We start from the raw sequence: 144,179 nt of genomic DNA, 5'->3' as shown, positions 1-144,179 counted from the left end.
AAGACGGCTGCTCCGGGTACGGGTACTGGGGCTCCTCAGATGGATCAACGTCTACTCACGAACACATGGCCAAAACAATGCACCAAAAATAAGCATACAAGCAAACACTAACAAAAACTAAAGAACAGTACATCAATACATAAAAACAGCGCACAAAACTACTCTAGAACTATTCTACGCGTCACAACGATCGCGTGGATATAAAGAACGCTAAAAACGGAGCTAAAACGCATAAACTAGGCCTAAAACAAGTCCTAGGGGCTTACACGCAAAAGGACTAAGCCTGGACGGCGGGTGCTAATTCTAGGAAGATCAGGGGTGTTCTTGCAAAGTTTTGGGCCGATCCGTAATTACTTTTCAAAAGAAAAGGACCGCGGGTTGATATCTAAGAAAGGGAGGGGCTCTTTAACAAAAACACTGACCGACCCGGTACGCACGCACCACGGCCGTCAGATCTGGATCTAAGGGCTCAGGGTGGCTCAGTCCTAGATCTAATCTAGGATGTCCATTCAAGATCAGGCGGCTGGAAGGGTTTGGGCGTGTGGGGGCGGCGGCGGGTCACCGCCGGCGACCCTGCTCGTGGCGGCGGGGCGCTAGGCTCGCCGGACTTGGCCAAACCTGGCTATCCGGGGGTCAAATCGACCCGAGCTTGGGTCGGTTGGCATCCACGTGGCATGCGCAATCCACTGGAGGCGAAAGCATGGCTCGGCCGGGCTTGGGAGGGGCTCGCCACGGCGAGGGCGGAAGGCGCGGCGGCTCATCGCCGGCGTGCGGCGTCCTAGGCGCTAAAGCGGTCTACGGCCAAGCTATCTAGCGAAAGCAACAAGGGAGGCTCTGGGGGCTCACCGAGGGCGCTGGGAGGTCGAATTACGTAGCGCAGATGACCGGCGGCGAGGATTGGCGGCGGAGCTGAGCGGAGCTCGCGGACGAGGTTGACGCGAGGGCGCTCCGGGTTCCTGGGCGGTGCGGATCGACACGTAGGGCTCCTGTGAGGGGTACATGGGGGTCAGGATGGCCGGGGGTTGCACGGCGGTGAGCAATTGCTCAAATCAGAGAGCTCACCGGCGTGGCGGTCTTCGGCGAAGATCCGGCGGTGCAGGGGTCTCGGCCGGGGTAGGAGGGCTCGGGGGGCCTCCTGGGCTCAGTTGGCTCTAGCGCGCGGCTCCGGTGGCGCTGGAGCGTGGTGGAGCGCCGTAGCCGCGGCGGCGCAGAGCGGATGCGCGGAGGAGCAAAGGGAGGCGGCGGCTAGGGTTTGTGCTGCGGAATGGGAGGGACGCAGGGGCTCCGCGGGGTCAATTTAAGGGCCGGGCGGGGATCTTGGGGAGGCGCGCCCAGGGAAAGGCCGGCGAGCATCGCGGCGGGGATCGCGGCGTGCGGTTGCGAGAGGAGGGAGAAGGCTCTGACGTGCGGGCCCGGGCGGTCAGTGGGGCGCGGCCGACGCGGAACCGAGAGCGGAGCGGGAGTGCGGGGCAGGCCGGGCCGCGTGACGCGGAGCAGGCCGGGGAGCGGGCTGGGCCGGGGGTGGCACTGCTGGCTGGGCCGTCTCGGGTTGGGCTGCGGGGAAAGGAGAGGGAGGAGTGGGCCGGTGCTGGGTTGACTTGGGCCGGGTTTGGGAAAGAGGCTTGGGCTGGGTCTTGGGTTTGGTTTTGGGTTTTGTTTCCTTTTCTAAATCTAATTCAAACATAGTTTGAATTCAAATTTGAATTTGAATTCAAACCACACTCAATTAAAATTATGCACCAGCATGAATGCAACAAAAATTTAAACCTATGATAAATTTTAATTAATTAAGGAACAATAATTAGATTAAATGCCAACTAAACACAATAAACCTTAGAAAATTTACTAAAGCCAATTAAATTTATTAATAAATACTGAAATTAAAAGTTAGGGTGTTACATGTACTCAACATTAACCATGACATTGTGCCTCAAGCAATAGGCAATACTCTAACAGGGGTAAGTACAGATAAAGAATAAGCAAGGGTAATGCGACACAGCACACATCCACACTCCAAGAGGATGGAATAAAGGAGAGAAACTATAAAACAAAGAAGTACTCTATCCTATGTCAAGTCAGCAGGAGCTTAGGCTAGGTTAGGTGTCCTAGTGCTTCTATCCAAAGCTGGAGTCATGTTAGATCATGGTTAGGACTGCAGGTGCCAGGAAAATGGGATAGTGGGGAGAAGGTCCCGCACCGGAGTACATCCAGTCCCGTTACCTCTTTGCATGAACTCCTACACCGAACCCAAACGTCGGGGAGTACGCTAAACGCAACACCGCTATTACACCGGACGGATAGGGCTGTCACCACCTACCATCTACCCCAGTCACACCATGGAGCACTGTCATATCCGAAGGATCCCGCATACCCGAGCACCACACTCATGTATGAAGTCACTACTCTAGTGCCCCCAGGTCTCCCACCCTTCGGATGGACGAGTAAAACACTAGAGCAAGCCCGAAAGCACAACGAACCTCTATCCGTACCCAGATTATTTGGCCTAACCAAGACCGGAGCATAACTTATGAACGATCTAAGCATGGATTGATAAACTATCAAGATAGTTTAGCAACCATGGCAAAACTCTATATTTTGAATAGAAGTCTGACAAGTCGAATACAAAGCCATACCAGGAGCCGAGGATTGCTCAACGACCTCGAGGACAACTTGCTTGCTAAAGAGAACTAGCATAGCTCCACTACCTACCTAAGAGAGAAAGAGAGAGGAGAGCCTTCTTGGAGAGAATGGAATGAAGTGTGTGTGTGTGAGAGAGAGAGAGAGAGGGGTGAGAGGGGGCCCTATTTATACTATTGGAGGTCGGTTCCCGCCAAATGCACGTATGGAAGGTAATCAGGAGACTTGGAGCCGAATCCTCCTCGAAATGCACCTGGACGGGAGGCCGGCCAGGTTCGGCCAACCCAGGGGGTCGGCCGGCCCCACCTGGCCGCCTCTCATCCTTATCCTTCTCTAGCAGGCTGACATGTGGGCCCTGATATCTTTCCTTGTATGCATTATGCGTGGTGCGCACGTTTTCTCTGCCAAATGGGCCCTCCTTGTAAGTGGGTGACGCCAGACGCGATATTCTGCATAGTTGTATGGCGTCTTCTGCATGTTTTCGTCTTATTCTGCTCCTGCTCATCTGAAATGTACAAAACTCGAAAACAACTGTGGAGTAAGGTTAGTGATACAAATATGTGAGTAAAGCATGCAATTTTCCTTTATTATTGAGTATAGTTGACGGGTGAAAATGGCACTTAAGCACCGTCAACACCGGCCCGCCTCGACTCCCTGGGCTATCGCCTCCGGGTACTGCACGGCGATCTCCTCCGTCGTCCGAGGCCCTCCGGTCGGGGGCTGCACCGCCGTATGAGTCGTGGCGCTCGCTCTCAACTTGAGAGCATTGGTAGGCGCCAGTGGGGGAGCGGCCGCGGCTGAACCTGGAGGGGATCGAAATCAGTAGGGATGAGGGTGCAAATCAAAGGCAGTGAGCAGATGAAGATGTACTTGCCTCGAGGCGGCGTTAATCTTGCACTTCCTCAAGTTCCTTGGGGCTCGTGTCGCCCCACCGACTGGCCGACGGACAGTGTCCTCGAGCCAACTTGACCCCTTGGCGGTGTTGTCCGTCCGAGAGTCGCCTCACCTAGTGCGACGGGCGTCCTCCCGCCTACCGCCAATGCTGATGCGGCGGGCGTCCTCTCGCCCGCCGTCAATGCTGGGGCCTCGGCACCAGCCCGTGGCTGGCCCGACTGTTGGTCCCTGGCCACCCCCGCGTTGAGATCCTTGAACATCGAGTAATCGATGTAGTCTGACGAGGAGGCATCGTCTGGTTCCGGCGTGGTCTTGGGCGAGGGAGCGGCAAGAGGCCATCCCTCACCTACTCCCTGATCAACTTCTCAATCTTCTCCTTCTCCATCCTCTTCCTATCGCGGCGCTGCTTCTCCACGTCCTTCCGCCCCTTCTGCGCCTCCGCGCATTGGCTGTTCGCGGCTCGGGTCTCGGGGAGCGGAGGGTCCGAGACGTACCCATGGCGGCTCAGCTCCTGTGAATGTGACAAGGATCAGAAAGGGAAGGACAACACAAAACGGCCAATGTTCGAAAGCAATTCTTACCAGCTGGATGTACCCTACTTCGGGGCGCATCTTGATTGCCCAGAGATCTCCAGGACCGGTCGGGGGGGGGGGGGGGGTTGCCACCATACGCCCAGTCCTCTGGGCGGCAACTTCGCGAGAGAGCAGCTCCCCCATCATCCGCGAGCCCTCGGATGAGGCCCCCGGCGTCAGCTTGTAGATGGGGAGCCTCCTCTCCATGAGGGGGAGCACCTTCTCCGCCAAGCGCCACAGCGCATCGTTGTACACGTTGAGCTTGGTCAGGCGGGTCATGGGCGACACCCCGTGCGCCCAAGATTCCGGCCTCTCTATCAGAATCTTGCCGATGTACGTCGGCAGCCGCCTGTCGTCGATGCGGAGGTAGAACCATGCCCTCTCCCAATCATGATTGTTTGACGTCATCGTGCAGGGATGTGTAGGTCCTTCCTCATCTCTCGCACCTAGTGCATGAAGCCACCGGCGCGAACAGACCGCCTCACCCCTTGATAGATGGAGTAGATGTGGAGCCCTCCCCGGAACAGGTGCCTCCACAGGTCCCAGTGCGCGTTCACCCCCAGGTATCCCTCGCAGACGGCGACGAAGACCGCTGCCTGTGAGATGGCATTGGGGGCAAAGTTGTGCAGATCCACCCCATAGTAGTGGCAGAGCGCATGGAAGAACCGGCCGGCGGGGATGCGAAAGCCCCGCTCGTGCAGCCGCGCCAGGCTGATGACGTAGCCAGTTGGGGGCTTCGAGTCCGTCTCCGTCACCCCCGGAGCGATCCACTCCGGCCGCGCCGGATTGGTGATCGGCGGAGGATCTCTGTGGCAACCAGCGACTCCAGGAACGCCTGGTCGGTGACGGACTTGCCCCATGGCACGGGGTCGACCAGCTGAACCATGGCGACGATGAAAAGGGAGGGGGGCTCGAACAAAGGCAAAGGAGGCGGGTGGCGATAGGAAAGGAGGCAATAACAAAAGCAAGGGTAAGCCAAACAGGCTCCCTCACGCCTCTCTTTATAGCCGCGGCAACAGGCGGATTCACCGCGGCTATCCAAAATCAACCGCATTAAATGCGGTAGATTTGGCGGTCAACGCCAGCTGGGCCCTATGGCCGTGGAAGCCAACACGATTGCGCAGTAACTATAGCGGTGCAGTTACCGAAGCGGTACATGCGCATTGTAGAAGCCGTCCCATCATTCGACGGCCGCCCGCACCGTTCTGTCTGCCCGATGATGCCGCCTCAAAAGGCGTGCCTGCACCGCATGCGCCGGCCACGTCACACACGACCCCCGCGCACGACTCCGTGCCCCGCGCGGACAGTGACAGAATATTCCCCCGAGGGGTTCCTTACTAATGAAGGAACAATATTCCAAGCCCTACCAATCAGAGGTTTGAGGGCTGGCCTGCTGAGGGTTCGACAGCCGCCCCAGATCAACAGAGTCAGGGACAGCATGGACGTGCTCATACAAAGTCTAGCCTCGAATGCGAGTTCGAGACATCCTACATTGTGTTCGAGGTCAGACAAAGGCGGCCAGCACGAGGGATCCCATCGAGGGAGAGCATCGAGCCCTCAGGACCCTAGCTAATGGGTCTGAGATCTGCCTAGCGAACCTTTGCGAGTGCTTTATAGGACGTGTCACCAGACCGCGAGCCGACCCTTATTGAACGGGGCACGGACGTCCACTCGAACCACCCGCTAACAGCTCACCGAAGCATCCATGGTTCGCCACCCGAGCGAGGGTAGCATGGCTCACTTCACCCCTCCTCCTTGCAAAAGGGAAGACTGAGGGTCGAAACATTAAGTCGAGGGTACTCCCTGATCGCCCTCACAAGGGCTAGGGCTCGGGGGCTCCTCGCACATCACGGCTAAGGCCATGCCCTCGAATGAAATCGGTTACAGCCCGATTGTGAAATCCCACATGTTAAACAAGTCTCCTTGCACGCTCGATGAGTCACTTGAATCGGTCCAAAGAGGGCAAGGGTCGCCTTACCAGCTGAAAGGAATGCTAAAATTAGCTGAAACAAATGCTGAATGGCTGCGTCACCCGATCGACCATACAAACGCGACACTCATAGCCCTTGGACGAGTGTTCACACTCCTCCAAGGCCTCGGGGGCTACAACCGCGGGTGTGCCGACTCGCCCCCACGGAGGATTCTTCACTAATTCAAAGGATTAAACCCCAAAGAGTCAGCACCCGAGCCACTATCTCGAGGGTTCAAGCCTCTGTAGGACTGATACACACTCCTACAGAGGCTCGGGGGCTACTGTCGAGCACCATAATATGGGGCACCCCAACTTAGGGATTAAAACGCCTTCAAAAATGCAAAACACAATTAAGCAACCAGGCCAAAGGCCCCCGGGTGTAGTGCCATCATCTATGCTTGGACGCCCAAATCCTCTTCGGGTGCAAAAGGCCCCACCCCTGCGCTAGCCATCATCTATGCTTGGATGCCCAAATCCTCTCCAAGTGCCAGAAGGCCCAAGGACACGCTTGGCCCATGGCCCAACACCGAAGTACGGCTTGTCCGAGGCCTCACAGGCCGCAGAACAATCTCCGCCTCACTCGAGGCCTCCCCACCGAGGCCCCTGACAGCGCATCACATCTCTGCCTCATCCGAGGGTAAGAGGCTTACCCTCGGAGAACAGGAGAACTCCGCCTCGTTCAAGGACCCCTCGGCCGAGCCCTCCGCAGGGCCTCGGTACGAGGGGAAACTCTGCCTCATTTGAGTCCCCCCCTCGGCAGACTGGGACCATGACCCTCCCACTCGACGGGACTAGCGCATTTATTACGGAACCACCCCGCGGCATGGTGCGGGTGTCAGTAGCCACGCCGCATAGCGGACACGATCGGAGTCCCGTCCGCCAACTCCGGTCACTGTGCCACCATTCCCGGCGCTGTGCAGACTTGCCAGGCGCTGTGCAGACATGTCCAACACTGCACCCACTACATTGCTACCAAATCTTTGTACTCCCCCCTTTGCTGGACCCTTGACGGGCATGGGCAACAACCCTCGGACACGGCCATTGACCAGAACAAAGACCGCCGTCAGTAGCTATGGCAGAACCACCTGAATTATCCCAGCTCAAGTGTGCTGGACATCACCATAAAGGCAACACCGACTCAAACGCACTTCAAACGGAACAATTCTTGGTCTGTCGAGTAACGTCCCAATACAACCACCAGATCTCGGATCAAACAAGCATACCCCGCACGAAGGAGAGTCCAGAGATATCACAACCATATTTTTTTTAAAACACAGGCATAGTAGTTATTACAACAAGTTCAAAGTATTATTACAAATACAAACTCTGTAAAACAATAAACAAAACATAATTTTAAAGTTCAGAGTTTAAGCAGCGGAAAGAAAACACGACGGCTACAACACGTCGCAAAAAGGATATCAAGCTAGCCCAAGCAAGATATCACTCGTCGGGGTCATTGCCGGCCGGAGACGGATCCCACTCAATAGACCAGCCAGGGGGCAAAGAGCAGGGCCAAGTCAGACTAGCGATCTGGTCTTCAAAACCCATACCTGAAACAGGATTCAACAGCAAGGCTGAGTATACTAATACTCAGCAAGACTTAACCGTCAACGGACATACTTAGTCCACTTAGCTAGACTATGCAGGGTTCTGTAGGCTCTGGTTTTCTTTTTGCTGAAAAGCAATAAAGAGTGGGTCCTTAATTTCATATTTTAGCTTTCAATATTCTAGTTGATTAACCATTCTATGCAAGCAACTAATTCTAATCAACCATGGTAGAATTATAGTCAAACATTAAGTTTGATCAAGATAACATTACTCTTGTTACTCTGTGTGGAAAAGGGATCAAGCAGTGTCAATATCCGCAAGAGATGGACGATTCGAATCGGATTTCCAACCATGCAAGGTAAACCTAACACATGTTTGGAACACCGTCGGGTCGTTCCCAAACAACCGTTAACCTTTCATTCCGGTTTGTGGATAGGGTCACTCTCCCCGACTACAGGGCACCAACTTCCTCCCTATACCCATGGTGTTGCGCAACATAAACATAAATAAAAACCTATCTCTAAGAGAGAGTGAAAGGTATATCCACTCACCGGTCCGATCAGCTACTAGACTTACCGCGTACCATATTTACGGCATGTGGCTAGTACGTTCAAACACTTAACCACCGCTACCACACACCGCTACCATAGTCTCACCCAAGGTCATGATATCGAACATGACCCCGTCCGACGTCCTTATAGTGATTGCAGAAAGTAAACAAGCAACTCCTATTAAGCTCGCGAGTGACAGGAAATCACTCGACTTTTACCGGTCCTATAAGCATAGCAATTACTCGAACTCAAATCTAGTGTTCAATACATAGGTTCCTAGGATCATGCATCTAGGGTTTCAATTCAAATCCTAAGGACTGTAAATGCACAAGTAAGTAGTATATAAAGTGCATAATTTGAAATACTGGGTTTATGTCCGGGGCTTGCCTTCGCGGTAGTCGCTAGCTAAATCAGCCTTGGGCTCTTCTGCACTTTGGTCCGGATCTTCAGTCAGTATAGTGGCATTCATCTGGGCTTCTTGATCACCTTCTTCGGAATCCGGAATCAGCTCGTACGTCCCGTCCGATAAAACAGTCGTATCTATATGTGATGCAAGAAACGATATTACAAACACATACATTTCACAATAAAGTTGTAGTCTAACAAATAGCAATCATACTTAGCATATGGGCAATTGTTTATAGAGTAGTTACTTAACAAGTCTTACTACACCAAACAACATGATTAACCTCACAAAGTAAGTTTTTAGTTAACTCATATAGCATGTAAATCATGGTTTGCTAAGAAATAAATAACTCAGCACAGACGCAGCATTTAAATTCAGAAAAATTGCTGCAAACAGGAGGTACAGAGAGCAATCTATCCTGTAAATTTTATACCATATTATGTAGCCAATTATTCAGAATAAAACATTTATTCAGACAGCATCTAGAACAAGATTAAATTCTACAGAACAAACTACAACACTTATGAAGTTCAAAATTTCTCAGAACATGCTTCATATGCTTATGAACGTCCTATAAATTTTTCAAAATTTATCTAGGCATAAAAAAGAAGTAATAATTTTGGGAACATTAAACCACATATGGTAAAACTAATTAGCATAGACAGTTCTATAGTGTTTATGGATCTAAAATTATACAAACTTGAATATATGACCAAAATAGAGTTCCAAAAATGTTATCAGATTTTTCTAAGCAAGGAATCTATTTATCACAATTAAAGCCTTCTTATCAAGCATTAAATCAAAGATATAGTTAAACAGGTCAAAAATTTTGCAAACTTTTGCAACAGCAAGATTTTAGTGACATGTACGTATGGAAAAAGTTTCACACTCAGAAATTAAATATTTTTACCAACACAAATACTTTAGTAACACTAGGAGATTTAGGAATCTTGAAACTTTGACCTAGTTAAACATGTCAAAAAGGTTTCAAATTTTTACCAGGCTCTAGTAACACTGCAAGACACATTCGAGCCAAAAACCACATGAAGTTACTGAGTACAACTCCTAAAACAATTAAAGCCTATTTAATATATTTTTTTCTTGGATTAAAAAGCATACAAAAACTGAAGATGTGTATGTAACAAAAGTTGTAAAACCTGTAACATGGATTCCAAAACATTTGGATTTGTATTTTTCTGATTTTTCTACGAATTTCTCAGCATTTTACAAGTTCACTGTTTTTGAAAACAAAAAGGAACTACATACTTGCGCCTAGGCCCCTGGAATTCTGAAAGTATTTGCAGGGAGGCCCCTGGCCGGAGGTTGAAGAATAGGGGCAGCTCGGCCAGCCAAAATTCGGCAAGGGGGCTCACCGGGGTTGGGGAAAAGTGGTGGGGAAGCACCACAACGTCGAGAGGAACCCGTGGGTGGCTTTGGTTGGAGCTGGGACGGCCGGTGGTGGCTCGTCGACGGCGAGCAGTGGCGGTTCGGAGCACGGGATCGGCGGCGAGGATGCTCCGGTGGTCGATAGGCGACAAGGAGCGGTTGGTGAGCTGCGCGAGAGCAAGGCGAAGCTATTGGCGGGGTCTGCGTGGGCGGAGCGGGTCTGGAGAGGCAGGTAGACGGTGAGCTTGAGCTTGCCGGTGTTCGGGTGGACAACGGCGGTGTTTTGGGGTGTTTTGGTGGGGAGCTGGAGAGGATGTGAGGGAAACGTGTTGCCGGAATGCTCCTGGTGCTGAGGCACCCGAGAGATGGGGAAGTCGGGCTCTATCCCAAGGTGGCGGCGAGGTGGCGGCCGCGGAGCTCGACGGGGTAGCGTGGCGAGGGGAGGAGAGGTCCAGCGCGGTTGGGAGTGGGACCAGAGGGTCGCGGGAGTGCCGCGTGGGGCGGTGGAGCAGCAGGAGGTGGCCTGCGGCCCTCCACGGCAGCGGGTGGCCCCGCTCTGCGCGGCGGCAGAGGAAGCAGGGAGGGAGGGAGGTGGAAGACGACTGTTGGACTTCTTTGTAATTTCTAAAAAAACCAGGGGTCCCACTGTAAAACAATAATATCTCCTAAACAAGGGCTCAAATGAAAAAGTGCCCAACATGAAAGTTGTTCAACTTTTCAAGATCTACAACTTTGGTGTTGTGCAAAAATTGATTTGACCAAAGGTTAAAGAGTTATTTTGAAAACATAGGAAGGATTTTGAATTTACGGGACTTTTGTCTTTTCCAAGGCAAATTCACCTCAAATTTAGACTGAAATGTAAAATTTTCTGCCATATAATGATTACACTGAATTTTGCAAATAAACCCTCCACAAAAGCAACATTTACCCCTCTTATTCAAATTAAATTATAGAAAGGACCTTGCATCAATTCATATTTACACAAATAACCTTATATTTTTTTAATTAGACCCTTTTGCAAGCAATTTAAGCACATGATGCACAAAATAAATACAGTTCTACTGTGCAGACACCTAGGGTGTCACAGCCTTCCCCCCTAAAAGGAATCTCGCCCCGAGATTACAGGAAGAAATAAGGACGGAAAGATTTGGGTATCTGGATTGGTTCTAAGAAAGTCCGGAAAATTTCTTTGGAGATAAGTTTCAGTCTCCCAAGTGGCTTCTTCCTCAGTATGATGATTCCACCGGATTTTGTACATTTTAACTTTCTCCGTTCTGGTACTTCTTTCTTTGGTGTCAAGAACTCTAATTGGATATTCAGCATAAGATAGATCGGGTTCAATTTCGATATCTTGTGGTTTAATAATCTCAGTGGGCACTTTGATGCACTTCTTGAGTTGAGAGATATGGAAAACATCATGAATGGCGGCCAACTGAGAAGGAAGATGGATTCGGTAAGCAACTGAACCACAAGTTTCAATGATTTCAAATGGTCCGATGTATTGGGGTGCTAATTTCCCTTTTATGCCGAAGCGTTGAACACCTCTAGTAGGAGATACTCGCAGATATACAAAATTACCTACCTTGAACTGTAAAGGCTCTCTTCTTTTGTCTGCATAACTTTTCTGTCTTGATTGGGCTACTTTAAGATTATTCTGGATAACTTTGACTTTCTCTTCTGCCTCAATGATTAGATCTAGCCCAAAGACTTTGCGTTCTCCGGCTTGTGACCAACTCAAAGGAGTTCGATACCTTCGACCGTATAACTCTTCAAATGGTGCCATTTGTAAGCTGGATTGATAACTGTTATTATATGAGAACTCTGCCAATGCTAGGCACTTATCCCAGTTCTTGCCATATTGAATAGCACATGCCCTTAACATATCTTCAAGGATTTGATTGATTCGTTCGGTTTGCCCATCTATTTGTGGATGATAGGCTGAACTATGAATCAATTTGGTTCCAAGGGATTCTTGCAATTGCTCCTAGAAATGTGCAATGAACTGCGCCCCACGATCAGAAATAATCATCTTTGGAACTCCATGCAGACGGATGATCTGGTCGAGATAGATCTCTGCATACTTCTTGGCAGAATAAGTTGTATTTACAGGAATAAAATGAGCGGTCTTGGTGAGTCTATCAACAATTACCCAAATAGAATCATGCTTCTGAGAAGCGTTGGGTAAGCCAACAATAAAATCCATACTGATGTCCTCCCATTTCCAGGATGGAATGGGTAAAGGTTGGAGAGTACCAGCTACTTTCAAGTGACTAGCTTTGACTCTTTGACAGACATCACACTCAGAAACATATTTTTGTTTAAGATCCTGATACATCTTGGTACTACCGGGATGAATAGAAAACTTCGATAGATGTGCCTCATCAAGGATTTGTTTTCTAAGTTGGTGATTCTTGGGTACCACAAGATGAAATTCAAACCACAAAACTCCTTTATGATCCACACGGAAACATTTGTACTTTGATTCTCCCTGGGATAGCTTTTCCTTGATGATTTTGATACCTTCATCATGTAATTGTGCCATGATGATGCTATCATGAAGTGTTGGCTCAACAGCTATATGGTTCAGACTTCCTTGAGGTACCATTTCTAGGTTTAATTTCATCATTTCCTGACATAGAGTTTCGTTGAATGGCTCTACAGATAGACAATGGCATTGTGACTTGCGGCTGAGTGCATCCGCAACTACATTAGCCTTTCCTAGATGATAATGCACTTCTAGATCATAATCCTTTATCAATTCTAGCCAACGTCTCTGTCTCATGTTGAGATCAGCTTGGGTGAAGATATACTTGAGGCTCTTATGGTCAGTGTAAATGTTACAATGAGATGCATAAGCGATCACCCGGTTGTCTTCCATAAGTACACAACCAAGTCCCGTACCAGAAGCATCACAATAGACATCAAAAGGTTTGGTACTGTCAGGTGTAGCCAGCACTGGAGCAGTAGTCAGTCGTGCTTTGAGAGTTTGAAAGGCTTCTTTACATTTATCATCCCAAACAAATTTCACTCCTTTCTTTAACAACTCCGTCATAGGTTTGGCTATCCTAGAGAAATCAGGAATGAATCGACGATAGTATCTAGTGTAACACCCTAATTTAAATTTCCAGTATTTATTAATAAATTTAATTGGCTTTATTTAAATTTCTAAGGTTTATTGTGTTAGACTTGCATTTAATCTAAATTTTGTTCTATAAGTAATTAAAATTTTACCATAAGGTTTAAATTTTGTGTTGCATTCATGCTGGTGCATAGCTTTTAATTGATTGAGTGTGGTTTGAATTCAAATTGGTATTTGAATTAAACCTTTGTTTGAATTAGGAATAGAAAAGAATAGGAAATAGAAACAAAACCCAAAAGAAGAAAAAAAAAACTTCAACCCAACCCAACCCGGCCGGCCCACCCCGGCCCAGCTAACTCTCCCTCTCTCTCCCTCAGCCCGGCCCACTCCGCTCACTCACGCGCGGCCCACGCTCGCGCTAGCGTTTCTGCCCCGCGCCACGCGGCCCGCTCCCCCGCACGCGACCGGGCCGCTCCACCCCGGCCTGCTTTGCGCAACAGCAGCTCACCCCGCTCGCCTCAGCCGCGCACTCTCCCTGCCTCATGGGCCCAAGGCGTCGGCGCCCGCGTGTGCTCGCCAGCCGCTGACAGCCCGGGCCCCTCTGTCGGATCCGTCTCCCTCGCTTGCGCAACGCCCGGCCGAAATCCCCGGCCGCAAATCTCGGCGAGGTTCCAAACCCGGGCGCGCACGCCTAGGTTGGCCGCCGTCCTATAAGAAGGGTCCCCGGCCCTCCTCCCATCCGCAGCCACCGCAAACCCTAGCCGCCGCCCTTGCTCTGCTCCGCCGCGCCAGGGGGGATCTCGGCGCCGCTGCAGGTAACCTCCGCCGCCCTAATTCCTCTCCGCCGGCGACCCAGAGCCCCCCCTTACCCCCGTGAGGCCTCCGCAGCACCATCCCGCGGCGACCCGTGGAGATCCGGAGCCCGGAGGACCACCCCAGCGACCGGTCCACGAGCTCCGCCACGCCATCGCCGACGGACTTCTCTGCCGACCCCGCTGCGTCGCGCCTCCGGCCACCACGACCCCCCGGTGAGCACCGCCTCATTGCCCGCTATCTTTTGCGCTAGGTTAATTAGGCCGTGTGCCGCCCTAGCTGCTGGCACGACGTGCTCCGGCGCTCCGCCGCCGCGCATGCCATGGCTCCGCCGTGGCGAGCCCCAGCCGAGCCTCCCCGAGCTCCGTTTAGGGCCCAGGTGGACTGCACGTGCCCTGTAGGTCACCCCAGACCCAAGAACGGGTCGATTTGACCCCCGGACGGCCATATTTGGCCAAGTCCGGCGAGCCCCGTGTCGCGCCGCCGCGGAGCAGAGGACTCCGGTGACCTGCGCCGCCGTCCCGTGCGCCCACCCAGCCCTGACCGCTCGATCCCGGATGGACGCCCCAGATTAGATCGGCGTACCCCTTCGTCCTGAACCCTCAGATCTCGATCCAACGGCTGAAATCCACCCGTACCCCTTCGCCCTGGCCATTTTGTTAAAGAGCCCCTCAACTTTTCCATATTCAACCCGCGATCCACCTCTGTTTAGAAACAATTGCAGTCAGGCCCAGAATTTTGCACGAAGCCCCCTGAGCTTCTTTAAAATAGGACCCGCCGTCCGGGTACGTTCTTTTTACGAGTTAGACCCTGAAGCTTTAGTTTAATTACGTTTTAGCCCTCGGTTTTAGCAAAAAAGTCCCTGGAACTCTGTTTTTCTTACAAATAAGCCCCTGAACCTTGTTTTAGGCCTAGTTTATGCGTTTTAGCTCCGTTTTTAGCGTTCTTTATATCCACGCGATCGCTGTAATGCGTAGAATAGTTTTAGATTAGTTTAGTGTGCTGTTCTTATTTATTGATGTACTATTTCCTAGTTTTTGTTAGTGTTTGCTTGTATGCTTATTATCGTGCATTGTTTTGGCCATGTGTTCGTGAGTAGACGTTGATCCATCTGAGGAGCCCCAGTACCAGTACCCGGAGCAGCCGTCTTCCGAGCACTTTGAGCAGCAGCAGGAGCAGTACGAGGAAGGCAAGTATAACATGAACTACCCATCACTTTTAAATACATTTTCATACTGCATTTTAATACTGTATGCCTTTAAGGATTTCCTAGCCAGTTTATATCCTTTAAATATACCTTTGGGGTTGCATTTTGGTTAGTTGTGCTAGGTTGCTACGCTATAATACACTTTGGTCCTTTTTAATTAAATTGATTAATGGTTTACTTGAACTTAATTCCGAGAGTGGCACTCTATGTGGCTTGAGTGGCTCACGTCTCGTTAAAAGATGGTTTTTGTAGAAACATGGTTTAGGGGGCCAGCACGGTGCTTACTGCTGGGTTGGCCACTCTCCATAAGGACCGGTTCATAGAGCGACAACCTGGGACAACAGCGCTACCACAAGGCTAGAATGTGATAGACTTGGCTTATTAATTAGGTCTTTTTGGTTTGGAGTAACTTACCTGCGGGGCAAGAGTAGTAAGCTTCAATGGTCCCTGCTCCTCCGGCTTGGTCTGTGCTTGGATTGCGCTCCTGTGCTTGTACCCCCGGAGGTGGGCCCCATCGTCGCTGACCTATCTCTCGCGGTTACGCCTTACCAACGAGATTCTTTGTAATGGCCTCGTAGTGAGTCGCTAGTCATCTCACCTAAGGAAGTGTGATGAACCTCTGGCGTAGCTCACGACTTGTGGGTAAAGATGTGCAACCTCTGCAGAGTGTAAAACTGGTATACTAGCCGTGCTCACGGTTATGAGCGGCCCAGATCCTCCTTTTGATTAGTGAAGTTATCTCCTTCCGACGAGGGAGGTGCTTCTCGGGTTTACCTTGGTGGCTTGGTTTCGGTTTGGTTCTCAGTAGTTTCTTAATTAATTCTGATTAATTACTATGTAACTGGGTAAATGGTAATTCATCAAACTCATAGTAAATAGCTTTAATAAAATTTTGCCAAGACTTAAAAGCTAATGCAGTCAGTCAGCCAGCTTAGAGCCTCATAGTTTGTGTTATATTTGTTGAGTACAAGTTGTGTACTCACTCTTGCCTCTTCTCTACTTTTTCCTCTTGGCCACGCTACTGCTGCTCAGTTCCTGCCGACACGAGGGAGTTCGTCCAGCGTTACCAGGACTACGAGGACTTCTAGGTGTTCGTCTCCCGGTCGACGTCCCTGTGGCGCCCTGCTTCAGCTTCGGAGAGCTTTTATCGTATTTTGTACTTCGCTTCCGCTGTATCAGACATTTTGTCATTAATAAATATGATTGCTCGGTTTATGTTCTTTTATAAACCGGGTGTTACAGAGTGGTATCAGAGCCGTATCGACTGTAGGACGAAGCCTAGATAGAACTGGTCGAGTTTTAGGACTTCTTCTCACCAATCCTTGCCTGCTGAAATCATTTTACTATTATACCCCTTGACTTCTTTGACTTTTACCCTTCTTGCCTTGATTTCTCTCTCTGAAGAATAGTTTCGTAGATTTTGGCCTGAATCAGTCATCTGACCACCATGAGTATTAGCTAGGTGACCCTTTTATAATAATACGATAGCACGCTCTGTGACGCGTTGTGTTAGTCGAGTCTTTTTGCTAAACTCGGCTAAGTTGTGGAAATTGTCTGTTTGTTATTATGCTACATGTTTGATTTGGATTTTTCAATGATTGCATAGCTTAGTAGTTTAAATTTGTTTAAAGAAAATCACTCTGATGTTAAAGTTAACTAATTAATAAAATGAGTTAGAACGTTGGGGGTAAAACAGTCCACTCTATCCTGTCTACTTTATCATGGCTGAGTCTTTTTCCGCAAAAAGTTATCATATCCATCTGAATTTATTCCTGCAATATCCTTACTCGTGAAATCTTTTGTTCAAATCAGATGGTGAACACCAGGAGCACCGGTTCCGGTTCTGGCCAGCAGCAGGGTCAGAACAACCAGGGTACCGGGATCCCGATGCCGCCGCCTTTGACTCCGGAGCAGTACTTCCAGCTCCAGATGCAGATGATGGCCACCCGGAACAACACTGTTCAGGCTCTTCAGCAGGCTCACACTCAGCCTCCGCCTCCTCCACCGCCGCAGCCTCGCGACAGGCATGCTGAGTTCCTGAGGGGTCACCCGCCGACGTTCTCTCACACGTCCGACCCTCTTCAGGCCGACGACTAGCTCCGTGCAGTGGAGCGTCAGCTGGACATCGCCCAGTGCGATGATTGTGAGCGCGTCTTGTACGCAGCAGGACAGCTGCGAGGGGCAGCTTTGGACTGGTGGGAGTCCCACCCAGTCCATGACCGCGAGTCTCTCACTTGGCTCCAGTTCAGGGAGCGTTTCCGCAGCCACAACGTCCCCGCGGGCGTTATGAAGATGAAGCAGAAGGAGTTCCTTGCACTGAAGCAGGTAATCTTAAGTATAATCATTCAGCGTTTTCTTTTGAGCTAATGCCCCCTTGTTCTATCCTTATGAATCTTGAGTTAATCTTCCGATATCTATCTGTCTTTGTGAATTCAGGGGACTATGTCGGTCACGGAGTATCGTGATCGCTTTCTTCAGCTGGCTCGCTACGCCCCTGCCGAGGTTGCGGATGACCGCAAGAAGCAGGAGCACTTCATGGAGGGTCTTGAGGACTACCTCCAGTACGCGCTGCTCAACCTCCGCTTCGACGACTTCAACCATCTGGTTGACAGCGCGCTCAACACTGAGCGTAAGCACCCTGGAGATGGAGGACAAGAAGAGGAAGGTTGTCCCCGTTGCTTCCGGCAGCAACACTCGTCCTCGCCTCCAGCAGCCCCAACAGTACCAGCAGCAGTACCGGCCTCCTCAGCAGTACCAGCAGAGGCCACCGCAGCAGTACCTGCCTCGACTGCAGCAGTAGGCGGGGCAGGGCCAGAGGTTACCGGCACCTCCGGCTCGTGCTGCTCCACCGGCACCGCAGGCTCCACGTCTGGCAGCTCCTACCGGACAGCAGGCTCAGGGACCTCCTCGCACCTGCTTTCACTGCGGCCAGCCGGGGCACTACGCCAACGCTTGCCCCCGGAAGGCGCAGGCGGGACAGCAGGGGCGCCCAGCTCAGCCCAGGGCGCCAGCACAGGGCAGGGTGAACCACGTGACGGCCGAGTCAGCGGCCGAGGCTCCCAACGTGGTTATTGGTACGTTCATGGTTAATTCATATCCAGCTACAGTGCTTTTTGATACTGGTGCTACGCATTCCTTCATTACTCAGTCTTTTGTCGAGCATCATGGTATTCATACTAGCACATTAAAGAGGTGCCTGTTAGTATCTTCACCGGGAGGACAGTTGAGGTCTCACACTTACTGCCCGAGAGTCAGTGTTTCTTTGAGGGGAGTAGAGTTATGTACTGATCTGATGGTGCTAGACACCAAGGGCATTGATGTCATTCTGGGAATGGAGACTCTGGCCAAATGGGGAGTTCGGATAGATTGTGCTCAGAGGACAGTCTTGCTATCAGCTTCCAGTGGCCAAGAGGTTGTTATCAGTGCAGTAGAGCCTTCTGGATTTCTTCATCAGATGGAGGCTAGACCCACGGACGGTATTCGCGTGGTGTCTGAATTCCCGGATGTCTTTCCGGATGATCTGCCAGGTATGCCGCCTGAACGCGCCATTGAGTTTTGTATTGATCTCTTGCCTGGCACAGCTCCTATTGCAAAGCGGCCCTACCGTATGGCACCTATAGAGCATGAAGAAGTCAAGAAGACTATTGATGAGTTGCTAGCCAAGGGCTATATCCGTCGCAGCTTCTCTCCTTGGGCTTTTCCATTATTGCTAGTAGATAAGAAGGATGGCTCGAAGAGGATGTGTGTGGATTATCGGCAGCTGAATGCAGTTACTATCAAGAACAAGCATCCACTGCCCCGTATTGAGGATCTCTTTGATTTGGTTCGAGGTGCTCGTATATTCTCGAAGATTGATCTTCGTTCGGGCTATTTTCAGCTGAGGATCCGTCCTGGGGATATTCCGAAGACGGCATTCACCTGCAAGTACGGGCTATATGAGTATACAGTCATGTCCTTCGGCTTGACTAATGCCCCGGCTTTCTTCATGCATCTGATGAACATGGTCTTCATGGATTATCTGGATGTCTTTGTGGTGATTTTCATTGATGATATTCTGATCTTTTCCAAGACAGAAGAAGAGCATGAGGAGCATCTAAGACTCGTATTGCAGAGATTGAGAGAGCATCAGTTGTATGCCAAGTTCAGCAAGTGCGAGTTCTGGATTGACGAGGTTCCATTCCTCGGTCATGTTATCTCTCAGGGAGGCATTGCTGTTGATCCGAGCAAGGTGAAGGATGTGCTAGAGTGGGAGACACCGCAGACAGTAAAGGAAGTCAGGTCTTTCTTGGTCTTAGCTGGATATTATCGGAGGTTCATTGAGAATTTCTCCAAGATCGCGAAGCCTTTGACTTCTTTGCTGGAGAAGAATGTGGCTTTTGTATGGACTGATGAGCGTCAGAGGGCCTTTGATGAGCTGAAAAAGAGGTTGACTACGGCGCCAGTCCTGACTCTGCCAGACCAGACGAAGAGGTTCACGGTGTATTGTGATGCTTCGAAGGATGGTCTTGGGTGTGTTCTGATGTAGGAGGGCAGAGTGATAGCTTATGCTTCACGGCAGTTACGTCGGCATGAGCTGAACTATCCTACTCATGATCTTGAGTTAGCCGCAGTTGTGCATGCTCTGAAGATTTGGAGGCATTACTTGTATGGGCAGCGGTGTGATATCTACACTGATCACAAGAGCCTCAAGTACATTTTCACGCAGAATGAGCTGAACATGCGGCAGAGAAGATGGCTAGAGTTAGTCAAGGACTATGACCTGGAGATTCACTATCATCCGGGCAAGGCCAATGTTGTAGCAGATGCTCTGAGCAGAAGAAGTTATGTCAACATGGCCGTGGCTTTCCAGATGCCTCCAGAGTTATGCGAGGAGTTCGAGCAGTTGAGTCTGGGCTTCTTGCATCATACCTCTAGTGCAGCTTTTGAGGCAGCACCGACTCTAGAGGCAGAGATCAGGCAGCATCAGAAAGATGATGAGAAGCTGCAGGAGATTCGTGAGTTGCTCAAGAAGGGCAAGGCTCCTCATTTCAGAGAGGATGATCATGGTACCTTGTGGTACAAGAACCGGATCTATGTGCCAGATGTGAAGGATCTCCGGAAGTTGATTCTGAGTGAGGCCCATGATACAGCATACTCTATCCATCCGGGCAGCACGAAGATGTACTATGATCTGAAGGAACGTTTCTGGTGGTATGGGATGAAGCGTTCAGTGTCAGAGTACGTGGCTATTTGTGACACTTGTCAGCGTGTCAAGGCTGAGCATCAGAGGCCAGCAGGTCTATTGCAGCCTTTGAAGATTCCAGAGTGGAAATGGGAGGAAATCACTATGGACTTCATTGTTGGATTGCCTCGTACTCAGAAAGGGTACAACTCCATTTGGGTAGTAGTGGATCGATTGACGAAGGTTGCTCACTTCATTCCAGTGAACACTACTTACTCCGGTGCTAGACTTGCAGAGTTGTACATCTCTCGGATTGTCTGCTTGCATGGTGTGCCCAAGAAGATTATATCTGACAGAGGGTCTCAGTTCACTTCTCGGTTCTGGGAGCAGCTCCATGATTCGTTGGATACGAAGCTGCATTTCAGTACGGCTTATCACCCTCAGACAGATGGGCAGACAGAGAGAACCAACCAAGTGTTGGAGGATATGCTGAGAGCTTGTGCCATTCAGTACGGTACTAGTTGGGATAAGTGCCTGTCTTATGCTGAGTTCTCATACAACAACAGCTACCAGGCCAGTTTGAAGAAGTCTCCCTTTGAGGCATTGTATGGCAGAAAGTGCAGGACTCCTCTCTATTGGGATCAGATTGGTGAGAAGCAGCTCTTTGGCCCTGAGATCATAGATGATGCAGAGCAGATGGTTCAGGCCGTGCGAGAAAATATGAGGATTGCACAGAGCAGACAGAAGAGCTATGCTGATGGCAAACGGAGAGACCTGACTTTCAGTGTCGGAGATTATTTGTATCTGAAGGTGTCTCCGATGAGAGGAATCCGCAGATTCAATGTCAAAGGGAAGTTAGCACCTCGTTATGTGGGGTCATTCAAGGTGCTAGAGCGGAAAGGCAAAGTTGCTTATCGCCTGGAGTTGCCCCTCAGCCTCTCAGGAGTTCATGATGTCTTCCATATATCTCAGCTGAAGAGATGTTTGCGAGTACCCGATGAGCAGGCACCCCTGGAGGGAGTGGATGTCCAGGAGGATCTGACTTATACTGAGCATCCGGTGAAGATTCTGGAGACATCAGAGAGGGTTACTCGGAACAAACGCATCAGGATGTGCAGAGTTCAGTGGAGTCATCACAGTGAAGCTGAGGCTACATGGGAGCGAGAAGATGAGCTGATGAAGACATATCCAGATCTCTTTGCTAGCCAGCCCAGCTAAATCTCGGGGACGAGATTTCTTTAAGGGGGTAGGGTCTGTAACACCCTAATTTAAATTTCCAGTATTTATTAATAAATTTAATTGGCTTTAATCTAAATTTTGTTCTATAAGTAATTAAAATTTTACCATAAGGTTTAAATTTTGTGTTGCATTCATGCTGGTGCATAGCTTTTAATTGATTGAGTGTGGTTTGAATTCAAATTGGTATTTGAATTAAACCTTTGTTTGAATTAGGAATAGAAAAGAATAGGAAATAGAAACAAAACCCAAAAGAAGAAAAAAAAAACTTCAACCCAACCCAACCCGGCCGGCCCACCCCGGCCCAGCTAACTCTCCCTCTCTCTCCCTCAGCCCGGCCCACTCCGCTCACTCACGCGCGGCCCACGCTCGCGCTAGCGTTTCTGCCCCGCGCCACGCGGCCCACTCCCCTGCACGCGACCGGGCCGCTCCACCCCGGCCTGCTTTGCGCAACAGCAGCTCACCCCGCTCACCTCAGCCGCGCACTCTCCCTGCCTCATGGGCCCAAGGCATCGGCGCCCGCGCGTGCTCGCCAGCCGCTGACAGCCCGGGCCCCTCTGTCGGATCCGTCTCCCTCGCTTGCGCAACGCCTGGCCGAAATCCCCGGCCGCAAATCTCGGCGAGGTTCCAAACCCGGGCGCGCACGCCTAGGTTGGCCGCCGTCCTATAAGAATGGTCCCCGGCCCTCCTCCCATCCGCAGCCACCGCAAACCCTAGCCACCGCCCTTGCTCTGCTCCGCCGCGCCAGGGGGGATCTCGGCGCCGCTGCAGGTAACCTCCGCCGCCCTAATTCCTCTCCGCCGGCGACCCAGAGCCCCCCCTTACCCCCGTGAGGCCTCCGCAGCACCATCCCGCGGCGACCCGTGGAGATCCGGAGCCCGGAGGACCACCCCAGCGACCGGTCCACGAGCTCCGCCATGCCATCGCCGACGGACTTCTCCGCCGACCCCGCTGCGTCGCGCTTCCGGCCACCACGACCCCCCGGTGAGCACCGCCTCGTTGCCCGCTATCTTTTGCGCTAGGTTAATTAGGCCGTGTGCCGCCCTAGCTGCTGGCACGACGTGCTCCGGCGCTCCGCCGCCGCGCACGCCATGGCTCCGCCGTGGCGAGCCCCAGCCGAGCCTCCCCGAGCTCCGTTTAGGGCCCAGGTGGACTGCACGTGCCCTGTAGGTCACCCCAGACCCAAGAACGGGTCGATTTGACCCCCGGACGGCCAGATTTGGCCAAGTCCGGCGAGCCCCGTGTCGCGCCGCCGCGGAGCAGAGGACTCCGGTGACCTGCGCCGCCGTCCCGCGCGCCCACCCAGCCCTGACCGCTCGATCCCGGATGGACGCCCCAGATTAGATCGGCGTACCCCTTCGTCCTGAACCCTCAGATCTCGATCCAACGGCTGAAATCCACCCGTACCCCTTCGCCCTGGCCATTTTGTTAAAGAGCCCCTCAACTTTTCCATATTCAACCCGCGATCCACCTCTGTTTAGAAACAGTTGCAGTCAGGCCCAGAATTTTGCACGAAGCCCCCTGAGCTTCTTTAAAATAGGACCCGTCGTCCGAGTTTGTTCTTTTTACGAGTTAGACCCTGAAGCTTTAGTTTAATTACGTTTTAGCCCTCAGTTTTAGCAGAAAAGTCCCTGGAACTCTGTTTTTCTTACAAATAAGCCCCTGAACCTTGTTTAGGCCTAGTTTATGCGTTTTAGCTCCGTTTTTAGCGTTCTTTATATCCACGCGATCGTTGTAATGCGTAGAATAGTTTTAGATTAGTTTAGTGTGCTGTTCTTATTTATTGATGTACTGTTTCCTAGTTTTTGTTAGTGTTTGCTTGTATGCTTATTATCGTGCATTGTTTTGGCCATGTGTTCGTGAGTAGACGTTGATCCATTTGAGGAGCCCCAGTACCAGTACCCGGAGCAGCCGTCTTCCGAGCACTTTGAGCAGCAGCAGGAGCCGTACGAGGAAGGCAAGTATAACATGAACAACCCATCACTTTTAAATACATTTTCATACTGCATTTTAATACTGTATGCCTTTAAGGATTTCCTAGCTAGTTTATATCCTTTAAATATACCTTTGGGGTTGCATTTTGGTTAGTTGTGCTAGGTTGCTGCGCTATAACACACTTTGGTCCTTTTTAATTAAATTGATTAATGGTTTACTTGAACTTAATTCTGAGAGTGGCACTCTGTGTGGCTTGAGTGGCCCACGTCTCGTTAAAAGATGGTTTTTGTAGAAACATGGTTTAGGGGGCCAGCACGGTGCTTACTGCTGGGTTGGCCACTCTCCATAAGGACCGGTTCATAGAGCGACAACCTGGGACAACAGCGCTACCACAAGGCTAGAATGGGATAGACTTGGCTTATTAATTAGGTCTTTTTGGTTTGGAGTAACTTACCTGCGGGGCAAGAGTAGTAAGCTTCAATGGTCCCTGCTCCTCCGGCTTGGTCTGTGCTTGGATTGCGCTCCTGTGCTTGTACCCCCGGAGGTGGGCCCCATCGTCGCTGACCTATCTCTCGCGGTTACGCCTTACCAACGAGATTCTTTGTAACGGCCTCGTAGTGAGTCGCTAGTCATCTCACCTAAGGAAGTGTGATGAACCTCTGGCGTAGCTCACGACTTGTGGGTAAAGATGTGCAACCTCTGCAGAGTGTAAAACTGGTATACTAGCCGTGCTCACAGTTATGAGCGGCCCAGATCCTCCTTTTGATTAGTGAAGTTATCTCCTTCCGACGAGGGAGGTGCTTCTCGGGGTTTACCTTGGTGGCTTGGTTTCGGTTTGGTTCTCAGTAGTTTCTTAATTAATTCTGATTAATTACTATGTAACTGGGTAAATGGTAATTCATCAAACTCGTAGTAAATAGCTTTAATAAAATTTTGCCAAGACTTAAAAGCTAATGCAGTCAGTCAGCCAGCTTAGAGCCTCATAGTTTGTGTTATACTTGTTGAGTACAAGTTGTGTACTCACTCTTGCCTCTTCTCTACTTTTTCCTCTTGACCACGCTACTGCTGCTCAGTTCCTGCCGACACGAGGGAGTTCGTCCAGCGTTACCAGGACTACGAGGACTTCTAGGTGTTCGTCTCCCAGTCGACGTCCCTGTGGTGCCCTGCTTCAGCTTCGGAGAGCTTTTATCGTATTTTGTACTTCGCTTCCGCTGTATCAGACATTTTGTCATTAATAAATATCATTCGTATTTCGTTTTATTATGTCTTATTCGTGATATGTGCTGTGATATACTATTCATTCTGTTGTATATACGTGTGACTTGATCCTGGCACGTATATGATTGCTCGGTTTATGTTCTTTTATAAACCGGGTGTTACATCTAGCTAAACCGAGAAAACTACGAATCTGATGGACTGAAGTAGGAGATTCCCAATCCATCACTTCTTGCACTTTAGCTGGATCAACAGATATACCTTCACTGGAGATATTATGGCCTAAAAATTTCACACTATCCAGCCAAAATTCACACTTGGAGAATTTGGCGTAAAGGTGATGATCTCATAATCGCTGAAGAACGATGTGTAAATGCTGAGCATGATCTTCTTCATTCTTGGAGTAGATCAAAATGTCGTCGATGAACACCACGACGAATTTATCAAGTTCCGGTATGAAGACTGAATTCATCAGGTACATAAAGTATGCCGGGGCATTGGTAAGACCAAAAGACATAACCAGATACTCATAAAGTCCATATCTGGTCGAGAAAGTTGTTTTCGGAATGTCACAGGGCTTGATCTTTATTTGATGATAGCCAGAATGAAGATCGATCTTAGAGAAAATCTTGGCTCCAGCTAACTGATCAAACATGATATCAATGCGGGGAAGAGGATACTTATTTTTAATAGTGACCGCATTGAGTGGTCGATAGTCATCACATAGCCTCAAACTGTTGTCCTTCTTCTTCACAAACAGGGTTGGACATCCCCATGGTGAAGCACTTGGACGAATAAAACCCTTGTCAAGAAGGTCTTGAAGTTGGATTTTCAATTCTGCCAACTCATTTGGTGGCATACGGTACGACCTCTTAGAAATAGGGGCGGTACCGGGTTGAAGCTCGATAACGAATTCGATATCTCTATCAGGGGCATTCTAGGCAAATCATCTGGAAATACATCCGCATACTCACACACAATAGGAATATCTTCAAATTTAACTTCTTTTATGGCATAGGCACAAGAGTTGAGGCACTCTTGTTGTGGCAGATAGAGTATGGTGTCTCCTTGATAAGGTGAATCTATCTCAATAGCTCGGGAAGAGATATCTAATAGTACTTTATGTCTAGTCATCCAATCCATACCCAAAATAACATCCATGCCTTCTAAGTTCAACAAGATCAAATCTGTCTTTATCAATTTGCTACCCAACTTAATTGGCACATGTCTAATGATTTGATTGGAAGCTCTCTTCCCACCAGGGGTTGCTATCATGCAAGACCTCTTGGTATGACAAAAATCCAATCCTAACCTTGCTCCAAATTTGGCACTTATAAAGCTATGAGTTGCACCAGAATCAAATAATATGACTGCGGGTTTATTGTGGATAGAGAAAATACCCGACATGACTGGTGCTCCTTCGGGAAGCTCTGCAAGAGTAGTGAAATTAATTCGCCCCTGTCGGACTTGCACCATTTGCTTCTTGCCCTTGCCCTTGCCCTTGTTGTTCTGGTTGGAGTTCTGCCCTGGGTAAAACTTCTTGGGTTGCGGGCAATTCTTGGTGAAATGGGAAGTACTGCCGCAATTGAAATATCGATTGTTGTTGTTCCCGCGATTGGACTGTGGGGTATTTGGCCTTGGGCCAAACTGCTGCGGCTGCTGAAAGATTGGAGGTCTGAATCCTCCCTGTTGCTGAGGCGGCCTAAAAACAAACCTGCCCATTGGGGCTTTCTCTGTGGATCTCTTGGTGGAGTATTCTGCACCAGACGATACCTTGGTGGCTGAGCATTCGAGGGTCCTGTTGGTTCCTTTCGCTTCTTCTCGGCACGGTGCATGACAATACAATCTTCTTGAGTAATGGCCATGTTGACCAGCTCATTATAAGTATTTGGCTGAACAAGGTTCAGGCGTTCCTTGAGCTTGGTGTTGAGGCCACGACAAAAACGGTCGCGCTTCTTGGCGTCAGTATCCGTATGATGGCCCGCGTACTAGCACAGGTCATTGAAGACATGTGCATACTGAAGAACAGTGCGGGTCCCTTGATTCAAAGCCAAGAATTCATTCAACTTCCTCTCAATCAGTCCCTCGGGAATATGATGTGTCCTAAAGGCATTCCGGAATTCCTCCCAAGAGATAACATGTCCAGCAGGCTGCATAGCACAATAGTGATCCCACCAAATGCGAGCAGTGCCACGAAGCTGCTGGGCGGCGAACTGGGCCTTGTTCGCATCAACACAAGGTACTGCCAGCAAGGCGAACTTGGACTCAATAGTATGGAGCCAAGCATCGGCGTCCAATGGTTCATCAGTCCGGCTGAACAGTGGAGGTTGGGTACCAAAGAATTCCTGGTAACCCGCTGGTTCTTCATCACGTCCTCCACGCTGCTGTTGGAGTGACGGATTCTGCTACCCTTGCACCAGCTGACGAAGCAATTCGGTTTGCATGGCCATTAGCTCGGCCAGATTCAGCGGTGGTGGCGGTGGCTGCTGAGATCCACTGCCAGTTTCACGGCCGAAGCCTTCGGGTGTTCCACGGGTATGACCAACCATCTGTAATTATGGAAGACATCCATTAGATACATTATCTTTGCTCCCAAAATCAATGGTATGTGCAATGATCATACATTGGACAACAAAACAAAATCAGCAGAATTTAACAAATTATGGTGTAACACAATATGCAAAACACACATTTGCTCAACAATCATAGGTCAAAATTGTCAGTGGTTAGATAACTTCATTCGGATGGGGCTCACAGAAGGTGGTAATAGCTTTGAGAGCTGCTGTCTCAAAAGCGTCCACAAGACGATATCCAACTACCTCAATCTCAATAGGCGGCCAAGTAAAAGTAGGGTGCTGAGGAATTGTAACACCCGGTTTATAAAAGAACATAAACCGAGCAATCATATACGTGCCAGGATCAAGTCACACGTATATACAACAGAATGAACAGTATATCACAGCACATATCACGAATAAGACATAATAAAACGAATACGAATGTTATTTATTACAATAATGACAAAATGTCTGATACAGCGGAAGCGAAGTACAAAATACGATAAAGCTCTCCGAAGCTGAAGCAGGGCGCCACAGGGACGTCGACTGGGAGACGAACACCTAGAAGTCCTCGTAGTCCTGGTAGCGCTGGACGAACTCCCTCGTGTCGGCAGGAACTGAGCAGCAGTAGCGTAGCCAAGAGGAAAAAGTAGAGAAGAGGCAAGGGTGAGTACACAACTTGTACTCAACAAGTATAACACAAACTATGAGGCTCTAGGCTGGCTGACTCAACTGCATTAGCTTTTAAGTGTTGGCAAAATTTTATTAAAACTATTTACTACGAGTGGATGAGTTACCATTAACCCAGTTACATAGTAATTAATCAGATTTAATCATACTACTACTGAGAACTATACCAAAAACCAAGCCACCAAGGTAACCCCGAGAAGCACCTCCCTCGTCGGAAGGAGATAACTTCACTAATCAAAAGGAGGATCTGGGCCGCTCATAACCGTGAGCACGGCTAGTATACCAGTTTTACACTCTGCAGAGGTTGCACATCTTTACCCACAAGTCGTGAGCTACGCCAGTTGTTCATCACACTTCCTTAGGTGAGATGGCCAGCGACTCACTACGAGGCCTTTAAAAAGAATCTCGTTGGTAAGGCGTAACCGCGAGAGTTAGGTCGGCGACGATGGGGCCCACCTCCGGGGGTACAAGCACAGGAGCGCAATCCAAGCACAGACCAAGCCGGAGGAGCAGGGACCATTGAAGCTTACTACTCTTGCCCCGCAGGTAAGTTACTCCAAACCAAAAAGATCTAATTATTACGCCAAGTCTATCCCATTCTAGCCTTGTGGTAGTGCTGTTGTCCCAGGTTGTCGCTCTATGAACCGGTCCTTATGGAGAGTAGCCAACCAAGCACTAAGCACCGTGCTGGCCCCCTAAACCATGTTTCTACAAAAACAACTTTTAACGAGACGTGAGCCACTCAAGCCACACAGAGTGCCACTCTCAGAATTAAGTTCAAGTAAACCATTAATCAATTTAATTAAAAAGGACCAGAGTGTGTTATAGCGCAGCAACCTAGCACAACTAACCAAAATGCAACCCAAGGATATATATAAAGGATATAAAGTGGCTAGGAAAGTCCTTATAGGCATACAATATTAAAATGCAGTATGAAAATGTATTTAAAGATGATAGGTTGTTCATGTTACACTTGCCTTCCTCGTACTGCTCCTGCTGCTGCTCAAAGTGCTCCGAAGATGGCTGCTCCGGGTACTGGTACTGGGGCTCCTCAGATGGATCAACGTCTACTCACGAACACATGGCCAAAACAATGCACAAAAATAAGCATACAAGCAAACACTGACAAAAACTAAGAAACAGTACAACAATACATGAAAACAGCGCACAAAACTACTCTAGAACTATTCTACGCGTTACAACGATCGCGTGGACATAAAGAACGCTAAAAACGGAGCTAAAACGCGTAATCTAGGCTAAAAACAAGGTTCAGGGGCTTATTTGTAAGAAAACTGAAGTTTCAGGGGCTTTTCTGCTAAAACCGAGGGCTAAAACATAATTAAAGCATAGCTATAGGGGCTAACGTGCAAAAACACAAGGACAGGGACGGCGGGCACTATTTCCGGAAAGGGCAGGGGCCTAAACATTAAAAACAGGACCTGTACGTAAATATTTTTCTATACCGATGGATCGCGGGTTGATTTCAAAGAAAGGCGAGGGCTCTTTAGCAAAAGTGACAGGCCGAAGGGGTACGGTTGGATCTCAGCCGTTGGATTCGGATCTGAGGGTCCAGATCTGATCGTTTTGGGATCTAATCTGGCGCGTTGATTCGGGATCGGGCGGCCACGGGCGGTTGGGGGTGCGGCCGGCGGCGAGTTCTCGCCGGAACAGAGTTCCGCGGCGGCGATCTCACCGGAGAAGGCCAAAAAGGCGCCCCTGTGCATGGTTTGGCCTGGGATTTAGCCCAAACGCTCGAGAACGGCATGCGTGATGCACTGGAACACTCAGAGAGGCGGTGCGGGACAGGGAGAGGGGTTTTTTCGGGGTTCGCCAGGGCGCCGGGCGGCGCTAGCTCGCCGGCGAGCGGCGTTCTAAGTCCCGGGGTGTCCTATGTGCCACAATTTCTAGCGCCAACAGAGAGAGGAAGACGGGCTGGTGCTCACCGGGCAAGGAACCGGGATGCGCGGGCGTGCAGGGTCCGTTGGCGTCGACGGCGGCCGGCGGCGCGAGAACGAGCACGGTGACGAGGTCGGCGCAGGGGCTCTCTGGGCACGGCTTGACTCCAAAGCGACCCTGCGGAAAGGATACGGGGGTCAGGGAGGGCTCTGGGTCGCCGGCGACGGAGAAATGCGGTGGCGGAGGCGCTTACCGGCGGCGCGGGGCTCTGCTCCGCTCGGAGCTCGGAGGGGCGATGCGTTAGGGTTGCGGGCGGCGAAGGGAGTGGATGGGGTGTGAGGGGGGGTGCCTTGGGCCTTCTTATAAGGCGGCGGCCAACCTAGGCGTGAGCGCCTGGGTGGGAAGGCCGGCAAAAACTGCGGCGAGGATCACGGCAGCGCGGCGGGGAAGAAGGGGGCTGGCGTGTGGGGCCACGGCGTCAGCGGCAGCGAGCGCTTGCGGGCGTTGCGGAGTTAGGTGCCGACAGGTGGGCCCGGGGGCGCGGTGAGGGAGAGGGTGACGCGCTGGGGCGAGCGGGGCGGCGCGGGCTGCGGGGGCTAGCGCGAGGCAGGCCGGGGAGCGGGCTGAACGGAGGAAGGGGAGCTGCTAGCGGGCCGCGCAAGGGGGGTGTGCGGGAGTTTGGGCCCGCGACTGGGCTGCGGGAAAGAAAGGAGGAGTGGCGAAGCGGGCCGGGCGCAAGTGGGAGTGGGCCGGGGTGAGGCTGGGTTGGGTTTTGGTTTCGGGTTGGGCTGGGTTTTCTATTTCTATTCCAAAACAAACAAAGTTTGAATTCAAACAAATTTGAATTCAAACTCCCTAGCACTCAACCAAAATAAACAACATATGCACCAGCATGAATGCAACAAAAATTTAAACCTATGGTAAATTTTAATTAATTAAGGAACAAAAATTAGATTAAATGCCAACTAAACACAATAAACCTTAGAAAAATTAACTAAAGCCAATTAAATTTATTAATAAATACTGAAATTTAAATTAGGGTGTTACATACCCTACCCCCTTAAAGAAATCTCGTCCCGAGATTTAGCTGGGCTGGCTAGTAAAGAGATCTGGATATGTCTTCTTCAACTCATCTTCTCGCTCCCAAGTAGCCTCAGCTTCACTGTGATGACTCCACTGAACTCTGCACATCTTGATACGCTTGTTCCGAGTAACCCTCTCTGATGTTTCCAGAATCTTCACCGGATGCTCAGTATAAGTCAGATCCTCCCGGACATCGACTCCATCCAGGGGTGCCTGCTCCTCGGGTACTCGCAGACACCTCTTCAGCTGAGATATATGGAAAACATCATGAACTCCTGAGAGGCTGAGAGGTAACTCCAGGCGATAAGCAACTTCGCCTTTCCGCTCTAGCACCTTGAATGGCCCCACATAACGAGGTGCTAACTTCCCTTTGACATTAAATCTGCGGATTCCTCTCATCAGAGACACCTTCAGATACACATAATCACCGACACTGAAAGTCAGGTCTCTCCGTTTGCCATCAGCATAGCTCTTCTGCCTGCTCTGTGCAATCCTCAGATTTTCTCGCACAGCCTGAACCATCTGCTCTGCATCATCTATGATCTCAGGACCGAACAGCTGCTTTTCACCAATCTGATCCCAATAGAGAGGAGTCCTGCACTTTCTGCCATACAATGCCTCAAAGGGAGACTTCTTCAGACTGGCCTGATAGCTGTTGTTATATGAGAACTCAGCAAATGACAGGCACTTATCCCAACTAGTGCCATACTGAATGGCACAAGCTCTCAGCATATCTTCCAACACTTGGTTGGTTCTCTCTGTCTGCCCATCTGTCTGAGGGTGATAAGCCGTACTGAAACGCAGCTTCGTATCCAACGAATCATGGAGCTGCTCCCAGAACCGAGAAGTGAACTGGGACCCTCTGTCAGATATAATCTTCTTGGGCACACCATGCAAGCAGACAATCCGAGAGATGTACAACTCTGCAAGTCTAGCACCGGAGTAAGTAGTGTTCACTGGAATGAAGTGAGCAACCTTCGTCAGACGATCCACTACTACCCAAATGGAGTTGTACCCTTTCTGAGTACGAGGTAATCCAACAATGAAGTCCATAGTGATTTCCTCCCACTTCCACTCTGGAATCTTCAAAGGCTGTAATAGACCTGCTGGCCTCTGATGCTCAGCCTTGACACGCTGACAAGTGTCACAAATAGCCACGTACTCTGCCACTGAACGCTTCATCCCATACCACCAGAAACGTTCCTTTAGATCATAGTACATCTTCGTGCTGCCCGGATGAATAGAGTATGCTGTATCATGGGCCTCACTCAGTATCAACTTCCGGAGATCCTTCACATCTGGCACACAGATCCGGTTCTTGTACCACAAAGTACCCTGATCATCCTCTCTGAAATGAGGAGCCTTGCCCTTTCTGAGCAACTCACGAATCTCCTGCAGCTTCTCATCATCTTTCTGATGCTGCCTGATCTCTGACTCTAGAGTCGGTACTGCCTCAAATGCTGCACTGGAGGTATGATGCAAGAAGCCCAGACTCAACTGCTCGAACTCCTCGCATAACTCTGGGGGCATCTGGAAAGCCACGGCCATGTTGACATAACTCCTTCTGCTCAGAGCATCTGCTACAACATTGGCCTTGCCCGGATGATAGTGAATCTCCAGATCATAGTCCTTGACCAACTCTAGCCATCTTCTCTGCCGCATGTTCAGCTCATTCTGCGTGAAAATGTACTTGAGGCTCTTGTGATCAGTGTAGATATCACACCGCTGCCCATACAAGTAATGCCTCCAAATCTTCAGAGCATGCACAACTGCGGCTAACTCAAGATCATGAGTAGGATAATTCAGCTCATGCCGACGTAACTGCCGTGAAGCATAAGCTATCACTCTGCCCTCCTGCATCAGAACACACCCAATACCATCCTTCGAAGCATCACAATATACCGTGAACCTCTTCGTCTGGTCTGGCAGAGTCAGGACTGGCGCCGTAGTCAACCTCTTCTTCAGCTCATCAAAGGCCATCTGACGCTCATCAGTCCATACGAAAGCCACATTCTTCTCTAGCAAGGAAGTCAAAGGCTTCGCGATCTTGGAGAAATTCTCAATGAACCTCCGATAATATCCAGCTAAGCCCAAGAAAGACCTGACTTCCTTCACTGTCTGCGGTGTCTCCCACTCGAGCACATCCTTCACCTTGCTCGGATCAACAGCAATGCCTCCCTGAGAGATAACATGACCGAGGAATGGAACCTCGTCAATCCAGAACTCGCACTTGCTGAACTTGGCATACAGCTGATGCTCTCTCAATCTCTGCAATACAAGTCTCAGATGCTCCTCATGCTCTTCTTCTGTCTTGGAGAAGATCAGAATATCATCAATAAAGATCACCACGAAGACATCCAGATAATCCATGAAAACCATGTTCATCAGATGCATGAAGAAAGCCGGGGCATTAGTCAAGCCGAAGGACATGACTGTATACTCATATAGCCCGTACTTGCAGGTGAATGCCGTCTTCGGAATATCCCTAGGACGGATCCTCAGCTGAAAATAACCCGAACGAAGATCAATCTTCGAGAATATACGAGCACCTCGAAGCAAATCGAAGAGATCCTCAATACGGGGCAGTGGATGCTTGTTCTTGATAGTGACTGCATTCAGCTCCCGATAATCGACACACATCCTCTTTGAGCCATCCTTCTTATCTACCAGCAACAATGGAAAAGCCCAAGGAGAGAAGCTGCGACGGATATAGCCCTTGGCTAGCAACTCATCAATAGTCTTCTTAACTTCTTCATGCTCTATAGGTGCCATACGGTAGGGCCGCTTTGCAATAGGAGCTGTGCCAGGCAAGAGATCAATACAAAACTCAATGGCGCGTTCAGGCGGCATACCTGGCAGATCATCCGGAAAGACATCCGGGAATTCAGACACCACGCGAATACCGTCCGTGGGTCTAGCCTCCATTTGATGAAGAAATCCAGAAGGCTCTACTGCACTGATAACAACCTCTTGGCCACTGGAAGCTGATAACAAGACTGTCCTCTGAGCACAATCTATCCGAACTCCCCATTTGGCCAGAGTTTCCATTCCCAGAATGACATCAATGCCCTTGGTGTCTAGCACCATCAGATCAGTACAGAACTCTACTCCCCTCAAAGAAACACTGACTCTCGGGCAGTAAGTGTGAGACCTCAACTGTCCTCCCGGTGAAGATACTAACAGGCACCTCTTTAATGTGCTAGTATGAATACCATGATGCTCGACAAAAGACTGAGTAATGAAGGAATGCGTAGCACCAGTATCAAAAAGCACTGTAGCTGGATATGAATTAACCATGAACGTACCAATAACCACGTTGGGAGCCTCGGCCGCTGACTCGGCCGTCACGTGGTTCACCCTGCCCTGTGCTGGCGCCCTGGGCTGAGCTGGGCGCCCCTGCTGTCCCGCCTGCGCCTTCCGGGGGCAAGCGTTGGCGTAGTGCCCCGGCTGGCCGCAGTGAAAGCAGGTGCGAGGAGGTCCCTGAGCCTGCTGTCCGGTAGGAGCTGCCGGACGTGGAGCCTGCGGTGCCGGTGGAGCTGGTGGAGCAGCACGAGCCGGAGGTGCCGGTAACCTCTGGCCCTGACCTGCCTGCTGCTGTCGAGGCGGGTACTGCTGCGGTGGCCTCTGCTGGTACTGCTGAGGAGGCCGGTACTGCTGCTGGAACTGCTGGGGCTGCTGGAGTCGAGGACGAGTGTTGCTGCCGGAAGCAACGGGGACAACCTTCCTCTTCTTGTCCTCCATCTCCAGGTGCTTACGCTCAGTGTTGAGCGCGCTGTCAACCAGATGGTTGAAGTCGTCGAAGCGGAGGTTGAGCAGCGCGTACTGGAGGTAGTCCTCAAGACCCTCCATGAAGTGCTCCTGCTTCTTGCGGTCATCCGCAACCTCGGCAGGGGCGTAGCGTGCCAGCTGAAGAAAGCGATCACGATACTCCGTGACCGACATAGTCCCCTGAATTCACAAAGACAGATAGATATCTCAAGATTAAGTCAAGATTCATAAGGATAGAACAAGGGGGCATTAGCTCAAAAGAAACCGCTGAATGATTATATTTAAGATTACCTGCTTCAGTGCAAGGAACTCCTTCTGCTTCATCTTCATAACGCCCGCGGGGACGTTGTGGCTGCGGAAACGCTCCCTGAACTGGAGCCAAGTGAGAGCCTCGCGGTCGTGAACTGGATGGGACTCCCACCAGTCCAAAGCTGCCCCTCGCAGCTGTCCTGCTGCGTACAAGACGCGCTCACGATCATCGCACTGGGCGATGTCCAGCTGACGCTCCACTGCACGGAGCCAGTCGTCAGCCTGAAGAGGGTCGGACGTGTGAGAGAACGTCGGCGGGTGACCCCTCAGGAACTCAGCACGCCTGTCGCGAGGCTGCGGCGGTGGAGGAGGCGGAGGCTGAGTGTGAGCGTGCTGAAGAGCCTGAACAGTGTTGTTCAGGGTAGCCATCATCTGCATCTGGAGCTGGAAGTACTGCTCCGGAGTCAAGGGTGGAGGCATCGGGATCCCGGTACCCTGGTTGTTCTGACCCTGCTGCTGGCCAGAACCGGAACCGGTGCTCCTGGTGTTCACCATCTGATTTGAACAAAAGATTTCACGAGTAAGGATATTGCAGGAATAAACTCAGATGGATATGATAACTCTTTGCGGAAAAAGACTCAGCCATGATAAAGTAGACAGGATAGAGTTGACTGTTTTACCCCCCAACGATCTAACTCATTTTATTAATTAGTTAACTTTAGCATCTGAGTGATTTTCTCTAAACAAATTTAAACTACTAAGCTATGCAATCAGTCAAAAATCCAAATCAACCATGTAGCATAATAACAAGCAGACAATTTTCACAACCTAGCCGAGTTTAGCAAAAAGACTCGACTAACACCACGCGTCGCAGAACGGGCTATCGTTTTATTATAAAAAGGTCACCTAGCTATGCTCATGGTGGTCAGATGACTGATTCAGGCCAAAATCTACGAAACTATTCTTCAGAGAGAGAAATCAAGGCAAGAAGGGTAAAAAGTCAAAGAAGTCAAGGGGTATAATAGTAAAATAGTTTCAGCAGACAAGGATTGGTGAGAAGAAGTCCTAAAACTCGACCAGTTCTATCTAGGCTTCGTCCTACAGTCGATATGGCTCTGATACCACTCTGTAACACCCGGTTTATAAAAGAACATAAACCGAGCAATCATATACGTGCCAGGATCAAGTCACACGTATATACAACAGAATGAACAGTATATCACAGCACATATCACGAATAAGACATAATAAAACGAATACGAATGTTATTTATTACAATAATGACAAAATGTCTGATACAGCGGAAGCGAAGTACAAAATACGATAAAGCTCTCCGAAGCTGAAGCAGGGCGCCACAGGGACGTCGACTGGGAGACGAACACCTAGAAGTCCTCGTAGTCCTGGTAGCGCTGGACGAACTCCCTCGTGTCGGCAGGAACTGAGCAGCAGTAGCGTAGCCAAGAGGAAAAAGTAGAGAAGAGGCAAGGGTGAGTACACAACTTGTACTCAACAAGTATAACACAAACTATGAGGCTCTAGGCTGGCTGACTCAACTGCATTAGCTTTTAAGTGTTGGCAAAATTTTATTAAAACTATTTACTACGAGTGGATGAGTTACCATTAACCCAGTTACATAGTAATTAATCAGATTTAATCATACTACTACTGAGAACTATACCAAAAACCAAGCCACCAAGGTAACCCCGAGAAGCACCTCCCTCGTCGGAAGGAGATAACTTCACTAATCAAAAGGAGGATCTGGGCTGCTCATAACCGTGAGCACGGCTAGTATACCAGTTTTACACTCTGCAGAGGTTGCACATCTTTACCCACAAGTCGTGAGCTACGCCAGTTGTTCATCACACTTCCTTAGGTGAGATGGCCAGCGACTCACTACGAGGCCTTTAAAAAGAATCTCGTTGGTAAGGCGTAACCGCGAGAGTTAGGTCGGCGACGATGGGGCCCACCTCCGGGGGTACAAGCACAGGAGCGCAATCCAAGCACAGACCAAGCCGGAGGAGCAGGGACCATTGAAGCTTACTACTCTTGCCCCGCAGGTAAGTTACTCCAAACCAAAAAGATCTAATTATTACGCCAAGTCTATCCCATTCTAGCCTTGTGGTAGCGCTGTTGTCCCAGGTTGTCGCTCTATGAACCAGTCCTTATGGAGAATAGCCAACCAAGCACTAAGCACCGTGCTGGCCCCCTAAACCATGTTTCTACAAAAACAACTTTTAACGAGATGTGAGCCACTCAAGCCACACAGAGTGCCACTCTCAGAATTAAGTTCAAGTAAACCATTAATCAATTTAATTAAAAAGGACCAGAGTGTGTTATAGCGCAGCAACCTAGCACAACTAACCAAAATGCAACCCAAGGATATATATAAAGGATATAAAGTGGCTAGGAAAGTCCTTATAGGCATACAATATTAAAATGCAGTATGAAAATGTATTTAAAGATGATAGGTTGTTCATGTTACACTTGCCTTCCTCGTACTGCTCCTGCTGCTGCTCAAAGTGCTCCGAAGATGGCTGCTCCGGGTACTGGTACTGGGGCTCCTCAGATGGATCAACGTCTACTCACGAACACATGGCCAAAACAATGCACAAAAATAAGCATACAAGCAAACACTGACAAAAACTAAGAAACAGTACAACAATACATGAAAACAGTGCACAAAACTACTCTAGAACTATTCTACGCGTTACAACGATCGCGTGGACATAAAGAACGCTAAAAACGGAGCTAAAACGCGTAATCTAGGCTAAAAACAAGGTTCAGGGGCTTATTTGTAAGAAAACTGAAGTTTCAGGGGCTTTTCTGCTAAAACCGAGGGCTAAAACGTAATAAAAGCATAGCTATAGGGGCTAACGTGCAAAAACACAAGGACAGGGACGGCGGGCACTATTTCCGGAAAGGGCAGGGGCCTAAACATTAAAAACAGGACCTGTACGTAAATATTTTTCTATACCGATGGATCGCGGGTTGATTTCAAAGAAAGGCGAGGGCTCTTTAGCAAAAGTGACAGGCCGAAGGGGTACGGTTGGATCTCAGCCGTTGGATTCGGATCTGAGGGTCCAGATCTGATCATTTTGGGATCTAATCTGGCGCGTTGATTCGGGATCGGGCGGCCACGGGCGGTTGGGGGTGCGGCCGGCGGCGAGTTCTCGCCGGAACAGAGTTCCGCGGCGGCGATCTCACCGGAGAAGGCCAAAAAGGCGCCCCTGTGCATGGTTTGGCCTGGGATTTAGCCCAAACGCTCGAGAACGGCATGCGTGATGCACTGGAACACTCAGAGAGGCAGGTGCGGGACAGGGAGAGGGGTTTTTTCGGGGTTCGCCAGGGCGCCGGGCGGCGCTAGCTCGCCGGCGAGCGGCGTTCTAAGTCCCGGGGTGTCCTATGTGCCACAATTTCTAGCGCCAACAGAGAGAGGAAGACGGGCTGGTGCTCACCGGGCAAGGAACCGGGATGCGCGGGCGTGCAGGGTCCGTTGGCGTCGACGGCGGCCGGCGGCGCGAGAACGAGCACGGTGACGAGGTCGGCGCAGGGGCTCTCTGGGCACGGCTTGACTCCAAAGTGACCCTGCGGAAAGGATACGGGGGTCAGGGAGGGCTCTGGGTCGCCGGCGGCAGAGAAATGCGGTGACGGAGGCGCTTACCGGCGACGCGGGGCTCTGCTCCGCTCGGAGCTCGGAGGGGCGATGCGTTAGGGTTGCGGGCGGCGAAGGGAGTGGATGGGGTGTGAGGGGGGGTGCCTTGGGCCTTCTTATAAGGCGGCGGCCAACCTAGGCGTGAGCGCCTGGGTGGGAAGGCCGGCAAAAACTGCGGCGAGGATCACGGCAGCGCGGCGGGGAAGAAGGGGGCTGGCATGTGGGGCCACGGCGTCAGCGGCAGCGAGCGCTTGCGGGCGTTGCGGAGTTAGGTGCCGACAGGTGGGCCCGGGGGCGCGGTGAGGGAGAGGGTGACGCGCTGGGGCGAGCGGGGCGGCGCGGGCTGCGGGGGCTAGCGCGAGGCAGGCCGGGGAGCGGGCTGAACGGAGGAAGGGGAGCTGCTAGCGGGCCGCGCAAGGGGGGTGTGCGGGAGTTTGGGCCCGCGACTGGGCTGCGGGAAAGAAAGGAGGAGTGGCGAAGCGGGCCGGGCGCAAGTGGGAGTGGGCCGGGGTGAGGCTGGGTTGGGTTTTGGTTTCGGGTTGGGCTGGGTTTTCTATTTCTATTCCAAAACAAACAAAGTTTGAATTCAAACAAATTTGAATTCAAACTCCCTAGCACTCAACCAAAATAAACAACATATGCACCAGCATGAATGCAACAAAAATTTAAACCTATGGTAAATTTTAATTAATTAAGGAACAAAAATTAGATTAAATGCCAACTAAACACAATAAACCTTAGAAAAATTAACTAAAGCCAATTAAATTTATTAATAAATACTGAAATTTAAATTAGGGTGTTACAGGAATGGTCATGGTGGCACTGCACTTCTGAACTCCATCTCAGAAAACTGTCGTCCCTTGTACCGGGGTGGTTCTGGGTAGTGGAAAATACGAAGCGTATCCCACAAAATCCTCGGAAAACCCTCAAAGTACAGGCAATCAGTATGAGCATATCCATCATCATCCCAAAAGATACTCGGAAGGTCCGCCATTTGAATCCAAAAAGATTCAAATGTGAGTTATATAATTATCTCAAGGCTTCTCAAATAATGCTTTTAAGAAGACTGCGGAAAAAATGTGATTCTGATTCAAAAGATTATATGGTTTCACAAGACTTAGGAAGTAAACAAACCACAATTGGTACTGGTTCATCTTTTGAGATTCTTTGGAACAAAAAGATCATTATGTCATCAAAATGGGGCTAAAGATGAAAGCATGACTCAGATCCACCTTTTACATCCAAGAAAGTCTAAGTGTTTTCACAAACATGCTCCTAATATGAAGTTTCAACTCAACCTACTGTTTAACCATACTAAGACATATACATGATGATCCACGGTAGAAATTCCTTAAAAAGGCTCATGTAACAAATTCAAATTCTAGGAATCAAATCAAACATCATCAAACTATGCATGCACGATATATTCGCCCTCTCAAGATAAACAATTGCCAACTAATGTTGGGCTTACGCGGTTAGTACGGTGGCATAACATAGATACGTCTCTCCCTATAATATCTAGTTGATAAATTCTAACCGTTCTTAACTTATCGAATCGCGGTTAGTGTACCTGCAGAAGATTGACAGAACATATATGTACATTGAACCTTTCATGCCAGCACTGATGAAAGTGTTCCCATACATTACCGCTCACTATAGAAGTGGCATCCATGCGTCCAACACTGCATGGACAGTGCTCATACGCTACCGGGGCAACGTATTCACGGGATACTTTTACTCCCAATATAATCGACCGATGGTCAATATATTGGCAATAGCTCAAGTAGGCCACTGCTTGAGCGTAGCGTTCGGTTCACATCGCCGACGGGAAGATCAGACTCCCTCAGCTGAATGAGGATCCTTACCTTCTTACCTTAGCGTAGGTGCGTCGTTACAGAATTTAAAAGATTGATTGTGCTCAAATGTAAGGTTTGACAGAAATGTAAAGGGCTGGCAGTCAGATATAAATAAACCATAAGTAGATAGCCACCTTGTAACTCCCATAAATTTCCCTAGGGCTTTACATTCTATGCACAATCCTTAACGTAACCAACATAGTTTTATAAATACTTTGTTGGTCCAATTTTATACAGAAATCGATTTTTAAGGTTCCAACACCTCTGGTATACACTTGTAGCTCTGATACCAGCTATGGCAGAACCACCTGAATTATCCCAGTTCAAGTGCGCTGGTCATCACCATAAAGGCAACACCGACTCAAACGCACTTCAAACGGAACAATTCTTGTTCTGTCGGGTAACATCCCGATACAACCACCGGATCTCGGATCGAACAAGCATACCCCGCACGAAGGCATAGTAGTTATTACAACAAGTTCAAAGTATTATTACAAATACAAACTCAGTAAAACAATATACAAAACATAAGTTTAAAGTTCAGAGTTTAAGCAGCGGAAAGAAAACACGACGGCTACAACACGTCGCAAAAAGGATATCAAGCTAGCCCAAGCAAGATATCACTAGTCGAGGTCATTACCGGCCGGAGACGGATCCCACTCAACGGACCAGCTAGGGGGCAAAGAGCAGGGCCAAATCAGACTAGCGATCTAGTCCTCAAAACCCATACCTGAAACAGGATTCAACAGCAAGGCTGAGTATACTAATACTCAGCAAGACTTAGCCGTCAACGGATATACTAAGTCCACTTAGCTAGACTATGCAGGGTTCTGTAGGCTTTGGTTTTCTTTTTGCTGAAAAGCAATAAAGAGTAGGTCCTTAATTTCATATTTTAGCTTTCAATATTCTAGTTGATTAACCATTCTATGTAAGCAACAAATTCTAATCAACCATGGTGGAATTATAGTCAAACATCAAGTTTAATCAAGATAACATTACCCTTGTTACTCTGTGTGGCAAAGGGATCAAGCAGTCTCAATATCCGCGAGAGACGGACGATTCGAATCGGATTTCCAACCTTGCAAGGTAAACCTAACACACACGTTTGGAACACCGTCGGGTCATTCCCAAACAACCGTTAACCTTTCATTCCGGTTTGTGGATAGGGTCACTCTCCCCGACTACAGGGCACCAACTTCCTCCCTATACCCGTGGTGTTGCGCAACATAAATATAAATAAAAACCTATCTCTAAGAGAGAGTGAAAGGTATATCCACTCACCGGTCCGATCAGCTACTAGGCTTACCGCGTACCATATTTACGGCATGTGGCTAGTACGTTCAAACACTTAACCACCGCTACCACACACCACGACCTTAGCAGAATTCATCAACACAGACGGGGTCTCACCCAAGGTCATGATATCGAACATGACCCCGTCTGACGTCCTTATAGTGTTTGCAGAAAGTAAACAAGCAACTCCTATTAAGCTCGCGAGTGACAGGCAATCACTCGACTTTTACCGGTCCTATAAGCATAGCAATTACTCGAACTCAAATCTAGTGTTCAATACATAGGTTCCTAGGATCATGCATCTAGGGTTTCAATTCAAATCCTAAGAACTGTAAATGCACAAGTAAGTAGTATATAAAGTGCATAATTTGAAATACTGGGTTTATGTCCGGGGCTTGCCTTCGCGGTAGTCGCTAGCTAAATCAGCCTTGGGCTCTTCCGGACTTTGGTCCGGGTCTTTAGTCAGTATAGTGGCGTTCAGCTGGGCTTCTTGATCACCTTCTTCGGAATCCGGGATCAGCTCGTACGTCCCGTCCGATAAAACAGTCGTATCTATATGTGATGCAAGAAACGATATTACAAACACATACATTTCACGATAAAGTTGTAGTCTAACAAATAGCAATCATACTTAGCATATGGGCAATTGTTTATAGAGTAGTTACTTAACAAGTCTTACTACACCAAACAACATGATTAACCTCACAAAGTAAGTTTTTAGTTAACTCATATAGCATGTAAATCATGGTTTGCTAAGAATTAAATAACTCAGCACACAAGCAGCATTTAAATTCAGAAAAATTACTGAAAACAGAAGGTACAAAGAGAAATCTATCCTATAAATTTTATACCAAATTATTTAGCCAATTATTCAGAATAAAACATTTATTCAGACGGTACCTAGAACAATATTAAATTCTACAGAACAAACTACAACACTTATGAAGCTCAAAATTTCTCAGAACATGCTTCATATGCTTATGAACGTCCTATAAATTTTTCAGAATTTATCTAGGCATAAAAAAAGTAATAATTTTGGCAAAATTAAACCACATATGGTAAAACTAATTAGCACAGAAAGTTCTATAGTGATTAAGGATCTAAAATTTTACAGACTTGAATATATGACCAAAATAGAGTTCCAAAAATTTTATCAGATTTTTCTAATTAAGGAATCTATTTATCACAATTAAAGCCTTCTTATCAAGCATTAAATCAAAGATATAGTTAAATAGGTCAACAATTTCGCAAACTTTTACAACAGCAAGATTTTAGTGACATGTACGTATGGAAAAAGTTTCACACTCATAAATTTATTATTTTTACCAACACAAATACTTTAGTAACACTAGGATATTTAGGAATCTTGAAACTTTGACCTAGTTAAACATGTCAAAAAGGTTTCAAATTTTTACCGGGCACTAGTAACACTGCAAGACACATTCGAGCCAAAAACCACATGAAGTTACTGAGTACAACTCCTAAAACAATTAAAGCCTATTTAATATATTTTTTTCTTGGATTAAAATGCATACAAAAAACTGAAGATGTGTATGTAACAAAAGTTGTAGGCCTTGTAACATGGATTCCAAAACATTTGGATTTGTATTTTTCTGAGTTTTCTATGAATTTCTAGGCATTTTACAAGTTCACTATTTTTGAAAACAAAAAGGAACTACATACTTGCGCCTAGGGCCCTGGAATTCTGAAAGTATTTGCAGGGAGGCCCCTGGCCGGAGGTTGAAGAACAGGGGCAGCTCGGCCGGCCAAAATCCGGCAAGGGGGCTCACCGGGGGTTGGGGAAAAGTGGTGGGGAAGCACCACAGCGTCCAGAGGAACCCGTGGGTGGCTTTGGTTGGAGCTGGGACGGCCGGTGGTGGCTCGTCGACGGCGAGCAGCGGCGGTTCGGAGTACGGGATCGACGACGAGGGTGTTCCGGTGGTCGATAGGCGACAAGGAGCGGTTGGTGAGTTGCGCGAGAGCGAGGCGAAGCTATTGGCGAGGTCTGCGTGGGCGGAGCGGGTCTGGAGAGGCGGGTCGACGGTGAGCTCGAGCTCGTTGGTGTTCGGGTGGACAGCGGCGGTGTTCTGGGGTGTTTGGGTGGGGAACTGGAGAGGATGTGATGGAAATGCATTGCGGGAATGCTCCTGGTGCTGAGGCGCATGAGAGATGGGGAAGCCAGGCTCTATCCCGAGCTCGCCACGGCGGTGGCGAGGTGGCGGCCGCGGAGCTCGACGGGGTAGCGTGGCGAGGGGAGGAGAGGTCCAGAGCGGTTGGGAGTGGGACCAGAGGGTCGCGGGAGTGTCGCGTGGGGCGGTGGAGCAGCAGGAGGTGGCCTGCGGCCCTCCACGGCGGCGGGTGGCACCGCTCTGCGCGGCGGAAGAGGAAGCAGGGAGGGAGGGAGGTGGAAGACGACTGTTGGACTTCTTTGTAATTTCTAAAATAATAGGGGTCCCACTGTAAAACAAAAATAACTCCTAAACTAGGGCTCAAATGAAAAAGTACCCAACATGAAAGTTGTTCAACTTTTCAAGATCTACAACTTTGGTGTTGTGCAAAAATTGATTTGGCCAAAGGTTAAAGAGTTATTTTGAAAACATAGGAAGTATTTTGAATTTAAAGGACTTTTGTCTTTTCCAAGGCAAATTCACCTCAAATTTAGACTGAAATGTAAAATTTTCTACCATGTAATGATTACACTAAATTTTGCAAACAAACCCTCCACAAAAGCAATATTTACCCCTCTTATTCAAATTAAATTATATAAAGTACCTTGCATCAATTCATATCTACACAAATAACCTTATATTTTTTAATTAGACCCTTTTGCAAGCAATTTAAGCACATGATGCACAAAATAAATACAGTTCTACTGTACAGACACCTAGGGTGTCACAGTAGCCCCCTCGGCGCCGCACCCAGTCAAGCGAAGAGGACAGCGCGCCCTGCAGCTGTCGCCACGCCGTCCACTAGCGCCACAGGACAAGGACACACTCCAAGTGTGGCTAAAGGCTTCCAAGGACGACGACCATGCCCGTCGCCATGTCCCACAGTGCTCCGCTTTAGGAACTACCAACTATCGCCCCTCCCCCCCCCGATTCGCCGATTCGGGGAGAGGCTGACGAAACCAAGGACATTCCATAATGTAACCCGCCCCTCCTTGAACCTAGAAAAGAGGAGGCGGGCCTCTCCCCAAGGGGGCAAACTCTAAGAGACACACATTCTCGAGCTCGTTCTCCCCCATATTGGAACTTGCCTCAATCATCTCCCTCGCATACACTCGCATACACTGAGACTTGGGAACTTCTCTCCCACTTTTGCCCAAATTTGTGTCCCCTACTACAGGCACCCCCGGTGCAAGATAATACAGTGCTCACTCCTCTTGCTGGACGTACGGCCCCATCGGCCGGAACCAGGATAAACCCAGTATCATTGTGTTTCTTTTTGCATCAACCATCTAGAGACAGGGACGTGCAGCACCATCACTAGTTGGTGCTAGGCCGCCGGGTCTAAACACCGACACCAACCTTGTCTCTTCCCCAACCTGTCCCATGGCATCTTGGCACAAGGTGGCTTTCTGGATGCACGGGCGGCGACCTGCTTGACGCATGGGCGCGGGGGGCTCGCATTACTCCTGCTTGCCACCCTCGCCGTATGCCATGGATGCACCCGCACGAGACTCCCAGCGGGTCACATTGGCCTGCCCTTCTGCTCCCTCTGCTTCGCCGTCGGTCTGTCCACAACCCAGTCCTGTCCGAGCCTTGTCACCTCTAGCGCCCCATTCATCGGTCCTCCGGGTGCCCTCGTCGTATCTTTTGGCCTAGATGCACAGGACACGAGTTCCCTTTCTGCTGCTGCTTGCTGCCTGTGATTTGTGAAGAGGTCAGCAGTATAAGCTAAGGATGATTTATAATGATAGTAATTGTGGGCATTTAACTACTCCTTGCACAGATCTGCAGCCACCTTCAATGGATCCGCTCATTCCCAATCTCGATGGGTGAACACAGCCTCTAGGCTCGTCCCCTTCAAAAGGCCAATCAAAAGGGTGTCTTCTAATCCAGTTGCTTCGTGGCGGCTCATCCCTCCACAGGATCTGTACAGGAAGTGATTTATTTTGTTCGACTCCATTTTTTCACACTGTTAAGGTTTTGTCAGATCGATATGCTTATTTGCAGATGAGTCATCGAGATAAGAAACCATTGTATGTCACTCTACATATTTTTCTTGTCCTACCTGTTGCTTTCAAGCTGCATGTATTAGATAGATTTCATAAATGGACTAGAGTGTATTTTCTGAACAAGACCTGGACTCTCAATGTTTAATGTTTTAGCCTGTTGTTTCAGTTATATACGTCTTGAGTAGTTCGATAGTGATGCAAGACTACTGATGTTATTTGCCCTTCTGATTTATTAAAAACTTGGTATAACCATTATTTGTCATTTGCCTTGTCCTATTTTGCATTGGACAACATCGGCATCTAGCATTAGTCATACTAGCTGCTGCTTTGGTCGCAATCCATGTGGAAAGCCAATGCTAGAAAATATATTTTCTGATTATTAGTTTTATTTGGGCAGTGTGTCTGTTCCTTATTAGCTCTAATGCTCAACTGTGACACCTCTGGTATCAGTTTAACCAAAGCCAGTCAATTAACATAATTTCACACACAAATGAGCTAAGAAAACTTAAATAAGAACCGTATGTCTAGTTCTTGCAAACTTGTGTGTAAATATATGAGTGCATGTGTTTGAGTGCAATGTGCTTGAAAAACAATTTTTGGTACACTTTTAAACTTCACTTGACATGTGTGGTAAATAAGGTAATAAAATACACCTTTCATAATGAGCTATAAACTTTCTATGCAAATCAAATTTAAACCGGAAAACTATCAGTTGAAATGATTAATGGAACCATTCTTTGATTGGTGAAGAGCCACTAGTACAAACAAAATAATAAAATGAGGCCACAAATATTCAACGCACAAGTAGTTTGAAATCTTGAAAATCTTTTTAAAGAAAAGAAGACATGGAGACCATACTTACCTCGAAGGTCCAATAAAAAAATATTTAGTATTCACTTATTTCTCAAATGACAACTCAGAGTAATGGAACAAAATAAAAATTCGAACAAAGGATTAAACATTCCTTTAGCACATAATATCAAATATTTATACAAAACAATAATGCATCCTTGTATATGAGTATGTGTGGATATAAAACTTGTTCCTTTAATATTCTTGAAATTTTATGCTCAACTTATCATAAAAATATAGTATGAAGACACACCCATATTTTTGGGGCACATAGTTTAATTTAAAAAGACTTTTTGCTAATTCAAAATTTAAAAAAATCAAATAAACAAGAGTTCAATTTCTAGTGGTAAGGAAATTGAAATAACCTTCAAAAACAATGCAAACATTCATATTAAAATAAATAGACATATTCACCATGTCATGTTAAACAAAAGCCTAGTTGAAGCCTAAGAGTAAAAGTGCCAAAATTCACATAGAATGATAAGTATTTTAAATGGTAGTTTTTGAAATAATTAAATAACTCTCAAACCATTGCTTTAATGAAAAAGTGCATAACACGAAAGTTGTAGATCTCGAAAAACTGAGCAAAAGTGGTATTCAATACTTTTTCATCTGAGGCCAAGATGGAGGAGAAAATTTGAGTTTACATAACTTGATTTTGAACTTCGAGAAAATTACAAAACTGCCACTGACAGCTTCTCCAACCTCTCGCCTCCCTGCTCCCTGCCTGTGGCCGGGCCGTACACCGGCGAGGCCACCTGTCCCAGCCACTTCACGTGCGCCCCTGGTTTGCATGGCACCACTCCCTACTGGCGACACCCGAGCTCGCCACGCGCCCTGCCAGTGCCACCGCTTGCCACGATGCCATGGCCGGTCGGCCACTGCCACGCCCGTGCCCCTCCCCTAACCGGTTCTCCTCCAACTCATTTGCTTCGCAGCGAAGCTTCTCCCTCTCCCTTCTCTACTCCGTGCACCAGAGAGCCGAGCCCCGGCCTCCCCTGCGTCCAGAACCACCCGCTAGCCACCATTGCCGCCGCCCAAGCCGAGCTTGCCGTGGAGACCCCTCCTAAGGCCTTCCTCTGCACAAGCCGACCCCTGGAATGGAAGCTCCTTGGCCTCCTGATGCTCTCCGATCCATCCACTCCCTCATTCCCTCACCAGAGCATGGACGCCAGCGAGCAGAGCCATCGCCGGGCGCCGCTCACCGCGGACAGCCCAACTCCGACCTTCTCCCGACGAGCCAAGACCACCATTAGGTGCGGCTTTAGCCCCTCTCCATTTTCCCCCACTTTCCCCTCGCCGCCGGCCAACCCCATCGCCGGAAATCGCCCCGCCGTTCCTCCTCTGTTTCCTCATCTCTGCCAGGGACCTCGAGTTAAAAGAAACAAAAGTTCCAGGGGTCCTAATGAAAAGTTGTAAATGAACTCAAAACAGCAAACTTCAAAAATGCCTAGAAAATCATATAAAAATCATAAAAATGCAAACTAAAATGTTCAAGTATCCGTAGAACAAGAACTACAACTTTTGTTACAGTCACATGTTCATATTTTGCTTTTATTTTAATCTAAGAAAAAGATTAGATTAAATGGGCTATGTTTGTTCTAAGAGTCGTGCTCAGTAACCATAGCTGGTTTTTGGTTAGGTGATGTATTACAATGTTTCTAGTACCTGGTAAAAATTTGAATGCCTTGTGACACCACTAACTAGGTCAAAGTTCCAAGATTCCTAAATGTACTAGTATTGCTCATGTCTTTATGCTGGTATAAATAATTAGGCTCTGTGTATGAAACTTTTTCCTTGTATGAATGTCACTAAAACATTACTGTTACGCAAGTTTAAGAAATTTTAGATCAGTCTAACTATATATTTGAGTTAATGCTTGATAAGTAGGCTTTATTGGTGATAAATAGTTCCTTTGCGTAGAAAAATCTGATAATATTTTTGGGACTCTATTTTAGTCATAAATGCATGTCTACAAAATTTGAGATCCATCTGATGACAATAACAGTAGATACAAAATGTGCATGTTATGCCATGAATAGATTTGTTATTTTTGTCCTGGTAACAATAATGCTTGAATACTCATGATTTTTTCTACCATTACTAAACAGTGTGTGTAGATGATATATAAAAAGTTTGACATGCTTTACTACACATTTGATAATTCGAATAATAATGCATGTGTATACATTGTTTTATTCCTTGATTTTTATAATTGTGAAGAAAATGCTTCATATTGTTACTACAGCATGTTTAGATAGAAAGGAAGCTCTGGTAAAATTTTTATGTGCAGAAACCTGGTAGAACTCTTTGTAGAATTTAAGTTTGATCAATGCATGTTAAATTTGCCGATTTTATATCTCCTGTTATGTGTGCAGATTAAATTTGGAAAAATTACAGTTCAGCACACATCGTGTCTAGTTAATGCTGTTAAATTTTGAACTCCAGAGCTAGTGTAGTTTAGTCTGGATAAATACATCTTCATTAGTACATGCTCAGTTTTGGATAATTTTCATGGCTAGATGCTTTATTGTTTTTACTTGAAATTTTTTTACTGGGAGTAGCTGAGTAGATGAAGTACCTTACATAAAAATTGTAGCTCCAGAAACTAATCGTAACTTATGAAGTTAAATAGTCAAACAACTAGGTGTTTACATTTAATATAAAACCCGCCACACAGCTCTTTTATGAAGTAAAGTGAATTTAAGAACTACTCTATAAACAACTGCCCAGAAAATAAAGTTAACTAAGACCACCACAACAAACACATGCTATACTGGACTACAACTTTATAGTCAAGGAAAGAAATATGTTTATATCATGTTGTAACAATATCATTTCTGCATGCATATAGAAACGGTAAATCTACTCGACGGTGGTTACGAATTGGTGCCCGCGAATACTACCACTCCGGAGAGTGTCTCTCTTAATTATACTGACTTGAATCAAGACCCGAACAAATGTTCGGAAGAGCCCAAGGCTACTTTTGAACAGTGCCCAAGAAGGCAAGCCCCAGTGCATAATCTCATTATTTTACACATTATATTCATCTTACTATTTGTATATGTTGTAATAATTTTTATTGCGCATTTATGTTTTCTAGGAGTTGATCGAAAACCATAGGTGCATGATCCCTAGGTACCTATGTTTGTTATCCGGATCTTTTTCTCGACTAGTTGCCCCGCTAACTAGGTACAGTAAAAGTCGAGAGGTTTCCTGCCTTTCGCGAGATTATAGGAGTTGACTGACTTTAATTCCTGCTGAAATATAAGGACAACGGGCGGGGTTGTGTAGTTGTGATACCCCGCTGGTGTAGTCAAAAATGGCTAAGGTCGCGGTGTGTGGCTCATTTCGTTAAGCGTTTGAATGTACTAGCCACATGCCGAGAAATATGGTAATCGGTAAGCTTAAGTACCTGATTGGACCAGCGAGTGGAACGATCTCGCACCCTCCTGGTAGAAGTAGGTTTATTTTTTGTCCGGACGTACGGGTGCAGAGACGTCGGGCTCTGTAGTCGGGGAGCGTGTTCCGAATCCACGGACTGGAAAGAAAGGGGGAAAGTTGTGAGGGTGACTTGGTTCCCATACGTGTGGTCTAGGTTCCCCTGGCCAGGTTGAAATTTGATTCAGAATCATCCGCCTCTCATGGCATGAGATTGCTTAATGTTTTCGGTCACACAGAGTAACAAGTGGAACATGATGATGATAATACTACTGGTTGATTAAATGATTGCTCTACCATGTTTGTATAGAGTTAGATGCAAACTTAGAACGGTTAACTCAACTAGAAGATGGCTAGATAAAATCTGAAAATAAGGATAAACTCTTAGTGGCATTTTTGGCAAAAGAAACCCCACCAACCAAAAAGCCTTACATGTCTAGTTATCGGACTATGTTATATCCGGTGACGGGTCAGTCTTGCTGAGTATTAGTATACTCAGCCTTGCTTGTGGCACTGTTTTTCAGGTACTAACTTTGAAGGTCTGTTTGCAAGTCTTACTTGGCCATGTACCTTGCCTCCGGGCTGGTCTGTTGAGTGGGATGGCCCTTCAGCTGGTGCTGACCACCCTCCCGCTGAGTGACGCTTTAGTACGGGCTTTATCGATGCGTCACGTTATTTCACTAGTTATCTTTTAATGCTTCCGCTGAACAATGAGACTTGAATAATTTGAGTAGATGGAACTCTGTAGTACTTTACTATTCTGAACCTGGTTTGTAATAAATTTCTTTTCCGCTGCAATGACTCTGAGATGTATGAAATGTTCTGTGTTGTAATCTCTAGGCTCACCTTCGTGTGAGTGTTGTCTGCTGATCCTAGAATAGCGTGGCTTTTATCGAGGCTTCACTCGAGGACCTACCGGTGAGTGCCAATTTTGGGTCAGAGTTGCTTAGCAATAAAGATCAGTGCACCCGGGCCCAGTAGTTTTGGGTGGTTCCGCCACATCAACATTGCTGATTAGTGCATTTCTACTGATTCATAGTCTCATGTTGCAGAGCACAATACACAAGTGATTTACGCAAAGTTTGGAGTTTGGACCAAATAATATGTTTGTTAAGTGAGCATGCAGGTATAATTTCTTGTCAGATACTATCATACTATCAGTTTTAAGTTGTGGCTATTTCTTACAATGTTGCCTTAATGAGCTAATGTTCAGTTCTTTTTCACGTGCAAGGACAGAAAACTGAAAATGGTTCATATCAATTGTGTTGATGAAACAAGTCCATATGTATGTCATCCACAATGTGTTTTTCACCTTTTATGAAATGAAATATAGAGAGGTGCATTGTTTATGTATGTGCTGGAAATTTGAGAAATAATGGTTGTTTCTATGGATTATAGAGATATAATACTTTTAACTGGGAGGCATCGGTATGCTTTGGTGGTTGGGAAGGCCGATGAGGCTAAGGCTATATTAGTTGTTGGGAATGTATTTCTCAAGTATTTTATAGTTAGTGGTACTGAAGAGGCATTAGGAAATGTGAGCTCAATTTTTGATCAACTCATAGCAATGTAGTGCCACTAATTTTCTCATGTTGGCAGCTAGTGCTCCTATAATTTGCATGACTACTGACCTGCAGCTCCTCTCTCTAGCTTGTATTGTTTCCAGTGGTTGTTGTTTCATACAGGAAAATTTGAAACTGTTCATTACTACCTAACAATTACTTTGGCCTTGGTTAGTATGGATTCGTGGCTCCTAAGAATAGCACTTTGATTTTTCCTGTTCTGTCAATTTTTGCTTTTGTTGATATGAACACTGTCTTTGTTTTGGTGATTTATGGTACAGTATGTAGTTCCTCTTGGCTTTTGATTCTTTTCATGGGCTTGCTGCACTGCAAGCAGCTTGCTTGTGCTTGACTGCTGTGTGGTGCTGCTGGCTGCTGCTAGTCTACAGCCACAGCCGCAGCCACTGCCAACTGCTGAATGGGCTGGTATTATCTAATCCGTTGCAAGCTTTTGTAAAATTATTTTTTTAGGCTACTCAATTTTGCTATTAGTGCTAACCATGTTTCTTGATTACAGATAGTTTAAGCTGGCAATACTTTTCTTGGTCCTGTCATGTGTTAAATCTACGTGTCTGTTTTAAATTCTCGGTGAGATTGCTGTTTTTTTCCTAAAATACACAAGTTTTCTCTCCTTTCTTATTTCTGATTTGATTTGTTCCTCTCAATTTAGTCAGGTATTTTTGCCTTGTTGTCCCCTGCTGTGTTGGGTTCACTGATTTCCTCATGTTTCCTACTTCTTGTTTCTGTTCTGTTTTTTTCCCATTCCTTCACTTGATTGATGTCACTTTCACCTACATCTAATTGTAGAACTATGATGAGAACTAAGATAGTTTTTGGATCACATCATAATTAGGTCCAAAATGATTTTAAGGTCGATTTATCTCCTTTTTGTCTAGTATCTAGTCTAGATATTGTCAGCATGTACCATGAAAGAATCAATATATGCATGTTTCAGTATTATATTATGTTGTAGGTTTAGTGTCCTTCAAACTCATGTTAGATTGTTCTTTATATGATATTTGTGCATTAGCAAATTTAATCAAATATCATTTTGTATATTTCTGAGTGGTAAATGTGATTTGAGAGATGTAGTCAATGCAGGAGCACTTCCATTCTTCTGTAATCACAAACTTTTCTCTGGTAAATCACTACTAAGACGTACTAGATTATTGATAGCGAGTGTCGAAACTCTATTTTTCTTATCTGTCCATTCTTTTCCTCGATATTGACATGTGATTTTCACATTGTATTATATTTGTGAAATATAATGGACAACCTGTATAGTACATTTATTAATTTTTTTATTGTTGCAGTGCTCTTCTGTCTTCGTGTATAGATTTCCTGGAAGCTTTGGGAGCTAGCCGCTGTGCTTGTCAGGTGTTTGATGAAATTCCACATTTAGCAATCAAGTAAATATGAAATGGCCTGAAATTTCAAGATTCTTATACTATAATTATGCCATCATTTAGTATTATAATTTTCTAGTTTCTTACTGTACAACATTAAGTTGAGCATTACTTCACTAAGATTTTCTAAGCCAAATTTACCCAAGCATTTTAGTTTCTTCCTGACATTTACTTTCTTGTATTGTAGGAATGGAGTTGAGGAGTTGAGGGAGGGAGAACTTTGGTGAAGAACTTCTCCTTTGCTGCAAAGATCCGTCTTAGCATTTAGTTTGCTTTTTTTTAAAGCTACCTGAACATACTTTGGGTTTTTTTCGGCACATACTTTAGTTTCGGATTTTTTGCATTTCAATTTTGGTTACTGTAGAAGCATTTAGAGGCTAGTGGATTATTAGTTTGATAGATTAACTTTTGTTTTTGTTAATTACTAGTATGGGCTTACATACAATATTTGTTATTTGTGGTAGCTGATTGGTCACTTTGTTTTTGGTTAATTAGCACTCCTGACCAATTGCTAGAAAACTACAAGTAACTTATACAAGAATTACACCCTCATTTAGTATTGTAATTTCCTATTTTTAAACTGTAAAATATAAAGTAGTGTATTCTTGACAAGTGAGAAGGCAGAGTGTCAAGGTTTTTTAAAGAATTTTTTCTTCTCTGTATTTTTGCATTGTTATTTGTGTGTGGCCTATGGAGGCTTTAGAAGCTTTGTGTGCTATAGGTTTATTTCTGTCGTGCCATGATGACAGGGGGCTTTTTTATAACCCCTGAAACTTGGTTTTCATGTAAACTTCTATATCAGAGCATTATATTTGTTCCAAACTGCTATGTTCAGATTTTCTTCAAATTAGTACTGTTGATAAAAATTTTACCTCTTACAATGTTTTCTTTTTTAGAGTAGTACTATGATTGTTTGTCTTCATCAAGTCAAGCACCATTGCTTCACCTAACTTGACATTTTTTTCTGTGTGCAGTGAGGTCTGTTAAAGGTGCATTCAGGATTTTGCTTTGAGTTTTCTCCTTGTGTCAGACCCCGGGGTAGCGGTACTGCTCATAGGCATAGAATATTCTAGAGTAAGTGATAGTGCATGGATGTACCTTACCTCTTTTGTAACTACCCGAATAGGCATAGAACTAGCTGCAGTACAAGGAAACTATCGGACGGGGTTGTAGAATGACTCCAATAGTACTCGGCTAAGACTTTCCATGTAACCCTATCCTCCCCAGAACATATAAGGGTAGGCAGGGACCCCCTCGAAAGACAATCAACACTTAAGGCAATACAAGCAACCATATAGGATGTAGGGTATTGCGCACCTTGCGGCCCAAATTTGTCTGAATCCTTATTTTCCTTGCACCATCGAGTTCCAGAGCTAGTCGATCTCTTACCTACAATCCTATTGCTAAGGGTATCCTTATGAAGGCTTGGCAGCTAAACACCGACAGTTGGCTCGACAGGTAGGGGATTCGGCGAGTTCATCGGCGAATTGGATGGCTACCTTCGCTTTCAGCACCATGGCACCTCCTCAAGTCGCCGGCTTCGCCTTGGGCTCGTGGGTTGTGGCGGAACCACCCAAAACTACTGGCCCCGGGTGCACTGATCTTTGTTGCTAAGCAACTCTGACCCAGAATTGGCACTCACCGGTAGTTCCTCGAGTGAAGCCTCGATAAAAGCCACGCTATTCCAGGATCAGCAGACAACACTCACAAGAAGGTGGGCCCAGAGATTACAACACATAACATTTCATACATCCCAGAGTTTGCAGCGGAAAAGAAATTTATTACAAACCATGTTCAGAGTAGCGAAGTACTACAGAGTTCCAAACTATACAAATTATTCAAGTGTCATAGTCTCAGCAGAAGCAATAAAGCATCTAACGAAAGGAAGTGACGTATCAATAAAGCCCATATGAAAAGCGTCACTCAGCAGGAGGGTGGTCAGCACCAGCTGAAGGGCCATCCCACTCAACAGACCAACCCGGAGGCAAGGTACACGGCCAAGTAAGACTTGCAAACAGATCTTCAAAGTTAGTACCTGAAAAACAGTGCCACAAGCAAGGCTGAGTATACTAATACTCAGAATGACTGACCCATCACCAGATATAACTTAGTCCGATAACTAGACATGCAAGGCTTTTTGGTTGGAGGGGTTTGTTTGCCCAAAAACATGCCACTAAGAGTTGGTCCTTATTTGCAGATTTTATCTAGCCATCTTCTAGTTAGATTAACCGTTCTAAGTTTGCATCTAACCCTACACAAACATGGTAGAGCAACTATTTAATCAACTAGTAGTATTATCATCATCATGTTCCACTTGTTACTCTGTGTGACCGAAAACATTAAGCAATCTCATGCCGTGAGAGGCGGACGATTCTGAATCGAATTTCAACCTGGCTAGGGGAACCTAGACCACACGTATGGGAACCAAGTCACCCACACAACTTTCCCCCTTTCTTTCCAGTCCGTGGATCCGGAACACCCTCCCCGACTACAGAGCCCTACGTCTCTGCACTCGTACGTCCGGACAATAAAAATAAACCTACTTCTACCAAGAGGGTGCGAGATCGTTCCACTCGCTGGTCCAATTAGGTACTTAAGCTTACCGATTACCATATTTCTCGGTATGTGGCTAGTACTTTCAAACGCTTAACGAAATGAGCCACACACAGCGTCCTTAGCCATTTTTGACTATACCAGCGGGGTATCACAACTACACAACCCCGCCCGTTGTCCTTATATTTCAGCAGGAATTAAAGTCAGTCAACTCCTATAATCTCGCGAAAGGCAGGAAACCTCTCGACTTTTACCGTACCTAGCTAGCAGGGCAACTAGTTGAGAAAAAGATCCGGATAACAAACATAGGTACCTAGGAATCATGCACCTAAGGTTTCGATCAACTCCTAGAAAACGTAAATGCGCAATAAAATTATTACAACATATACAAATAGTTGGACGAATATAAGGCGTAAAATAATGGGATTATGCACCGGGGCTTGCCTTCTTGGGCATTGTTCAAAAGTAGCCTTAGGCTCTTTCGAACATTGGTTCGGGTCTTGATTCAAGTCAGTAATTAAGAGAGACACTCTCCGGAGTGGTAGTATTCGCGGGCACCAACTCGTAATCACCGTCGAGTAGATTTACCGTTTCTATATGCATGCAGAAATGATATTGTTACAACATGATATAAACCTATTTCTTTCCTTCACTATAAAGTTGTAGTCCAGTATAGCATGTGTTTGTTGTGGTGGTCTTAGTTAACTTTATTTTCTGGGCAATCATTTATAGAGTAGTTCTTAAATTCACTTTACTTCATAAAAGAGCTGTGTGGCGGGTTTTATATTAAATGTAAACACCTAGTTGTTTGACTATTTAACTTCATAAGTTAGGATTAGTTTCTGGAGCTACAATTTTTATGTAAGTTACTTCATCTACTGAGCTAATCCCAGTAAAAATTTCAAGTAAAAAAAAATAAAGCATCTAGCCATGAAAATTATCCAAAACTGAGCATGAACTAATGAAGATGTATTTATCCAGACTAAACTACACTAGATCTGGAGTTCAAAATTTAACAACATCAACTAGACACGATGTGTGCTGAACTGTAATTTTTCTAAATTTAATCTGCGCATATAATAGGAGATATAAAATCGGCAAATTCTTGTCCAAGGTGGATTTTATTCGATTGAGTTGGTACTTGATTTGAGAGAGATGCACCATTGTTCAAAGTCGTGACGTATTGTGGAAATACCAACCTATCATGAATTTGATTTTTTTTCTGGTGCAATGTGGCAATGCAGATATGTGGTTAAAGGAGTTAAAGCACCCATGGGAGACAAGTTTGTGTCGATGTAATATACGGATACAATGACCCATACTCCTAAGAAATATGCACACGGATTGGTGAATTCGTCCTGAGGTAAGCTAGTGGATGTGCGGTTCATGGTGTGATGGTACACATGGTTTATGCACATAATGTGGTACACACAAGTGTGCTGAGTATGTGCGTGGGCATGCGTTGCACATGTTGCAATGTAGTGTACTGACCAAGAAAGTTATGCAAGTTCTTTATATTTCTGTTGACCTGAATTTAGAACTCAAATCAACACATTACTCATCCTTGATATGCTAACTAGAGAGCCAGGTGAGTTGGAAATAGGGAAGGTATGACGGGTACCATCATGAATTTCTTCAAGAGTGGTGAAATTGATCCTTCCTGGTTCGACCTGATCCGCCTGTTTCTTGCGCTCATCCCGCAATATTTTGCGCATGCTTTTATTTGTTTGGCTAGAACCTTGGTCCTGATTTTGCTGTGTGGCTTGAGGGCATCTTCGAGCGAAGTGGGTAGGACTTCTACAGATGAAACAATGGTTCGTCTCACTCAGACCACTGTGCTATTTGCATCGTAAGGATGTCATCACTGGCATATCTACTAAACCATTCGCGGGTATAGTGCACCTAGCGGGGTCCATGGTTTCACGGACAGGCGAGCGAGTTCTTGCTCTTAGGACTGTGTTGGCAGCAATAACATTGCGGGTTTGCCTTTTACCACAGGGAACGAATTTTGTACATGTAATTTCCCATCCAGTCAAGTCCATATTGCTTGAGCCATGCTTGGGGGTTAGACACTTTACTTGGTCATCCTTAAGTTTCATCGGAAGTTGTGATGGCGGCATTAGGGAGTCCGAGTGAACATCCTTTATTTCTTGTGTCTCTTCCTGGAGCTCTTGATAGTCTGCAACTGGAGATTGGTGGACCTTGTGCCCATCTAGTTGAAAGTGTTGTTGCTGCAGAAAATGAGAAATCGCTTGGTGTCCCTGAACAAGTTGTCGAAGCAACTCATTTTGGGTGGCAAGTAATTCCTCAAGGCCGGGTGGTGGTGGCTGCGATCCGCTACCACTGGCACCGAAATTATCTAGAGTACTATGGGTTGCTCTCACCATCTGAAATATATGAGTTCAAGCATCAGCGATATGATTCGTATAGCTTCCAAGATGCAATGAACAAGTGTGCAACACAATAGAACACAACAAATGCTGTGTAACCAGTTTGTGCAGCGTTAGACGTTACAAAGAAATTTGTTACTTTCTTTTGGTTCATCGAAACTTTCTGAAATTTTGACAGCAACTAAATAATTTCACGTGCTACAACTTTGGTAGTCAACTCAGAAGCCAATTCTAAGAGTAAGATGGTCGAAATTGTCCATTACTACACCTCTGGTTTTCTAAACAGAGTCTCTGTATTTAGGCCATAACTCCTACTATATACATCTAATGAAGTTGAAATTTTGTAGGCATGTAGCTTAGGATGTTTGGAGCAACTTTGGTATTCAACCCCAAGGCTGGAACAATGGTTAAGATGGTTGAAATATTCAGTCTTTGCTTCTCTGTTCTGGCTGTTTTCAGCAGGCCGGGCGATAGTGTTTTGTCTATAGCTTGGAGTATACTAGCTTCATGGATTTGAAAATGTTTGAGAACCTAGATTGTGAAAATTGTGACCACTTGGTTATTTAACTCACATCCAAGAAAAGTCATCTACAAGGGTGAAAATTTCAGCAATATCCTGTGGGGTTTAGACTAGACAATGAGAGTTCAATTGTTCCGGAAGCAACCTTAGAGTTTCATAACTCAAAATTTAGGGGTACAAAAATTTTTGAAATTTTCCTAGTACATGTATTAAGTAATTGTGCACAACTTTTCTAGTCAAGACTAAGTCTAATTAAAACTTTTATGATGGTCTTTTCCTTAAAAGTTTTCCTCACTGGATGTCCAAAAAATTCAACAAACAGAGAGCTAGTCTTTTCTTCACCAAGGACAATATACTTGGTCAAAAATTCTCAAACTTTTACAGAAGATGCCGAAGTTAGTGAGGAACATTTCATCTAGTCAACACTAGGGCCAGTTCAGATCCTAACAAGGTGATATGCTCAAGGTTTTGAAGTGATGTCAAACCAGAAAACAGATTGTCCAGAGAAAGAGTAATTTGACCATATCTACCAAACCAATTGACAAAGATAATTTAAAATTTTACAGTGAGTTATTCACCAAGTTCCCTAGGCTTTTGCATTGAACGATTTTTCATATGAGCAACTTAAGATTGTTGAAAAATTCACTTTAGACAGATTGCTCTAATTTGACCGATTTGCAGAAGGTTACTATAAATTTGAAAACACTAAGGTAGAGAACTTCAAAAATTCTTAATTTTTTACAGAAGGTTGGAAATGTATTTAGCTACATTTCTTCTTACATCCTAAACTTGATTCGATGTGATTTTCATATTTTAAAAATTCTAGGAAATAAGAATTTCTAGAATTCACAGACTGTCAATATGATCCTTAAGATCGTGTTTTAAACTTTTCGATTTTGATTTCTTTCAAAAGTTTCTTTGCTGATGATTTGAGGATGAATGCAGATCTTAATCGTCCTCACCAAGAAAAGAACCGCCAAGTAACCTTGGTCTTACACGGTTAGCTTCGGTGGCATACTTAATAAGTCTCTCGCTATATAACTACTCGATATAACTGACTAGCCTAGGATTCGGTTTCGAATTAGCATACTTGCAGAAAAATGACAGTATATAAATGAACCTTCCGTGCCAGCACTCACGAAAGTGTTTCCATACATTACCGATCACTATAGAACCAACATCCATACAATTACAGCCGTATGGACAACGTTAAGCATACGTTATCGAAACAACATATTGACTGAGTACCGTCTTTGACGGGGAATTGAATTCCAATTTCGAACCATTACTCCCCATATAGTCAACCGAAGTTGGTATATGGGCAGCAGCTCAAGTAGGCCACTGCTTAAGCTCCAGCGTTCGGCTCGCATCACCGACAGGAAGGTCAGACTCCCTCAGCTGACTGAGTAAGCATACCTCTGCGGCGACGTGTCGATGCAGAATTTAAATTGCGGAATTTAAATACTGGAAAGTAATGTGCTGGAAGTTAGCCATACAATATAAGCCACCTGGTTATACCCATAAGATCCCCTAGGGCTTTTACGTTCTAGACTTGTCCTTGGAGATCCTAAACTCTTTCCAAAAAATTTAGTAGTTTTGAAGTCAAGTTTTAATTTGTTGTTTTGAAAACCGAGGCTGCCATCTCTGGTAGGCTGTCTGCGAGCTCTAATACCAGCTGTGGCGGAACGACCCAAAACAACGGGGCCCGGGTGCACTGATCTTTGTTGCTAAGCAACTCTGACCCAAAATTGGCACTCACTGGTAGTTCCTCGAGTGAAGCCTCGATAAAAGCCACGCTATTCCAGGATCAGCAGACAACACTAACACGAAGGTGAGCCCAGAGATTACAACACAGAACATTTCATACATCTCAGAGTTTGAAGCGGAAAAGAAATTTATTACAAACCATGTTCAGAGTAGCGAAGTACTACAGAGTTCCAAACTACACAAATTATTCAAGTGTCATAGTCTCAGCGGAAGCAAAAAAACATCTAACGAAAGGAAGTGATGTATCGATAAAGCCCATACGAAAAGCGTCACTCAGCAGGAGGGTGGTCAGCACCAGCTGAAGGGCCATCCCACTCAACAGACCAACCCGGAGGCAAGGTACACGGCCAAGTAAGACTTGCAAACAGACCTTCGAAGTTAGTACTTGAAAAACAGTGCCACAAGCAAGGCTGAGTATTCTAATAATCAGCAAGACTGACCGTCACCGGATATAACATAGTCCGATAACTAGACATGCAAGGCTTTTTGGTTGGAGGGGTTTGTTTGCCCAAAAACATGCCACTAAGAGTTGGTCCTTATTTGCAGATTTTATCTAGCCATCTTCTAGTTAGATTAACTGTTCTAAGTTTGCATCTAACCCTACACAAACATGGTAGAGCAACCATTTAATCAACCAACAGTATTATTATCATCATGTTCCACTTGTTACTCTGTGTGACCGAAAACATTAAGCAATCTCATGCTGTGAGAGGCGGACGATTCTAAATCGAATTTCAACCTGGCCAGGGGAACCTAGACCACACGTATGGGAACCAAGTCACCCACACAAGTTTCCCCCTTTCTTTCCAGTCCGTGGATCCGGAACACCCTCCCCGACTTCAAAGCCCGACATCTCTGCACCCGTACATCCGGACAAAAAAAATAAACCTACTTCTACCAAGAGGGTGCGAGATCGTTCCACTCGCTGGTCCAATCAGGTACTTAAGCTTACCGATTACCATATTTCTTCGTATGTGGCTAGTACTTTCAAACGCTCAACGAAATGAGCCACACACCGTGACTTTAGCCATTTTTTACTATACCAGCGGGGTATCACAACTACACAACCCCGCCTGTTGTCCTTATATTTCAGCAGGAATTAAAGTCAGTCAACTCCTATAATCTCGCGAAAGGCAGGAAACCTTTCGACTTTTACCGTACCTAGCTAGCGGGGCAACTAGTCGAGAAAAAGATCCGGATAACAAACATAGGTACCTAGGAATCATGCACCTAAGGATTTCGATCAACTCCTAGAAAACGTAAATGTGCAATAAAATTATTACCACATATACAAATAGTTGGACGAATATAAGGCGTAAAATAATGAGATTATGCACCGGGGCTTGCCTTCTTGGGCACTGTTCAAAAGTAGCCTTGGGCTCTTCCGAACATTGGTTCGGGTCTTGATTCAAGTCAGTAATTAAGAGAGACACTCTCCGGAGTGGTAGTATTCGCGGGCACCAACTCGTAATCACCATCGAGTAGATTTACCGTTTCTATATGCATGCAGAAATGATATTGTTACAACATGATATAAACATATTTCTTTCCTTCACTATAAAGTTGTAGTTCAGTATAGCATGTGTTTGTTGTGGTGGTCTTAGTTAACTTTATTTTCTGGGCAATCGTTTATAGAGTAGTTCTTAAATTCACTTTACTTCATAAAAGAGCTGTGTGGCGGGTTTTATCTTAAATGTAAACACATAGTTGTTTGACTATTTAACTTCATAAGTTAGGGTTAGTTTCTAGAGCTACAATTTTTATGTAAGGTACTTCATCTACTCAGCTACTCCCAGTAAAAATTTCAAGTAAAAACAATAAAGCATCTAGCCATGAAAATTAACCAAAACTGAGCATGTACTAATGAAGATGTATTTATCCAGACTAAACTACACTAGCTCTGGAGTTCAAAATTTAACAGCATCAACTAGACACGATGTGTGCTAAACTGTAATTTTTCCAAATTTAATCTGCGCATATAACAGAAGATATAAAATCGGCAACTTTAACATGTTGTATTAAAAATATGAGTTCTACCAGGTTTCTGCACATAAAACTTTTACCAGAGCTTATTTTCTATCTAAACATGCTGTATTAAAAATATGAAGCATTTTCATCACAATTATAAATATCAAGGAATAAAACAATGTATACACATGCATTATTATTCGAATTATTAAATGTGTGGTAAAGCATGTCAAACTTTTTCTATAGCATCTACACACACTGTTTAGTAATGGGAGCAAAAATCATGAGTATTCAAGCATTATTGTTAACAGGACAAAAATAACAAATCTATTCATGGCATAACATGCACATGTTGTATCTACCGTTATGGTCATCATATGGATCTCAAATTTTGTAGACATATATTTATGACTAAAAAAGAGTCCCAAAAATATTATCAGATTTTTCTACGTAAAGGAACTATTTATCACAAATAAAGCCTACTTATCAACCATTAACTCAAATATATAGTTAAACTAATTTAAAATCTCTCAAACTTGCGCAACAGTAAGGATTTAGTAACATTCATACACAGAAAAAGTTTCATACACAGATCACTAACAGTTCTACCAGAATTAATATAGGAACAAAGCTAGTAGATCTAGGAATCTTGATCATTTGAGCAAGAAAAAAATTCAAACAGATCTCATATTTTTACCAGGTTCTTATAACAGTACTAAGTTCAACATATCCAAAAATGAGTGTCATTTGTTGAGTAGAACTTCCTGAACATGCATTAATGGCTTTTCTTATTCTTTTCTATAGCTAATTATTGGTTGAGTTTATGCAGATTTAGTTGTTACAACTTGTAGATCTTGTTACAAGGATTCCAGATCAGTTGAGTTTGCATTTTTACGATTTTTCTACGAATTGTTATGTATTTTCAAAATTCACTGTTTTGAAGTTTAAACACATTTTGCAGTTTGACCACTGGATGTTTTGGTTCTTTTAACTTGGGGTCCCTGGCGGAACTCACAGAATAGGGGAGGGTTTGTGCGGCGGTTCCCGGTGATGGGGTTGGCTGGCGGTGATGGGAAAGTGGTGGAAAAGGATGAGGAGCTCGAGAGCTACCTTTGGGTGGCCGTGGCTCATCGGGAGAGGGTCGGAGGAGGCGGGTCCGCGGAGAGGGGCGGCCAGCGGTGGCTCTGGTCGCCGGCGGTGATGTTCCAGTGGGGGAAGGAGGGAGCGGATGGGTTGGAGAGCTTCAGAAGGCCGAGGAGCTTCCGTTCTAGGGGTTGGTTCGCGTGGAGGAAGGCCGGAGATGGGGGTTCATCGTTGGGCGGATCTCGCCGGTGATAACGGGCGTCGGCGGTGGGTATGGGCAACGTTCTGCTGGCCCTGGGCACTGGGGATGGGCTAGAGATGACCAGTGTGAGTTGAGGAAGGTCAGGGTGCTCTCGGATTGGACAATGGGGAAGCGAGGTGATGGCTCCACGGTGGACCTTGGGCGGCGGTGCTAATGGCAGGCCGCGGCGAGCGCTCGCGCGAGCTGGGGTCTCGCATTGGCTTTTATAGGCACGGGAGGAGGGGGAGGTCGAACTGGGGTGGGAGCAGCTAGGGCAGGGCGCGAAGCTTGGGGAGAACGCGGACTCGGTGTGTCGCTCGGCCATGGCAATTGCGTGGCTAGCAGGGGCGCGTGCGGGGGTGCGTGGCAGCTCGACGCGGAGCCAGGGAGAAGCGGGCTGGGGGAGCTCGTGCTGGGGGAGGTGCGGAGCTAGCAGGGCGTCGCCGGCCAGGTGGCCGCGCCGGCGTACGGCGCCGCCGTGGGCACGGTGCAGGAAGGAGCAGAGGTAGGAGATGAAGGCAGGGGTAAATTCGTAAATAAATCAAAGTTCAAAAATCAGTTCTGTAATTTCGAATTTTCTCCCTCTTATGGGCCTCAAATCAAAAAGTGTTGAATACCTCTTTTGCTCAGTTTTTCGAGATCTACAACTTTCGTGTTAGACACTTTTTCATTCGAGCAATGGTTTGAGAGTTATTTAATTATTTCCAAAACTGCCATTTAAAGTACTTATCATTCCATGTGAGTTTTGGCACTTTTACTCCTAGGCTTCAACTAGGCTTTTGTTAATCATGACATGGTGAATATGTATATTCGTTTTCCTATGCATAAGTGCATTGGTTTGAAAGTTATTTTTAACTTCCTTATTACTAGAAATTGAACTCCTGTTTATTTGAATGTTTAAATTTTGAATTAGCAAAAAGTCTTTTTAAATTAAACTATGTGCCCCCAAAAATATGAGTGTGTCTTTATACTAAATTTTTGTGACAAATTGAGCATGAGAGTTCTACAATTATTAAAGGAACAAGTTTATATCCACACATACTCCTATACAAGGATGCATTATTGTTTTGTATAAATATTTGACATTAAGTGCTAAAGGAATGTTTAATCCTTTGTTCGAATTTTTATTTTGTTCAATTACTCTGAGTTGTCATTTGAGAATTAAGTGAATACTAAATATTTTCTTATTGGACCTCCGGGGGTAAGTATGGTCTTTATGTCTTCTTCTCTTTAAAAAGATTTTCAAGATTTCAAACTACTTGTGCGTTGAATATTTGTGGCCTCATTTTATTATTTTGTTTGAACTAGTAGATCCTCACAAATCCTGAATGGTTCCATTAATCATTTCATGTGATGGTTTTCCAGTTTGAATTTGATTTGCGTAGAAAATTTATAGATCATTATGAAAGGTGTATGTTAGTGCCTTATTCCCACTCATGTAAGTCAAGTTTAAAAGTGTACCAAAAATTGTTTTTCAAGCACATGGCACTCAAACACATGCACTCATACATTTACACACACGTTTGCAAAAACTAGACATAGGGTTCTTATTTAAGTTTTCTTAGCTCATTTGTGTGTGAAGTTATGTTAATTGCCTGGCTTTGATTAAACTGACACTAGAGGTGTCACATGGGTCTCCGTCGCCAATGGTTTAGGTGGTTTTGGCAGCCACATAACTAATCCCATGAAGCCAGAGTTGATCTCGTTTGAAAGTTGCAACGCCATCATCGGATCAAATGATCGCGGCGACATGTTGCCTCCCGACCTCGCCAAGGAGATCGAGTAGAAACTCGACATCAACTCGAGTTCCACTCGGACTCAGATTAATTTCAGCTCGAGTCCCACTCGGGTTGAGACTCTCCACGCTCAACCCATCTTCGGGTTGCGCAACGCATCATGTGCTTACCAGCGGAGGATCAAATTCATCTACTCCTTGTATGGAGATAGCTTGGATCAAAGCACATGCGTCGAGAACTCTTCTGCCACCACTAGCCGGGAGGCACCCGTTTTCGACGTATACTCGGATTCAGATGAGTCATCCAATGACAATCTAGATCTTATCGTCGAGGCGCTGGCAAAGCTCCAACTCATGTCCTTCCATGGTTACTCACCCGCAGAACTACTAGACATCCTCTTACACCAATATGGGAAACTGGATTCGGAGGTACTGAACTAGCCGATTATGGATCAGACCTCGAAAGTTACACCCCAGAGCATCAGGTCTCTGTAATCATCCCCAATCGGCAAGATGATGCAGGCGCCCCCGTCAGCATGATTCCAATGAAACCCCAAATCAGATCTCGGAGGATGATTTGACCATAAACACCCCTAGAAGATGAGGTTGAAGCTACTCGAACAACTTGCAGAGCGAGGAATCAACACAGGGAAGAGCGCAGGGTCCAAGCTATGGAACGCGTTCGCATTAACCCGCGTGACCTCAATCGGGAGTTTGACAACGCAGGAGATCCAATCTTCAACACTCCCATTGCCACTGTGGTAGAAGTTACCATGCGCCTTATGCAGTTGCCACAAAATCCACAAATAGAGCGCATAATCCAACTCACTCGCAGCACTGTCGAACAACTCGAGTGACAAAATCCTTTGTCCTCACTCCATGGAACCCGATCCGGGGCTGTCGCGTTAGCAGCACCACAAGCAAGTCGCACTCCGGGAGGCCATCACCGTCAACAACAACAAAACCAAAGAATCCAAGAGGAGCAAGAAGTTGCCAGCGACCAGCGTCCTAGGGGTGGACAACCCGCGGCTAATCAAGCTCCAAGGAACCAACAAAACCGCAACAACAGCCGCGGACACAACCATGAAGAAGTAGCCGATTCCGGGGTGGACGCGCGGGAGATCATCAACGCAAGACGCCAAGCTCATCTTACATATAATTCCGATCGGTTTCCAGCCCTTAGCAGCGCTTTCGACAACGTCGTGTACCCAAAAGACTTCAAGCCTACTAACATCCAAAAGTATGATGGTAAGCAAGATCCTGCTCAATAGTTACATTTATACTCTACCGTTATCAATGTTGCAGGAGGAGACACCTACACCAAGGTCCTCTACTTTCCTATGGCCTTGGAACTTGTGCCTCTCACCTGGCTGGAGAGCTTAAAGCACGAGTCCATACACTCGTGGGAGGATCTCAAGAAGGCCTTCATCGATAACTTCCAGGGGTCTCTACATCGAGTAGCTACTCGACACACTCTTGCAATGTGCAAGCAAGAGCCAGGCGAAGCCATCAGGTCCTACGTCAAGCGCTTCTTCGACACAAGGGCGACCATCGCCAACATCTCCGACGAGGACGCCATCCATTACTTCCATGACTGCATCACCACCCAATCACTTTATCGTGATTTCGCGCGTAACCGTCCCAAAATGGTGGTGGAACTTTGTGACATGATGCAATGCTGGGGCAGAAGAGGAGGAACAAGAGTGCAGCCGCTTCCCCCGCCGTGACAGCGACAACAATGGGAAGCGCAACAATGATCGGGAAGGCACCAGCAACCAGCGGGATCCTGCGCGCAAATGTAAGCCAGACGATGTCGTCAGGGCTATTCATCGTAGCCTGCGTGGCAAGAAAGAAGGACAGCCTCAAGATCAGTTCGACAAGATCCTGCACAACAAGAAGTGCCCAATCCACCTCTAGAGCAACCACTCGATGTTCGAGTGCACACTCATCCGCAAGTCCCTCTAGTCTACTCTACTAGATGCACCGAAGAAAAAGCCAAACAAGGAAGGTAAAGATGATGACAAGAAAGATCCTGATGGGTTTCAGAAGCCCGAAAATGTGGCAAACGTCATATTTGGAGGAGATCCAAGCTTCTCCAAACATGCCCAAAAGCTGCTACTACGGGTGATCCTTTCAGTCGAGCCGGCAATTCAGAGACCCTTGAAATACAGCGAGGTCCCTATGTGACTACATTTCTTCTCACTGCCCAAACTTGATTTGATGTGATTTTTATATTTTTAAAATTCGAGGAATCTAGAGTTTCCAGTTTTCATAGATTCTCAAGATGATCCTTAAGGATAGATTCTTAATCTTTTCGGTTGCAGATTCTGTTAATCATTTCTTTGCTGAAGATTTAGGCATGAATGCAGATCCTAATCGTCCTCACCAAAGAAAAGAATTGCCAAGTAACCTTGGACTTACGCGGTTAGTTTTCGGTGGCATACATAATACGTCTCTCACTATATAACTACTCGATATAGCTAACCATGCTAGGATTCGGTTTTGAGTTAGCGTACCTGCATAAAATTGAAAGTATATAAAATGAACCTTCCGTGCCAGTACTCACGAATGCGTTCCCATATATTACCGATCACTATAGAACCGGCATCCACACAATTACCGCCGTATGGACAACGTTAAGCATACGTCATCGAAATAACGTATTGACCGTGTACCATCATAGTCGGGGAATTGAATTCCAATTTTTGCACCATTACTCCCCATATAATCAACTGATGGTTGTTATATGGGCAGCAGCTCAAGTAGGCCACTGCTTGAGCTCCAGCGTTCGGCTCGCATCACCGATAGGAAGGTCAGACTCCCTCAGCTAACTGAGCAATCGTACCTCTGCGGCGACGATGTAGATACAGAATTTAAATGCAGAATTTAAATATTGGAAAGCAATGTTCTCGAAGTTAGCCACACAGTATAAGCCACCTAGTTATACCCGTAAGATCCCCTAGGGCTTTACGTTCTAGACTTGTCATTGGAGATCCTAAACATTTTCACAAACCTTAGTAGTTTTGAATTCAAGTTTTAAGATTTGTTGTTAGAAAACAAAGGCTGGCATTTCTGGTAGGCTATTTGCGAGCTCTGATGCCAGCTATGGCAGAATCACCCAAAAAAAACTGGGCCCGGGTGCTCTGATCTTTGTTGCTAGGCAACTCTGACCCAAAAATGGCAATCACCAGTAGTTCCTCGAGTGAAGCCTCGATTAAAGCCACGCTTTCCAGGATCGCACAGACAACACTCACACGAAGGTGAGCCTAGAGATTCCAACACAGTTCATCCCATATATATTAGGGTTTGCAGCGGAAAATTAAATTTATTACAAACCATGTTCTGAAAGTAGCAAAGTACTACAGAGTCATATACTACACAAATTATTCAAGTCTCATTATGGCAGCAGAAGGAGTAAAACAACAACTAGCAAAACATGAGACGCCTCGCTAAAGCCCATACGAGACATCACTCAGTGGGAGGGTTGTCAGCGCCCGCTGAGGGACCATCCCACTCGACAGACCAGCCCGGAGGCAAAGTGTACGGCCAAGTCAGACTAGCAATCATATCTTCAAAATCAGTATCTGAAAAATAGTGCCATAAGTAAGGCTGAGTATACTAATACTCAGCGAGGCTTACCCGTTATCAGATATACCTTAGTCCGTTAAATAGACATGCAAGGCTTTCTGGTTGGAGGGGTTTATTTTGCCAAAAATGTCACTAAGAGTGGATTCTTATTTTCAGGTTTTAACTTTGCCATATTCTAGTTTGATTAACTATTCTAAGTATGCGTCTAGCTCTAAACAAGCATGGTAGGGAAAATATTAATCATACAACAATATTATCATCATCGTATTCCACTTGTTACTCTATGTGACATAAATTGTTAAGCAGTCTCATGCCATGGGAGGCGGACGATTTCGAATCGAATTTCAACCTGGCCAGGGGAACCTAACGCACACGCATGGGGATTGACGACACTTTTGGCCGCGCGACTTTTCCCCTTTCTTTTCAGTCCGTGAATCCGAGGCACCCTCCCCGACTACAGAGTCTGACCACTCTGCACCCGTACGTCGTGACAAAAATAAACCCTACTTCTACAAAGAGGGTGCAAGCTCGTTCCATTCGCTGGTCCAATAAGGTACTTAAGCTTACCGATTACCATATCTCTCGACATGTGGCTAGTACTTTCAAAAGCTTAACAAAATGTGCCACACACCACGACCTTAGCCAATTTCGACTACACCGACGGGGTATCACAACTACACAACTCCGCCTGTTGTCTGTAAAGTCAGTCAACTCCTATAATCTCACGAAAGGCAGGAAACCCATCGACTTCTACCATACCTAGTTAGCGGGGCAACTAATCGAGAAAAAGATCCAGATAATAAACATAGGTACCTAGGGACATGCATCTATGGTTTCGAGCAACGCCTAGGAACGTAAATAAAATTATTACAACATATAACAAATAGTTAGATCTAAATAACGCGAAAAATTATGGGATTATGCACCAGGGCTTGCCTTCTTGGGCACTGCTAGCCTGAGGCTCTTCTAGGGCTTGGCCTAGGTCTTGATTCAAGTTAGCACAATTATGATTAATCCTCTTCACAGGAATAGAGTTCGAGGGAACCAGCTCATAGTCTCCGTCAGCAAGATTTACCGTTTCTATATGCAATGCAAAGATTTATGGGTTACAACATGATATGAACATTCTTTCCTTCACTATAGAGTTGTAATCTAGCAAAAGTGTTAATTCAGTGATGGTCTTTTCAATTCACTCTCATGAGCAGTCATTTATGGAGTAGCACTTATATTTGTTTTACTTCATAAATGTGTTGTGTTGGGGTGTTTGATTTCTAGACTTGAAACATAAGGATATGTATGAAATTTAATAACAGAAAAGATGGACATGAACTGGTACTGAAAAATTTACATCTAGCATATCAGATACTCTAGAATCTACTGTGAGAAATTCAGCTTTTAACAGCAAGGCATCTAAGCATGAAAAATTCATCTATTCAGATTATGCTAGGAACTTCATGAATTTGTACAAATTGCTAGGCATGGATTCTGGAGCTAAAATTTTTACAGAAACAACTAGACATGACATGCTCAGCACTGTAATGTTTTCAGAATTAATCTATGCATAAAACAGGAGGTCTAAAATTGACAAATTTGACATGCTTTCACCAAACTTAATTTCTACAGAGAGTTCTGCAAAGCTTCAGTAAAATTATCAAGCATTAAAGCTAGCAATACATTTACTTATGAATTAAACTATGCATGAGCTTGAATAAATACTCGAAAAATAAGATGACCAGTATAGCAAGCCAAACATTTTCTACAGAATGTAATCAAACTGAATAAGCATGGAACCAAAAATCATGGACACACATGAACTATTTCATCCAGAATGAAAATAACAAAACTAGTTATGGTAAAGCAAGCATGATTTGTATCTACAGTTCTACTAATTCACTGGAGTCCTAACTTTACAGGCAGGAACATATGACCAAAACAGAGTTTCACAAATAAATTCAGATTTTTCTGAGCATAGAAACTATATATCATGAAATAAGCCCATATAACAAACAATAAATACAATATATAGTAAACCAGATCCAAAATTTAACAAACTTGCGCAACAGTAAGGATTCAGTGACATGCATTCACAGAAAAAGTTTCATAGCTATACCACTCTTATTTCTACCAGCATTAATATATGAACAAAACTAGTAGATTTAGGAATCTTGGTTGTTTGAGCAAGTAAATGGTTTGCAAAGGATTTCAAACTTTTACCGGAGGCTACTAATAGTACTAAAAACCGTCTAGCCAAAAATCAAGCATAGCTATTCAACAAAACTCCTAGAACAAATATACCCTATTTGAACTAATCTTTTTCCTAGATCAAAATGTAGGAAAAAACTGAAGATTTGCAAGTAACAAAACTCTTTGATTTTGTTGCAAAGATTCTAGAACATTTGGATATGTATTTTTTTAATTTTTATACAAATTTCTATGCATTTTTAAAGTTCACTGGATTCAAGTTCTAGAGTTCATGTTCGTTTTTAAGTTTAGCCCCTAGAACGATTCTAATCCCTTACAAATATGCCCCTGGACCGACGTATCCTCGCGGAATCCGATCGATTCCGCCGAGGTCCGTCGCCGGCGGCGAGAGAGAGGTGGGAGAAAAGGATCACGGCTTACAGGCAAACCTTTGGGTGGTCGAAGCGCGGCTTGGGGTGGTCGGAGGAGGCGGCTCAACGGCAGAGCAGAGGTGGCGGAGTGGGTTGGCCAACTCCGGCGAGCTCTAGTGAGCTCGAGCCAGCACGACTGGGTCTGCCAGCTTCACTGGAGGTCGAGGAAGACGGGACGGAGCTTGGCCAGGGGACTGCAGGGGCGGAGGTGGTTCGTCAGCGGCGGAGCAGGGCTCGCCGGCAATGGCGGAGGGGTGGAGTGGCGGAGAAGGGCGGGTTCATGCGCGAGGGCCTGTCCTGGGGTCTTTATAGGCTCGAAACCATAGCAACGAAGGCAATGCGGCTTGAGGGAGTGCAGAACCAGGGCTGGCGCGGCCGGCTAGCGAGGTGGCGGTGTGGCAGCTTGAGGAGGTGTCAGGGACGCGTGTAGGCGAGGGGAGAGGCTAGAGGGGCATGCTTGGTGGCACGCGCGGGTGCTTGCGGTCCACTTGGCCACGCGCGCTGTGGACGAGGTTCACCGGCGGCGTACGACGTCAGAAAGAGGAGGCGGCTGGAAAAACAGAGCACAGGGACCTTTTCGCAATTTCTGAGTTTTTCTTAGACACATAAAGCGAGTAGCAAATATGTTGTCTATTGCAATTTCCCACTCAATGTACTCATCAGCACTGATGCCATCATAAGTTGGTCGATAGGAAGAACCTGTCATTGTTAGAAGATAGCAAAAGACAACACAAAAGTATTATACCTATCAATTAATAGCTATCGGGTGGTAGTGAAAGTGGAGTGCAATATCTCAAGCATCTTACCACCGTCTTGCAAGTGTTCTTACCAAAGCCAACAGGCGGCACAATCAGTTGTCAAGCTTGGGTATAATAGTTGCAAGATGAACCTGTGCTGATAGAAGTATATGTGTAGCTTTGGGTAGGCACAATATAGTAGCAAGGAATACCAATTATTCAATTCAGAATTGCAAGACTGAAAAGTAGTCCCAAGGTTATCTATGTCGCCGGTCTAAACCCGTTCTGGACCTAGTTCAAGCAAACAACAATACAACTTACCACAAGACCACAAAAGGATGCAAGCACTTCTGAATTTTTTCTTCGTTGACTTTTCTTTCTTTCTTTTTTTTTTCTTGTTGGTGCGGCTTTTTCTTTTTTGTTTTTAGCACCTCTTTGCCTTTTTCTTTATGTTTTTTTAGAATTGCGGCAAGAGACAAAAATACATATATTGCATAGAACTCTCTCTTTCGTTTATAATGAACAAAATAAACCAAATACGAACGATTTAGACTATCCTTCTCCCCAATAAATGCTGCAATCAAATCTGGTGGTGGAGAATAAATTATTTTCTATCTCACTTGTAAGTTATGTTGTGTGTAACAATCACATGCACCACCAAACTGAAAAAGTTGACACTAAAGACCACGAACAAGATCTAGACACGACGAACACAACGACACAGTAGAGGACTAAAATTCAGCAAAGCAAACTGAACTGGAAAATTGTGGGGCACAAAAGGGTTATAGGATAGTGGAAATATTTTTGTAGAGATTTTTTCTTGGATGGGTAATGGAAACAAGATGAATCTAAAGAGGAGACGTGAGTTATACCTCACGGTAAACCTGAATCCTGATACCACTTCTGAGAGGTAGGGAAAATTTGATTGGTGGAATATGTGACATTGGCGATTCGGCTTCTAATCAGACACGATTCGAAGTCCTGCAACCATTACACCACTGCTTCGTCGGTTATCAACCAAGGACAACATTATTGACCTTGCCAAAATGGCTTTTTCTGCAAGCGAATCGAAGAACACAAGCAAGAAAGGGTAAACACACAATCTAAAATTGCATATGTGTATGAAGCAATGAATAAGATGGGGTTCAAGCTCTAATCACAAAAGGACTAATCACCACAGTGGTGAAGAACAAGAATGAGGGCCCTGGATCACTGCAAAGGACTAATCGACACAGTCACAATCAATGATTCAGTTTCTCCATAAAAAACTAAACTCAAACAAAACCCTAACCCTAATGTGGTGGCGGCTACTAATTATATGAGTGTTGGGCCATGCATAACCCCCTAACCACATCCATCATGGACACCAACACGATACACGGGCCAAAAGCCCAAAAGATGGTGTCGCAGCATTGTGACAGATTCTGGGCGTCCCCTCGTTTCAATCATTCCTGTTGACTCCTAATGAATTTGGGCCTGAAACCAGTGCCATTGGAAGCTCCTTGAAATTACCTTTCCATCCATATAAAGAACGTCGAAAATGGACTCCATATGTGGCCGTGGTGTTGTTTTTACTGAATGCTGCTCTTGGACTCCGAAGCAGACTTGAACTCGACTTGGATTGGGCCTCCAACTCGGCTTGGCTGCTCTTGCCGGTCCACCGCACCTTCAAACTCCTCCCCAACATCCTCCTCCTCATATCCATGGTTCCTAACAATAATTAAATCATTAGGTAGTAATTTATTCTCAAATCTAGATGATAAATTTATTTGGAACGAGCTCATCATATAATCAATGGTCGTATCCGAAGGTGTCATGCCCTTATCAGGTACCATCAGATCGTCCTAAAGGAGTTAGATCAGGAGAAGGCGTCCTTCATCAGCCCCTTCTGGGCCTGCTGCTACACAACCATGACGTTTGGCCTCAAGAATGCGGGTGCTACCTACTAGAAGGCCATTCAGACATGCCTCCAGGGGCAGATCGGGCGCAACGCCGAGGCCTACGTCGATGATGTCATCGTCAAGACGAAACGTAGTAACCGGTTCATTACGGATCTCTCTAAAATGTTTGAAAATCTCTGGAGATTCAAATGGAAGCTCAACCCGACCAACTATGTGTTCGGTTTCCCGTCCGGAAACTACTCGGCTTCATAGTCAATAGCTGGGGCATCCAAGCCAATCCCACCAAGGTCAATGCCATCAGGTACATGAAGCCTCCCAGGAGCAAAAAGGACCCGATGAAGCTAACCGGGTGCATGGCATCCTTGAGTAGGTTCATAAGCCGACTCGGCGACAGGGGCCTACCCTTCTTCAAACTTCTATGGAAGTCTGACAAGTTCGAGTGGAACGAGGATGCCTCAAGAGCATTCCAGGAATTCAAAGAATTCCTCACGACACCACCCGTCTTGTCCTCACCTGATGATGGGGAAGTTCTTCTCCTCTACATCGCCGCCACCACCCACATGATGAGCATAGTCCTGGTCATCGAATGAGACAACCTGGGTCACATCAACAAGGTACAACGCCCAGTCTACTTCATCAGTGAAGTACTCAGCGAGTCGAAAGTACACTACCCCCAAGTGCAAAAGCTGCTGTACGCCATCCTCATCACATCAAGGAAGCTTCGGTACTACTTCCAGACTCATAAGATCAAGGTGGCCTCCTCATACCTACTCGGCAACATCCTTCACAACCGCGATGCCAACGGCCGGGTCGTCAAATGGTCAGTAGGACTCGGTGCCTTCACAATTGAGTTTACGCCACGCTCTACGATCAAGTCTCAGGTTTTGCTCGACTTCATCCAGGGGTGGGCTCAAGATTTAAGAGATGGGTATTCAAAATATTAAGTAGTGTTCATATTTCAAATCTACAAATTAAAATCATTAAAGTTGACTTACCATCACAAATTCACTAAAGATACAATACCTAATGTGCAGAAATAGAATGATAAAATTGGAAATTGGAGAAATTTACGTTAGCAATCACGGCCACAAATTCACTAAAGCTGACAACCAGCAGGCTTCAGCTAGGCTGAGCACCCGAGCCTGTGGCATCTCGAGCCGGTCACCGATCCTGTGGCATCTCGAGCCGGTCACCGATCCTGAGCACCCGCCCATGACGCCGACGCCAGGCCGCACTACCGCGCCGCTGCAGGCCATCCAGTGCTGGCTGCAGCCCTGTGTCTGGCCTGCACTGCTTGCCGTGCCCCTGCGCCCATACTAGCATCGCACATGGCATGCCCGCACCACCGCAGGCCGCCCACCGCGGCTCGCCTTGCCTTGGCTCCGGGCCCACGGCGCCCGGTGGCTGCGTGCTCTCCCTACACCATGCATGGCCAAATTTCTCACTCCGCCTGCCTGGTGCCTCCCTGTTGCCCGCACCCCGCCCGCCGCAGACGCCCCCTGCCTGCCACTACCAGGCGGCGGTTAGAGTTCCTTTGAGTCGAGCACAAGTGGTCTGGTCAAGTGAGTTCTGGGGTAGACGGACAGAGAGAGCCCGAGTGAGCTGTGGGGGGAGCGGGGATTGTTGAAATTTCTTAGCATCGCCACTAGGAGTGGTTAGTTCCTAGCAACGCAGCTAGAATTGCTAGTGTTGGTATGTCTTAATGTTTACAAAAAGATCCACAAGCGCACGGATATACCGTTGTAGCATTTCACCCGGCAGTATTCAGGGTATCGTTATTTATATTTTCCCATTTGATGGCTAGGTTGTGTAAAGTTTATTTACAAGTTCCATAACCATGACACGTATGAAGTAAGATGAAGACCACTGACTATACAGGGGTAAGTGATAAATGAATGATAATCAGGGGTAATGTGACACACACAGAACAGCCAACTCTCATGAATAAAGAATAAACAAGAACACCTAAGGTTAGTGGGAGCATACGCAAAGATTCCTAGTGTACTATTCATGTTAGCAGATAAGTTACGTTAGCCACATTGCTTATAGCTGCAGGTGCTAGGAAATTAGGAACATCGGGGAGAATGACCCACACTAGAGAACATCCAGTCCCGTTTCATCTTTGCATGAACTCCTACACCGTACCCGAACATCGGGGAGTACGCTAACCGAGAAGTAGCTTCTCGACGGACCGACAGGGCTGTCACCACCTGCGGTCTACCCCAGTCACACCGTGGAGCACCGTCATATCCGAAGGATCTTGCATACCCAGGCATGGCATATGAAGTCACTACCCTTCGGATGGACAGGTAAGATGCTAAGGCAAGCCCGAAAGCACAACGAACCGATATCCTTATCCAGATCATCTAGTTTAAGCAAGCAACTACTATAACTTGAGTAAGCACTGATCAAGGCTAAGCAAGCTATGAACATAGCAAGATAACCAAGAACGAACTCTGAATGAATAGCATAAAGAAAGTCGGAATACAAAGCCATACTAGATTTGCAAAGGAGATGAAGTACTAGCTTAGCTCCACTACCCTAAGGAGTACAAGTCACAAGAGAGTGTAGAGAGAGAGGCCTTCAAGTGGTGTGTGTGGTGAGAGTGGTGGGAGGCCCCTTATATAGCTTTTGGGGTCAGTTCCCGCCATCTCTAAACATGGAAATATCATCAACCACCTTCAGGAGGATAGGATCAAGCTTCCAGCCAAATCTCAGCCTGAATGGTTGACATGTGGGGTCGGCCGACCCCCTCTTGCCGCCATTGGCCACCGTCCTTCTCTGGTACACTGCCTGGTGGGTCCTGATGTCAGATGGTCGGTGCCGGGGCTTGGTTGGTTAGTTTGGTCTGGTTTATGGGCCTCCTTTGGTCATGTTACGCAGGACACGATCGTCTGTGACTTCTGTCTACGTATTTGTCGTGTTTTCGTCTTATTCCGGACTTGTGCTCCTGAAATCATGAATCTTCGAAAACAACTGTGGAGCTAGGTTAGCGATACAAATATGCGTGTAAGAGGTATAGTTTTTCTTCTTTTATGAGTATAGTTGACGGTCATATTTCGTACTTAACGACTGTCAACAACACACCCAAGCTAGCCTTTTGCTCGTCCCTGAGCAAAACAAGGCGCTCGTTGTTGATCAGAAGTTGCTACAATGTTGAATTTCCAACTTATACTTAGGCACAACCGAATGCTTCTTACCTTGATTTTGAATAAGTTGGCTTTTGTTCTTACCTCTTACCTTACTCCTGTGGAGCTTATAGCTTCACCTCATCTTTGGCGGTTGAGAGTCAGAATGGTATCATAGAGTGCTCATATTTCTTTTCTTTTAGTTCAATCCTCAATCCGGAGGTTTCGTAAGATTTTTCAAAAGAAATTTATAAAGTTCCTCGGATGATCTCTCAGATCGCAAAATGTGTATGATTCCTTAGCAAGGCTTTATTATGCCTTTCTTCCTCAACATATCTCTAATGGCTATTTTTGTGGAGCTGTAGGTATGGAGGATTTGAAGGCATACCTGCTTCTCATATTTTGCTAAATCAAAGACCGGATCCAAAGGAGAAACAAGTCATAAACCTTGATCAAGATGTGCAAGTGTGTGGATATTTTTGGTGGATGGTGTATGAACTCCTTTGTATGCACCATCTCTCTCTTTTCTTTCCTTCCTTTTTGGATCAGGGGTTATCTCTTTTTTTTGACATGCCTAAGCATGTGGCATACCTTCTTTGGGTATGCATCTTTTATTTTATTTTCTTTTTTTTTGACATGCCGAAGCATGTGGCATACCTTCTTTGGGTATGCATCTTTTATTTTCTCATAGCCCCATATCCTTGACATATTTTTGAGAGAGAGGTGTCATACATGGACTTGGAGTTTTATTTTGTGGATGGATGAAATTTTGCCCACTTCTAGTGTAGAAGCATATGTGGTGGAAATGTGTACGTGTGTTATCGCCATAAATTAACCCTGTTAATTTATGGGCCGAAAGCAAGATGGGCTTAAAGCAGAAGATCAAGAAGACTTGTAAATCGGCTCCTGCGTGAGCATCTGGGCCACATGGGCCATGTACCTTTAGATCTAGTTCAAGTTTAGAGATAGAGTCCGATTGGGACAAGATTAGTTTAGATTGTTTCCCAAGTCTCCGGACTATAAATATGTATCCTTTGTTATTCGTAAAGAGAGCGTCATCACGACTCGCAAACAACAACTCTCGGCGCATTGCCACCCCTAATCCTAGGGTTTTCATCCAAGTAAGCGCCATGCTGCCCTGATCGCTTCTTGCGATCAGGGCAGTATTATTCTTGCTTTTACCTTGGTATTACTCGTACTGAAGCATTTTTTATGGTGAGTAGTACTAGTTATCTTGATGTTCGTAGCATGTCTTTTAGTAGATTCATCATGCTTTCATTGCTTATCATATACGAATATCACGTTGTCTCTGTGCAGTCACGTTTCAATCTCATGCTAGTTCTTGTTGCATAGAATTAGTTGCACAGAGGCAACACCCTGCTTCTTTTATGTCTAGTAGATCTGATCTGTTCTGGTTTGCTCTTATCTTAAGAGTTTGCGTAATATCTGCTAGGTTAGGCCTTGCAAACGGATTGGATGATCCGGTGGCGTAGTAGATGCTTTATCTTAGCCTTGATAGGGATTGTTCCGGGAATCGGCTCTTGCTAGTTCTTAGGCCTCTATTTTGGGTTGTGGTTTAGTTGTCTGTTACGTTCATTAGGCCTAGTCACGTGTAGGATGTTCCGATCTAGTAGTGAAGCTTTTACCATCGTGGATTAGATTAGTTAGATTTAATTGAAGCAGCTTTATAGTTATTTGCTTTATTTACCATATCTGGATACGATTAGATCTGATCTGACACCGGGACTCGATCGGCTCTTTAAAGCCGATACAAGAGTCGTCCCGGGGAGCCGACCACGGCTCGGACTTACATTTACACGTGTCTTTGTATGCAGGAAACTGTTCGGAGCACATCTGCACCCTCCTGATCGGGTATAGGTCAGGTGGCACGCCCGGTTTTCCACAAAACCTCCGGGCGCGTGACGGAATTGCGGGTCATCGACGAGGGAGCAGTGCCTGCCAGCGCCCCAGCAACCTCCCGGCTCTTCGTGTTGCCCGTCGCTGCTCGCCGGTGGGTTTCGACTGACAACACATTCTGGCACACCCAGTGGGACGCTTCTCGGCAACAACATCTACTGCAACAATGACTGGAGCTCAAGATCAAGAACCCGCTTTCAAGCCCGTCATGTATGAAGAGCTCTCTCCTGAACACAAGAAGAAGTATGAAGAGATCAAAACTCTGCTGGAAGCCGATCTCATCGGCTCTTTTGAGAGGACCCGCAACCATGGCATCAGGTGGAAGGGGTTCTCGCCTGAAGGCGCTCTCGACAATGTGGACCTGTCTGTACCATCAGAGGAGCGCACCAGGGCCCTGCGTCAGGAGATGAACTACATGGTGGCCCATTCGCTTCATCGGCATTCTCAGAGCCTGATGAACGAGCTTGAGCGCATGGCGCATCGCGTCATCCAGGAGATAATCAAGAACCAGTACTCTCCATCGGGGCCAATCTTGGGGAGTCACACAGAGGAAGCTGCACTGCATTCTAGGCCACAACTGCCATTCTCATTTGCAGCTCCTAGACCACAGAGCTCGCCGATCTACGTCATCCACAAGATCGGCGGTGATCCTGGAGAAGGCCAGTTCCTCACCGAGCCACCTAAGGAGATTCGGCACGGCTACACGTGCGCCTACATCCCAGATAGCGTCAGTCCAGCACGCTCGGTGCAGATGGTGAACCCAGGAGCTTCTGGAGTAGACGCAGAGAAACAAGCATGGCTGGCAAAGTACGCTACTGGGCCGAGTGCTGAGCCATCGGCCCCAGGAGTTCTTAGTGTGGAGCAGGTCAGTGCAATACTCAGAGACCAGTTCGGCATCCTGCCCAAGAGGAAAGCGGTCGGCTATTGCAAGCCGTATCCAAGCGACTATGACTTGATCCCACTGCCACCCAAGTATCGGCTTCCTGAGTTCACCAAGTTCAACGGGTCAGAAGGAGCCAGCTCCATCGAGCATGTGAGCCGATACTTAACGCAGCTTGGGATGATCTCAGTGTCAGATCCATTGAGGGTCCGGTTCTTCGGCCAATCCCTTACAGGCCCAGCTTTTGGATGGTATGCGTCACTAGCTCCGGATTCAATTCGGACTTGGAGGCAGCTTGAAGATCAATTCCATACCCAGTACCACTCGGAAGCTGCAGAAGCTGGAATTGCCGACCTCGCCCAAGTCAGGCAGAAGCGAGGAGAGACTGTGTCAGAGTACATACAGCGCTTCAGGGAGGTCAAGAACCGATGCTACTCGTCGCGCATCACAGAGAAGGAGGCAGTCGATCTGGCTGTCCTGGGACTGGCTAAGCCGATCAAGGATGCGGCTTTTCAGTTGGAGTTCACGTCTCTGGAGCACCTAGTGCAGAAGCTTACAACGTACGAGCATTATCATCCTGAGCTATACCAGGACAAGTTCAAGCGCATGTAAACATGGCACAAGCTGAAGAATCTGACGACTCCGGCGAGGAGCAAGAAGTAGCCGTGGCAGAGTGGACCCGGGGGGCAAACCCTGTCCCGTGTAAGTGGGTCAAACAGCAGGGACTTGTGAAGGGCTTCGACTTTGACATGACCAAGGCGGAGCAGATATTTGATCTGCTCCTCAAAGAAAAATAGCTGAAGCTTCTAGAGAATCATAAGTTGCCAACAGCCCAAGAGCTGCAGGGAAGACTATACTGCAAATGGCACCACTCGTTCACTCATTCCACGGGTACGAATCGGAAGAAGACGAGTACGAGCACCGCTTAGGAAGGACATTGGGGAGGCGCCAGGCTATACGCGACCACTGGCATTGCCCGTTCTTCAGGTACTGTTGGAATTCCGGCATGAGCCGATTACCTACTATAGATGATTGCTTGGAGTGCAGGCCTCGAGAACACCAGCAGGACAAGACATCAGTGTTCCGGCGTTTGGGGCCCAGAACACGTCAGGATGACCATGTGAGGCGCCCATCCGGGGGTGATTCAGAGCTAGAGGAAGAAGACAGGTACCATCGCCCACGGTGGTGTTCTGACGGGCTCAATCGGTCGCAGAAGCGCAGAGTACAGCGCTTGCGCAATCTGGAAGAGGCAGAAGCGAAGTATCTTGACGTGCTGAGGAAAGCGCGTCCGAATCTTGCGGAGCAAGTCAGGCGACCGCAGAGGGAAGAGAGGCGCCCCCCAAGGAAGGAGTGGCGCCCCAAGCAGACAAAAGCCGATGAGAAGCCATCGGCTGATGTGAACATGGTGTTCGTGCTCCCGTCGGAGTTTCGAGCACCCCAACCGGAGGAATTGGCCATCGCGCAGCTGGATCTCGGCCCACGGCCAATCATTTTCGAGAAGCCCAAGGAGAAGAGCTACAAACACTTGAAGGGGTTATATCTCAAGGGCTTCATCGACGGCAAGCCTGTGAACAGGATGTTGGTCGACACTGGTGCCGCGGTCAACCTGATGCCATACTCTGTGCTGCGCCGATTGGGTCGTTCTTCTGCTGATCTGATCAAGACCAATGTGATGCTTAATGACTTCAATGGACAACCATCGGAGGCGATGGGGGTTCTTAACATGGAACTGACAGTGGGCTGCAAGACTGTACCAACATCGTTCTTCATCGTTAACAGTAAGAGTACATACACAGTGCTGCTTGGAAGGGACTGGATTCATGCCAACTGTTGTATCCCCTCCACAATGCATCAGTACCTCGTCCAATGGGATGGCGATGAAGTAGAAGTGGTCCCTGCAGATGATTCCAGCGAGGTCTCCGTCGCGGATATGCATGCTTGGGATGCAGAAGGACAAGAGCCGATCTCAGGGATTGCCCTTGAAGACTGTGATCGGATCGAGGCGACAAAAAATGGACTGAGGCTGGTTTTATCCATTGGCCTCATAGAGTAGATGCACCCTGGCTAGCCACGGGGTGTAATAAAAATAGAGAGGCCGGTCCTGGCGATCGGCCCCGAAAAATAGAAAAATTCTGTTTTTGGTCGGAATTGTTACATCATGTACACACGATGGCCTGCTCAGGCAGTTGGCCACTCATCGACTATTTGGTTTCGAATGATAATGGAAGTATAGAAGCGGCCAGCCCACGCGGTTGGCCAAATAATTTTTCATGTCATCTCCCTGTGTTTGCCGCTGATCTTGCGGATGATGAAGACTCGCTTGCGTTCGCAGTTGATTTTTCAGACGACGGCAAGCTCGGATACGGGTTCACATCAGCTGATAATTTGGAAGAGATTGACATCGGTCCTGGGGATAAGCCACGGCCGACATTTATCAGCAAGAAGTTGGATCCGGCTTTGCGAGAGGAGATGATCGCACTGCTAAGAGAATATCGGGATTGCTTTGCATGGGACTACACTGAGATGCCCGGACTGGATAGAAGCATAGTCGAGCATCGGCTCCCGCTCAAGAAAGGGTTTCGGCCATTTCAGCAATGAGCACATCAGATGAAGGCCGAAGTCTTAGAAGAAGTTAAGAAAGAGGTGGAGAAGATGCTGGATGCTGGGTTCATCAGGCCGTGCCGGTATGCAGAATGGATCTCCAGTGTGGTGCCGGTACAAAAGAAAGATGGCCGATGGCGTGTCTGCGTCGATTTTAGAGATCTCAACAGAGCAACTCCGAAGGATGAATACCCAATGCCTGTTGCAGAGACATTGATCAACGCCGCTGCTGGCCACAAAATGATGAGTTTCATGGACGGTAATGCTGGTTACAACTAGATCTTCATGGCCCCAGAGGATGTGAACAAGACTGCGTTAAGGGTACCAGGTGCAGTTGGCTTGTTTGAGTACTTAGTTATGACCTTTGGACTGAAAAATACCGGTGCTACGTACCAACGTGCTATGAATTACATTTTTCATGATCTCATCGGCAAGCTGGTAGAGATTTATATTGATGATGTCGTGGTCAAGTCCAAATCAGCTGCGGGGCATCTAGAAGATCTGCGCCAAGTTTTAGAATGGACTCGAAGGTTTGGGCTCAAAATGAACCCAAAGAAGTGTGCCTTCGGTGTATCGGCCGGACAATTTCTGGGATTCCTGGTGCATGAACGGGGAATCGAGATCAGCCTAAAGAGTCAAGAAGCTGTGAAGACGATGAAACCACCTACTACGAAGAAAGAGTTGCAGAAACTCATCGGTAAAATTAACTTTGTCAGGCGATTCATTCCTAATCTGTCTAGGCGCATTGAGCCGTTTATGGGTTTAGTGAAGATCAAATCCAATGATGAGTTTCGCTGGGGGCAGAACAGCAGCAAGCTTTCGATGAAATCAAAGAGTATTTGTCAAAGCCTCCAGTATTGGTTCCTCCTCAGCAAGATAGGCCGTTCTATGTGTACCTATCCGTCGGTGACACTTCCATTGCTTCGGTGCTAGTCCAGAAGCATGACGGCCAAGAGAGGGTGGTTTTCTACCTCAGCAGACACATGTTAGACGCCGAGACCAGGTATCCTGAAATCGAGAAGCTTTGTCTTTGCTTATACTTCACATGTACGAAGCTTCGCCATATTTTGCTCTCGGCGGAAACAATTGTCATATGCAAATCGGACGTCATAAAACATATGCTGTCGGCCCCTGTCCTTAAAGGCCGACTTGGAAAATGGATGTTTGCATTGTCAGAGTTCGATATCCGATACCAGCCTGCAAAAGCAGTCAAGGGACAAGCACTGGCGGATCTTATTGCGGACAAGATCAGCACTGATATTGCTGCATTATTTATTCGTGGTTGGGCTATGTTCTTTGATGGATCGGCTTGTGATGACGGGTGCGGTGTGGGAATTCTGTTGGTGTCGCCTCGTGGGGTGACTTACTCCTTCTCCATCAGAGTGACCACCCCGTGCACCAATGATTTGGTGGAATATGAAGCCGTTCGTAAAGGGATGGAATTGCTTCTCGAAGCCGGTGCAGAAGCGGTGGAAATTTTTGGAGATTCGAAGCTGGTGATTTCTCAGCTCACGGAGGAATATAGGTGTGAGAGCGAGGTTCTTTTCCCGATATGGATGCAGTGCCGTGAGCTGATGTCACGATTCAGGTACATCAATTTCCACTGGATACGCAGGACTCTGAACAATGAAGCCAATGATTTGGCACAGATGGCTTCTGGCTACAAGGAGACAGCCAATGGAGTCGACGTAGAGGTTCAGTTTCTTGAACCTGGAGACTGGAGAGCCGATATCTTCAATTACTTGAAGGATTCGGCTCGGGGGGCACCCAGAAGGATAAGACTCAAGGCCATGAAGTACGTTCTGATAGTGGATGACATGTTCTACAGGACCTTGGAAGGACTGCTGCTCAAATGTCTGGGACCTTCAGAGTCAAATCGGCTCTTTGCATGAGGTTCATGAAGGAGCCTGCGGTACTCACCAATCAGCTCATAAGATGAAGTGGCTGATTAGGCGATCGGGTTATTACTGGCCCACTATGCTTGAAGATTGTTTCAAATATTACAAGGGATGTCAAGCATGTCAGAGGTTTGGTAAAATTCAGATAGTGCCAGCATCAGTGATGAATCCTATCATCAAACCCTGGCCATTCAGAGGTTGGGGCATGGACATGATTGGACAGATCAACCCGTTGTCTAGCAAGGGTCACCAATGGGTCTTAGCTGCCACAGATTATTTCACAAAGTGGGTAGAGGCAGTACCCATGAGGTCAGTGGCGTCAAGAGATGTGATCAGCTTTGTCAAAGAACACATCATTCACAGATTTGGGATCCCTCAGACCATTACGACCGATGGAGGATCGGTCTTTATATCGGAGGAGTTTAGAAAGTTCGCCGATGACATGGGGATTAAGCTGATTAGATCATCTCCATATTATGCCCAAGCTAATGGACAGGCTGAAGCATCCAACCAGAGCCTCATCAAACTCATAAAAAGAAAGATCCATGAATATCCTAGGCGCTGGCATGAGGTGTTGTCAGAAGCTTTGGGGGCATATCGTATTTCGTGTCATGGGTCCACCAAGACGTCGCCATACTATTTAGTTTACGGCCAGGACGCTGTGCTACCATGGGAGATCACGGCTGGATCAAGGCGCGTTGAGTTTCAGAATGATCTATCTGCTAAATAGTATGCAGCCTTGATGAATGATAATGTGGAGGACCTGACAGAGCTAAGGCTTTGGTCACTGGAAAAAATCAAAGAGAACAAAGCCAAAGTCGCCCGTGCATACAACAAGAAAGTCAAACCTAAGGATTTCCAGGTGGGAGACTTGGTTTGGGAGGCAGTATTGCCGTTTGGAACTAAAGATAAGAAGTTTGGTAAATGGTCTCCAACTTGGCATGGTCCGTACAAGGTTGATCAGGTTTTGCCTGGGAATGCGTACATGCTCGAGGAATTGGACGGCATCAAGTTTCCTGTTGCTATCAATGGATAGCATCTGAAGAAGTATTTCCCGAGCATGTGGAAAGGCGAGTAAAGAAAAGCCGATGAGATCCATCTGGCTGCAGTGTAGGCCAACACGTTGAGTTGGCCGCAAAAAAAATGATGATAACAGGCCAACACGTTGAGTTGGCCGGTAAAAAAAATGATGATGATAGGCCAACACGTTGAGTTGGCCGGTAAAAAAAGATAGCCGATGTGTAACCATCGACTTAAGATGTTTTTAAACAAAGTACAAGTTTCAGGTTAACAGGCAGTACTGATTGTCTCTTGAACCTATCTACCGGTTCAGGAATTCTTCTATGGCGTGGATGGCTTCAGTACGGACGGCGTCTGCTCGTGCTACGATCGCTTCATCATCCTTATCATCGCCTGTAACTATCTGCCGACTCAAGGTGCTGATCTCTGCAAACTCTGCTTGTATCTGCTTGGATATTTCCTGGGTTTCTTGTTTGGAGTTTGCAATGGAAGCTTCCTCGGCCTGGATGAGTTCTTTGGTAATGCGGACCTTTTCTTCGAGTTCCGTCAGTTCTTTCTTCAGGAGGTCGAGTCGATTCGTGTTGGCAGACACGTCAGCTTTGATATCTAGAGTTGCCTTCTTCTGGTTAAGGGCCTTGCACTTTTGGGTAATATCAGCTTTTAGAGAAGCTTGAGAGCGACGTGCTTTCATCCTTTCTTGCGCTTTACTGACTTCTATCCGAAAGAATGGAAGGTTGCTGGCTGACCAGAGTTTGATTTGCAACGGCTCCGGGAGTTGGGATTCTATTTGCTCGAAGATGTTCTTTATCTTGCTGGAATCATCAACTAGAGCAGTGATCGGAGCAGATAGGAGGTCTTTGATGAGTTGAAGCTGATGTGCCAAGTTAGCTGATTTCTGTAAGGAAGGTGTTTCTGCTCCAGGGACAGTTAGGCCCATTGATGCAGGGTCAAAGGAAAGCAAGCCTGAAATATCAAAACTCTATGGGCACATCTGGAGTTAGTGCAAGATGCATTTATGGAGTTATCGGCTGGTTCAGAATTGGTTTTTGTAATGTTACCTGTTCTGAAGAAGAAGTGTTGGACGGTTCAGGAGCAATTGTCCTATCAAAGCTGGTGTTGACGTCAAGAGCATCTGCTGCATCGGCTTGTTCCTCGCTTGCATTCATCAGTGCATCAGGAGTTGCAGCCATCTCATGTTGATCCAGGGTTTCTACACTAGGGATTTCTTCAGCTGCATCCTGAACATAGAATTACAGTCAACCAGAGTACACATGTATGAGATAAAGAAGAAGTTTCAGAGAAATAAGTTACTTGGTTGGAATTAGATTCTGATGGACTCGAAGAAGCTGGTACTGGTTTCTTGATCACTCGCCTCGTGATCATCTTCCTTTTCTTGGTCAAGACTCGGGGGGCAACGCTTGCAGGAGTTTGTCTTCGCTTGGAAGCCGACTGAAGTAAGTCTGGCTGGACGGTCATTATCACTTTCTTCATTGGTGGTGATCCTTTGCAGAAGAGTACGTCAGGAGCAGTTGGGAGAAAGTGAAATGGCTCCCCAGTACTGGTCATGGATTCTGGACCATCTTGTTGCTGCTGACAGGATGAGCAGGTTAAGCCAAGAGAAAGGAATAGAGGATTTAAAAGGATAAATGCATAGAATCAGTACCTCTTCTTTGGGGATTACGTATTCAGGATCAATTTTCTGCAGTCGAGGACCTAGAGCTTTTCTAAAGACATGAGTTTTCCACATCTTCCACCAAGTATCAAAGCCGATTGATGAAGAGGTAAAGGACAGATCGGCTGGTATTGGGATGTGGAGGTCATCAAACATGCTGTAGCATCTTAAACTGGTGAGACCGTCAGGCAGATCGGCTCTGCTCTCCACCAAGTGGTGAATATGGAAGTGGGGAGGGACTTGTCCTAGGCCAAATTGTCGAGCTGCTATGGCTGGTTGGTAAGATTCATAACCTGGCTTGATAATTCTATTAGAGGTGCTGATGCCAATGGGGAGGAAGCCAGGTCGAATCATTAGAGAATATAGATGCCGAGTGATGTCGTCATCGGCAAAGTTATCTAATCTAAAGGCAGTGAGGTTCTCAAAGGATTCAGATTCAGTAAACGGGAAGTAGAGAGGATTGTCTAGTCCTTTGTAGAAGACTCTAAACCAGTTTGCTGCATCTGTTGAATTCAGTTTACTGCTAGGGAGACTGAACAAAGCTTGGCCGTAACTAGTACATCTGATTGGCTTGCCACTCTCATCGGGGAAAGAGTTCTTGGTCAGGCCTTGGAAGTTGGGAATATGATGTTGGAAGTACAATTGTGCCCACAACTGAATGAACCACCAAGGTCCTCCAGTTCTCAGTTTTTTTATTAAGCAAGTTAGATGTCATCAAATGGAGATATCTGTAAATTTCTCCAAGGAAGAGTTTGCCTAGGCCGGTGTGATTACCATGGGCCAGGTGGTAGGCCAAAGGGAGATAGTTCTTAGTTGGAGCTAAGGAAGGGCCACAGAAGATGAAGTGCTCTAGCCAAAGATTTAAGAAGGTTGTGTGTTCCTTCTCAGTCACTGGACCTTTTGTTTTCATGAGCTGACTCATGTAAGTACCCCAATTTGTGCAGTTGACTTTGGAAGAGAGTTTAAATGGGACTTCTGCCATTTTGTGAGCAGCAGGATTGGGAGAGCTAATGTCTAGTCCGGTGATCATGACAACATCTAGCAGAGTGGGAGTCATGGGTCCATGACCAAAGAGGAAACAATTCAAAGCATCAGACCAGAAATAGCCGATGGTTTTCAGAAGATTTTCATCTTTGTCAAGAGGTGATAGTAATAAACTAAGTGCATCGGCTATGTTTAAATCTTGCCACAAGGGCATGTGAGCTTTTGCTACTCTGTTGTACCATGTAATCCAGCTCTCAGGAGGATTAGGCCAGGCTCTCAAGCAGTCGGCCCAGAGGTTCAAATCAATGTTTTGGCTCACAAAAGGGATCCTATTTGTTTCACAAGAGATCAAATCTATGGGGTTTTCATGGGTTTGTGGGCCAAGACAGAAAGATTTTGGATTGGAGGGATGCGGCAGAAGGATGTCTGACACCTGAAGTTCAGAAATTCAGAAGTATGTATATGATGTCATATTTCAGAGTTTCAGTTTCAGAAGCTTAGTGAGCTGAAGAAAGCTAAAAGATTAGGCCGAATGTTACCTTCAGGCCGTGGATTGCCGCATCGTGGATTGCAGAGCTTGTCGTCCGAGTTGCAGAATCTGCCATGGTACAGATCTGTTAGCTTAGGGTTTGCTTGCTGTGGGCTCTGATTCGAATTCCGGCTGCTTGGAGAGTTCTTGCTCGGATTTGTAAAGCTTGGTTTTCGAATTACACTCGAATTTGAGGGTTCGTCGAGTTCGGTTTAAGCTGGAAGCGATATTCTACTCTTGTGCGGGTTACTTCTAGTTTGAATTTCGTCGGCTCTTGGATATTTTTGGAAGCCTGATGCGTTGCCATCGGCTTTTGGGAGAAATAAATGAAGACATGCGAAATTGGGGGAACTCGATTTCATTAAAAATAAAGTTCATTACAAGGAAAGCCGATTTTACAAAGGAATTAATCCTTCGGCTTTGTGATCCTACCCCTACGATACTACTACTGTTCGTAGGTACCTAGTACCTACGGCGCTTGGGGCTTCGGGCCGGCACATCCCCGCTATCGTCATCGTCGCTGCCATCGCCGTCATCGTCGCTGCTGAAGGCGCTGCTGCCACCTTCAGACCAGGAGTCGCTCCAGCCGTTGCCGTCGCCGCTGTTCTCCTCCTCGCTGTCCTCCTCGGAGGACCCGAGGAACCAGAAGGGCTTTCCGCTCATCGGCTCGTCGTCATCGGAGGGGGAGTCGATCTCCTCTTCCTAGGAAGAGTCGACTCCATCCGAAGAGGGGTCTTCTTCCTCGTCCTTCTCTGACTCCTCTTGGAACAGGAGCCGGAGGTCTTCTCCTTCAGTTTCGGGCTCGTCCTCCTCCTCGGAGGTGACCCCGAAGTCGAACTCCTCTGCATCCCAGTGCAGAGGAGCCAGTGCTTCGTACGCCGCGGTTGGGTCCCACTCTGGCGTCAGCTTCCGACTCTCCGGGATGGAGTTGATGGAAGAAGCAGGAAGGGGGGAAGAAGAAGGAGAAGAGGAAGAAGAAGAAGAGTCTCCGAAGGAGTTGGAGTTGGAGGAACAAGAAATCGCCATTGCTGGTAGAGAGTTGGGGTTTCTGCGCTACTGGCTATGGGAGGAAGAAGGAGTTTGCTGTGGAGAAGAGCCGATTCGAGTGAGATTAAATAGTGAAAAGATGGAAGACGGATCGGCAGTTTCACATTATACGAGGAGCCAGTTGCAGAGACATTGCGTCTTCTTTGGTGGTTGCAGTGTGTTTAATGAGCATTAACGGGAAGATGAAGCGACGGATTGGTTTTGGAACTATCATTGCCAAAACCAGGGGGGCATGTGTTATCGCCATAAATTAACAGGGTTAATTTATGGGCCGAAAGCAAGATGGGCTTAAAGCAGAAGATCAAGAAGACTTGTAAATCGGCTCCTGCGTGAGCATCTGGGCCACATGGGCCATGTACCTTTAGATCTAGTTCAAGTTTAGAGATAGAGTCCGATCAGGACAAGATTAGTTTAGATTGTTTCTGAAGTCTCCGGACTATAAATATGTATCCTTTTTTATTCGTAAAGAGAGCGTCATCACGACTCGCAAACAACAACTCTCGGCGCATCGCCACCCCTAATCCTAGGGTTTTCATCCAAGTAAGCGCCATGCTGCCCTGATCGCTTCTTGCGATCAGGGCAGTATTGTTCTTGCTTTTACCTTGGTATTACTCGTACTGAAGCGTTTTTGATGGTGAGTAGTACTAGTTATCTTGATGTTCGTAGCATGTCTTTTAGTAGATTCATCATGCTTTCGTTGCTTATCATCTATGAATATCACGTTGTCTCTGTGCAGTCATGTTTCAATCTCATGCTAGTTCTTGTTGCATAGAATTAGTTGCACAGAGGCAACACCCTACTTCTTTTATGTCTAGTAGATCTGATATGTTCTGGTTTTCTCTTATCTTAAGAGTTTGCGTAATATCTGCTAGGTTAGGCCTTGAAAACGGATTGGATGATCCGGTGGCGTAGTAGATGCTTTATCTTAGCCTTGATAGGGATTGTTCCGGGAATCGGCTCTTGCTAGTTCTTAGGCCTCTGTTTTGGGTTGTGGTTTAGTTGTCTGTTACGTTCATTAGGCCTAGTCACGTGTAGGATGTTCCGATCTAGCAGTGAAGCTTTTACCATCATGGATTAGTTTAGTTAGATTTAATTGAAGCAGCTTTATAGTTATTTGCTTTATTTACCATATCTGGATACGATTAGATCCGATCTGACACCGGGACTCGATCGGCTCTTTAAAGCCGATGCAAGAGATGTCCCGGGGAGCCGACCACGGCTCGGACTTACATTTACACGTGTCTTTGTATGCAGGAAACTGTTCGGAGCACATCTGCACCCTCCTGATCGGGTATAGGTCAGGTTGCACGCCCGGTTTTCCACAAAACCTCCGGGCGCGTGACGGAATTGTGGGCCGTCGACGAGGGAGCAGTGCCTGCCAGCGCCGCAGCAACCTCCCGGCTCTTCGTGTTGCCCGTCGCTGCTCGCCGGTGGGTTTCGACTGATAACAACGTGATCTTGATCATGGGAGTATGAAATGAATCTCACTAAGAGTCACAAATATTTGAAAAAGCTCAATGAGATAGCAAGTTGCATATGTGAAAGGTTTTGCAGTGAAAAACAACATATGGCTTTGGATAGGAATTTTATATCATCGAGGAACTTTATTATATTTTTGTGTTTCAAAATTAAATACTCTGAATGTCAAGTATCACATAAGAGAAGATCATAGCAACTCTATTTAACCATATCATAGCTCACAACAACTTAGATTTGGATCATGCTTTTTGCTACCCACAAGTTTCAAGTTTAATGTTTAAACATTTTAAGCCACCAAACCCAAAACTAGGTAGATCATAAAGTTGTAACTAAGCATATGAAAAAAATTAACAGAGCAACTATTCATCATCTCAACAAGGAAAACTCACACCATGCTTACTACACATATTAAAAGAAATATTTTTTGGTGTCTTCTAAATTTTGCAAATTTTTATTTGTTTTTAGTTATGCAAATTTTTATGGATTTTCTGATTTTGCAAATTTTTATGGGTGTCATGCAAGGTTATGAAAGCAGTAAAGAAAAATGATACAAGTTACCTCTCGTGGGGGTCCTCCCCCAAGCTAGCTTCAGGCTTACTACGACTGGTCGGGGTTGAAACCCGTCTAGCAGCAGTATGCCCTCCACTCCTCCTGTCGCTGCAACTGCAACTGCTCCATGTCGTGGATCCTTTTGCCAATGTGACGCTGCCATGCTTGGGTATTGTCGATGTGTTGGTTCAGCATCTCTTGTATGTTGTCACCCTGCACACGCAGCTCTCCTAGCTACTGGGTGATGGCACCGAAACCTCGGGACGAAGACGTCTATCTGATAAGGTTCGGGGCTCCACCGGGCCGGAACAGGTGGACCGGCGGCCTGGTGCCTACCGTGTCCTCTCCTCAGTGCTGGCACTGTGCCGTGACGAACTACCGGCCTCATGCTGATGTGAGTGATGTGGTTGTTGAGGCGGTGGCGTTGGTTCTGCCTCCCTTCTGGTCCTGCTTCTTATCATCCTGCCAGGTAAACCAGAAGATCTATGCCTACGACCCCCTTCTCGTGGAACGAGAGGGATGGTTAGCGAATGGCAATTATACAAATGGAACTCCGCATTGGGCAGCGGAATCTCATTTGTATAGCCCAAGTAAAAGAAAATCAAAGAGTCATTCGGGCCTTTCTTGAGTGTGTGACCTTGGATCAAATAGGCCTCGTTGATATACACATGGTTGCCCTCAATAAAAGGAATAGAATTCCCATCTAAGGCACCGATACGTGTAGCGATGCGAGTAATCAAAGAAGTGCACTCAATAGGACCCGTCATCTTGAAATTCAAAAGCCATTGCCTAACCAAAGCTTGCGTGGGGGAGATTTTGATCTTGTTGACCATGGCATAAAGAATGAGCAACTCATCGTTGCGCATGGGTCGGACATCATCTCATGGAAAGAGAGTGATGGTCAACCACTTGTGCATCAACTGAAGAGTTGGATTATGAATATCGCCGCACCGAGGTGCGAACTTGCCATGGATAACTTGACCTGAAATCCGGCCCCAAAATTCATGACGATTAAAACCGCGTCAAACTTGGTCGAGAGAAATCGGCCAGCGTTTGTTGAAATCGAGGTGGCCGGCAAAAGTTTTCCAAGAAAGCGAATATTCTTTCCCGAAAAGTCGAAAGTAAACCCCATTTTTCACCTCCCGAAGAGTGCAAAGAAATTGGATGGTGAGGAGTCGAGAACCATACTCCTCAATAGGAACGAAGTTATCCCATCCAATTTCATGCTAAATGTTAGAGAAGTCTTCGTACATACCTGTTTTGATGAGGAGGTCTGGATCAAATGCTCGGGTGTGGACGAAGCTTCTGTTCTTTGGGATGGCGTAGCCTTGTCGTTCACGATCGTGTCGCAAGTCGAGGTATGGTGTATCTTCTGCGTCAATCTCTATGGCCTCGGTTTGCGGTTTGGCTTGCATCTCTTCATATTGTTCTTCTTCCTCATAGTCCATCGTGCTTGGTGTAGGCGTAGGTTCGGGTGTGTACGAGCTTGAGCCACCCCACGAACGGGATGAACTTCCACCCGTCATTTTCTTGAATGCGCCGGAAACCTTCCGCCCTAAGCCTTTCATGATGGAACAAATACACGTGCAACTCGAAACGGGTTATGTTAGTGAAACTGAAATGAATGTTCTTACCCGTGAGTTGCTCCTTCTTTCTTGCAGCAAAGAAATGAGAGAGAGAGGTCTCTTGAATTCAAATCTTGAGCAAAAATCCAATGAAAACCCGAGAGCAAAGTTTGAGAGAGTTTGAGAGAGAGTGAGTGAATAGGAGTTGAGTGTGAGAGCTCAACACCCACCATCGGCCTCTATTTAAAGAGAGAATGCCCGGGCACAACAGCTAGGAACTGAACACAATGATCACTAGCCATTGGAAAAAGATGGCAGAGAGCCGTTGCCAGGTGGGGTCGGCCGACCCTAGGGTTCGGCCGGCCCCCCTGTGGGCCCACTGGCTGATAGCCAGGGCCCAGGGACTCTCTAACGGCTATAAGTTTTGAAATTTCGAGTGCCCGGCCAAACTTTGCTTCGAAAGATGTTCAAAATTATTTTTCAAAGGATTTTCATGCTCGGAAATATTTTTGGATTTTTGTGAAAGAAAGAAAAAGAGTTAGAAAAGTTTTTAGCATGCAAGAGTTTTTTCAAAATTCAAATATGCAGTGGGAAAATCGAAAAAGTCGAGAAAAGCAAAAATGGTGGAAAGCAAATATGAGATACGTACCGATTTACCTTCGACAAGGGCTCGTCGTTTTGAGTCTGACGAGCGGGACCTTTCTCCTGCTGTGATTACCACTGCTCGGCTCATCCTAGAGAATTATACGAGGACGAGCTTGCGACCTTACACCACACCTTCCTTGCACGTCTTCTTTTTGATTGTGTGGTTGTAGGTTCTTCTAATTGAGGTTCTGGTGCACCCCAGAGTGGACTTCCGTCGTGAGCCTGCTGGATCACGAACCTCTGCTCCTTCCTGTGGAGGAATTTAAAGAATATATTGTCGACCAGATGCGGAACTGGACATCTCCAGATCCGACATCGATCCTAGCTTTCACACTATTCAGAAAAGGTCGTCCGAGGATAAGGTCCAGATAGGCTGCTCCAGCAACAGCATCAAGGTGGGCTTTGGATGTTGTCGTTAGCCCATTGTAGAAGCTTTGGAGCACGAGCCACTCATCCATACCATGATGAGGACATATGAGTATGTATTCTTGCAGTCTCTCCCAAGCTTCTGGGATGGATTCCATCCCCGTCTGCTGGAAACTTGAAATTCTTCCACGTAGGGCATTTGTTATGCCCAACGGGAAGAATTTGGTGAGGAACACCGTGGAACATTTGTCCCACGTGTTGACAGCTTCCTTATTCTGATAAAACCACTGTTTTGCCTTCCCAGGAGGAAGAAAGGAAATAGACGAAGCCTGATGGCGTCAGACGCAACGCCCTGTATAGTTAGGGTCTTGCATAACTCCAGAAAGTTCTGGAGATGGGCCTTAGCATCCTCATTCGGCTTGCCACAGAATGGGCTAGCCTGCACCATGTTTATGAGGCTGGACTTCAACTCAAAGTTCACGTCCCCAACATCAACGTTGGGTCCAGTTGCCACATTGGTAGCTGAGGGGACGGAGAAGTCGCGGAGAGTCTTCTCAGCCATGAGTTCAGTGATTGTTGATGGTGCTTGGGAAGCTGGTTCGCTTGTCGACTACGAGATCAGAGGAGGGACGACGTGAGGTCGGACCCTTCTCACGAGCTTCTCGAGATTTTCAACAAAATTTGTCGGTGTTGGAGGCCAAAATTGGCAAACATCGAGGCCGACCGGTCTGACCGGTTGGACCGACCGGTCAGACCGGTCTGGGCCTGTGCAGTCCGAGTAGAGTTAGGGTTTGTATTATGGAATCTGTTTTTAACTCAATTTGGAAGGGGTATGTCTTCCCCGACATATAAATATAAAGGCCACGGCCGATTGAGGTCCTTCTACCCAATCGAATCAATCAATCTACGATTTTCCTATTTTTCTCCAAACCCTAGCTTTTCCAACCTCATACTATTCTTTGCTCGTCTCGACGGCGTTCAAGGGTGTCTTGAGTGGTCTGCTGACCTCAAGACAACCCTAGATCTTCGAGCTCCGACGGGGTCCCTCCCGAGCTTGAGGTTCTAGGTTTCGCGGTGCTGTCTGCATCTAACCGGTCTGACCGGTTGGCGCGACCGGTCTTACCGGTCACCGGAGTTCATCGCTGGTGATTTGATCGTTGCGATCCGCGCATTCTAGCGCTTGTGTGTTGACGAATCTTGCATCAACATACTTTTTGGCGACTCCACTGGGGAAAGATCTGAGTTCATCGAGCGCAATGGCCGGTGATAAGGTTGACTCCAAGGTAGATGCGACTCCCATCGACATCTAGTATGAAGACATACCTGAGGAGACGCACAAGCAATTCGAGGTGGCGTTCCAAAAGGAACAAGAGGACGCCAAGAATTGATTGCTTGCATGCTTCGGGAAGACTCGGCAAGGCGTATTCAAGAAGGAGGAATTCAAGATGCCTACATTCACACCACCGCCGCCAAACCCATCTACTACGGCTATAGCTGCTGCTTCGTCTACTTCCACTCCAAGCGAGGTAAGTTTTACCTTCGATTCCATCAAGCAGTTTGCCAATGCCTTTTTGAGTCGATTCGAGCAGTCACAAAAGTTTACACAAGATATGCTTATCGACTTAACTATGCAAAACAAGGGGAAGAAACCTGTCAACGAATATTCTAATTTTACCCCTAACCCTAGTCTTTCGGCCTCACCATCAGATTATCAGTATGGTATGCCGCCGAATTACTTCGCGGGACAGACACCCCCACCGGGCACAGTTCGGCCGTCCAGGGTCAAACCGGTCAGATCGGTCGCACCGACCGGTCAGACCGTTCAATCAAACTGGTCAGACCGGTGCCATGGTGCTCGGTTCTGCGTCACAGCCACAAGTCACGCCTCCTCCCGCTTCGACTGATTATAGCCTAGAGCGAGAATTGGCGGATTTTGTGCCGCCGTATATGATGAAGTCATGCGCTAAACCGCCTTTCCCTCCACCTTTGCCCAAGGATGTTTGGGATGATTGGCTTAGGGCCAATCCGCAGTACGCCGCCGCACAAACGATGTCCACTACTGATCCTGCGACACATCGTTTCGGCCAAATGTCCACGGGTAACTATGAGGCCGATCTTACTAGGATGAAAGAGGATCTGGCCAATATGTTTAAGGAAAAACTGGGCTTTGATGGGTAGGAGTCGGCTATATCGTAGGCTGTATGTCGATGCTTTTGATTTGATTCCTTACCCCGCTGGTTGGCGTGATCCCAATTTTGTTAAGTTTAGCAGTGATGATAACCGATCCACTTGGGAGCACATTAGCCAATATATTGCTCAACTTGGAGAAGTCGGTTCTAGCAAGTCATTGCGCGTTCGCATGTTTTCTTTATCTATGACTGGAACCGCTTTTTCTTGGTTTTCTTCGTTAACTCCTAACTCGATTCGTTCTTGGAACGAATTAGAGCAAAAGTTTCATGATCACTTTTATAATGGGGATTACAAAAATTAAGTTGACAAATTTGACATCGGTTAGACAGGGTAGAGACGAGTCTATCCAAGAGTACTTTAAGAAATTTAAAGATATTAAGAATCGATGCTTTAATTTGTCACTGTCCGAAAAGGATTTGGTTGATTTGGCTCTTGCGGGTTTACATTCTAATTATAGAGAGAAGCTTGATTGTTCGAATTTTTATTCTATTAACCAGCTTCAAGCTAAAGCTTTGAATCAAGAAACCAAATTTAAGAAAGAAAAGGATACCTACAAGTCCCATCGTTCAAACACTCATATTGTTGAATATGATTCCGATTCATCGGACGATGAGGATAAAGAGGTATACGCTGCTGAGTTTATTTGGCCCGCCTCGGCCAAACCATCTACTTGTACATCTCTTAAGCCGACTCAAATGAATCGTCAAGAAGAGATGAAGTTTACTTTCGATGTGTCCAAGTGCGATCGCATTTTTGATGAGTTATTATGACTTGGGCATTTGAAAATTACTCATGTTATACCGCCGCTTGAGGAGCTAAAGCGGCGCGCTTATTGTAAATTTCATAATTCTTCATCTTATGCAACTAATGATTGTAATGTGTTTCGTCGACAGGTATAATCGGCCATAAATGAAGGACAATTGACCTTTCCCGAGATGAAGATAGACAAAGCTCTGTTCCCATAGCATACCATTGATCTCATCAATGCAAAGGTGCTAATTCGGCCGGATCAAGCCGTAGGAGCAAAAGGCAAGAACGTGATCATTGGTGATGATAGGCCATTGACTGTTGATAACAAGATTCTGGCCAGAGAGGTGATTCAGGAGAAGACTCCTGATGGGAAGAAGAATATGAGGATCATACTCAAACCTCGCACGCTCGGGGGGAAGAGGGTTCTTCTTCAGGCGATCAGCCTGCTGCTCAGCCGAGACCAGTCAGACCGGTTTCTCCGACCGGTCAGACCGGTCAGACCGCCCTGATGGTCAGTTCCGGACATTCAATCCGAAGCGTCCGGAAGTGGGTACATGGAAGATAACCAACCAAAGGTGCAGGGCAAGATTGCAAATCAGAAGCCTACCTTTGGCCAACTGTTGAACAAGTACTCAAAGGCCGCTCGAAATGATCGGCCCCTAAAAAAGAGATCGAGGTCACCTCCGCGTCAAGGCGCACCATCATCTCCTAGGAGAGAATCAAGCAAGCGCAGGGGTGATGTGGTTACCTTGTTCCCTCCTCAGCAAACACAGCCGATGTACGCTACAATGCCATGGGCTCCACCGGCGTCGGATTCTCAGTTTTCCGCATGCGAGAACAGAGGATTTTGGATGCAATGCTATCCTATGCTGTATCCACCACACTTCTAGGGAGAGGGAAGCTCTAGAGGACCTGTATTTGACAGTTTGAGGCAGCCAGTTCAGGACCGATTGGGTCAGCACCAATCTAGTCAGGGGCAGAACCCCGGACTGGTCAGACCGGTCTACCCCGACCGGTCAGACCTGTCTCAGCAGAGGCCGGCCCAAGTTCGTCCAGTGCGCCAAGAGTATCGCGTCAAGGAGAAGAAGGACGAACCAGTGCCAATGCAAGTTGATTCTGAGAAGGTTCCAGCTACAAAGGTTGTGAAAGTTGAAGACGGGAAAGGAAAAGCTCAAGATGCGCAAGAGGGACCGGTGATCATTGAGAAACTGGTCAATATTTCTTAGAAGCTTGTATTGGCCAATGGCCATGAGGCCAGTAGCAGCAACCTCAAGGACCAAGACAAGGAGAAGTACTTCCAACCTAGGTGGTGCCCACCAGGGTTGACTCACACTCAGAAGAGGAGGTTGCAGCATCTTCACTGCCAAGAACAGAAGGAAAAGGAGGCGAAGAAGTTGAGGGATGAGATATTTGATGAGTGCAGACCGAGATTCCCTCAAGGCAAGATGTGGCGGGTCAAGGCAGTTGATCAGCCCGCTGGACCGGTCGGACCACTCCAACCGACCGGTCAAAACGGTGTCCCAGACTGGTCTGACCGATCAGAGCAACCGGTCAGACCGGTCGACCCTGAGCCTGAGCAGAAGGCCGAAGAGGTTGCCTCCACTTCGGCTACTGGCGCATCAGAGGTTCAGAGGACGAGGAGTTGGTGGATTATGAGGCTTCTCCGAAACTTACAAACATGGAGATCAATGTTGTGCGCTTTTGTGATGACTATTGGGCGATTCCAGAGGAGGAGACGGCACATCTGGACTTTGGGCCCTGCGAAGCTATATTTCAGAAGCCCAAAGATTCGAATAACCACTTGAAGGCTCTCTACATGAGGGGGCACATCAACGGGAAGCCAGTTTCTCATATGCTTGTGGATAGTGGGGCAATTGTCAACTTGATGCCCTATTCACTATACAAGAAGCTCGGTGGGACGGATGAAGAACTCATCAAGACGAACATGACGGTCAGCGGTGTTGGAGGAGGTGATCCCATTGGTGCCAAGGGGGTTGCTTCGATGGAGTTGACCATTTGGAGCAAGACGGTTGCTACGGCGTTCTTCATCTCCGAGGTGCAAGGTAACTTCAACCTCATACTTGGACGTGATTGGATTCATGCCAATCAATGTGTACCATCTTCCTTGCACCAGTTTCTTATTCAGTGGATCGGTGATGAAGTTGAGGTTGTGCATGGTGATGCTTCTTCCTTTATTGGTACCGTCGATCCTGAATCCGTTGGTGCACATGATAACATCAAGTGTTTATTGGGCCTAGACTTGACCGATTATGACATGATCAGTTGCACCAAGGAGAGTTTTGTCTCTGCAGTCCTAAAGCCGATGGAGAATCGGCTACACTTACTTCTATGACGCAGCAGGACAATGACACAGAGCCAACCGGCCAGACCGCTACCTCTGACCGGTCAGACCATCCAGGATCGACCGGTCAGACCGGTGCGTCAGACCGATCCATTGCAGAGTGGCTGTAGCAGCGCATTAAGCACTATCGGGACAGGGCGAACGATATGTGCGAGGCTATTGAAGACCTGGGTGACTTAGATAAGTTAGGCCAGGGTTTTACGTCAGCTGATCCTTTGGAAAAGGTAGACATTGGAGATGGTTCTATTCCTAGGCCGACTTTTGTAAATGCAAACTTATCGGATGATTGTAAAGCCGATTCAATAAAGTTATTAAAAGAATATGTCGAATGTTTTGCATGGGAGTATTCAGAAATGCCTGGTTTGAGTCGTGATTTGGTTGAGCATCGGCTGCTGATTGAGGCCGGTTTTTGACCTTATAAACAACCCTCTAGGCATTTTAATCCTATTATGTATGACTGAATAAAAGAAGAGATTAATCATTTATTAGATGCTGGATTTATTCGGTCTTGTCGTTATGCGGAGTGGATCTCTAATATTGTGCCCGTTGAAAAGAAAGATTCGGGCAAGATTAGAGTGTGCATTGATTTTAGAGATCTTAATAAATTTACTCCTAAAGATGAATATCCTATGCCCATAGCCGATATGTTGATCAATGAAGCTTCTGGACATCGTGTTATCAGTTTTCTTGATGGTAATACGGGTTATAATCAAATATTCATGGCCAAAGAAGATACGTCTAAAACAGCCTTTAGATGTCCTGGTTTCATTGGTTTATTTGAGTGGATTGTTATGACTTTTGGATTGAAGAATGCTGGTGCTACTTATCAAAGAGCTATGAATTTGATCTTCCATGACTTAATTGGTATTATATTGGAAGTTTATAGTGATGATATTGTGATCAAATCGGCCGGCTTGAGTCATCATTTGGCTGATTTGAGGCTTGCTCTTGAGATAATGCATCAGTATGGGTTGAAGATGAATCCGCTCAAGTGTGCTTTTGTTGTATCGACTGGGAAGTTCTTGGGCTTCATTATTCATGAGAAGGGCATAGAGATTGATCCAAAGAGAATTGAAGCCATGAAGAAAGTAGAGGCTCCTGCGTGCAAGAAAGACTTGCAAAAGTTTCTGGGCAAGGTGAATTATTTGAGAAGGTTTATATCTAATTTGTCTGGAAAGATAGATGCTTTTACTCCTATTCTTCGGTTGAAGAACGTGGCTGAATTTACTTGGGGGCAGAATAGCAAGATGCTTTTGAGAAGATCAAGAAGTATTTGTCTTCACCGCCAGTTCTCGAGGCACCTAAGAGAGGTATTCCATTTGGTCTTTATGTGGCTGCAGAAGACAAAGTTATTGGTGCTGTTTTGACTCAAGGAACCGAAGGAAAGGAGTATGTTATCACGTATGTTGGCAGACGACTTGTTGATGCGGAAATAAGGTATACGTTTACTGAAAAGTTATGCTTATCATTATATTATGCTTGTACCAAGTTGAGGCATTATCTTTTATCAAGTACTTGCATAATTACTTGTCAAGCCGATGTTATTAAGCATATGCTTCAAAAGCCGATTTTGAGTAGTAGAATCGGAAAGTGGGCTTATGCGCTTGTTGAATATGATTTGGCCTATGAGTCTTTAAGAGCTATTAAAGGCCAAATTGTAGCGGATTTCATTATTGAACATCGGATTAATGATGAGTATGATTTGGAAGTCGGCTATATTACTTGCACACCTTGGAAGTTTTTCTTTTATAGATCAGGTTGTGATGATGGACAACGGATTGGTGTCATTCTAATTTCTCCGAATGGTACTATTTTTGAGTTCTCAAATCGATTGGAAGAAGAGCGCACAAATAACCAAGTTGAGTATGAAGCACTTCTATTTGGCTTAGAATTTTTGGAATCAATGGGCGTTAAGCATGTGGAAGCTTATGGTGATTCACTTCTAGTGGTGCAGCAAGTATCTAAGGTATGCCAATGTTACAACGGTTCTTTAAATGCATATCTTGATAGATGCCTTGATATTATCTCTTGCTTTGATGAATTTGTAATCTGACATATTCCAAGAGATAGTAATCAGAAGGCGAATGCTCTGGCTCAGCAAGCATCTAGCTACAATGTTACTAAGAAATATTTTAACATGAGAAAGCCGATGCGAGCAACAGCCGAGTTACTGGTTCTGGACGAACCGGTCAGACCGGATGCTCTGACCGGTCTGATCGGTCCAGGGACTGGTCTGACCGGTCAGACTGCTGAAAAAAGCGTGTCGGTCGCCACTTCTAATTCCAAACAGAAGGCCGAGGTTGCTGATTGGAGGATGCCTATTGTGACATATTTAAAGGACCCTGGTCATGGTGCATAGAGGAATATTCGGTGTTTGGCATTAGAATACATTTTGATCGACGATGAGCTTTATTGTCGGACAACCGAAGATGTTCTTCTCAAATGCTTAGATTCTGATCAGGCTCGTGATGCTATGGGGGAAGTTCATGAAGGCATCTGTGGTACACATCAATCGGTTCCTAAAATGAAGTGGTTACTTAGGAGAGCTGGTTTTTATTGGCCAAACATGATGGCGGATTGTTTCAAATATTATAAAGGGTGTGAAGAATGTCAGCGATTTGGTAATGTTTAGTTAGTGCCTGCTGCATTATTACATCCTATTATCAAGCCATGGCCGTTCAGAGGTTGGGGGTTGGATTTCATTGGTCAGATTAATCCCACTTCTTCAAAGGGACATCGCTTCGTGTTGGTTGCTACGGATTACTTTACTAAGTGGACCGAAGCAGTTCCTTTGAAGAATATGACACATCGAGAGGTAATTGAGTTTATTACAGAATATATTATCCATAGATTCGGTATTCCTCAAACTTTGACAACGGATCAAGGTTCATCTTTTATTTCAAATGAGGTATGTGATTTTGTGAATTGTATAAGATTAAGATACTCAATTCAACTCTATATTATGCTCAGGCCAATGGTCAAGCTGAGTCTAGTAATAAAATCTTGATAAAGCTTATCAAGAAGAAGATAGAGGAGAATCCCAGAAGGTGGCATGAGGTTCTATCTGAGGCATTGTGGGCTCATCATATATCTAGACATGGTGCTACTAAAGTTACTCCTTTTGAGCTTGTTTATGGTCAAGAGGTTGTTTTGCCCGTTGAGGTGAATCTGGATGCTTATAGATTGGCTAAACAAAATGACCTTTCTGCTGTTGATTACTATGACTTGACGATGGACAATATTGATGAAGTAAGCGACAAGCGGATACAAGCTTTGAAGGAAATTGAGAAGGACAAGCTTCGGGTGGCTAGAGCTTACAACAAAAAGGTAAAAGCAAAATCTTTTCAGGTTGGTGAGCTGGTTTGGAAGATAATATTTCCTCTTGGGACAAATATCAACAAGTTCGGCAAGTGGTCGCCGAGTTGGGAAGGACCGTACATGCTTGTCAAGGTTATCTTCGGGAATTCTTATATGGTGGAGACGATGCAAGGAGAGCGTCTTCCACGGGCACTTAATGGAAGATACTTGAAGAAATATTACCCCAGCGTATGGCAAGACGCTTGAAGACGAAGATGGCCGGTATAGAATATCGTCCTTAGCATTATTTTTAGCCTTGTACTTTCTTTGCAAATCTATGTAACTAGGCTAGTTTCTGGTCCTTGCTTTTTGGCTTGCAAAGCTCACCAAAAAGCAGGGGGGCATATGTTGGATGCCAAAATTGGCAAACACTGAGGCCGACCGGTCAGACCGGTCTGGGCCTGTGCAGTCCGAGTAGAGTTAGGGTTTGTATTATGGAATCCATTTGTAACTCAATTTGGAAGGGGTACGTCTTCCCCGGCCTATAAATATAAATGCCACGGCCGATTGAGGTCCTTCTAGCCAATTGAATCAATCAATCTACTATTTTCCTATTTTTCTCCAAACCCTAGCTTTTCCAACCTCGTGCTATTCTTTGCTTGTCTCGAAGGCGTTCAAGGGCGTCTTGAGTGGCCTGCCGACCTCAAGAAAACCCTAGATCTTTGAGCTCCGATGGGGTCCCTCTCGAGCTTGAGGTTCTAGGTTTCGCGGTGCTGTCTGCGTCGAACCGGTCTGACCGGTTGGTGCGACCGGTCTGACCGGTCACCGGAGTTCATCGCTGGTGATTTGATCGTTGTGATCCGCACGTTCTAGCGCTTGTGTGTTGACCAATCTTGTGTCAACAGTCGGCAAGGAGAAACCAGACATACACTACCCTGTTTTCATCCAATCAGGAGAAAACAAAAAGATAAACACATTAGCCTGTATAAGCAGTAGCTACCTCTTACTTATATTGCCATGTTTATGTACTTTGTAAGTATACTTTACACCTAGTGCCATCCCCGGCAACGGCGCTAGAAAAGCTTGTTGACATTTCCTAGCGCCGCCACTAGGAGTGGTTAGTTCCTAGCAACGCCGCTAGAAAAACTGGTGTTGGTATGTCTTAACGTTTACAGAAAGATCCGCAAGCACACAGATATACCATTGTAGCATTTCACCCGAAAGTATCCAGAGTATCGTTATTTATATTTTACCAAGGGATGGCTAGGTTGTGTAAAGTTTATTTACAAGTTCCATAACCATGACACGTATAAAGTAAGATGAAGACCACTGACTATATAGGGGTAAGTGATAAATGAATGACAATCAGGGATAATGTGACACAGACAGAATAGCCAACTCTCATGAATAAAGAATAAACAAGCACACCTAAGGTTAGTGGGAGCATAGGCAAAAATTCCTAGCAGATAAGTTACGTTAGCCACATTGCTTAGAGCTTCAGGTGCCGGGAAATTAGGGACATCGGGGAGAATGACCCGCACTGGAGAACATCCAGTCCCGTTTCATCTTTGCATGAACTCCTACACCGTACCCGAACATCGGGGAGTACGCTAACCGAGATGCAGCTTCCTGGTGGGCCGATAGGGCTGTCACCACCTGCGGTCTACCCCAGTCACACCGTGGAGCACCGTCATATCCAAAGGATCCCACATACTCGGGCACCATGCCCGCATATGAAGTGACTACCCTAGCACCCCCGGGTCCCCCACCCTTCGGATGGACAGGCAAGATGCTAAGGCAAGTCCGAAAGCACAACGAACCGATATACTTACCCAGATCATCTGGTCTAAGCAAGCAACTACTATAACTTGAGTAAGCATTGATCAAGGCTAGGCAATCTACGAACATAGCAAGATAACCAAGAATGAACTCTGAATGAATAGCATAAAGAAACTCGGAATACAAAGCCATACCAGAGGCCGTGGATTGCTCGCTGGCCCCGAGGACGACTGGATTCGCTAAGGCGATGAAGTACTAGCCTAGCTCCACTACCCTAAGGAGTACAAGTCACAAGAGAGTGTAAAGAGAGAGGCCTTCAAGTGGTGTGTGTGATGAGAGTGGTGGGAGGCCCCTTATATAGCTTTTTAGGTTGGTTCCCGCCATCTCTAAACATGGAAACATCATCAACCACCTTCAAGAGGATAGGATCAAGCTTCCCGCAAAATCTAAGCCTGAATGGCTGACATGTGGGGTCAGCTGACCCCCTCTTGCCGCCATTGGCCACCGTCCTTCTCTGGTACACTGCCTGGTGGGTCCTGATGTCAGATGGTCGGTGCCAGGGCTTGGTTGGTCGGTTTGGTCTGGTTTGTGAGCCTTCTTTGCTCATGTTACGCAGGACACGATCGTCTGTGAATTCTGTCTGCGTATTCATCGTGTTTTTGTCTTATTCCAGAGTTGTGCTCCTGAAATCAAGAATCTTCGAAAACAACTATGGAGCTAGGTTAGCGATACAAATATGTGAGTAAGAGATATAGTTTTCCTTCTTTTATGAGTATAGTTGACGGTCATATTTCGTACTTAACGACCGTCAACAGGGATGTAACACCCCAGAAGAAAACAGAATAATCCTTTGGAGAATTACCACACGACAACACAAATATAAAATAGAGTACGCGAAAGCAACTTAAATCGTTCAGATAGATTAACAAAAACTGATACATTTCAATTGAACCACGCAATAGAAACTGAAACAACAACAAAGTCTCCACATCCAAATATTTTATTATTCAAAATTTGTTCAACATATATAGTTAAGAGTGTGCACACGTGCTGCGTTCTTGCAGATGTCGGCGGTCTTGCAGATGTCGGCGGGTTGGAAGATGGTTTTTGGTTTAGGCGATTTCGACGTGACAAGGTGGCTGGAGAAGCCACCCGATCCATCAACCGTACAGGCCTGGGAACCGAAAACAAGAGTTGTGCCCTCGGGCACGTTGTTGGCGTCGCTTGATCCGGCCATCGAATTCGCCGATGAACTCACCGAATCCCCTACCTAGCGCACCAGCTATCGGTGTTTACCACCAAGCCTGCTCAGGGATATCCTTAGCAGTAAGGTTCGTAGGTAGGGATCGACTGTCTGGAACACGATGGTGCAAGGAACACAAAGATGACAGGTTCGGGCCGCGAGTTGAGTAATACCCTACGTCCTGTGTGGTGGTTTGTATTGCCTTAGGTGTTGATGCGGGGAAGCCGGGCTCTATCCCGAGGTGGCGGCCGCGGAGCTCGACGGAGTAGCGTGGCGAGGGGAGGAGAGGTCCAGCGCGGTTGGGAGTGGGACCAGAGGGTCGCGGGAGTGCCGCGTGGGGTGGTGGAGCAGCAGGAGGTGGCCTGCGGCCCTCCACGGCGGCGGGTGGCCCCGCTCTACGCGGCGGCAGAGGAAGCAGGGAGGGAGGGAGGTGGAAGACGACTGTTGGACTTCTTTGTAATTTCTAAAAAAACCAGGGGTCCCACTGTAAAACAAAAATATCTCCTAAACAAGGGCTCAAACGAAAAAGTGCCCAACATGAAAGTTGTTCAACTTTTCAAGATCTACAACTTTGGTGTTTTACAAAAATTTATTTGACCAAAGGTTAAAGAGTTATTATGAAAACATAGGAAGGATTTTGAATTTAAAGGACTTTTGTCTTTTCCAAGGCAAATTCACCTCAAATTTAGACTGAAATGTACAATTTTCTGCCATGTAATGATTACACTGAATTTTGCAAATAAATCCTCCACAAAAGCAACATTTACCCCTCTTATTCAAATTAAATTATAGAAAGGACCTTGCATCAATTCATATTTACACAAATAACCTTATATTTTTTTAATTAGACCCTTTTGCAAGCAATTTAAGCACATGATGCACAAAATAAATACATTTCTACTGTGCAGACACCTAGGGTGTCACAGCCTTCCCCCCTAAAAGGAATCTCGCCCTGAGATTACAGTTAGAAATAAGGACGGAAAGATTTGGGTATCTGGATTGGTTCTAAGAAAGTCGGGAAAATTTCTTTGGAGAGAAGTTTCAGTCTCCCAAGTGGCTTCTTCCTCAGTATGGTGATTCCACTGGATTTTGTACATTTTAACTTTCTCCCTTCTGGTACTTCTTTCTTTGGTGTCAAGAACTCTGATTGGATATTCAGCATAAGATAGATCAGGTTCAATTTCGATATCTTGTGGTTTAATAATCTCAGTGGGCACTTTGATGCACTTCTTGAGTTGAGAGATATGGAAAACATCATGAATGGCGGCCAACTAAGAAGGAAGATGGATTTGGTAAGCAACTGAACCACAAGTTTCAATGATTTCAAATGGTCCAATGTATCGGGGTGCTAATTTCCCTTTTATGCCGAAGCGTTGAACACCTCTAGTAGGAGATACTCGCAGATATACGAAATTACCTACCTTTAACTGTAAAGGCTCTCTTCTTTTGTCTGCATAACTTTTCTGTCTTGATTGGGCTACTTTAAGATTATTCTGGATAACTTTGACTTTCTCTTCTGCCTCAATGATTAGATCTGGCCCAAAGACTTTGTGTTCTCTGGCTTGTGACCAACTCAAAGGTGTTCGATACCTTCGACTGTATAACTCTTCAAATGGTGCCATTTGTAAGCTGGATTGATAACTGTTATTATATGAGAACTCTGCCAATGCTAGGCACTTATCCCAGTTCTTGCCATATTGAATAGCACATGCCCTTAACATATCTTCAAGGATTTGATTGATTCGTTCGGTTTGCCCATCTATTTGTGGATGATATGCTGAACTACGAATCAATTTGGTTCCAAGGGATTCTTGCAATTGCTCCTAGAAATGTGCAATGAACTGCGCCCCACGATCAGAAATAATCGTCTTTGGAACTCCATGCAGACGGACAATCTGGTCGAGATAGATCTCTGCATACTTCTTGGCAGAATAAGTTGTATTTACATGAATAAAATGAGCGGTCTTGGTGAGTCTATCAACAATTACCCAAATAGAATCATGCTTCTGAGAAGCATTGGGTAAGCCAACAATAAAATCCATACTGATGTCCTCCCATTTCCAGAATGGAATGGGTAAAGGTTGGAGAGTACCAGCTACTTTCAAGTGACTAGCTTTGACTCTTTGACAGACATCACACTCAGAAACATATTTCTATTTAAGATCCTGATACATCTTGGTACTACCGGGATGAATAGAAAACTTCGATAGATGTGCCTCATCAAGGATTTGTTTTCTAAGCTGGTGATTCTTGGGTACCACAAGACGAAATTCAAACCACAAAACTCCTTTATGATCCACACAGAAACATTTGTACTTTGATTCTCCCTGGGATAGCTTTTCCTTGATGATTTTGATACCTTCATCATGTAATTGTGCCATGATGATGCTATCATGAAGTGTAGGCTCCACAGCTATATGGTTCAGACTTCCTTGAGGTACCATTTCTAGGTTTAATTTCATCATTTCCTGGCATACAGTTTCGTTGAATGGCTCTACAGATAGACAATGGCATTGTGACTTGCGACTGAGTGCATCTGCAACTACATTAGCCTTTCCTAGATGATAATGCACTTCTAGATCATAATCCTTTATCAATTCTAGCCAACGTCTCTGTCTCATGTTGAGATCAGCTTGGGTGAAGATATACTTGAGGCTCTATTGGTCAGTGTAAATGTTACAATGAGATGCATAAGCGATCACCCGATTGTCTTGCATAAGTACACAACCAAGTCCCGTACCAGAAGCATCACAATAGACATCAAAAGGTTTGGTACTGTCCGGTGTAGCCAGCACTGGAGCAGTAGTCAGTCGCGCTTTGAGAGTTTTAAAGGCTTCTTCACATTTATCATCCCAAACAAATTTCACTCCTTTCTTTAACAACTCCATCATAGGTTTGGCTATTCTAGAGAAATCAGGAATGAATCGACGATAGTATCTAGCTAAACCGAGAAAACTACGAATCTGATGGACTGAAGTAGGAGATTCCCAATCCATCATTTCTTGCACTTTAGCTGGATCAACAGATATACCTTCACTGGAGATATTATGGCCTAAAAATTTCACACTATCCAGCCAAAATTCACACTTGGAGAATTTGACGTAAAGGTGATGATCTCGTAATCGCTGAAGAACGATGTGTAAATGCTGAGCATGATCTTCTTCATTCGTGGAGTAGATCAAAATGTCGTCGATGAACACCACGACGAATTTATCAAGTTCCGGTATGAAGACTGAATTCATCAGGTACATAAAGTATGCCGGGGCATTGGTAAGACCAAAAGACATAACCAGATACTCATAAAGTCCATATCTAGTCGAGAAAGCTGTTTTCGGAATGTCACAGGGCTTTATCTTTATTTGATGATAGCCAGAACGAAGATCAATCTTAGAGAAAATCTTGGCTCCAGCTAACTGATCAAACAGGATATCAATGCGGGGAAGATGATACTTATTTTTAATAGTGACCGCATTGAGTGGTCGATAGTCATCACATAGCCTCAAACTGTTGTCCTTCTTCTTCACAAACAGGGTTGGACATCCCCATGGTGAAGCACTTGGACGAATAAAACCCTTGTCAAGAAGATCTTGAAGTTGGATTTTCAATTCTGCCAACTCATTTGGAGGCATACAGTATGACCTCTTAGAAATAGGGGCGGTACCGGGTTGAAGCTCGATAACGAATTTGATATCTCTATCAGGGGGCATTCCAGGCAAATCATCTGGAAATACATCCGCATACTCACACACAACAGGAATATCTTCAAATTTAACTTCTTTTATGGCATAGGCACAAGAGTTGAGGCACTCTTGTTGTGGCAGATAGAGTATGGTGGCTCCTTGATAAGGTGAATCTATCTCAATAGCTCGGTAAGAGATATCTAACAGTACTTTATGTCTAGTCATCCAATCCATGCCCAAAATAACATCCATGCCTTCTAAGTTCAACAAGATCAAATCTGTCTTTATCAATTTGCTATCCAACTTAATTGGCACATGTCTAATGATTTGATTGGAAGCTCTCTTCCCACCAGGGGTTGCTATCATGCAAGACCTCTTGGTATGACAAAAATCCAATCCTAACCTTGCTCTAAATTTGGCACTTATAAAGCTATGAGTTGCACCAGAATCAAATAATATGACTGCGGGTTTATTGTGGATAGAGAAAATACCTGACATGACTGGTGCTCCTTCGGGAAGCTCTGCAAGAGTAGTGAAATTAATTCGCCCCTATCGGACTTGCACCATTTGCTTCTTGCCCTTGCCCCTGACCTTGTTGTTCTGGTTGGAGTTCTGCCCTGGGTAAGACTTCTTGGGTTGTGGGCAATTCTTGGCGAAATGGGAAGTACTGCCGCAATTGAAATATCAATTGTTGCCATTCCCGCGATTGGACTGTGGGGTATTTGGCCTTGGGCCAAACTGCTGCGGCTGCTGAAAGACTGGAGGTCTGAATCCTCCCTGTTGCTGAGGCGGCCTAAAAACAAACCTGCCCGTTGGGGCATTTCTCTGTGGAGCTCTTGGTGGAGTATTCTGCACCAGACGATACCTTGGTGGCTGAGCATTCGAGGGTCCTGTTGGTTCCTTTCGCTTCTTCTCGGCACGGTGCACGACAATACAATCTTCTTGAGTAATGGCCATGTTGACCTGCTCATTATAAGTATTTGGCTGAACATGGTTCAGGCGTTCCTTGAGCTTGGTGTTGAGGCCACGACGAAAATGGTCGCGCTTCTTGGCGTCAGTATCCGCATGATGGCCCGCGTACTGGCACAGGTCATTGAAGACCTGTGCATACTGAAGAACAGTGCGGGTCCCTTGATTCAAAGCTAAGAATTCATTCAACTTCCTCTCAATCAGTCCCTCGGGAATATGATGTGTCCTAAAGGCATTCCGGAATTCCTCCCAAGAGATAACATGTCCAGCAGGCTGCATAGCACAATAGTGATCCCACCAAATGCGAGCAATGCCACGAAGCTGCTGGGCGGCGAACTGGGCCTTGTTCGCATCAGTACAAGGTACTGCCAGCAAGGCGAACTTGGACTCAATAGTATGGAGCCAAGCATCGGCGTCCAATAGTTCATCAGTCCGGCTGAACAGTGGAGGTTGGGTACCAAAGAATTCCTGGTAACCCGCTGGTTCTTCATCACGTCCTCCACGCTGCTGTTGGCATGACGGATTCTGCTGCCCTTGCACCAGCTGATGAAGCAATTCGGTTTGCAAGGCCATTAGCTTGGCCAGATTCAGCGGTGGTGGTGGTGGCTGCTGAGATCCACTGCCAGTTTCACGGCCGAAGCCTTCGGGTGTTCCACGGCTATGACCAACCATCTGTAATTATGGAAGACATCCATTAGATACATTATCCTTGCTCCCAAAATCAATGGTATGTGCAATGATCATACATTGGACAGCAAAACAAAATCAGCAGAATTTAACAAATTATGGTGTAACACAATATGCATAACACACATTTGCTCAACAATCATAGCTCAAAATTGTCAATGGTTAGATAACTTCATTCGGATGGTGCTCACAGAAGGTGGTAATAGCTTTGAGGGCTGCTGTCTCAAAAGCATCCACAAGGTGATATCCAACCACCCCAATCTCAATAGGCGGCCAAGTAAAAGTAGGGTGCTGAGGAATGGTCATGGTGGCACTGCACTTCTGAACTCCATCCTCAGAAAACTGTCGTCCCTTGTACCGGGGTGGTTCTGGGTAGTGGAAAATATGAAGCATATCCCACAAAATCCTCGGAAAACCCTCCCAGTATAGGCAATCAGTATGAGCATATCCATCATCATCCCAGAAGATACTCGGAAGGTCCACCATCTGAATCCAAAAAGATTCAAATGTGAGTTATATAATTATCTCAAGGCTTCTCAAATAATGCTTTTAAGAAGACTGCGGAAAAAATGTGATTCTGATTCAAAAGATTATATGGTTTCACAAGACTTAGGAAGTAAACAAACCACAATTGGTACTGGTTCATCTTTTGAGATTCTTTGGAACGAAAAGATCATTATGTCATCAAAATGGGGCTAAAGATGAAAGCATGACTCAGATCCACCTTTTACATCCAAGAAAGTCTAAGTGTTTTCACAAACATGCTCCTAATATGAAGTTTCAACTCAACCTACCATTTAACCATACTAAGGCATATACATGATGATCCACGGTAGAAATTCCTTAAAAAGGCTCATGTAACAAATTCAAATTCTAGGAATCAAATCAAACATCATCAAACTATGCATGCACGATCTATTCGTCCTCTCAAGATAAACAATTGCCAACTAATGTTGGGCTTACGCGGTTAGTACGGTGGCATAACATAGATACGTCTCTCCCTATAATATCTAGTCGATAAATTCTAACCGTTCTTAACTTATCGAATCGCGGTTAGTGTACCTGCAGAAGATTGACAGAACATATATATACATTGAACCTTTCATGCCAGCACTCATGAAAGCGTTTCCATACATTACCGCTCACTAAAGAAGCGGCATCCATGCATCCAACACTGCATGGACAGTGCTCATACGCTACTGGGGCAACGTATTCACGGGATACTTTTACTCCCAATATAATCGACCGATGGTCAATATATTGGCAGTAGCTCAAGTAGGCCACTACTTGAGCACAGCGTTCGGTTCGCATCGCCGACGGGAAGGTCAGACTCCCTCAGCTGAATGAGGATCCTTACCTTCTTACCTTAGCGTAGGTGCGTAGGTGCGTCGTTACAAAATTTAAAAGATTGATTGTGCTCAAATGTAAGGTTTGACAGAAATGTAAAGTGCTGGAAGTCAGATATAAATAAACCATAAGTAGATAGCCACCTTGTAACTCCCATAAATTTCCCTAGGGCTTTACATTCTATGCACAATCCTTAACGTAACCAACGTAGTTTTATAAATACTTTGTTGGTCCAATTTTATACAGAAATCGATTTTTAAGGTTCCAACACCTCTGGTGTACACTTGTAGCTCTGATACCAGTTATGGCAGAACCACCTGAATTATCCCGGTTCAAGTGCGCTGGTCATCACCATAAAGGCAACACCGACTCAAACGCATTTCAAATGGAACAATTCTTGTTCTGTCGGGTAACGTCCCGATACAACCACCGGATCTCGGATCGAACAAGCATACCCCGCACGAAGTCGAGTCCAGAGATATCACAACCATATTTTTTTACAACACAGGCATAGTAGTTATTACAACAAGTTCAAAGTATTATTACAAATACAAACTCAGTAAAACAATATACAAAACATAAGTTTAAAGTTCAGAGTTTAAGCAGCGGAAAGAAAACACGACGGCTACAACACGTCGCAAAAAGGATATCAAGCTAGCCCAAGCAAGATATCACTCGTCGAGGTCATTACCGGCCGGAGACGGTTCCCACTCAACGGACCAGCCAGGGGGCAAAGAGCAGGGACAAGTCAGACTAGCGATCTGGTCCTCAAAACCCATTCCTGAAACAGGATTCAACAGCAAGGCTAAGTATACTAATACTCAGCAAGACTTAACCGTCAACGGATATACTAAGTCCACTTAGCTAGACTATGCAGGGTTCTGTAGGTTCTGGTTTTCTTTTTGCTGAAAAGCAATAAAGAGTAGGTCCTTAATTTCATAATTTAGCTTTCAATATTCTAGTTGATTAACCATTCTATGTAAGCAACTAATTCTAATAAACCATGGTGGAATTATAGTCAAACATCAAGTTTGATCAAGATAACATTACTCTTGTTACTCTGTGTGGCAAAGGGATCAAGCAGTCTCAATATCCGCGAGAGACGGACGATTCGAATCGGATTTCCAACCTTGCAAGGTAAACCTAACACACACATTTGGAACACCGTCGGGTCATTCCCAAACAACCGTTAACCTTTCATTCCGGTTTGTGGATAGGGTCACTCTCCCCGACTACAGGGCACCAACTTCCTCTCTGTACCCATGGTGTTGTGCAACATAAACATAAATAAAAACCTATCTCTAAGAGAGAGTGAAAGGTATATCCACTCACCGGTCCGATCAGCTACTAGGCTTACCGCATACCATATTTACGGCATGTGGCTAGTACGTTTAAACACTTAACCACCGCTACCACACACCACGACCTTAGCAGAATTCATCAACACAGACGGGGTCTCACCCAAGGTCATGATATCGAACATGACCCCGTCTGACGTCCTTATAGTGATTGCAGAAAGTAAACAAGCAACTCCTATTAAGCTCGCGAGTGACAGGCAATCACTCGACTTTTACCGGTCCTATAAGCATAGCAATTACTCGAACTCAAATCTAGTGTTCAATACATAGGTTCCTAGGATCATGCATCTAGGGTTTCAATTCAAATCCTAAGAACTGTAAATGCACAAGTAAGTAGTATATAAAGTGCATAATTTGAAATACTGGATTTATGTCCGGGGCTTGCCTTCGCGGCAGTCGCTACCTAAATCAGCCTTGGGCTCTTCCGGACTTTGGTCCGGGTCTTCAGTCAGTATAGTGGCATTCAGCTGGGCTTCTTGATCACCTTCTTCGGAATCTAGGATTAGCTCGTATGACCCGTCCGATAAAACAGTCGTATCTATATGTGATGCAAGAAACGATATTACAAACACATACATTTCACGATAAAGTTGTAGTCTAACAAATAGCAATCATACTTAGCATATGGGCAATTGTTTATAGAGTATTTACTTAACAAGTCTTACTACACCAAACAACAAGATTAACCTCACAAAGTAAGTTTTTAGTTAACTCATATAGCATGTAAATCATGGTTTGCTAAGAATTAAATAACTCAGCACACAAGCAGCATTTAAATTCAGAAAAATTACTGAAAACAGAAGGTATAGAGAGAAATCTATCCTGTAAATTTTATACCAAATTATGCAGCCAATTATTCATAATAAAACATTTATTCAGACAGTACCTAGAACAATATTAAATTCTACAGAACAAACTACAACACTTATGAATCTCAAAATTTCTCAGAACATGCTTCATATGCTTATGAACGTCCTATAAATTTTTCAGAATTTATCTAGGCACAAAAGAGAAGTAATAATTTTGGCAAAATTAAACCACATATGGTAAAACTAATTATCACAGAAAGTTCTATAGTGTTTATGGATCTAAAATTTTACAGACTTGAATATATGACCAAAATAGAGTTCCAAAAATTTTATCAGATTTTTATAACCAAGGAATCTATTTATCACAATTAAAGCCTTCTTATCAAGCATTAAGTCAAAGATATAGTTAAACATGTCAAAATTTCGCAAACTTTTGCAACAGCAAGATTTTAGTGACATGTACATATGGAAAAAGTTTCACACTCAGAGCTTTAATATTTTTACCAACACAAATACTTTAGTAACACTAAGAGATTTAGAAATCTTGAAACTTTGACCTAGTTAAATATGTTAAAAAGGGTTCAAATTTTTACCAGGCACTAGTAGCACTACAAGACACATTCTAGCCAAAAACCACATGAAGTTACTGAGTACAACTCCTATAACAATTAAAGCCTATTTAATCTATTCTCTTTCTTGGATTAAATTGCAGACAAAAAATGAAGATATGTATGTAACAAAAGTTGTAGGACTTATAACGAGGATTCCAAAACATTTGGATTTGTATTTTTATGATTTTTCTACGAATTTCTAGGCATTTTACAGGTTCACTATTTTTGAAAACAAAAATGAAATACAGACTTGCGCCTAGGCCCCTAGAATTCTGAAAGTATTTGCAGGGAGGCCCATAGCTGGAGGTTGAAGAACAGGGGCAGCTCGGCCGGCCAAAATCCGGCAAGGGGGCTCACCGGGGGTTGGGGAAAAGTGGTGGGGAAGCACCACAGCGTCGAGAGGAACCCGTGGGTGGCTTTGGTTGGAGCTGGGACGGCTGGTGGTGGCTCGTCGACGGCGAGCAGCGGCGGTTCGGAGTACGGGATCGACGGCGAGGGTGTTCCGGTGGTCGATAGGCGACAAGGAGCGGTTGGTGAGTTGCGCGAGAGCGAGGGAAGCTATTGTCGCCACGCCGTCCACTAGCACCACAGGACAAGGACACACCCCAAGTGTGGCTAAAGGCTTCCAAGGACGACGACCATGCCCGTCGCCATGTCCCACAGTGCTCCGCTTTAGGAACTACCGACTGTCCTCCCCCCTATTCGGGGAGAGGCTGACGAAACCAAGGACATTCCATAATGTAACCCGCCCCTCCTTGAACCTATAAAAGAGGAGGCGGGCCTCTCCCCAAGGGGGCCTACTCTAAGAGAGACACATTCTCGAGCTTGTTCTCCCCCATATTGGCACTTGCCTCAATCATCTCCCTCGCATACACTCGCGTACACTGAGACTTGGGAACTTCTCTCCCTCTCTTGCCCAAATTTGTGTCCCCTACTACAGGCACCCCCGGTGCAAGATAATATAGTGCTCACTCCTCTTGCTGGACGTACGGCCCCATCGGCCGGAACCAGGATAAACCCAGTATCATTGTGTTTCTTCTTGCATCAACCATCTAGAGACAGGGACGTGCAGCACCATCACTAGTTGGTGCTAGGCCATCGGGTCTAAACACCGACACCAACCTTATCTCTTCCCCAACCTGTCCCATGGCATCTTGGCACAAGGTGGCTTTCTGGATGCACGGGCGGCGACCTGCTTGACGCATGGGCGCGGGGGGCTCGCCCTACTCCTGGTTGCCACCCTCGCCGTATGCCATGGATGCACCCGCACGAGACTCCCAGCGGGTCACATTGGCCTGCCCTTCTGCTCCCTCTGCTTCGCCGTCGGTCTGTCCACAACCCAGTCCTATCCGAGCCTTGTCACCCTCTAGCACCCCATTCATCGGTCCTCCGGGCGCCCTCGTCGTATCTTTTGGCCTAGATGCACAGGACACGAGTTCCCCTTCTGCTGCTGCTTGCTGCCTGTGATTTGTGAAGAGGTCAGCAGTATAAGCTAAGGATGATTTATAATGATAGTAATTGTGGGCATTTAACTACTCCTTGCACAGATCTGCAGCCACCTTCAATGAATCCGCTCATTCCCAATCTCGATGGGTGAATACAGCCTCTAGGCTCGTCCCCTTCAAAAGGCCAATCAAAAGGGTGTCTTCTAATCCAGTTGCTTCGTGGCGGCTCATCCCTCCTCAGGATCTGTACAGGAAGTGATTTATTTTGTTCGACTCCATTTTCTCACACTATTAAGGTTTTGTCAGATCGATATGCTTATTTGCAGATGAGTCATCGAGATAAGAAACCATTGTATGTCACTCTACATATTTTTCTTGTCCTACCTATTGCTTTCAAGCTGCATGTATTAGATAGATTTCATAAATGGACTAGAGTGTATTTTCTGAACAAGACCTGGACTCTCAATGTTTAATGTTTTAGCCTGTTGTTTCAGTTATATATGTCTTGAGTAGTTCGATAGTGATGCAAGACTACTGATGTTATTTGCCCTTCTGATTTATTAAAAACTTGGTATAACCATTATTTGTCATTTTCCTTGTCCTATTTTGCATTGGACAACATCGGCATCTAGCATTAGTCATACTAGCTGCTGCTTTGGTCGCAATCCATGTGGAAAGCCAATGCTAGAAAATATATTTTCTGATTATTAGTTTTATTTGGGCAGTGTGTCTGTTCCTTATTAGCTCTAATGCTTAACTGTGACACCTCTGGTGTCAGTTTAACCAAAGCCAGTCAATTAACATAACTTCACACACAAATGAGCTAAGAAAACTTAAATAAGAACCCCATGTCTAGTTCTTGCAAACTTGTGTGTAAATATATGAGTGCATGTGTTTCAGTGCAATGTGCTTGAAAAACAATTTTTGGTACACTTTTAAACTTGACTTGACATGTGTGGTAAATAAGGCAATAAAATACACCATTCATAATGAGCTATAAACTTTCTATGCAAATCAAATTTAAACTGGAAAACCATCAGTTGAAATGATTAATGGAACCATTCTTTGATTGGTGAAGAGCCACTAGTACAAACAAAATAATAAAATGAGGCCACAAATATTCAACGCACAATTAGTTTTAAATCTTGAAAATCTTTTTAAAGAAAAGAAGACATAGAGACCATACTTACCTCGGAGGTCCAATAAAAAAAATATTTAGTATTCACTTATTTCTCAAATGACAACTCAGAGTAATGGAACAAAATAAAAATTCGAACAAAGGATTAAACATTCCTTTAGCACATAATATCAAATATTTATACAAAACAATAATGCATCCTTGTATATGAGTATGTGTGGATATAAAACTTGTTCCTTTAATATTTTTGAACTTTCATGCTCAACTTGTCATAAAAATATAGTATGAAGACACACCCATATTTTTGGGGCACATAATTTAATTTAAAAAGACTTTTTGCTAATTCAAAATTTAAACAAATCAAATAAACAAGAGTTCAATTTCTATTGGTAAGGAAATTGAAATGACCTTAAAAAACAATGCAAACATTCATATGAAAATAAATAGACATATTCACCATGTCATGTTAAACAAAAGCCTAGTTGAAGCCTAGGAGTAAAAGTGCAAAAATTCACATAGAATGATAAGTACTTTAATTGCCAGTTTTTGAAATAATTAAATAACTCTCAAACCATTGCTCTAATGAAAAATTGCATAACACGAAAGTTGTAGATCTCAAAAAATTGAGCAAAAGTGGTATTCAACACTTTTTCATATGAGGCCAAGATGGAGGAGAAAATTTGAGTTTACATAACTGGATTTTGAACTTCGAGAAAATTACAAAACTGCCACTGACAGCTTCTCCAACCTCTCGCCTCCCTGCTCCTTGCCTATGGCCGGGCCGTACACCGGCGAGGCCACCTGTCCCAGCCACTTGACCGCGCCCCAGCTCCAAAATGCTCCCGCGCCCCTGGTTTGCATGGCACCACTCCCTGCTGGCGACACCCGAGCTCGCCACGCGCCCTGCCAGTGCCACCGCTCGCCACGATGCCATGGCCGGTCGGCCACTGCCACACCCGTGCCCCTCCGCTGACCGGCTCTCCTCCCACTCATTTGCTTCGCAGTGAAGCTTCTCCCTCTCCCTTCTTTACTCCGCGCACTAGAGAGCCGAGCCCCGCCTTCCCCTGCGTCCAGAACCACCCGCCAGCCACCATTGCCGCCGCCCAAGCCGAGCTTGCCGTGGAGACCCCTCTTAAGGCCTTCCTCTGCACAAGCCGACCCCTGGAATGGAAGCTCCTCGGCCTCCTGAAGCTCTCCGACCTATCCTCTCCCTCATTCCCTCACCGGAGCATGGACGCCGGCGAGCAGAGCCATCGTCGGCTGCCCCTCACCGCGGACAGCCCAACTCCGACCTTCTCCCGACGAGCCAAGACCACCATTAGGTGCGGCTTTAGCCCCTCTCCATTTTCCCCCACTTTCCCCTCGCCGCCGGCCAACCCCATCACCGGAAATCACCCCGCCGTTCCTCCTCTGTTTCCTCATCTCCGCCAGGGACCTCGAGTTAAAATAAACAAAAGTTTCAGGGGTCTAAATGAAAAGTTTTAAATGAACTCAAAACAGCAAACTTCAAAAATGCCTAGAAAATCGTAAAAAAATCATAAAAATACATACTAAAATGTTCTAGAATCCTTAGAACAAGAACTACAACTTTTATTACAGTTACAGGTTCATATTTTGCTTTTATTTTAATCTACGAAAAAGATTAGATTAAATGGGCTATGTTTGTTCTAGGAGTTGTGCTCACTAACCATAGCTGGTTTTTGGCTAGGTGATATCTTGCAATGTTTCTAGTACCTGGTAAAAATTTGAATGCCTTGTGACACAACTAACTAGGTCAAAGTTCCAAGATTCCTAAATCTACTAGTATTGCTCATGTATTTATGCTGCTAGAAATAATGAGGCTCTGTGTATGAAACTTTTTCCTTGTATGCATGTCACTAAAAAATTACTGTTACACAAGTTTGAGAAATTTTAGATCAGTCTAACTATATATTTGAGTTAATTCTTGATAAGTAGGCTTTATTGGTGATAAATAGTTCCTTTGCGTAGAAAAATCTGATAATATTTGTGGGACTCTCTTTTAGTCATAAATGCATGTCTACAAAATTTGAGATCCATCTGATGACCATAACGGTAGATACAAAATGTGCATGTTATGCCATGAATAGATTTGTTATTTTGTCCTGGTAACAATAATGCTTGAATACTCATGATTTTTGCTACCATTACTAAACAGTGTTTGTATATGCTATATAAAAAGTTTGACTTGCTTTACTACAAATTTGATAATTCGAATAATAATGCATGTGTATACATTGTTTTATTCCTTGATTTTTATAATTGTGATGAAAATGCTTCATGTTTTTACTACAGCATGTTTAGATAGAAAGTAAGCTCTGGTAAAAGTTTTATGAGCAGAAACCTGGTAGAACCCTTTGTAGAATTTAAGTTTGATCAATGCATGTTAAATTTGCCGATTTTATATCTCCTGTTATGTGAGCAGATTAAATTTGGAAAAATTACAGTTCAGCACACATCGTGTCTACTTGATGCTGTTAAATTTTGAACTCCAGAGCAGGCGTAGTTTAGTCTGGATAAATACATCTTCATTAGTACATGCTCAGTTTTGGATAATTTTCATGGCTAGATGCTTTATTGTTTTTACTTGAAATTTTTTTACTGGGAGTAGCTGAGTAGATGAAGTACCTTACATAAAAATTGTAGCTCCAGAAACTAATCCTAACTTATGAAGTTAAATAGTCAAACAACTAGGTGTTTACATTTAATACAAAACCCGCCACACAGCTCTTTTATGAAGTAAAGTGAATTTAAGAACTACTCTATAAACAATTGCCCAGAAAATAAAGTTAACTAAGACCACCACAACAAACACATGCTATACTTGACTAAAACTTTATAGTGAAGGAAAGAAATATGTTTATATCATGTTGTAACAATATCATTTCTGCATGCATATAGAAACGGTAAATCTACTCGATGGTGGTTACGAATTGGTGCCCGCGAATACTACCACTCCGGAGAGTGTCTCTCTTAATTATACTGACTTGAATCAAGACCCGAACCAATGTTCGGAAGAGCCCAAGGCTACTTTTTAACAGTGCCCAAGAAGGCAAGCCCCGGTGCATAATCTCATTATTTTACACATTATATTCATCTTACTATTTGTATATGTTGTAATAATTTTTATTGCGCATTTACGTTTTCTAGGAGTTGATCGAAAACCTTAGGTGCACGATCCCTAGGTACCTATGTTTGTTATCCGGATCTTTTTCTCGACTAGTTGCCCCGCTAACTAGGTACGGTAAAAGTCGAGAGGTTTCCTGCCTTTCGTGAGATTATAGGAGTTGACTGACTTTAATTCCTGCTGAAATATAAGGACAACGGGCGGGGTTGTGTAGTTGTGATACCCCGCTGGTGTAGTAAAAAATGGCTAAGGTCGCGGTGTGTGGCTCATTTCGTTAAGCGTTTGAAAGTACTAGCCACATGCCGAGAAATATGGTAATCGGTAAGCTTAAGTACCTGATTGGACCAGTGAGTGGAACGATCTCGCACCCTCCTGGTAGAAGTAGGTTTATTTTTTGTCCGGACGTACGGGTGCAGAGACGTCAGGCTCTGTAGTCGGGGAGGGTGTTCCTAATCCACGGACTCGAAATAAAGGGGGAAAGTTGTGAGGGTGACTTGGTTCCCATACGTGTGGTCTAGGTTCCCCTGGCCAGGTTGAAATTCGATTTAGAATCGTCCGCCTCTCACGGCATGAGATTGCTTAATGTTTTCGGTCACACAGAGTAACAAGTGGAACATGATGATGATAATACTGCTGGTTGATTAAATGATTGCTCTACCATGTTTGTGTAGAGTTAGATGCAAACTTAGAACGGTTAACCCAACTAGAAGATGGCTAGATAAAATCTGAAAATAAGGATCAACTCTTAGTGGTATTTTTGGCAAAACAAACCCCACCAACCAAAAAGCCTTGCATGTCTAGTTATCGGACTATGTTATATCCGGTGACGGGTCAGTCTTGCTGAGTATTAGTATACTCAGCCTTGCTTGTGGCACTATTTTTCAGGTACTAACTTTGAAGATCTGTTTGCAAGTCTTACTTGGCCGTGTACCTTGCCTCCGGGCTGGTCTGTTGAGTGGGATGTCCCTTCAGCTGGTGCTGACCACCCTCCCGCTGAGTGACGCTTTCGTACGGGCTTTATCGATGCATCACGTTATTTCGCTAGTTATCTTTTAATGCTTCCGCTGAACAATGAGACTTTTATAATTTGAGTAGATGGAACTCTGTAGTACTTTACAATTCTGAACCTAGTTTGTAATAAATTTCTTTTCCGCTGCAATCACTCTGAGATGTATGAAATGTTCTGTGTTGTAATCTCTGGGCTCACCTTTGTGTGAGTGTTGTCTGCTAATCCTGGAATAGCGTGGCTTTTATCGAGGCTTCACTCGAGGACCTACCGGTGAGTGCCAATTTTGGGTCAGAGTTGCTTAGCAACAAAGATCAGTGCACCCGGGCCCAGTAGTTTTGGGTGGTTCCGCCACATCAACATTGCTGATTAGTGCATTTCTACTGATTCATAGTCTCATGTTGCAGAGCACAATACACATGTGATTTACTGCAAAGTTTGGAGTTTGGACCAAATAATATGTTTGTTAAGTGAGCATGCAGGTATAATTTCTTGTCAGATACTATCATACTATCAGTTTTAAGTTGTGGCTATTTCTTACAATGTTGCCTTAATGAGCTAATGTTCAGTTCTTTTTCACGTGCAAGGACAGAAAACTGAAAATGGTTCATATCAATTGTGTTGAGGAAACAAGTCCATATGTATGTCATCCACAATGTGTTTTCACGTGCATTGTTTATGTATGTGCTGGAAATTTGAGAAATAATGGTTGTTTCTATGGATTATAGAGATATAATACTTTTAACTGGGAGGCATCGGTATGCTTTGGTGGTTGGGAAGGCCGATGAGGCTAAGGCTATATCAGTTGTTGGGAATGTATTTCTCAAGTATTTTATAGTTAGTGGTACTGAAGAGGCATTAGGAAAGGTGAGCTCAATTTTTGATCAACTCAGAGCAATGTAGTGCCACTAATTTTCTCATGTTGGCAGCTAGTGCTCCTATAATTTGCATGACTACTGACCTGCAGCTCCTCTCTCTAGCTTGTATTGTTTCCAGTGGTTGTTGTTTCATACAGGAAAATTTGAAACTGTTCATTACTACCTAACAATTACTTTGGCCTTGGTTAGTATGGATTCGTGGCTCCTAAGAATAGCACTTTGATTTTTCCTGTTCTGTCAATTTTTGCTTTTGTTGATATGAACACTGCCTTTGTTTTGGTCAATTTTTCCTCTCAATTTAGTCAGGTATTTTTGCCTTGTTGTCCCCTGCTGTGTTGGGTTCACTGATTTCCTCATGTTTGCTACTTCTTGTTTCTGTTCTGTTTTTTTCCCATTCCTTCTCTTGATTGATGTCACTTTCACCTACATCTAATTATAGAACTGTGATGAGAACTAAGATAGTTTTTGGATCACATCATAATTAGGTCCAAAATGATTTTAAGGTCGATTTATCTCCTTTTTGTCTAGTATCTAGTCTAGATATTGTCAGCATGTACCATGAAAGAATCAATATATGCATGTTTCAGTATTATATTATGTTGTAGGTTTAGTGTCCTTCAAACTCATGTTAGATTGTTCTTTATATGATATTTGTGCATTAGCAAATTTAATCAAATATCATTTTGTATATTTCTGAGAGGTAAATGTGATTTGAGAGATGTAGTCAATGCAGGAGCACTCAGCAGAGCACTTCCATTCTTCTGCAAGCACAAACTTTTCTCTGGTAAATCACTACTAAGACGTACTTGATTATTGATAGCGAGTGTTGAAACTCTATTTTTCTTATCTGTCCATTCTTTTCCTCGATATTGACATGTGATTTTCACATTGTATTATATTTGTGAAATATAATGGACAACCTGTATAGTACATTCATTAATTTTTTTATTGTTGCAGTGCTCTTTTTGTCTTCGTGTATAGATTTCCTGGAAGCTTCGGGAGCTAGCCGCTGTACTTGTCAGGTGTTTGATGAAATTCCACATTTAGCAATCAAGTAAATATGAAATGACCTGAAATTTCAAGATTCTTATAATATAATTATGCCATCATTTAGTATTATAATTTTCTAGTTTCTTACTATACAACATTAAGTTGAGCATTACTTCACTAAGATTTTCGAAGCCAAATTTACCCAAGCATTTTAGTTTCTTCCTGACATTTACTTTCTTGTATTGTAGGAATGGAGTTGAGGAGTTGAGGGAGGGAGAACTTAGGTGAAGAACTTCTCCTTTGCTGCAAAGATCCGTCTTAGCATTTAGTTTGCTTTTTTTAAAGCTACCTGAACATACTTTGGGTTTTTTTTCGGCACATACTTTAGTTTCGGATTTTTTGCATTTCAATTTTGGTTACTGTAGAAGCATTTAGAGGCTAGTAGATTATTAGTTTGATAGATTAACTTTTGTTTTTGTTAATTACTAGTATGGTCTTACATACAATATTTGTTATTTGTGGTAGCTGATTGCTGTAACACCCGGTTTATAAAAGAACATAAACCGAGCAATCATATACGTGCCAGGATCAAGTCACATGTATATACAACAGAATGAACAGTGTATCATAGCACATATCACGTAAAAAGATATAATATAACGAATACGAATGTTATTTATTACATAAATGACAAGAATGTCTGATACAGCGGAAGCGAAGTACAAATACCAATAAAGCTCTCCGAAGCTGAAGCAGGGCGCCACAGGGACGTCGACTAGGAGACGAACACCTAGAAGTCCTCGTAGTCCTGGTAGCGCTGAACGAACTCCCTCGTGTCGGCAGGAACTGAGCAGCAGTAGCGTAGCCAAGAGGAAAAAGTAGAGAAGAGGCAAGAGTGAGTACACAACTTGTACTCAACAAGTATAACACAAACTATGAGGCTCTAAGGTTGGCTGACTCAACTGCATTAGCTTTTAAGTGTTGGCAAGATTTTATTAAAGCTATTTACTACGAGTTGATAAATTACCATTAACCCAGTTACATAGTAATTAATCAAGATTAAACATGATACTACTGAGAACCAAACCAAAACCAAGCCACCAAGGTAACCCCGAGAGGCACCTCCCTCGTCGGAAGGAGACAACCCCACTAATCAAAAGGAGGATCTGGGCCGCTCATAACCGTGAGCATGGCTAGTATACCAGTTTTACACTCTGCAGAGGTTGCACATCTTTACCCACAAGTCGTGAACTACGCCAGGGGTTCATCACACTTCCTTAGGTGAGATGACTAGCGACTCACTACGAGGCCGTTACAAAGAATCTCGTTGGTAAGGCATAACCGCGAGAGTTAGGTCAGCGACGATGGGGCCCACCTCCGGGGGTACAAGCACAGGAGCGCAATCCAAGCACAGACCAAGCCGGAGGAGCAGGGACCATTGAAGCTTACTACTCTTGCCCCGCAGGTAAGTTACTCCAAACCAAAAAGACCTAATTAGTAAGCCAAGTCTATCCCATTCTAGCCTTGTGGCAGCGCTGTTGTCCCAGGTTGTCGCTCTATGAATCGGTCCTTATGGAGAGTGGCCAACCCAGCACTAAGCACCGTGCTGGCCCCCTAAACCCTGTTTCTACAAAAACCATCTTTTAACGAGACGTGAGCCACTCATCCACACAGAGGGCCACTCTCAGAATTAAGTTCAAGTAAACCATTAATCAAATTAATTAAAAAGCACCAGAGTGTGTTATAGCGCAGGAACCTAGCACAACTAACCAAAATGCAACCCAAAGGATATATGAAGGATATAAAGTGGCTAGGAAAATCCTTATAGGCATACAGTATTAAAATGCAGTATGTAAATGTATTTAAAGGTGATGGGTTGTTCATGTTACACTTGCCTTCCTCATACTGCTCCTGCTACTGCTCAAAGTGCTCGGAAGACGGCTGCTCCGGGTACTGGTACTGGGGCTCCTCAGATGGATCAACGTCTACTCACGAACACATGGCCAAAACAATTCACAGTAATAAGCATACAAGCAAACACTAACAAAAACTAAGAAACAATACATCAATACATAAAAACAGCAAGAAAAACTAAGCTAAAACTATTCTACGCGTTACAACGATCGTGTGGATATAAAGAATGCTAAAAACGGAGCTAAAACGCATAAACTAGGCCTAAAACAAGGTTTCAGGGGCTTATTAGCAATAAAAACAGGGTTCCAGGGGCTTTTCTGCTAAAACTGAGGACTAAAACATAATTAAACTAAAGCTTCAGGGTCTAACTAACAAAATCAGCAGCAAAGGACGGCAGGTTCTATTTCCAGAAAGTCCAGGGGGTTAAGTGAATAAAACAGGGCCAAACCGTAATTACTTTTCTATACAGCTGGACCGCGGGTTGATATTAACAAAGGTCAGGGGCTCTTATGCAAAAATCACAGGCGAAGCGGTATCTTTGGATTAAGGCCGCTGGATCTAGATCCAACGTTCCAGATCGGATTGAAATGGGTTCTAATCTTGGGCGTATGTGGCGGATCGGACGGCTTGGATTGAAAGGGGACGACGGCGGCGGCGCGGGTCGCCGGGAAGCCAATTCCCGCGGCGGCGGCTCGTCGGAGATGCCCAAATCCGGCATTCCGGGGTCGTTTCGACCCGGGTTTGGGTCGGTTGGCCTCTACGCGGCATGCGCAAGCCACTAGAGGCAAGAGCGGGGCTCGGTCGGGATTGGGCGGGGCTTGCCACGGCGAGGGGCGGACTGCGTGTAACACCCTAATTTAAATTTCAGCATTTATTAATAAATTTAATTGGCTTTATTTAAATTTCTAAGGTTTATTGTGCTAGACTTGCATTTAATCTAATTTTTGTTCCATAAGTAACTAAAATTTATTTTAGGTTCAACATGTTGTGCATTCATGCTGGTGTATGGTTTTAATTAATTGAGTGTGGTTTGAATTCAAAGCGTTTTGGTTTTCAAACTTTGTTTGATTTAGATTAAGAAAAGAAAAGAAATAGAAAGAGAGAAATAGAAAACCCAAATTCAGAAAACCAAAACCAAGCCCAACCCATTTTTTTTCCCTTGGCCCAACTCGCGGCCCTCTTCTCCCTCTACCCGGCCGGCCCAGTTCCTTCCCCTCGGCCAGCCCAACACACGACCCGCTTCCCCCACCGCAGCAGCCCAGTCGCGCGGCCCACTCCCTCTTTCCCCCCTCAGTCCGGCCCAGAGCGCAGCATCTCAGCTCAGCCCGCGACGCACGCCACGCCCCACTCCGCGTCAGCGACCCGACCCGCAGGCCCACCTGCCAGCGCCCTCCCCGCTCAGCCCGTGTCGCCCCGCGCCGCGCGCTTCGACCGCTGACAGCCCGGGCCCGCATGGCAGATCCGTCCCCTCCCGAGCCGCTCGCCCGTGCAACGGAAACCGGCCGTGAACCCCGGCGAGATCCTCGCCCGCGTGCTCAACGGCACGGAGGCCCAGACCCCGCCCACCTGCCTTATATCGCACCCCGCGGCCTCTGCGCCTCATCCCCATCGCAGCCACCGCCACTAGAGCCTCCAAACCCTAGCGCCGCATCCCCGCTCCGCCACGCGACACCCCCTGCGCCGCCGTGGTCCCAAAGCCCTGCCGCGCCCCCGCCACCGAGATCCGCCGCCGAAGCTTCGTCTTGGGGCCAGGTTCGCCCCCGGACTCGCTGCCCCGACCGCCGTTCGCGCCTGCGTCAATTTTGGTCACCGGAGCGCCGTCGCGGTGAGGGTGCTCTCCGCCGAATTTTCTCGCCGTCAGCACTTCTCCGGACCGCCTGACCCTATGCCACCTCCGCAGCTCAATTACGCACCGTGCCGTAGGGAGGAGAAGCTCGGAGGAGCACGCCGTCATCCCCTTCATCAAGCTCTGACGGAGCGCCGCCGCTCAACTCCCCCGCCGCCGCCCTGCAGCGCCGTCATCGCCCGAGACCGAGCCCTAGGTGAGCCCCACTCCTTCTTTCTCTCCCTTCTGTCTTGATCCGAGAGGCTGTAGGCCTTGCGGTTGCCGGAAGGCCGAACTCCGGCGGGATCCCTCGCACGCCATCGCGGAACAGGGGAATTCCGGCGACTCGCGCCGCCGCCGTCGGCCCGAACCCCCTGCGCCGTCCGATCCGGAGTCTACGGCTGCGATTAGATTGAATCCCCATTGGATCCAGACCGTCAGATCCCGATCCGACGATCCCGATCCAAAGATACCGGTTCGGCCGGTACCTTTTGCTAAAGAGACCCTACTCTTTTTAGATTTCAACCCGCGGTCCATAGCCTTTGAAAAATAATTACAGTTTAGTCCCTTTTTCAACACCTAGCCCCCTGGCCTTTCTGGAAATACAACCCGCCGTCCAGCCTGGTAGTTTTTGCGAGTTAGACCCTAGAGTTAGTGTTTAATTATGTTTTAGCCCTCGGGTTTTGCAGAAAACCCCCTGGAACTTAGATTTTCTTACAAATAAGCCCCTGAACCTTGTTTTTAGCCTAGAATATGCGTTTTAGCTCCGTTTTAGGCGTTCTTTATGTCCACGCGATCGTTGTAACACGTAGAATAGTTTTAGCTTAGTTTTTCTTGCTGTTTTTATGTATTGATGTACTGTTCTTTAGCTTTTTGTTAGAGTTTGCTTGTATGCTTATTGTTGTGCATTGTTTTGGCCATGTGTTCGTGAGTAGACGCTGATCCAGTTGAGGAGCCCCAGTACCAGTACCCGGAGCACCCGTCTTCTGACCACTTTGAGCAGCAGCAGGAGCAGTACGAGGAAGGCAAGTATAACATGAACAACCTATCACCTTTAAATACATTTTCATACTGCATTTTAATACTGTATGCCTATAAGGATTTCCTAGCCACTTTATATCCTTTATATATATCCTTGGGTTGCATTTTGGTTAGTTGTGCTAGGTTGCTACGCTATAACACACTCTGGTCCTTTTTAATTAATTTGATTAATGGTTTACTTGAACTTAATTCTGAGAGTGGCCCTCTGTGTGGATGAGTGGCTCACGTCTCGTTAAAAGATGTTTTTTGTAGAAACATGGTTTAGGGGGCCAGCACGGTGCTTAGTGCTTGGTTGGCCACTCTCCATAAGGACCGGTTCATAGAGCGACAACCTGGGACAACAGCGCTACCACAAGGCTAGAATGGGATAGACTTGGCTTACTAATTAGGTCTTTTTGGTTTGGAGTAACTTACCTGCGGGGCAAGAGTAGTAAGCTTCAATGGTCCCTGCTCCTCCGGCTGGTCTGTGCTTGGTTTGCGTACCTGTGCTTGTACCCCCGTGAGGTGGGCCCCATCGTCGCCGACCTAACTCTTAGCGGTTACGCCTTACCAACGAGATTCTTTGTAAAGGCCTCGTAGTGAGTCGCTAGCCATCTCACCTAAGGAAGTGTGATGAACAACTGGCGTAGCTCACGACTTGTGGGTAAAGATGTGCAACCTCTACAGAGTGTAAAACTGGTATACTAGCCGTGCTCACGGTTATGAGCGGCCCAGATCCTCCTTTTGATTAGTGAAGTTATCTCCTTCCGACGAGGGAGGTGCTTCTCGGGGTTTACCTTGGTGGCTTGGTTTTGGTATGGTTCTCAGTAGTTTCTTAATTAATTCTGATTAATTACTATGTAACTGGGATAATGGTAATTCATCAACTCGTAGTAAATAGCTTTAATAAAACTTTGCCAACACTTAAAAGCTAATGCAGTTGAGTCAGCCAACCTTAGAGCCTCATAGTTTGTGTTATACTTGTTGAGTACAAGTTGTGTACTCACCCTTGCCTCTTCTCTACTTTTTCCTCTTGGCTACGCCACTGCTGCTCAGTTCCTGCCGACACGAGGGAGTTCGTCTAGCGCTACCAGGACTACAAGGCCTTCTAGGCGTTCGTCTCCCAGTCGACGTCCCTGTGGCGCCCTGCTTCAGCTTCGGAGAGCTTTATCGTATTTGTACTTCGCTTCCGCTGTATCAGCCATTTTTGTCATTATTGTAATAAATAACATTCGTATATGCTTTATTATGTCTTATTCGTGATATGTGCTATGATATACTGTTCATTCTGTTGTATATACGTGTGACTTGATCCTGGCACGTATATGATTGCTCGGTTTATGTTCTTTTATAACCCGGGTGTTACAGAGTGGTATCAAAGCCGTATCGACTGTAGGACGAAGCCTAGATAGAACTGGTCGAGTTTTAGGACTTCTTCTCACCAATCCTTGCCTGCTGAAATTATTTTACTATTATACCCCTTGACTTCTTTGACTTTTACCCTCCTTGCCTTGATTTCTCTCTCTGAAGAATAGTTTCGTAGATTTTGGCCTGAATCAGTCATCTGACCACCATGAGTATTAGCTAGTGACCCTTTTATAATAATACGATAGCACGCTCTGCGACGCGTTGTGTTAGTCGAGTCGTATGTTAAACTCGGCTAAGTCGTGAAAATTGTCTGCTTGTTATTATGCTACATGTTTGATTTGGATTTTTGACTGATTGCATAGCTTAGTTGTTTAATTTTGTGTAAAGAAAATCACTCTAATGTTAAAGTTAACTAATTAATAAAATGAGTTAGAACGTTGGGGGTAAAACAGTCCACTCTATCCTGTCTACTTTATCATGGCTGAGTCTTTTTCCGCAAAGAATTATCATATCCATCTGAATTTATTCCTGCTATATCCTTACTCGTGAAATCTTTTGTTCAAATCAGATGGTGAACACCAGGAGCACCGGTTCCGGTTCTGGCCAGCAGCAGGGTCAGAACAACCAGGGTACCGGGATCCCGATGCCGCCGCCTTTGACTCCGGAGCAGTACTTCCAGCTCCAGATGCAGATGATGGCTACCCTGAACAACACTGTTCAGGCTCTTCAGCAGGCTCACACTCAGCCTCCGCCTCCTCCACCGCCGCAGCCTCGCGACAGGCGTGCTGAGTTCCTGAGGGGTCACCCGCCGACGTTCTCTCACACGTCCGACCCTCTTCAGGCTGACGACTGGCTCCGTGCAGTGGAGCGTCAGCTGGACATCGCCCAGTGCGATGATCGGGAGAGAGTTCTGTACGCAGCAGGACAGCTGCGAGGGGCAGCTTTGGACTGGTGGGAGTCCCACCCAGTTCACGACCGCGAGGCTCTCACTTGGCTTCAGTTCAGGGAGCGGTTCCACAGCCACAACGTCCCCGCGGGCGTTATGAAGATGAAGCAGAAGGAGTTCCTTGCACTGAAGCAGGTAACCTTAAATATAATCATTCAGCGGTTTCTTTTGAGCTTATGCCCCCTATTCTATCCTTATGAATCTTGAGATAACCTTCCGATATCTATCTGTCTTTGTGAATCCAGGGGACTATGTCGGTCATGGAGTATCGTGATCGTTTTCTGCAGCTTGCTCGCTACGCCCCTGCCGATGTTGCGGATGACCGCAAGAAGCAGGAGCACTTCATGGAGGGTCTTGAGGACTACCTCCAGTACGCGCTGCTCAACCTCCGCTTCGACGACTTCAACCATCTGGTTGACAGCGCGCTCAACACCGAGCGCAAGCACTTGGAGATGGAGGACAAGAAGAGGAAGATTGTCCCCGTTGCTTCCGGCAGCAACACTCGTCCTCGACTCCAGCAGCCCCAGCAGTACCAGCCTCAGTACCGGCCTCCTCAGCAGTACCAGCAGAGGCCACCACAGCAGTACCCGCCTCGACAGCAGCAGCAAGCGGGGCAGGGCCAGAGGTTACCGGCACCTCCGGCTCGTGCTGCTCCACCGGCACCGCAGGCTCCACGTCCGGCAGCTCCTACCGGACAGCAGGCTCAGGGACCTCCTCGCACCTACTTTCACTGCGGCCAGCCGGGGCACTACGCCAACGCTTGCCCCCGGAAGGCGCAGGCGGGACAGCAGGGGCGCCCAGCTCAGCCCCGGGCGCCAGCACAGGGCAGGGTGAACCACGTGACGGCCGAGTCAGCGGCCGAGGCTCCCAACGTGGTTATTGGTACGTTCATGGTTAATTCATATCCAGCTATAGTGCTTTTTGATACTGGTGCTACGCATTCCTTCATTACTCAGTCTTTTGTTGAGCATCATGGTATTCATACTAGCACATTAAAGAGGTGCCTGTTAGTATCTTCACCGGGAGGACAGTTGAGGTCTCACACTTACTGCCCGAGAGTTAGTGTTTCTTTGAGGGGAGTAGAGTTCTGCACTGATCTGATGGTGCTAGACACCAAGGGCATTAATGTCATTCTGGGAATGGAGACTCTGGCCAAATGGGGAGTTCTGATAGATTGTGCTCAGAGGACAGTCTTGCTATCAGCTTCTAGTGGCCAAGAGGTTGTTATCAGTGCAGTAGAGCCTTCTGGATTTCTTCATCAGATGGAGGCTAGACCCACGGACGGTATTCGCGTGGTGTCTGAATTCCCGGATGTCTTTCCAGATGATCTGCCAGGTATGCCGCCTGAACGCGCCATTGAGTTTTGTATTGATCTCTTGCCTGGCACAGCTCCTATTGCAAAGCGGCCCTACCGTATGGCACCTATAGAGCATGAAGAAGTTAAGAAGACTATTGATGAGTTGCTAGCCAAGGGCTATATCCGTCGCAGCTTCTCTCCTTGGGCTTTTCCATTGCTGCTAGTAGATAAGAAGGATGGCTCGAAGAGGATGTGTGTCGATTATCGGGAGCTGAATGCAGTCACTATCAAGAACAAGCATCCGCTGCCCCGTATTGAGGATCTCTTTGATTTGCTTCGAGGTGCTCGTATATTCTCGAAGATTGATCTTCGCTCGGGCTATTTTCAGCTGAGGATCCGTCCTGGGGATATTCCGAAGACGGCATTCACCTGCAAGTACGGGCTATATGAGTATACAGTCATGTCCTTCGGCCTGACTAATGCCCCGGCTTACTTCATGCATCTGATGAACATGGTCTTCATGGATTATCTGGATGTCTTCGTGGTGATTTTCATTGATGATATTCTGATCTTCTCCAAGACAGAAGAAGAGCATGAGGAGCATCTGAGACTCATGTTGCAGAGATTGAGAGAGCATCAGCTGTATGCCAAGTTCAGCAAGTGCGAGTTCTGGATTGACGAGGTTCCATTCCTCGGTCATGTTATCTCTCAGGGAGGCATTGCTGTTGACCCGAGCAAGGTGAAAGATGTGCTCGAGTGGGAGACACCGCAGACAGTAAAGGAAGTCAGGTCTTTCTTGGGCTTAGCTGGATATTATCGGAGGTTCATTGAGAATTTCTCCAAGATCGCGAAGCCTTTGACTTCTTTGCTGGAGAAAAATGTGGTTTTCGTGTGGACTAATGAGCGTCAGAGGGCCTTTGATGAGCTGAAGAAGAGGTTGACTACTGCGCCAGTCCTGACTCTGCCAGATCAGACGAAGAGGTTCACGGTGTATTGTGATGCTTCGAAGGATGGTCTTGGGTGTGTTCTGATGCAGGAGGGCAGAGTAATTGCTTATGCTTCACGGCAGTTGCGTCGGCATGAGCTGAATTATCCTACCCATGATCTTGAGTTAGCCGCAGTTGTGCATGCTCTGAAGATTTGGAGGCATTACTTGTATGGGCAGTGGTGTGATATCTACACTGATCCCAAGAGCCTCAAGTACATTTTCACGCAGAATGAGCTGAACATGCGGCAGAGAAGATGGCAAGAGTTAGTCAAGGATTATGACCTGGAGATTCACTACCATCCGGGCAAGGCCAATGTTGTAGCAGATGCTCTGAGCAGGAGAAGTTATGTCAACATGGCCGTGGCTTTCCAGATGCCTCCAGAGTTATGCGAGGAGTTCGAGCAGTTGAGTCTGGGCTTCTTACATCATACCTCCAGTGCAGCATTCGAGGCAGTACCGACTCTAGAGGCAGAGATCAGGCAGCATCAGAAAGATGATGAGAAGCTGCAGGAGATTCGTGAGTTGCTCAGGAAGGGCAAGGCTCCTCATTTCCGAGAGGATGATCAGGGTACTTTGTGGTACAAGAACCGGATCTGTGTGCCAGATGTGAAGGATCTCCGGAAGTTGATTCTGAGTGAGGCCCATGATACAGCTTACTCTATTCATCCGGGCAGCACGAAGATGTACTATGATCTGAAGGAACGTTTCTGGTGGTATGGGATGAAGCGTTCAGTGGCAGAGTATGTGGCTATTTGTGACACCTGCCAGCGTGTCAAGGCTGAGCATCAGAGGCCAGCAGGTCTGTTACAGCCTTTGAAGATTCCAGAGTGGAAATGGGAGGAAATCACTATGGACTTCATTGTTGGTTTGCCTCGTACTCAGAAAGGGTACAACTCCATATGGGTAGTAGTGGATCGATTGACGAAGGTTGCTCACTTCATTCCAGTGAACACTACTTACTCCGGTGCTAGACTTGCAGAGTTGTACATCTCTCGGATTGTCTGCTTGCATGGGGTGCCCAAAAAGATTATATCTGACAGAGGGTCTCAGTTCACTTCTCGGTTCTGGGAGCAGCTCCATGATTCGTTGGATACGAAGCTGCGTTTCAGTACGGCTTATCACCCTCAGACAGATGGGCAGACAGAGAGAACCAACCAAGTGTTGGAGGATATGCTGAGAGCTTGTGCCATTCAGTACGGTACTAGTTGGGATAAGTGCCTGTCATATGCTGAGTTCTCATATAACAACAGCTATCAGGCCAGTCTGAAGAAGTCCCCCTTTGAGGCATTGTATGGCAGGAAGTGTAGAACTCCTCTCTATTGGGATCAGATTGGTGAGAAGCAGCTCTTTGGCCCTGAGATCATAGATGATGCAGAGCAGATGGTTTAGGCTGTGCGTGAAAATCTGAGGATTGCACAGAGCAGACAGAAGAGCTATGCTGATGGCAAGCGGAGAGACCTGACTTTCAGTGTCGGTGATTATGTGTATCTGAAGGTGTCTCCGATGAGGGGAATCCGCAGATTTAATGTCAAAGGGAAGTTAGCACCTCGTTATGTGGGGCCATTCAAGGTGCTAGAGCGGAAAGGCGAAGTTGCTTATCGCCTGGAGTTACCTCTCAGCCTCTCAGGAGTTCACGATGTCTTCCATATATCTCAGCTGAAGAGGTGTCTGCGAGTACCCGAGGAGCAGGCACCCCTGGATGGAGTGGACGTCCAGGAGGATCTGACTTATACCGAGCATCCGGTGAAGATTCTGGAGACATCAGAGAGGGTTACTCGGAACAAGCGCATCAAGATGTGCAGAGTTCAGTGGAGTCACCACAGTGAAGCTGAGGCTACTTGGGAGCGAGAAGATGAGTTGAAGAAGACCTATCCAGATCTCTTTGCTAGCCAGCCCAGCTAAATCTCGGGGACGAGATTTCTTTAAGGGGGTAGGGTCTGTAACACCCTAATTTAAATTTCAGCATTTATTAATAAATTTAATTGGCTTTATTTAAATTTCTAAGGTTTATTGTGCTAGACTTGCATTTAATCTAATTTTTGTTCCATAAGTAACTAAAATTTATTTTAGGTTCAACATGTTGTGCATTCATGCTGGTGTATGGTTTTAATTAATTGAGTGTGGTTTGAATTCAAAGTGTTTTGGTTTTCAAACTTTGTTTGATTTAGATTAAGAAAAGAAAAGAAATAGAAAGAGAGAAATAGAAAACCCAAATTCAGAAAACCAAAACCAAGCCCAACCCATTTTTTTTACCTTGGCCCAACTCGCGGCCCTCTTCTCCCTCTACCCGGCCGGCCCAGTTCCTTCCCCTCGGCCAGCCCAACACACGGCCCGCTTCCCCCACCGCAGCAGCCCAGTCGCGCGGCCCACTCCCCCTTTCCCCCCTCAGTCCGGCCCAGAGCGCAGCATCTCAGCTCAGCCCGCGACGCACGCCACGCCCCACTCCGCGTCAGCGACCCGACCCGCAGGCCCACCTGCCAGCGCCCTCCCCGCTCAGCCCGTGTCGCCCCGCGCCCCGCGCTTCGGCCGCTGACAGCCCGGGCCCGCATGGCAGATCCGTCCCCTCCCGAGCCGCTCGCCCGTGCAACGGAAACCGGCCGTGAACCCCGGCGAGATCCTCGCCCGCGTGCTCAACGGCACGGACGCCCAGACCCCGCCCGCCTGCTTTATATCGCACCCCGTGGCCTCTGCGCCTCATCCCCATCGCAGCCACCGCCACCAGAGCCTCCAAACCCTAGCGCCGCATCCCCGCTCCGCCACGCGACACCCCCTGCGCCGCCGTGGTCCCAAAGCCCCGCCGCGCCCCCGCCACCGAGATCCGCCGCCGAAGCTTCGTCTTGGGGCCAGGTTCGCCCCCGGACTCGCTGCCCCGAAAGCCGTTCGCGCCTGCGTCAATTTTGGTCACCGGAGCGCCGCCGCGGTGAGGGTGCTCTCCGCCGAATTTTCTCGCCGTCAGCACTTCTCCGGACCGCCTGACCCTATGCCACCTCCGCAGCTCAATTACGCACCGTGCCGTAGGGAGGAGAAGCTCGGAGGAGCACGCCGTCATCCCCTTCATCAAGCTCTGACGGAGCGCCGCCGCTCAACTCCCCCGCCGCCGCCCTGCAGCGCCGTCATCGCCCGAGACCGAGCCCTAGGTGAGCCCCACTCCTTCTTTCTCTCCCTTCTGTCTTGATCCGAGGGGCTGTAGGCCTTGCGGTTGCCGGAAGGCCGAACTCCGGCGGGATCCCTCGCACGCCATCGCGGAACAGGGGAATTCCGGCGACTCGCGCCGCCGCCGTCGGCCCGAACCCCCTGCGCCGTCCGATCCGGAGTCTACGGCTGCGATTAGATTGAATCCCCATTGGATCCAGACCGTCAGATCCCGATCCGACGATCCCGATCCAAAGATACCGGTTCGGCCGGTACCTTTTGCTAAAGAGACCCTACTCTTTTTAGATTTCAACCCGCGGTCCATAGCCTTTGAAAAATAATTACAGTTTAGTCCCTTTTTCAACACCTAGCCCCCTGGCCTTTCTGGAAATACAACCCGCCGTCCAGCCTGGTAGTTTTTGCGAGTTAGACCCTGGAGTTAGTGTTTAATTATGTTTTAGCCCTCGGTTTTTGCAGAAAACCCCCTGGAACTTAGATTTTCTTACAAATAAGCCCCTGAACCTTGTTTTTAGCCTAGAATATGCGTTTTAGCTCCGTTTTAGGCGTTCTTTATGTCCACGCGATCGTTGTAACGCGTAGAATAGTTTTAGCTTAGTTTTTCTTGCTGTTTTTATGTATTGATGTACTGTTCTTTAGCTTTTTGTTAGAGTTTGCTTGTATGCTTATTGTTGTGCATTGTTTTGGCCATGTGTTCGTGAGTAGACGCTGATCCAGTTGAGGAGCCCCAGTACCAGTACCCGGAGCACCCGTCTTCTGACCACTTTGAGCAGCAGCAGGAGTAGTACGAGGAAGGCAAGTATAACATGAACAACCTATCACCTTTAAATACATTTTCATACTGCATTTTAATACTGTATGCCTATAAGGATTTCCTAGCCACTTTATATCCTTTATATATATCCTTGGGTTGCATTTTGGTTAGTTGTGCTAGGTTGCTGCGCTATAACACACTCTGGTCCTTTTTAATTAATTTGATTAATGGTTTACTTGAACTTAATTCTGAGAGTGGCCCTCTGTGTGGATGAGTGGCTCACGTCTCGTTAAAAGATGTTTTTTGTAGAAACATGGTTTAGGGGGCCAGCATGGTGCTTAGTGCTTGGTTGGCCACTCTCCATAAGGACCGGTTCATAGAGCGACAACCTGGGACAACAGCGCTACCACAAGGCTAGAATGGGATAGACTTGGCTTACTAATTAGGTCTTTTTGGTTTGGAGTAACTTACCTGCGGGGCAAGAGTAGTAAGCTTCAATGGTCCCTGCTCCTCCGGTTGGTCTGTGCTTGGTTTGCGTACCTGTGCTTGTACCCCCGTGAGGTGGGCCCCATCGTCGCCGACCTAACTCTTAGCGGTTACGCCTTACCAACGAGATTCTTTGTAAAGGCCTCGTAGTGAGTCGCTAGCCATCTCACCTAAGGAAGTGTGATGAACAACTGGCGTAGCTCACGACTTGTGGGTAAAGATGTGCAACCTCTGCAGAGTGTAAAACTGGTATACTAGCCGTGCTCACGGTTATGAGCGGCCCAGATCCTCCTTTTGATTAGTGAAGTTATCTCCTTCCGACGAGGGAGGTGCTTCTCGGGGTTTACCTTGGTGGCTTGGTTTTGGTATGGTTCTCAGTAGTTTCTTAATTAATTCTGATTAATTACTATGTAACTGGGATAATGGTAATTCATCAACTCGTAGTAAATAGCTTTAATAAAACTTTGCCAACACTTAAAAGCTAATGCAGTTGAGTCAGCCAACCTTAGAGCCTCATAGTTTGTGTTATACTTGTTGAGTAAAAGTTGTGTACTCACCCTTGCCTCTTCTCTACTTTTTCCTCTTGGCTACGCCACTGCTGCTCAGTTCCTGCCGACACGAGGGAGTTCGTCCAGCGCTACCAGGACTACGAGGCCTTCTAGGCGTTCGTCTCCCAGTCGACGTCCATGTGGCGCCCTGCTTCAGCTTCGGAGAGCTTTATCGTATTTGTACTTCGCTTCCGCTGTATCAGACATTTTTGTCATTATTGTAATAAATAACATTCGTATACGCTTTATTATGTCTTATTCGTGATATGTGCTATGATATACTGTTCATTCTGTTGTATATACGTGTGACTTGATCCTGGCACGTATATGATTGCTCGGTTTATGTTCTTTTATAAACCGGGTGTTACACTGCGCGGTGGCACATCGCCGGCGTGCAGCGTCCTAGGCGCTAGAGCGTCCTACAGGCCGATATTTCTAGCGCAAACCACAAGGGAGGCTCTGGGGGGGGGGGCTCACCAAGGTTCGAAACGGGCCAGAGCTGTAGCGGAGCGGGGCCGACGTCGAGGTCCGGCGGCGGCGGTGTGCTTGCGGCGGAGCAGAGGCGCGGCACGGCGGGGTGAGCGGCGCGGGCTTCTCTGGATCTCAGCTGTGGAATGGGAGGCGCAGGGGGCCGTGGGATGCTAATAAAAGACCGCGGGGATCCTGGGGAGGCATGCCCGGCGGGGACGCCGCGGTGATTGCGGCCGGGCGTTGCTCTGCGGGGAAAGTGGATCGCGCAACCGATCTTTTGCGTGATCCGGGGCTCGGGCTAGGAAGCTTCTAGAGGGGAAAGGGCTCTGGGAGGCCGGCCAGTGGGTCCTGCGCAAGCGCGGGGTGAAGCGGGGCTACGGGTCAGCGAGGGCGCGGACGGAGCAGAGCGGAGAGCGCGGTGAAGACCCCGGGACGGAGGAAAGGGAAAGATCTGACCCGTGGGCCAGGTCTGCCAGTGGGAGACGCAACGAGCGCGAGCTGCGGGCTGAGTGGTGTGCGGGGAGCAGGGAGCTGGGCTCTGGGAGTGGGCCGTGCGGTGGAGCGGGCCGTGGCTGAGCGATGCGCTGGCGCTGGGCCGTGCTGCGCGGGGAGAGGGTGAGTGCGGGTTGGGCTGCCGAGCGGGGTTTTGGGCCGGGGAAGTGGCTCTGCTGGGCCAAGCGCGCGGAGGGGAAGGAGAAGGCGGGCCGGGCCGTAGCTGGTCCTTTGGGCCGGGTTTTGGGTTTTGGCTGATTTTCCTTTTCTAAATCTTCTTTTCTTCTATTTCTAATTCAAACAAAGTTTGAATTCAAATACAATTTGAATTCAAACCACACTCAAATAATTAAAACCATGCACCAGCATGAATGCAACAACAAATTTTTAAACTTAGACAAATTTTAATTCCTTGTGAAACCAAAAATTAGATTAAATGCCAGACTAAGCAAAATAAATCCTAGAAAATTAAATAAACCAATTAAATTTATTATAAAATGCTGGAATTTAAATTAGGGTGTTACAATTGGTCACTTTGTTTTTGGTTAATTAGCACTCCTGACCAATTGCTAGAAAACTACAAGTAACTTATACAAGAATTACACCCTCATTTAGTATTGTAATTTCCTATTTTTAAACTGTAAAATATAAAGTAGTGTATGCTTGACAAGTGAGAAGGCAGAGTGTCAAGCTTTTTTAAAGAATTTTTTCTTCTTTGTATTTCTGCATTGTTATTTGTGTGTGGCCTATTTAGGCTTTAGAAGCTTTGTGTGCTATAGGTTTATTTCTGTAGTACCATGATGACAGGGGGCTTTTTTTATAACCCCTGAAACTTGGTTTTCATGTAAACTTCTATATCAGAGCATTATTTTTGTTCCAAACTGCTATGTTCAGATTTTCTTCAAATTAGTACTGTTGATAAAATTTTTACCTCATACAATGTTTTCTTTTTTAGAGTAGTACTATGACTGTTTGTCTTCATCAAGTCAAGCACCATTGCTTCACCTAACTTGACATTTTTTCTGCGTGCAGTGAGGTCTGTTAAAGGTGCATTCAGGATTTTGCTTTGAGTTTGCTCCTTGTGTCAGACCCCGGGGTAGCGGTACTGCTCATAGGCATAGAATATTATAGAGTAAGAGATAGTGCATGGATGTACCTTACCTCTTTTGTAACTACCCGAATAGGCATAGAGCTAGCTGCAGTACAAGGAAACTATCGGACGGGGTTGTAGAATGACTCCAACAGTACTCGGCTAAGACTTTCCATGTAACCCTATCCTCCCCAGAACATATAAGGGTAGGCAGGGACCCCCTCGAAAGACAATCAACACTTAAGGCAATACAAGCAACCATATAGGATGTAGGATATTGCGCACCTTGCAGCTCGAATTTGTCTAAATCCTTATTTTCCTTGCACCATCGAGTTCTAGAGCTAGTCGATCTCTTACCTACAATCCTATTGCTAAGGGTATCCTTATGAAGGCTTGGCAGCTAAACACCGAATTGGATGGCTACCTTCGCTTTCAGCACCATGGCACCTCCTCAAGTCACCGCCTTCGCCTTGGGCTCATGGGTTGTGGCGGAACCACCCAAAACTACTGGGCCCGGGTGCACTGATCTTTGTTGCTAAGCAACTCTGACCCAAAATTGGCACTCACCGGTAGTTCCTCGAGTGAAGCCTCGATAAAAGCCACACTATTCCAGGATTAGTAGACAACACTCACACGAAGGTGAGCCCAGAGATTACAACACAGAACATTTCATACATCTCAGAGTTTGCAGCGGAAAAGAAATTTATTACAAACCATGTTCAGAGTAGCGAAGTACTACAGAGTTCCAAACTACACAAATTATTCAAGTGTCATAGTCTCAGCGGAAGCAATAAAACATCAAACGAAAGGAAGTGACGTATCAATAAAGCCCATACGAAAAGCGTCACTCAGCAGGAGGGTGGTCAGCACCAGCTGAAGGGCCATCCCACTCAACAGGCCAACCTGGAGGCAAGGTACACGGCCAAGTAAGACTTGCAAATAGATCTTCGAAGTTAGTACCTGAAAAACAGTGCCACAAGCAACGCTGAGTATACTAATACTCAGCAAGACTAACCCGTCACCAGATATAACATAGTCCGATAACTAGACATGCAAGGCTTTTTGGTTGGAGGGGTTTGTTTGCCCAAAAACATGCCACTAAGAGTTGGTCCTTATTTGCAGATTTTATCTAGCCATCTTCTAGTTAGATTAACTGTTCTAAGTTTGCATCTAACCCTACACAAACATGGTAGAGCAACCATTTAATCAACCAGCAGTATTATCATCATCATGTTCCAGTTGTTACTCTGTGTGACCGAAAACATTAAGCAATCTCATGCCGTGAGAGGCGGACGATTCTGAATCAAATTTCAACCTGGCTAGGGGAACCCAGACCACACGTATGGGAACCAAGTCACCCACACAACTTTCCCCCTTTCTTTCCAGTCCGTGGATCCGGAACACCCTCCCCGACTACAGAGCCCGACGTCTCTGCACCCGTACGTCCGGACAAAAAAAAATAAACCTACTTCTACAAAGAGGGTGCGAGATCATTCCACTCGCTGGTCCAATCAGGTACTTAAGCTTACCAATTACCATATTTCTCGGTATGTGGCTAGTACTTTCAAATGCTTAACGAAATGAGCCACACACCGCGACCTTAGCCATTTTTTACTATACCAGCGGGGTATCACAACTACACAACCCCGCCCGTTGTCCTTATATTTCAGTAGGAATTAAAGTCAGTCAACTCCTATAATCTCGCGAAAGACAGGAAACCTCTCGACTTTTACCGTACCTAGCTAGCGGGGCAACTAGTCGAGAAAAAGATCCAGATAACAAACATAGGTACCTAGGAATCATGCACCTATGGTTTTCGATCAACTCCTAGAAAACGTAAATGCACAATAAAATTATTACAACATATACAAATAGTTGGACGAATATAAGGCGTAAAATAATGGGATTATGCACCGGGGCTTGCCTTCTTGGGCACTATTCAAAAGTAGCCTTGGGCTCTTCCGAACATTGGTTCGGATCTTGATTCAAGTAAGTAATTAAGAGAGACACTCTCCGGAGTGGTAGTATTCGCGGGCACCAACTCGTAATCACCGTCGAGTAGATTTACCGTTTCTTTATGCATGCAGAAATGATATTGTTACAACATGATATAAACATATTTCTTTCCTTCACTATAAAGTTGTAGTTTAGTATAGCATGTGTTTGTTGTGGTGGTCTTAGTTAACTTTATTTTCTGGGCAATCGTTTATAGAGTAGTTCTTAAATTCACTTTACTTCATAAAAGAGCTGTGTGGCGGGTTTTATATTAAATGTAAACACCTAGTTGTTGACTATTTAACTTCATAAGTTAGGATTAGTTTCTGGAGCTATAATTTTTATGTAAGGTACTTCATCTACTCAGCTACTCCCAGTAAAAATTTCAAGTAAAAAAAATAAAGCATCTAGCCATGAAAATTATCCAAAACTGAGCATGAACTAATGAAGATGTATTTATCCAGACTAAACTACACTAGATCTGGACTTCAAAATTTAACAGCATTAACTAGACACGATGTGTGCTGAACTGTAATTTTTCCAAATTTAATCTGCACATATAATAGGAGATATAAAATCGGCAAAATTTAACATGCATTTATAAAACTTAAATTCTTCAAAGAGTTCTACCAGGTTTCTGCACATAAACTTTTACCAGATCTTATTTTCTATCTAAACATGCTGTATTAAAAATATGAAGCATTTTAATCACAATTATAAATATCAAGGAATAAAACAATGTATACACATGCATTATTATTCGAATTATCAAATATGTGGTAAAGCATGTGAAACTTTTTCTATAGCATCTACACACACTGTTTAGTAATGGGAGCAAAAATCATGAGTATTCAAGCATTATTGTTACCAGGACAAAAATAACAAATCTATTCATGGCATAACATGCACATGTTGTATCTACCGTTATGGTCATCAGATGGATCTCAAATTTTGTAGACAAACATTTATGACTAAAAGAGAGTCTCAAAAATATTATCAGATTTTTCTACGCAAAGGAACTATTTATCACAAATAAAGCCTACTTATCAAGCATTAACTCAAATATATAACTAAACTAATCTAAAATTTCTCAAACTTGTGCAACAGTAATGATTTAATTACATTCATACACAGACAAAGTTTCATACACAGATCACTAACAGTTTGGGCGGCGGCGCTAATGGCAGGCCGCGACGAGCGCTCGCGCGAGCTGGGGTCTCGCATTGGCTTTTATAGGCACGGGAGGAGGGGGAGGTCGAACTGGGGAGGGAGCAGCCGGGGCAGGGCGCGAAGCTAGGGGAGGACGTGGACTCGGTGTGTCGCTCGGCCATGGCAATGGCGTGGCGAGCAGGGGCGCGTGCGGGGGTGCGTGGCAGCTCGACGTGGAGCCAGGGAGAAGCGGGCTGGGGGAGCTCGTGTTGGGGGAGGTGCGGAGCTAGCAGCGCGAGGCGCGTGGCCGGCCCGGTGGCTGCGCCGGCGTACGGCGCCGCCGTGGGCACGATGCAGGAAGGAACAGAGGTAGGAGATGAAGGCAGGGGCAAATTCGTAAATAAATCAAAGTTCAAAAATCAGTTCTGTAATTTTGAATTTTCTCCCTCTTCTGGGCCTCAAATGAAAAAGTATTGAATACCACTTTTGCTCAGTTTTTCGAGATCTACAACTTTTGTGTTATGCACTTTTT

At 46.1% G+C, this 144,179-nt stretch overlaps 2 long non-coding RNA genes and 1 other non-coding gene across 8 annotated transcripts; all 3 read left to right on the top strand.

The window, feature by feature from the left end:
* Window positions 1-51,128: 51,128 nt before the first annotated feature.
* On the top strand, window positions 51,129-140,775 carry LOC120676877. 6 transcript variants are annotated; one of them, XR_005676019.1, is made up of 8 exons: window positions 51,129-51,253; window positions 51,364-51,412; window positions 51,971-52,115; window positions 52,207-52,277; window positions 123,898-123,948; window positions 124,122-124,218; window positions 124,403-124,438; window positions 140,446-140,775. It is a non-coding gene; the product is annotated as an uncharacterized LOC120676877 (long non-coding RNA). The 6 variants fall into 6 exon arrangements; XR_005676020.1 differs by having other exon boundaries at window positions 123,889-123,948; XR_005676018.1 differs by having other exon boundaries at window positions 51,971-52,277.
* Window positions 94,561-94,667, top strand: LOC120677152. The gene has a single exon (XR_005676213.1). It is a non-coding gene; the product is annotated as a small nucleolar RNA R71 (small nucleolar RNA).
* On the top strand, window positions 122,718-123,439 carry LOC120676878. The gene is made up of 3 exons (XR_005676021.1): window positions 122,718-122,768; window positions 122,879-122,927; window positions 123,015-123,439. It is a non-coding gene; the product is annotated as an uncharacterized LOC120676878 (long non-coding RNA).
* Window positions 140,776-144,179: the final 3,404 nt, after the last annotated feature.

Source organism: Panicum virgatum, chromosome 5N (genome assembly GCF_016808335.1).
Source record: "Panicum virgatum strain AP13 chromosome 5N, P.virgatum_v5, whole genome shotgun sequence".
Lineage (NCBI taxonomy): Eukaryota > Viridiplantae > Streptophyta > Magnoliopsida > Poales > Poaceae > Panicum > Panicum virgatum.
The sequence above is the reverse complement of the archived record's forward strand: the minus strand, read 5'-3'. Positions and strand labels throughout refer to the sequence as shown.